This window comes from Nelumbo lutea, chromosome 4 (genome assembly GCF_056320005.1).
Source record: "Nelumbo lutea isolate HS-2025 chromosome 4, American lotus-T2T, whole genome shotgun sequence".
Lineage (NCBI taxonomy): Eukaryota > Viridiplantae > Streptophyta > Magnoliopsida > Proteales > Nelumbonaceae > Nelumbo > Nelumbo lutea.
The window spans coordinates 14,864,197-14,996,788 of NC_142687.1; the positions used below are offsets into that span (position 1 = coordinate 14,864,197).

At 41.8% G+C, this 132,592-nt stretch overlaps 5 protein-coding genes and 1 pseudogene across 6 annotated transcripts; 2 read left to right on the top strand and 4 right to left on the bottom strand.

Moving 5' to 3' along the window:
* Positions 1 to 26,036: 26,036 nt before the first annotated feature.
* Positions 26,037 to 33,905, bottom strand: LOC148854103 (beta-glucuronosyltransferase GlcAT14A-like). Its single transcript, XM_088984218.1, has 4 exons — positions 33,083 to 33,905; positions 32,895 to 32,970; positions 32,683 to 32,798; positions 26,037 to 26,961 (listed from the first exon to the last, which is right to left on the bottom strand). Exons 1-4 carry the CDS (start codon positions 33,657 to 33,659, stop codon positions 26,447 to 26,449), a joined length of 1,284 nt encoding a protein of 427 aa, XP_088840344.1. The 5' UTR covers positions 33,660 to 33,905; the 3' UTR covers positions 26,037 to 26,446.
* Positions 33,906 to 38,602: 4,697 nt separating this feature from the next.
* On the bottom strand, positions 38,603 to 63,260 carry LOC148854104 (HIPL1 protein). Of its 2 annotated transcripts, XM_088984217.1 has the most exons (8): positions 62,768 to 63,241; positions 62,501 to 62,653; positions 62,210 to 62,367; positions 57,359 to 58,156; positions 57,066 to 57,282; positions 39,666 to 39,844; positions 39,318 to 39,559; positions 38,603 to 39,200 (listed from the first exon to the last, which is right to left on the bottom strand). In XM_088984217.1, the coding sequence occupies exons 2-8, from the start codon at positions 62,589 to 62,591 to the stop codon at positions 38,810 to 38,812; spliced, it is 2,076 nt and encodes a 691-aa protein (XP_088840343.1). In that variant the 5' UTR covers positions 62,592 to 62,653; positions 62,768 to 63,241; the 3' UTR covers positions 38,603 to 38,809. The 2 variants fall into 2 exon arrangements, with proteins under 2 accessions (XP_088840343.1, XP_088840342.1); XM_088984216.1 differs by having other exon boundaries at positions 62,501 to 63,260.
* Positions 63,261 to 75,990: 12,730 nt separating this feature from the next.
* LOC148854105 (protein EARLY FLOWERING 5-like) lies at positions 75,991 to 89,651 on the bottom strand. Its single transcript, XM_088985098.1, has 9 exons — positions 89,358 to 89,651; positions 88,027 to 88,120; positions 87,283 to 87,368; positions 78,355 to 78,404; positions 78,189 to 78,258; positions 78,025 to 78,106; positions 77,544 to 77,947; positions 76,855 to 77,382; positions 75,991 to 76,573 (listed from the first exon to the last, which is right to left on the bottom strand). The coding sequence occupies exons 1-9, from the start codon at positions 89,436 to 89,438 to the stop codon at positions 76,352 to 76,354; spliced, it is 1,617 nt and encodes a 538-aa protein (XP_088841224.1). The 5' UTR covers positions 89,439 to 89,651; the 3' UTR covers positions 75,991 to 76,351.
* Positions 89,652 to 103,249: 13,598 nt separating this feature from the next.
* LOC148854106 (putative sugar phosphate/phosphate translocator At2g25520 pseudogene) lies at positions 103,250 to 104,439 on the top strand (annotated as a pseudogene).
* Positions 104,440 to 106,518: 2,079 nt separating this feature from the next.
* LOC148854107 (protein NUCLEAR FUSION DEFECTIVE 4-like) lies at positions 106,519 to 111,159 on the bottom strand. Its single transcript, XM_088982191.1, has 2 exons — positions 109,162 to 111,159; positions 106,519 to 107,926 (listed from the first exon to the last, which is right to left on the bottom strand). The coding sequence occupies exons 1-2, from the start codon at positions 109,639 to 109,641 to the stop codon at positions 106,757 to 106,759; spliced, it is 1,650 nt and encodes a 549-aa protein (XP_088838317.1). The 5' UTR covers positions 109,642 to 111,159; the 3' UTR covers positions 106,519 to 106,756.
* Positions 111,160 to 116,731: 5,572 nt separating this feature from the next.
* On the top strand, positions 116,732 to 129,462 carry LOC148854108 (uncharacterized). Its single transcript, XM_088982568.1, has 2 exons — positions 116,732 to 116,873; positions 128,710 to 129,462. Exon 2 carries the CDS (start codon positions 128,918 to 128,920, stop codon positions 129,416 to 129,418), a length of 501 nt encoding a protein of 166 aa, XP_088838694.1. The 5' UTR covers positions 116,732 to 116,873; positions 128,710 to 128,917; the 3' UTR covers positions 129,419 to 129,462.
* Positions 129,463 to 132,592: the final 3,130 nt, after the last annotated feature.

Sequence of the window (132,592 nt, forward strand, 5' to 3'; positions counted from 1 at the left end):
CTCGGGTAATGGACTTCCCTTATGAAGTTTGCTGCGAGGAGCTTCTCGACCTCTTCGTCGACTGCTCTCCAGTGTTCTGGGGCTAAGTTGCATTTCTTCTGTCTAACGGGTCTGACTACGGGGTCAGTATTAAGTTTGTGAGTTATCAGTCCGGGGCTAATGCCGGGCATGTCGGCCGCGGACTAGGCAAAAATATCTAAATTTTGAAGTAAGAAACTCACCAGTTCGGTTTGTAGGGGGTCCTCGATGGAAGCTCCGATGCTTAGTGTGCGAGCTAGGTCCGTAGCTGAAGTCGGGAATGTGACAATTTCCTCCGTGGGCGAAGCTCGTTCCTCACCTTGCTCCGCAGGCCGCTCCAGTTCAAGGTCGTCGACCGCCTTGGTTTTTCCCTTCAGGGCGGCAACATAACACTTGCGGGACTCGAGCTGGTCGCCCCACGCTACCCCTACACTGAAGTCCGTAGGGAACTTCATGGCCAAATAGTAGGTGGAGACCGTCGCCCGTAGGATATGCATGATCGGCCACCCTATTATGGCATTGTATGAGGAGGGGGTCGCGACTATCAGGAAATCATGGTTGAGTCTGACTGCACAAGACCATGTGCCGACTTCCAAAGGGACAGTTACTTTTCCGAGGGGCATGACTTCCTCTCCGCTGAAACCCACCAGGGGAGTGTTCACGGGCTTTAGCTCGCTCCTCTGTAACTGCAGCTGGTCAAATGCTGATTTGAAGAGGATGTCCGTTGAGCTGCCCGAATCTACGAGTACGCGCCTGAACTCGAAGTCGCTGATTCTTAGTTTAATGACAAGCACGTCATCATGGGGATAGTGGACCCCTCGTGCGTCGTCCTCCGTGAAGAAGATTGGTTCTTCGGTCTTTGGTCTCTTTGGGAGGTTCCGTTCTTCGAGGGCCGCTTCGCGAACTGAAGTCCAGGCTGCTGCCGAGGTACACCCCGCTATCACCGAACCTCCCACTATTACATGGATAGGTCCCCGAACTGGCCTCTCTTCCGGAGGCTGCTTCTGCAACAGTTCGGCAGGTCTGTTGCTAGACTCGGGGGGATCCTTTTTCGTGCTCCCCTTGTCGACCTGCCTTATTGTTATTATTGTTGTGCTGTACAAAGTTTCTCAAGTACCCGCGACGGATGAGCCCCTCTATCTCGTCCCGGAGGTTATTACACTGTTCGGTGCTATGACCATGGTCTCTGTGCTATGACCATGGTCTCTATGGAAATTACAATACAAATTCTTATTTCTCTCGTTCGGATTTCCCTTTAGGCAAGGTGGCCACTTAACGTATGGGGCGTCTTTGATCGTCATTAAGATCTCCGTCCACCTCGTGTTTAACGGCGTGTAGTCCATCCGAACTGTTAGGGGGGCCCGGAGCGACTGGTTCGGCTTCGGCTCCCGGGTCGGGTTTTTTATATTCACCGGGTTCGAGAGCTCGCCTTTTCTCTTTCTTTTCTCGTTCCCGCCCTCGGTTCGTTGGTTGATTTCTTCCTCTGTCCTCATGAACTTATCCACGAGTTTGAGGAATTCGGCCACGGTTGCGGGTTGGTTGGCCACCATGTGCCATTTGAATTCTTTGTGCGTCACCCCTCTTTTGGCCGCCGCGAGCTGTACTACGGGGTCCAACCACGGGATTTGCAAGCATGCTTCGTTGAATCGCTTGATGTAGCCCCGGATGGATTCTCCTTCTCTTTGGACTACTCCGAAGATGCTTTCCTCTGTTCTGGGGCACCGTTGGCTGGTGACGAAGTGTGTGGTGAAGACTTGCATGAACTGGGCCCAACACTTTATTGACCCGGGGGCCAGATTCCTGTACCAAGTGCGGGCTACCCCCTGAGGGTGGTGGTAAAGGCCACGCACATGCACGATTCGCTGGCACTGGCGAGGTGCATTTTGGACTAAAAGGCGTCAACGTGGTCGTTGGGGTCGAAGGACCCGTCATACTTGTCCAGAGGTGGGAGCTTGAAGTCTCTGGGTAAGGGGACCGCCAGGAGTTCCGATGCGAGGGGGGAAGGAACCGAGAGAACCGGGGCAGCCCCTACCTCGTCCGAGCTCGTGTCTTTGCCTCTGAATTCCGACAAGGCACGGGTGGCGGTTCGGCGACTTCGCCGGTGCCTTCGCCGTTGAGCGGGCCTTGTACTGGCGCTGCTGGCCTCCGTGTTACCAAGCTCGATGGGCCCAGAATGCTGGTAGCCTGCCGCCAGGGCGCTGAATCGGTTTTCGGTGAGCGGGAGCTCGGGCTTGGAGCGCCGGGGTGCCGACCTCGCGGGCGAGGTTCCCGACCCGCTTGCGGGTTGTGAGGCGGGGATGACATTTTTCTTTCTTCGGCCTGGGGACGAGGCCTGGCTGTTGGGGTGGTTCTGGGGCCGGGAGGCCTTCGTCTGGTGGGGGCGTCCATCCTGCGGGGAGGCCTTGACCGGCCTCGGAGCGGGGTGGCGAGGCGGAAGTAGTGGTTGGTTCAGTGGCAGTTGGGGGAAATGCTGTTGATAGTGATATTGGGAGATGTTGTGCAGTACTTGGTGCTGGTGAAGCTGGTGCTGCTGGAACTGTTGCATTTGGGCTTGCATTGCCCGCATGCACTGCATCAGGTCCTCCAACCGGTTTTGGCTGGCTGCCAGGGGGACGCCAGTCGGTTCAGTGAAGGTTGTCTCAATGGGGAGAGGAAAGGGGATGCTTGTGGTAGGAGGGTTTACGGGTGCCACTACTTGTGGCGCGTTCAAGCTGGGGATCCCATCCGCCGAAAGGGGGATGGTGAACTGTCCAACGCACACTACGGGGACTTGAAGTTGCTCCCCGATGGCGTTTGTCTCCGTGCCACGTTCGGTGTTGTTGGAGGAGGCCATGAGTGTTGGGTTTTTTTTTTTTTTGAAGAAAAGGGGTTATCGAAGTTTGGAGGGAGGCTTTTTGAAGCGTGTTCCCACAGATGGCGCCAATTGATGGAGCGCGATCCGGCCGGTCTTAGCTGTCCGCGGCCTTACTTCCGAACGGGGTAGCAGGGAACCTGAAACGGAGGAGATGGGGAAGCTCCGGGGGGAACCCGATGTAGAGGCTCCGAAGCTCAAGTTAGAATCCTTCAAAAGCAAGGTAATACCAAATAGCGCAAAGTTTGCATACCTCTATTCTCGAGGGGCAGGGGACTCTTTAATCACTTCGTGCACTCGTCCCGATGCCCTTGTCAGGTCAAGTATGATTACCCTTGTGCTTGTCAATTCGGCTGTCGTCCTTTCTGCTGAGATAGAACCATCACTGCCTAACCGTCTATCTAACTGGAGATGGCGGTGTCAGTGGCGGTGGCAGGTGGCCGTTTAGGGTGCTTCCGCCAAACGTCAGATCCCAAGTCAGTCAGGCGCGGCGCCCTTGGGCACAAACTTCCTTAGTGTCAGGCGTGGTATGACTTGTTTGGTTTTGGTGCCAGGTGATGCGAAGTGCTGAGCGAGGCGGTCTTGAGCTCGGAGGTATCTATAGGGCAGGTCAGTTCGGCGAAGTGTATCTCGAGCTGTTACAAGGTGGGTCAGTTCGGCGAAGTGTATCCCGAGCTGTTACAAGGTGGGTCAGTTCGGCGAAGTGTATCCCGAGCTGTTACAAGGTGGATCAGTTCAGCGAAGTGTATCCGAGCTGTTACAAGAATCAGTTCGGCGAAGTATATCCCGAGCTGTTACAATGTGGGTTAGTTCGGTGAAGTATATCCCGAGCTGTTACGAAGGGTGAGTTCGGGCCCCTGGTAGGGAGTTCAGTCCGCTCGTGTCCCCTTGTTCCCGCCTAGGCTTGGCCCCTTTTGCCGAGCTGTTATTTCTGCCACGTGTCACGTAATAGAGAGGTCGGGCCAAATGCTCCTTCATCAAGAACTATTTTTGTAAAGAGAAAATCCAAAATATTTACAAAAGGACGATTTCCTGGAATCATCCTCAACCAGCCAAAATCATTTAGGTAGAAGATTCATGGGTTATTTTGGTTCAATTGCTTTGAATAAGCCTCTAAAACTGAGTTAAAATCAGTCCCCCGCAACATGCTACAGTATATCTTCGTGGTGTATTGAAAACATCTCCCAATGATAATACAAAAAACGATGACATCATTAGGAAATGTTCTCAATACATGGAGAAAGGGGCTGATTTCAACTCACTGAAACTATGAAAAAAGCTTCTCCAAGGAGCCTCCTAGGCTGTTTGATGAATTGACAATTAGTTAAACCTGGCTCTTTAGAATTATCACCAAGTGTTGTTTATGGAATTTTTCGGTGGACCCAAGGGTGAATAAGAGAAAAATCGAAAAAACAACCGAAACCGATTGTAATTGCATAAAAAATGCATGGTGTGGAATCGGTTCACTGGTTAATCGGTTGTATCAGTTTCGTTTCAAATTTTTAAGAAACCGATGAATTCGGTTGGGCTCAAAAAATACTCATAAGCACCCCTAGTACTGGACCCTGCCTCCCTAAACCCAGAACCAGTAAACGACAATCTGAAAAATAAAACCCTTGCAATTGGGAGGGCAGAAAAGCTTGATAAAGCTTCTTTTCTTTAGCCGCTTTGAATAAGCTCCTAAAAGAAGCTTCACTATAAAGTCATTTTTTTACCGAACAACAGAATATTCGAGAATTATAGATTTTTCACTAAACCTAATTTATAGGCTGTTTGTGTAGAGCCCACCCTCAAAATGAAAAAAAAAAGCGTTTCAGCCCTCGCAAAGGTGAATCCCACACAGATAATGCATAAGCTATGTTTGGTGAAAATTGAGAGAGCCCAAAATCAAATTGTTTATTAGTAGATATGTTTATGGGCCGGGTTGGGTTTTGCCTCTACATTAACAGAATATGTTTATGCCTGAGCTCAAGTCCAGCCCAACCAGCGAGCCTAGGTCTTGAGCTCGAATCCAGCCCTCATATAAAGTTTGAAGCCCGGGCCCAAGCCCAAGCATGACTATAAATTAAAAAATAAGTTTTTTTTCTTTTTATTCAATTAAAAATATTTTATTTATATTAAAATAAATAAGATGAAGGGTTGTCCACGTAGGGTATTCAGGAGGGATAAGATGAAGATTCAGTTAAGCTGGTTAAGTGGTTAACTACTATGAAATGCTCCAGGCTGGGCTACCTATCATGGTTGAACACACCAGTGCTTAGCACTTGAACAGTGGCGTGTTCACTTGTGATGGATGGCCCAGCCCGGTGTGTATGATTTTGTCTCCATATAATTCTGAGCACTGATGTGTTCACTCGTAATAAATAGGCCAGCCCAATGTTTGTCTCCAGATAATCCACTCCCAATTTGTCCATGTGAAGACTACCTTGGAAAGCTAAAAGCTATTCCGCTTCAGGCTTCCCCGTCTAACATGGCTTTTATGCACTGGCTTCCGGCTTTACAAAGTGGGCCCCACACAGAAAAAAGCATAGAAGATATGTTCGGTTAAAACCCCAAAAGGCCCAAATGTGCTTTAATTCCACCTATAATTCAACTTTTTCGAATAAACTGGTTTTAATAGCTTATTCAAAACGGGTTAATAAAAAATAGCTCAATCAAAGTCAAAACTCAAAACCCTCCTAATTAAACCTGTTTATGAGTCAGGCTCAAACTTAGCTTTGAATGAACCCAACCTAAAACCCAAACCCAAAACAATATAAAGCTTGAGCCGAAAGCCCTGCCCGTGAACAGGTTACATGCAATAAATACCCCATTTTAAAGCTTTCCAAGAATTTTGGCTTTGGCCCCAGCTACATCTCCCGATCAAGATATACAACCTTACTCTTGTTCGTACGCTGTCCTTATGATGCAATAATATAGATTTTAACACAGTAGCTATCATAATTGATGTAAATATGTAAATATGCGAGGCTTGGCTTGGATTTTTTCTTTCCAACATGGTTTTCAAAATTGGACTGGACCAGCGGTCGGGCCAAAAAAACTGAGAATCGGTCACTTGACCGGTTCTATTTTCTCTTAGAATCATTTTTTCCCCAAAATTATTGATTTTGGTCAATAAATCGCTGAACCGGCCAGCTAATCATTCAAACTGTTGGAACAATTTTGACTGTTCAAATCAATAACTGGACCCCTGACCGGTTCAATAACTAGTTTGGTTTTGAAAACCATGCTTCCGACTATGAATACCTTTACATTTTTTTTTCTTAATGCTTCTTGTTTGGGGTTGGCCAAAGGACTGATGTGGACTATAAGTAAAATCTACAAAAGTGGATTTTGGTATCATGGCAGTTTTGATTCCATATGGGTGCCCCACAATTTGACTTTAATATATAAAATGTATAATATGTGTCAAGGACTCAAGGGGGTGTGTGAACCCACTTCGTTCAACAAAGGTGTTTTAAACCTCGTGTGTTTCCATTTTGTTTGTATATGTATATACACGCAACGCACGTAGAGCAAAAGATGTGATTGATTGAACATGATGATGATATCTTACTAAATGTTAACATGCATTTTGTGAAATGTAAATCAATTAAAATTTAATAAAATTTAAATGCGATTGGTTAATATAACCATGTTTTATGCCTAAAGAATCTAGGATCCATTTGATTCGTAAAACTTTTGCTGTTGGAGGGCTATTGAGAGCGTTTTTAGAAATGCCACATTACCATGAGAGTGGATAAATTAATAATTGTCTTTATTTTATTTTGACCAAAAAGAAAAACATGGGCGTTAATAGGTGAATGTGTCTAGCCCAAAAATGCTTTCAACAGTATATGCTGTTGGCCCCAACAGCCAAAGTTATCCCAATTGGTAAAAATAGGACCCATAATGATTTATTCTGATTATAGAATAGGATTTTGACCAATATTCTTAGCGGAATGACATTCACCCATTTGAAAGAAGGGTTCAGTTATGATATAGAAAAGATATGATATCTGAAAAACTTTTAACCAGTAAATTGGAATCATAAACATAATAGCCAATCAGGTGTTATTTATCAAAATTCATGGGTGAATTTTGATTGATCAAAACTCTTCCCATACCATATATTTTCCGCATCCTAGATTTTTCCTTGAAAGAATGACCAAAAGCAAATAACTTAAAAGCTCTCTAATGCCAATCATCCTATTTCAATAACCAAACAAACCCTATTTTCAAATGAATGATGATACCAAATGCTTACAACATTCATCAAGCTACCAAGACTACAAATAACAGTTATTGGCCTGGTGGTTTCAAAGACAAATAGTCATTGTTTTTAAGCCTAAAGACAAATACTCAATAACTGCTTGAAAAGCGACAAATGATCCAATATTTAGCTAAGAAAACAGTGATCCGAGCAAAGGGTGTTGACCAAGTAGGACATATGCCAATGGGAAGATGATGGACATCAAGTGATTTCTGATTCATATTATAACTATGGGACGGGTCACCTAAAGCCCACCCTGCTCAAGCCCAAATTTGGAATCTCAGTGTCCACAATAAAAGGCCCACAAATAATTTTAATAAAAACAAAAGAGAAATATGAAACAGGAGCCGAGGATTAAGAAAAGAGCAAAGCCCACTAAAACTTGTTTAAGGCTTGTTTTGGTCAAGGGTTTGGATTGATGAATCGAAGTGTCATTCACTTGCTCGAGTAGCTTATGGGGAGGGGAAGCAGCTCGAGTAGCTCGGCTAAGACTGTGTTTGGTTAGAAAGAAAAAGTAGCGAAAAAGGAAGGAAAAGATAGAGAAATCATTACAAATATAACCTAAGAGAGACATTCTGCAATGTTAATAACAATTCACAAAACAATGCTAATAAGTAGACTCATTTGTTTGTTGACTTGATTCTAAAGGCGTAAAATTGGGAAAAGAACTGAAGAAGACACCAAAGCAATCATGTGAGCTGGGTAGGTTTTGACAAGGAAAGATGTGGCCCAAAAGATGCGACCCGTGTGCTTGTATAGTTGTTCTATCTCTTAGCTAGAAGAGTAATAAAGAGTCGGAGCTCTGAAAATTCAAATAAAAAAAAAGAGAGGTTTTGTTTGCGCTTTGACCAAAGTCTTAGGACAATTTCATTATGTTTTAGGTGCTGAAGTCTCAACTCGATAGTCTACATTCAATGCAATCAGAATTGAAGGGTCAACAAATTCATGGAAGTAATTGAAATGTTGAAATTGACCCATCTGCATCCATAAGATGAAGAGCTAGGCATATATCTCTATCTAGTCTCCCTCCTCTATATAAACATACGCCTTACGCCTTGGAGATTCATGTATGTGCAATGCAATGAAGGTTCAGTATGAATTGAAAGAGAAGAAGAGAAGAGTTTGGGGGTAATCTTGTCGCAGGAGAGATGGCACTTGCTTGCTCATTAGGGATTGGCATGCACGTGCCATCTCTTTTGCAACACGATGACTACTCTTACAAATTCCGTCACTGCGGTCTAGTTTCCAGTTTTATCAGTTATCCATAAGTTGTTCCTGCATCCCTACTCATAAGTAATTATAACTGTGCACTGAAAATCTCTGTTATCATTCATGGAAAGATGTTTTAATACACGATGGTGGTGTTCTAGTGATTTTCCTGGCTTTGGTCATCTTATTTTTCATTTTGCTATAATGAAATGAAGCATTGTTAATTACTTCCATTAAAAGAAGATAACTATATCATGTTCATGCATGAATGTTATTGAGAATATATTGGTGGATGGCTTATGAGGATAGTCCTCTTATGCATAAATATGTGGTCTCCCACTTTGCCTAATTGACTAAGTGTAGTCTTACTGTTAAAAATTGACTAACACATTCCGTTAAAATGATGAAAAGATTATTCTACCCCTATTAACCAACGAATGAACCGTCACACACTTCATCCTCTTTCTTCTTCAACAACGGAGTGCTCTGTTGAAAAAGCAGAGTGAACTAAATAGGGGCGGCGGTGACGGCGGTGGCAACCCCTTGTGAAACCCCCCTCTCTCGGAACTGTATGCGCATTGGGCCTAGGAAACTCGAAAACGAAAGCCCACAGACCGGAGGACCCTTCTTTTCTTCTTCAACAGAGCCTGTGAAACCCCTTGTTCAGTTCACTTGTTCTCTCTCTTCATTGCCGTTGGTTCACCTGAGGACCCTTCATTGCGGCAGCGATAACCCCCTATGAAACCCCTCTCTCGGAACTATGTGCGCGTTGGGCCTAGGAAACCCGAAAACGAAAGCCCACAGACTGGAGGACCCTACTTTGCTAATTCATCAGAGCTTGTGAAACCCCTTGTTCAGTTCACTTGTTCTCTCTCTTCATTGCCGCTAGTTCACCGGAGGACCCTTCATTGTGGCGTCGGCAACCCCCTGATCCCCCATGAGGGAATTAGTAACTAATTGTTTTTTTTTCCCTTCTGTTTTGGCCCTGAAAGTGCTGAATTTGTTGATGGAGTAGTGATATTTCCATCCCACTATGGGGCAATGATAAGTTGTGAAAAATCAATAATAATTAATTAAGAAGCGGCCTTTAATGGTGGAATATTAATTCAAAGTGGTGGACACGCATTGCATGCAGATCTGTCTGAGATGGGTATACGAGCAAGGGGTGGGTTTGTTGGTGAAAATCAGCAACGAGGGGAGGCTGAAGGAGAACCTGGATATATTCAATTGGGCATTGAGAGAGGAGGAATTTAAGAAGATCAGTAAGATCCCACAGCGTAGATTATGCACTACAGATGTTTTTGTCTCGGAGGATGGGCCGTTCAAGTCTGTGGAGGAGCTTTGGGATGGCGAGGTGTAAAAAAACTGGAGACCGATGCGCGTACATGCATGGTATCGTCGATCTCTGCTCAAACCAGAAACATCTGTGGAGGAGCTTTGGGATGGCGAGGTGTAAGAAAACTGGAGACCGATGCGCGTACATGCATGGTATCGTCGGTCTCTGCTCAAACTAGAAACAACCATGGCAATCGCCGTTGCCGCTGCAATTCATCTGAACACGGGGGAGCATACGAGAAGATCGGTTTTTCATTCGAACATTGAGACCAAAGATAGGAGCGGAGATTGGAGGAACATTCATATGATAATGATAAGAGCGGTTTTCAGTTGGACACCGAGACCAAAGACGGGCGTAGGGGGAGGTCTGAGAAAGAAGTAGAGGCGGAAGGGGTGGTCTAAGAATGGAGAGAGAGAGAAAGTGGGGGTTCGTGGGACGAGGGTAATATTGGGTTTTGAAAAAATCTTATAAGTCACATGGGGTTATATGTGCAGAAGAGATGGTAACAGAGCATTAACGGAATTAACGATAGGGGTATATTTAGTCAATTATCAGAAACAGCAAGGATAATGTTAGTTAATTTCCAAAAAATAAGAATACACTTAATCAATTAGTTAAACCATAAGGGTAATTTAGAAAATTTACTCATATTAAATATATAAAAAAGACATTTCGAGTATGAAGATATCTCCAACAAACTAAATCAGGAAAATGAAGAGAGGAGATGATCAAGGTTTTTGGGATGTGGCTTTGGCTTTCGGAGCTACGCCCATATTGGGGTGCCAGAAGTTGTGTTTGGTAAAAATTAGGAAAGTCAATATGAACTTTCTAAACATCCAAACCAATGCACGGGAAACCCAGATCCCCTCCCAAACGGGCTCTAAAATTACGTCTTGTAAAACACTCGTCAACTAGTAATGTAGTATCAAAAAGCCATTTTTTGGCCCTATATATGCTTGGGTACTGAAGTGTAACACTTAGCCCCTCAAACTTTGTTTTCTGATAAACACCCTCTCTGAATTTTTAGATCGCAGCATTTTGCCCCCTCTTGCTAACAAGGCTGACGATGAAGGTAAAATTATTAAATTACTCAATTGAGATGGGTTATTAGTTACAAATATTTGAAATAATGAAATAAACATTATAAACATCAAATCATTCTCAAAGTATAGATGAATTTATCTTTTTCAAGTGTTTTACTCAAGATCAACTTTGTTGAAAGAACCATGCGACTATGTGATACTTCAGGTCTTAGAAAAACTAAGTCAAAAGGGTAGTTTTGGGCTTTGGGACAGGTTTTAAAAATGTTTGACAGAATATTCCACGAAATTGACATCACTAAGTGGTGAAATCCAAAAGTTAGTAAGGGGTGTGGGATTTATTGCAAAAAACTGATTTAAGGAGGGCAAAGTAGCACTACCCTAATTACAGGGTGGCCATCTACAATTTATCATATATTTTCCATTCCTAATGGGGTAATTTAATGAGCCACACATTTCCTTCTCACAAAAATTGTCCTCGTATCATCTTTACAACATGTAGGTTCCGTTTGCTTCATAGGAATAGGGGTTTGGAATCGGAATCAGAATGGGCTATTCTGGTTCCAACTGTATGGTTAGACAGAATTGGAAACTCATTTTCATTCTTGTTGGAATGATATTTCTCCATTTGAGAGAATGGCCATTCCCATTCTCATTCCTGAATGGGGATAGACCATTCTAATTCCGATTCTAAAAAGTTTTGGTCCTGATTCCAACTACAAACCAAACAAACCCTTATAGTTCCATACAAGGGGACACCAGCGGACCGAACTCCCTACGAGGGGCCCGAATTCACCCTTGGCCCAAAACCAGAGTAATCCGAACTGGCCTACCTTCAATTTGGGATATACCTCGCCGAACTGGCTTGCCTTGTAACAGTTCGGGATATACCTCGCCGAACTGGCCAACCTTGTAACAGCTCGGGATATATCTCGTCGAACTGTCTTGCCTTGTAACAGTTCGGGATACACGTCGCCGAACTGACCTGCCCTATAGATACCTCCGAACTCAAGACTTCGCCTCGCTCACCACTCCGCATCACCTTCTGGGCACCAAAACCGAACAAGTCGTACCATGCCTGACACTGAGGAAGTCCGTGCCCGAGGGCGCCGCACCTGACTGACTTGGGATCTGACGCTTGGCGGTCGCACTCTAAACGGCCACCTTCCACCGCCACTGACACTGCCATCTCCAGTTAGAGAGACGGTTAGGCAGTGACGGTTCTGTCCCAGCAGTAAGGACGACGACCGAATTGACAAACGCAAGGGTAATCATACCCAACCTGACAAGGGCCTCGAAGCGAGTGCGCAAAGTGATTATAAGAGCCCCCTGCCCCCAACAAACGAGGTATGCAAACTTTGCGCTATCTGGTTTTATCTTGCTTTTGAAAAATTCTAACTTAAGCTTCAGAGCCGTTACACCGGGTTCCCCCCCCGGAGCTTCCTCATCTCCTCCGTCTTAGGTTCCCGACTATTCAGTTCAAAAGCAAGGTCGTTGACAGCTAAGACCGGTCGGATCGCGCTTCATCAATTGGCGTCGTCTGTGGGAACGCTTCAAAAAGCCTCCCTCCAAACTTCCATAACCCCTTTTCTTCAAAAAACCCAACACTCATGGCCTCCTCCAGCAACGCCGGACGTGGCACGGAGACAAACACCACCGGGGAACAACTTCAAGTCCCCGTGGTGTGCGTTGGACAGTTCACCATCCCCCTTTCGGTGGATGGGATCCCCAGCTTGAACGCGCCACAAGCAGTGGCGCCCGTAAACCTTCCTGCCACAAGCATCCCCTTTCCTCCCCCTATTGAGACAACCTTTACTGAACCGACTGCCGTCCCCCTGGCAGCCAGCCAAAACCGGTTGGACGACCTGATGCAGTGCATGTCGGCAATGCAAGCCCAAATGCAACAGTTCCAGCAGCACCAGCTTCACCAGCACCAAGTGCTGCACAACATCTCCCAGTATCACTATCAACAGCAGTTCCCCCAACTGCCACTAAACCAACCACTACTTCCACCTTGCCACCCCGCTCCGAGGCTGGTCAAGGCCTCCACGCAGGATGGACGCCCCCACCAGGGAAAGGCCTCCCGGCCCCAGAACCCCCCTAACAGCCAGGCCTCGTCCCAAGGCCGAAGAGAGAAAAAAATCATCCCCGCCTCGCAGCTCGCAGGCGGGTCGGGAACCACGCTCGCGAGATCGGCGCCTCGGCGCTCCAAGCCCGAGTTCCCGCTCACGGAAAACCGATTTGGTGCCCTGGCGGCAGACTACCAGCATTCCGGGCCCATCGAGCTCGGCAACACGGAGGCCAGCAGCACCAGTACAAGGCCCACTCAACAGCGAAGGCGCTGGCAAAGTCGCCGAACCGCCACCCGTGTCTTGTCAGAGCTCAGAGGCAAAGAAGAGACGAGCTCGAATGAGGTAGAAGCTGCCCCGATTCTCTAGGTTCCTTCCTCCCTTGCATCAGAACTCCTGGCGGTCCCCTTACCCAGAAATTTTAAGCTCCCACCTCTAGACAAGTACGATGGGTCCTTCGACCCCAACGACGTTGACGCTTTCCAGTCCCAAATGCACCTCGCCAGGGCCAGTGAATCGTGCATGTGTGTGGCCTTCACCACCACCCTCAAGGGGGTAGCCCGCACTTGGTACAGGAACCTGGCCCCCGGGTCGATAAAGTGTTGGGCCCAGTTCATGCAGGTCTTCACCGCACACTGTCACCAGCCAACGGTGCCCCAGAACAGAGGAAAGCATCTTCGGAGTAGTCCAAAGGGAAGGGGAATCCATCCGGGGCTACATCAAGCGATTCAACGAAGCATGCTTGCAGATACCGCGGTTGGACCCCGCAGTGCAGCTCGCAGTGGCCAAAAGAGGGGTAACGCACAAAGAATTCAAATGGCACATGGTGGGTAACTAGCCCGCAACCGTGGCCGAATTCCTCAAGCTCACGGACAAGTTCAGGAGGACATCAGGGAGAAAGGGTTCGAGTGGACCCAGGACTGCCAGCTTGCGTTTGACGAACTAAAAGGTTACCTCGCTAGTGTGCCGATCTTAGCCCGGCCCGAGGTGGGCGAGGTCTTAGAACTGTACCTCTTGGCAAGTGACGAGGTGGTCAGTTCGGTACTAATAAAAGAAACAGACCGGGTCCAGCGACCCATCTATTATGTTAGTAAAATTTTGCAGGGAGCAGAGACAAGGTACCCGCAGATAGAAAAGCTAGCATACGCACTGGTGACGACAGCTCGGAAACTCCGCCCATACTTCCAGGCTCACGCCGTCATCGTCCTGACTGACAAACCTCTGATACAAGTTTTACTCAAACCCGAGGTTTCTGGTCGACTGACGAAATGGGCCATCGAACTCAGCGAGTACGACCTCCAGTACAAGTCAAGAACTGCTATTAAGGCCCAAGCTTTGGCAGATTTTATCGCCGAGTGCACTTTCAGCCACGAAGCCCTACAGGTCGAGACCGAGGTCCCTAGTTTGGGCAAACCTGGAGCTCCCGAGCCAATAGAGTCTGAACCCCGTGAAGTAGTAACCAGTGTGGCATCTCTCCCGGTCGGGCGAAACGCGAACTGGGATGAGGAGCCCTGGATCCTTCACGTGGATGGTTCCTCAAACCAGTAAGGCAGCGGGGCTGGAATAGTCTTATGCGGCCCGGGCGGCACAAAATTAGAATACGCACTACGCTTTGAGTTCGTGGCATCCAACAACGAGGCAGAGTATGAAGCACTGATAGTTGGGCTGGACCTAGCGTGAAAGGTAAAGGCAAAGCACTTGGTCATCTGCAGCGATTCCCAGCTCGTGGTCAACCAAGTTACGGGCGAGTATGAAGCACGCGAGCTCTCCATGATCGCATATTTGGCGAAAGTAAAAGAGGCCCTGCTCAACTTCCAGTCACACTTCATCAGGCAAATCCCGAGGTCAGAGAACATCGAGGCCGGCGCTCTGTCCCGGTTAGCCAGCACAAGTCACAACAACATGAGAACCGTGTACATAGAGCACTTACCTCGGCCTAGTATTCTCGGGGGGGGGGGGGCAGAGGTCGCTCCCGTCCTGGAAGCAGAGCCGAGCTGGATCGACCCACTCGCGAGCTTCTTGGTAGACGGAACCCTCCCTGCAGAACGCAATGCGGCCAAGAGGGTGCAACGCCAGGCAGCCAAATACGTCATAATAGACGAACGGTTATACCGGCGGTCTTACACGCTCCCCTACTTGCGTTGCCTGCGACCTACCGAAGCCGAGTTCGTACTCCGCGACACTCATGAAGGCCTGTGTGGTGAACACTTGGGGGGCAGAGCACTCACCCAAAAAGCACTTCGACAAGGATACTACTGGCCAACGATGAAGGCAGAAGCTGTCGAGCTCGTCAGAAAATGCGACAAGTGTCAGAAGCACGCCAATATCCACCATCAAATGCCTCCGACCTCAAATACCTCGCCAGCCCGTGGCCCTTTGCACAATGGGGCATCGACCTCCTAGGGCCATTCCCACCAGCAACAGGTGGAAGAAAATTCCTAGTTGTTGTAGTAGATTATTTTACGAAGTGGATAGAAGCCGAACCTCTGGCAACTGTTACGGCCCGAAACATACAGAACTTCTTTTGGAAGAACATAGTATGTCGCTTCAGGTTACCTCGGGTACTAATTTTCGACAACGACAAGCAGTTCGAGGATATCAAGTTCCAAGAGTGGTGCCAGAACATGGGGATTCGACAAAACTTTACATTAGTCGCGCACCCGCAGGCAAATGGTCAGACGGAAGTAATGAACATAGCCATCATGCCCGGACTAAAAGCACGTCTGGATCGAGCTAAGGGATTGTGGGCCGAAGAGCTACCAAGTGTCTTGTGGGCTCACCGAACTACAGAAAAAACCGCCACGGGAGAAACCCCCTTCAACCTCACCTACGGCACTGAAGTAGTGATCCCGGCGGAGATCGAAGTACCAACATTGCGACTAGAAACATACGATGTTCGAGCAAACGAAGATGAGTTACGTACCAACCTTGACCTATTGGACGAGGTAAGGGACCTTGCGCACATCCGGATAGCTGCATACCAGCAGCTGGTAGCTCGCTACTACAATGCCAGAGTAAAGCAACGAAGCTTCCAAGTCGGCGACTTGGTCCTTTGTAAGATTATGGTGCCCGAACCCGGCATGGGCAAACTTAGACCAAACTGGGAAGGGCCCTATAAAGTAAAGAGAGCGCTCGGGGAGGCATACGAACTCGAAACTTTGGAAGGCAAACAAGTACCTCGAGCGTGGAACATCGTGAACTTAAGGCGATACTACCTATAAACCGCTAAGTGAAGTGGACGAAATCAGGTCCTATGGGCCACGATGCAGAGCCAAGAGGAACCTCGGCGTAAACAAGCAAAGAAAAGTCGGACATATTATCAGCTCGCCAAAAAATCAGTTCGCTGCAAAAGCCTTCGCGGAAAAACAGGTCGCGGAAGTATAATAACCCGAACAAGAAAGTGGCATATTCAGTTCGACAAAGAATCAGTTCGGGGAAAAGGAACACTTGGGCAAAAAGATTATCTATCCCGTTGCAAGAAACAGGAGTACATTGGCCATTAGAAGGGACTTACAAAAAAAAAATAGAATATCTTTACATGCTCGGAGCTACTTCTTCGCCATCAGAAGGCACTTCAACAACACCCGAAGGCCCTGCCTCTCCTTCAAAGTCCGGCTCGCCATCGACAGCATTGGCCATCTCCTGAGTTATACACGAAGTGGATATGGCACTAACATCGAGGTCGGGGTACGTGTTCCGGATCATCCACTTGCTCAGTTTGAACCCCCTTCTGTAAGAATCTACCATCAGATCGTCAAAATGCGGAGAGGCAATATAGTCTTCAACGGCCTTCTTGGCATCTTCAATGCCTTGGGAAAAAATCCGTGTTTTCTCCCTGATGTCCTCCTGAAGATATTAAACTTGATGCTGCAAATCCAACTTCAAGTCCGCCATGTGCTTGACAACTACCCCCATGGCCTCGGCATCACGCTGAGACCTTGCCTACCTGGCCATTGCAACGCGAGCAGCCTCTTCGGCAGCATAAGCAGCCGCCTCAACAGCCCGGGTATTCGCCTCTGTAGCACGGAAAGCCTCTTCGGCAGCATGGGCGGCAGCCTCAGCAGCTCGCGCCTGTCGCGAGCTCCTCTCCACTTGGGTTGCTAAGGCATGCATCAAAGAATTCACCTACCAAAAGAAACAAGTGAGCAATAACAACAAAAGCGACAGAAAATGAAAAAGGCAGACGAAATCTGACTTACCACCATAGCATGTGTTACGGCACGGCATGCAACCTGATTCAAAGGAAGATCGGTCCACGCCGCGATCTCCTCAGGAAAAGTAGCCTCCCTACTCTTCTGAAGAGCGTAGTTCGGTGTCAACACGCTCTTGAACTCCCCTTGAGCTCCCGAACCCGAGGGCCCAGCCCACGTATGAGCGGACCCAGAGTGAGCAGGAGCACTTGAGTATGCAAGAGCGCCCGTATGAGTGGTCTCAGCGTATGGCATCCCGGCAGCTTCATGCATCGATGGAGTCACCTCGGGCTCCTTGGGCAGATCCTCCAGCGTGTGGTCTGAAACTTGAGGCTCCTCATCCAGGGGCAGCTCGGTACGAGTTCGTTTGGCGACCCGCTTCCTCATCTTCATACCTTGGAACAGACGCCCCCCACGAGTTCTCTTCGCGTCCATCACACCTGCAGAAACGAGTTCGGCATCAAAAAAAATGAAGGAACAAAGCAAGCAAGAAACCGTATAACTAGAAACCTACCCGAACTCAGGCCGGCCGCAATAAGCTTGGCCTCCGTTAAGTAGTGATAGCACTTTAAACTTTGCCGTGCCCATTGCCGGAGGCCCTTCACCGTCTCTTTATCGAGAGTAACACCTGAATCAGGAGCGGCCTCACCCCACCCGGTCTGAAAGGGCCATCCTTGTGCACTTCGCACACCGAAGTAGTCCCGCTTCCACGCCGAGACCTTATTAGGAAGATCGTGTAGAAGCTTAAAGCCCTGGCGAGGAGAAAGGTAATACGCCCGTCTTCCCCCAGGAAGAGAACCCGCCAGTCTCTTGAGCATCAAGATGGAGGAGAATATCTCTAAGTCTAAGGGGAAATTCTGCTCGCAAAAAAGGGAAACTGTCCCCACCAGGTTCCGAATAGAGTTCGGATGAAGTTGGCCAATGGTGACTCCGAAGTGGTTTATGACTTCGACGAGAAGGGGGTGGAAAGGAAGTCGCAACCCCGCAGCGAGCTGCTCTCGAAAAATCACGATATAATCAGGACCGTGTTCCCAAGGAAAGCTACCCGAAGGAATAAAATATGTATACCCCCCAGGAAGGTTGTAAGACATAAGTATAGATTGAAGCCCCTCAGGTGTCATGGTCGAGGGACCAAATCTGTCTAGCATCCGACCTCGGCGAGAGGTAGACGCCAAATTGTCCGAAGTGGCTCGGCCTACTGGTTCATAGTCCTCGAGTTCCACCTCAGGATCACTGAGGCAGTCAGGGGATACGGCTTGGTTTGTAGAACCTACGCCAGCCCTACTTGAAGAGTCGTTTGAGCTATCAAAGCTAGACATTGAGGAAAAGAGGTGGATTCAGGAAGGTACTCACCAGAAGAAAGTTTTGAAGGCTCCGGAGACGGGAACAAGCCAAAAAAAACCTTGGAGGCTATGTAACCAGCCTAGACGCGATGTAAAAAAACTTGGACGTGAGCTGAAAAGTTGGATGCGAGCTCAGTAGGCAAACTGCAGAAGTGACAAATCGATTGGGGTCCCCCACTATTTATAGCTACAGTAACCAAGAACCGACTGTGTAGATCAAAGACGATCCGGCGGCCCACGTTTGCGCTGACCGCACGTCCCATAAGGTCGAGACGTGATTGGCGCATGTCTTTCAGAAAAGAGCAAAACGTCAGCGCACGCCTTCTTGAGACCGACGTCGCATCGACACGCGTCTTTCTGAAACTGACTGCGCCGCACGTCTCCCTGACAGCCGCCCGCGCACGTACAACAGTGGCACACTTTTTTCAAGTTTGAATGACCCACTGTCACGTTCCAGCGGCGCAAATTTTTGAAATTTAAAACGCACGCTGTCACAACCATCAACATTTTTGAGTAGGCATGTTTCCAGCCTTCTCGGAAACTGAAGAACCCTGGCAAAAGCAACTCGTGCAGTCAAGATTTGAAGGACGGGACAAATCCACCTACCACCTCGCGAAACTCCCCGCACCAGGGCAAGACCCTTGGCGCGAGGGGTGGGGGGCAATTGATGAAGGAAGATTTGGCCCGACCTCATAGTTATGCGACACGTGGCAGAAACAACATTTCGGCAAAAAGGCCAGTCGAAGGCGTGAACAAGGGGACACCAGCGGACCGAACTCCCTACGGGGGGGCCGAACTCACCCTTGGCCCAAAACCAGAGTAATCCGAACTGGCCTACCTTCAGTTCAGGATATACCTCGCCGAACTGGCCAACCTTGTAACTGCTCGGGATATACCTCGCCGAACTGGCCTGCCTTGTAACAGTTCAGGGTATACCTCGCCGAACTGGCCAACCTTGTAACAGCTCGGGATATATCTCGCCGAACTGTCTTGCCTTGTAACAGTTCGGGATACACCTCGCCGAACTGACCTGCCCTATAGATACCTCCGAACTCAAGACTTCGCCTCGCTCACCACTCCGCATCACCTTCTGGGCACCAAAACCGAACAAGTTGTACCATGCCTGACACTGAGGAAGTCCGTGCCCGAGGGCGCCGCACCTGACTGACTTGGGATCTGACGCTTGGCGGCCACACTCTAAATGGCCACTTGCCACTGCCACTGACACCGCCATCTCCAGTTAGAGAGATGGTTAGGCAGTGACAGTTCTGTCCCAGCAGAAAGGACGACGACCGAATTGACAAACGCAAGGGTAATCATACCCGACCTGACAAGGGCCTCGAAGCGAGTGCACGAAGTGATTATAAGAGCCCCCTGCCCCCAACAAACGAGGTATGCAAACTTTGCGCTATCTGGTTTTATCTTGCTTTTGAAGAATTCTAACTTAAGCTTTGGAGCCGTTACACCGAGTTTCCCCCCGGAGCTTCCTCATCTCCTCCGTCTCAGGTTCCCGACTATTCAATTCAGAAGCAAGGTCGTTGACAGTTAAGACCGGCCGGATCATGCTTCATAATAAACATATACAAGTAGGGAAATGATTTTAAATACATAACTGTAAATATTGTGAGGACAAATTTTGTGCCGATTTCCTTGGGATGAGCCAAAGACCGGCTCATTGTATTTTATTAAAATATATGGGCCAGGGCTGGGGATTCATAACAGGAACCCAGGCTGGTTCAAAAAGTTGTGAAGTCTGACCCAAGTCAACTTGAAGACGCCTTTGCTGACTGCTGACTTTCTCATAGAATGAACTCTAGACTGATCTGTCCCTTCGGAAAACGTTGACCAAGTAATACCCATGCTAACTTAAACAAGTTATATCATTAGATTTAAAAAGAATGTCCATTTCTATTAGAAAAGAAAGTTCCTTCCTTATGATTCTTGCATGTGCTGAAGCAGGAATAAGGAGTACCAAATTAAAGGAAGCAACATCTCGATCGGCATTTGAAGTGCACATTGTCTATTGCTGTAGAGTAAATTGCCGTAATAAGCTCAATGGCTCACTGTATATGCAAAGTTTATATTGATTATTACAATGAAATGAAGTGGTTGTTTTTAGTCATGAAAGATAGAATTAACTTCTTGATGCTATAAGTTAGGTATCAAGCCTTTTTACAAGGATCTTCTAGCAGTTTAGATGATCAAAAGATATACTCAACTTTTAGGGTCGTGTTCTTTTTTTGGATTTTGAGAGGGGGAAAAGTTAGTCAATGAAATCTTGGTTCGGACTAAGAACCTCATGTTCTTTTTAGATTTATGTGGGAATCATGAAAAGTTTATTCTTCTGGGTATCACTTACCCAATTACCCAGGTAAATAACTTTCCTGGGTGGATAAATAACTTTCCAACCTACGGGAAAAATTACCAACATTTGAATGGGATAGAAATGCCCCTTTTAATAATGGATTTTTATGGCTAAAATGGTCATTATATTATTTTCTTGGGAAATAAAAGAACATGGGTAAATAAAACCGACCCAGAGAACAAATTGGTCAAGGGTCCGACTCTCAAGTCAAACGGTCCGACCGTTCAAACCAAACAGTCGACCCATTCTGGCAAAAAAAAGGTCAAAACCATTGAACGGTTCGAATGGTTCAACCACCTGGGTCAGTGGTTTGTTGATCAAATCAACTTTTTTTTGCAAATATCCAATTTTTCCGGTCTAACCGCCCGATCAGGCCCAGTTTTGAAAACCATGGTAAAATGCACTTATCCAGGTAAGTGTTTCCTAGGAAAAACTTACCCAAGTAATTGCATTTACCCAGATAAGTAACTTACCAAAAAATGAATGGGCCTAAAGACAAAGACCGTTTGATAAACTATTCGGTCTACTAGGTTTTTTAATACATGTTTAAAGGCTATTTATCATGCAAAAAGACTGAAAGGCTTGCTTTCCAAAATTTGTTTTTTTTTTTTTTTTTGTCTTTTTGGGTCTTTCCACACATATGTCTTTTGGTCTTTCAACTTTTGATTATCAAATGAAAAAAGACCAATTTTCAATCTTTTTAGCTTGCCATAAAAACTTGCCAAACTTCCTTAATAAGTTGAAATTTCATTTTAATTTGGTTTTGAAAAAAAAATAAAATATAAATAGAAAGTTGAAGGAAAGCTTTTAAATTTGTTGCTGAATGATGCTCTCATGTTTGATTCGTTGAAGCACTCTATGTCCATGCCAAAAGAGGCAAAATTGAATTTTACTACATCATAATCCAAAGAAATTGTTATTTAGGAGGTATTTTACAGTATGGATGAAAAATTGGTGGGTGTGGAACCACTATAGTAGGGATTAACCCACACCACACACACTCCACAAGTGTTCTAAAATGTGGATGAACTTTGTGTAGTGGTCCATTCCACACCCAGTGGCATTTTGTAGTTGTGATCAATCTACACTTTTTATTTTATGTATTTGATGTAAAGTTTATGAAGTAATCTACACAATCAATCATAAATGTTTAATTTTTATAATTTATATTATAAATAAATTAAAAAAACATCGACAATAATATTAATTTTAACAAAAAATGGTAATAAAATAATTAAAAAAGAAAATTTATTTTATTGATAAAAATATTAAAAATTTTATTAAAACAAACAAAATAACAAATTACAAGACAAGCATAGCATCAAATTATTTATGCAAACTATAAAATATGACAGACAAACACTAATATTGTAGAGTAAAGAGAAATGTGCGATGTATCATATCAATGAGTGAGAAAAATAAATTATCAAAACACTTAGGGCCAAACTCAGCCACGAGATAAATGAGTGAACAAGATTTTGGGTTGTGGGATGGACTGCTCCACAATAGGCCCCGCCCATGACAAATCAAACATTGTGGCCATCCCGTGGCAGTCTGGATCTCTTATCCACAAGAACCTTGCCCACATCTACCCATAACACACTACCCCCGGTGAATTGGGAACATCACCCCCTGTATAATACTATGCAGATGATGAGATGTTCTCCATGTGTGACTGCGATAAACATGGGCAAGCGATCCGGATTCATCCCGTAGTGTAGACCAAAACGGGCCATCCACGAGATGACCATGGTGCGAACACGAACACAGCCTCGTGACTTGGGTTTGGTCAGAAATAAAAAGAAAGAAAAGAAAATTGTGGCTCACAAGTTTTGATCAATGTGCCCAGAAATCTTCCAGGGGAACCGGATAGTGGGCCAATTGTAACACACCACGTCAGCTTAATAGTGGATCCCACATGTGTGGGGCTGACATAGTGTATATGATTGATTGACCCAGTTACTAGTAGTATTCTGTAGACGATTGCAACTCTCGTGAATATACCAGATGATAAATACATAGTAGTTCTCGGTTCTTTTTTTCTTGTTAGGCTCTTGACTGTCTACATTTTAAACTATTTTCCCTACCTACCATTTATTTTTCTTTTTCGGTAAGCAAGTCTTGCCATACTGAGAAGTCTTTCTTTTGACTTCGTCTTCCCGCAATTAAGGGTGAAGATAATGACCAAAGACTGTAATGGCATTCAAACTTTCAATACGCTCATGTTATCTTTTCACTCGTCAAAGTAAGAAAGATAAAACAAACTAATGGAAAGTTACAAATTATATGATGAGACTCATGGTTTTTGAACCGCCGTTGGCCTAAAAATCGTTCAGGCAATCGGTTTTGATTTACTCTAAACCCGGTTTTTGGTTAAAAATTGTTAAAAAAAGTTAACAATTCATTGACTTAAACGGTCAAACTGTCAACCCATTCAATAATTTTAACTATTTTTTTTATTTTTATTTTTTTTTTCAAAACAAATTATCCATTCAAACCATCAACCCGAAAACTGATGACCAATCCGTTTCTGGGTCACTTTTTAAAACCATGATGAGACTAACATAGATTCAAGTTCAGGAAGATGAAGTAATAATTATAAAAGAAAAGCTTAGATGTTGTATCGTTATATATTCAAACGGATTTTGACCGGTACAAATCATCAATAAGGTATGATCTAGTTTACATTTAACCCCCTTCGTTTACCGTATTTAATGGGGTTAAATTGGTCAACTGATAAATTGACTACAAGACTCATGTTCATTTATATTGAATCCATAGATTGTGTCTGACTTTCTATAATATCTATACTATATTTATTCAGTATAGATCATAAAAGTTATATTTATTATTTAACATCAACTTATTTTTCAACACTTTACACATACCTGCCCTTACACTAGTTATCTATAATGTGTATAGTGAATCTAGCTCTACAATTGAATATGAAGAATGATATATTGGTAAGTTATTTCTTATTATATATATTATGATTAAAGTCTAAATGGAGTTGTCTAAATTCCACACCTTGAGATATTGACAGAGTTTTCCCCACATGACATGTTAGTTTAATAGACTCTTTCTAAGGCTACTAGTTCCATTCAAGGTTCTGTATATTGGAAAGGCAAATTTAAGAGATGTATCGAGATACATCTTAGATATGTATGGATACGGATGAAAACTTAAGATACACATGGAAACACATGGAAATGCTATAAATACTCTAATAAATCATAAATAAACATCAATATCACTAAATATAAGACATAAATGAGTTACTTATGCATAAAAATAGCACGTTTTAGTGGGTTTTATGAAAAAAACATATTATAATCAATAAACGGGAAGTCGGGAACAGAAACATACTATCTAATTATGGACATAATAGATTAAGTAACTATTTGCATGTTTTATTTTAATTTTCTAAAAACTAAATAATTATTTATTTTTATTCAAATAATTATTTTGCATGTTTTATTCTAAAAATTAAATTAAAATTAAGAAAAGTAAATATGTAGCAAAAAATTGAATGGATTTATGGACATAATAGATAAAATAATTATTTTGTATATTTTATTCTAAAAGTAAACTAAAATAAAAAAAAATAAATAAATATTAATGATTCAATGTTTTAAAACACAGAGGTGTTCCACTACCTAAAAACATGAAGTATAATTCAAAACTCAAGAGGTGTAAGCTTCCTTAAGAGGAGGAAGGAGGAAGGGGGGATTTCATTTTTTTTTCTTTATCTTTAATAAAAATCTTTTATATAAAAAAAATGTAAAAATATATTTATTTTCACTCCTTTTTACACAACCTTGAAAAACTTATTGAATCATGGCATCTTACAAATTTATAAATGTTTTTGGCAAATTTTTACAAGATTTGAGTCTTTAGAAAGGTTAAAAGGCTTTTTGGAGGGTTTGGAAAAGAAAGAGGGCTTATGAAATGGGTTTAGAAGCCCTCTTTCGAAATCACTTCTATTTATGTTTTAACAACAGTAAAATCGTTGTGTATAGGCTGATATGCTACCGAAAGAGGGCTTATGAAATGGGTTTAGAAGCCCTCTTTCGAAATCACTTCTATTTATGTTTTAACAACAGTAAAATCGTTGTGTATCGGCTGATACGCTACCGTATCGGTTGCGTATCGGCTGATACACTACCGTATCGGTTGCGCATCGGCTGATACACGACCGAAACTCATCGATACAACAGTGATACAGCGTTGATACGCCTTCGACACGACGAAAAGGAACGATACGATTGATTTCGAACTGTTCCCCATGCCAGAAGTCTTAAGATACGATACGTATTGGCCAATTTGAGCCGATACGTGACAAAATTTTGAACCTTGGGTGCATAACTCGGTGAATTAACAAAGCCTTGTTGACCGCCAAAGACTCTCCCAGCCCGTCCCATACTCCCATTGGCTTAGTGCTTGTTTGGGAAGACTTTCATGCAGCAGTCTAATGGTCTATAAGTTATGTTCAATAAAAAAAAAAAAAAAACCAAAAAGCCCAAACACATTTGCCACTCAGCCAAAAAAATTGTCTCTACGATGAAGCTCGTTTCAGTAAATTGTTCGGAGCGACTCCATACTAAAAACTATGGTTTTTGAACTGCCGTTGATTCGGATGTCGGACTGTTCAGCCTGAGAATCATCCAAACAACCAGTTCCATTTTATTTCAAATTCGGTCTTCGATAAAAAACTGTTGAAAAAGTCAATAACCCATTGACCCTGACTGTCAAACCGTCAACATGTTCAACGGTTTTTTGCCATTTTCTTATTTTTAATTATTTTTTTAATTTTGTCAGAATGAACATTCCATTTGAACCAGACAGTCGAACCATTAAACCAGAAAGGTGAAAACAGCTCAATCAGAGCTTCAGCCTTCCGCCTGTACAGATGGACCCAATGCTTAATTGAATTGAATACACAAACTTTGTTTGTGTATCCGAGATTTGCTCAACTCAGTTCGCGCCGTGGAGGCTGGTCTCTTTCTTACGCCCATAAGCTCTTCATCTCCAGTCAAGACAACCGTCCATGCCCCAACCATCTTTTGTGAATTATTAGTTGTACAGTTCGGCCTTCGGTTCCACGCCCATAATCTCTTTCTTATGCTGTCAAACCAGTAGTGACCCACAACCCGGAGGCAAAAACGGTTCGGCCTCCGGATCGGTTTTTAAAACATTGTGCACAACATCTACCCATGAATGACCGTCGTGTTTGCTTGTGGGTCAGCAGAATTGGACTCCCAAGATCAACATACTCATCATGTTTTTTGGAGAATCAAATAAAAAGGGGATAGAAGGGGGAAAAAGGGCAATATGAACCCAAAAGATTGGAAAGACAAATGATATCGAGAAAGTACTTAAAATTTCCTTCATCTATCATCATTTCTTTTTTCATAAAACTGCACAAACTCCCATCAACATGCCTGAGCTTCGACGAGTATAAACACAAATTGTTCTGATCTTGGTTCTATTATATATTCGTGGGGGTCAGATAAAACAAAAATGGGCTACTTGGAAACAAGACCAATTCGGCAGAACAAGGTGAATACTTTTAGTACCTACAGTCCCAGTTCTCCATCCTTCTGCGTATACCGAATCCGCCGCATTGGTGCCAACCAACTTGACAGTTGTAAGATCAAGTATGGGTTGTTTGATGTTATCACATGAACATACTAGTTACCTGATGACAATGGTTACATCAATGTGATGTCAACTTTGATAAGTTGACACTAAATGTTTTTCCTGATATGAGCTCCTACTTGCACTGCCTTGGCCGGAAGTTGTCATTTGATAGTAAAGAGGAAATTAGAGTTTCGAGCCTTTTAGAACCAGGACCTGGCCTGAGGATTTTGGTGTTTCCGACAACCAAGCATGGGTCACTCCCATTTTCCTTGCTTCCAATGCACCACCCACCTGGAACAAGCATCCCAGGCTCTCGGGACAAAAGTTCAGCATCTATCTTGTCAAGGACTGGGTCGTTTCTACGGAATTTTCTGGCAAATGGGGCATTGCTGTTGGTCATCCTTGACATGTCATTGAGGGTGAGGAGGTGCGGATGCTGCTTGGGGGGATTGTCCCATGATATGAAATGCAGATCACTGTTAACAGTGGTGTTGCGGAATTCCTGAGCATTACAGATGACAGTATGAAAGTAGCCTTCCGGGGAGGAGATGAAGTTTGCATAGTACATAAGAACAGTTCGTGGTAGGTTGTCCCATCCCCATATGCAGAAGTCAATGAAGGACCTAGAAAGTGCCATCCAGGCAGAACCTGCCAACATAAAACATAGAAGAACAAATTAAATGTGATGGGCAATTAAGAAAACGCGTATTGCTTATTCGCCAATGTCTATATAGAACAGACCATCAGTCATCAGATTATAGGTAAGCCTTAATAATTCCAGTGTGAGCATTTCAAAAGCAGTACTCATGCATTTCCTATTTCTTGTTCTGAATGATCATGTTATCCCATTGATGTCAATGTTACGCAACAATATCTCAATTAAGAAAGCATGCAGTTTATCTCATTTGACAACACAAAAGTTAAGGCAGCTCCAAATATAATTATTAGAAGATAGCCCAATTTACGAATTATAGAATTTTTTCCTCCAGTAGTGAAATTTGGCATCCTCAGTTCCGGATAACAGGGAAGCTTGTTCTCAAAGTGACCTCATTATGTTGAAAAGACCATGGTTTAGTGGCCATTGTCCTTCCCAGAATAGAAAGTCAAATTTGTCTAGATTGAAGGTAAAGGGTTAAATGATAGGACAAGATTGGAGCTAGAAGAGAAAACCCCCTGCTGCTTCTTTTTTTCTCTGTCTCTTTACAAATGAGGATTATTTGGAGGGAATTCCTCCTTTACAAATTACAGGATGTTACATTATAACAACAAGCATAATATAATGGTAGTCCCAGTTCACTTTATAGTTTTTAATGCTAAAATGGTCTTAAGTACAAAGCATGCAAAGTGTAGACGTTACTCTATAAATCATAACAAGGGCATACGTCATTTGCCATATATGAGGCAAAAAGCAATGTGCATGCCTCTATAATTGAGGCATACGCCACATGCGTATTTATGTCATATACCTTGACACATCTTCACTATGCCTCACGCCCTCACCTGCATTGCCTTATAAAAAATTGGTCTTTTAAATTAAGGTAGCTATGTGATCCTACAAGCAATTCTGACACTACGATTATTGACCATGCCAATCTTGCAGAAATAGCTAAGGTGGGGATGGGGTCCTGTGGACAAGTAGGGGTTCAATAATTTAGATCTAGTGGTGGACTTTTTAAGGGGAAGAAAGGTGATTCCAGCGACTAATGATGAAGAATACATAAGGAGAAGCAAGTGTTGTCCACGATGGATTGAAAGAACCTTTTACATTAGAATAGAAGAGGAGAAAGGGAGAGAGAGAGATGTTGCTACAGCCAGAATTCAGTAAACTAAATTTTTTAATGATATGAGTGCTTTTAACTAGGAAATTGACCAAAATTAGCTCTTAATTACCTTAAATCTAAGGAAAACCCCTGTATAACTTATTGGGACACTCAAATATGGAATATTTGAATCCAACTCCTAAACCTACTCTGATGACTTATCACTAACTTTATGAGAGAGAGAGAGAGAACACCAAGATACACCAAAAATTTAGAAACTCAATAAACCTCCAATTGCCACCTAATGTTCTAATCCATGCAAAATGGACAAGTTTTGACCCTTGAAAATTATGCTGAACAAAAATGATGGGATTACTACAACTTTTTTCCCCACTTGCATCATCCAGTTTCTATTTAATTCCGCAAGTAATGTAGGTATTGTATTAAGATAAAATGAGAAAGTACAAACCTTTAGCTATGTAAAAGTACTGTACATGAACAATGTTACAAGGGGTGCTTATGTGTTTGATATTGCAAGAGTTTTCTAAAAGAATTCTTGTAAGTGATTATACTGTCTGTTCGGTGCAAGAATTACTGGGGGTACTACTTACATGCTTGATATTACAAGGACTTTAATGGTCAACATTCTTCAATACCAGAATCTCTATATTCCTCAGGTCATCATTCTTTTTATCAGCATCATGCCATGGACAACATGATGACTGCAACAACTTCAGTCGCCACCACACTTCACAATTAAGGCACTGAGCAGGGGAAAGTCCAGAAAATTATCTACATTCCTCATGGCACCAGTGCCACTACAGCTAGAAACATTCAGAAAATCAACATGACCTAATAAAACATAACATCACATTTTGAATCAATGGATATATGGCAGAATAAACCAGCTCAGGAAGCCTTAAAACTAAAAAGCATCCATATAAGATCACCTTAAGAATGACATCTTGATCTTAATTTGGGATGCTCACAGTCCAGGAAAACTTATAGCTCATGAATGCCCACCAGTTACTGGCTCAGCAATATTATTCAAACATACTTTAAAAGAACCCAGTAGATGCAACCTATGGATCCCACCTGATTTTGTCATATTACAAAATCAAGGAAACTCAGTAGTGTGCAAGAGCCTACCTCCAACACCAAATAGATGTACAGTAAGGAAGATTTAGGTAGGCCAACAAAAACGAAGACTTAGACCTGAAATCAACCTTGCATGGAGGTTGAACACCACAGTAAACAAGTCAAGATATTCCTCCTTTGAACACCATAGTGAACAAGTCAAGATATTCTCCTTTAAGGACCAGAAAAAACACCATACCCATCAATCTCTTTTGAAAAATATCTATTGTGTATTCTTCAATAAGAAATGATGGACTTCTCCTTAAGATTATGCCAATGATTTCAAAGATTAAGTTTAACCTGAAGATCTTCTTTCCTTCATGTGTACTGTACACTTCACCTATCCACTCATTTACTTGGCGGGTTGGAAATGGATTGAATCACTCATTGGGTCATCTTAAATGGGCTCTGTTGGATCAGGTTGTGGGTATCCACCAGGTTAACTGCTTATGAATAAATTGCCTAGCCATTTTCTCATTAATTCCCATTGTCCCTTCATTAAAATTCAAGTAACTCATTGACTTAAGCCATAATTACTGTAATTAATTCCCAATCCATAATTAATGCATTAAACTATTATTAATTGCTGAAAAATGAAAATAATTATTAAGTCAAACTACTAATACCTAACATTTTTTTGATAAATAAATTCATTTCCATTAAAATAATGATTGGATAAAAGAAAATCCCTCTAAAGGCACGAGATGCCGCCTCTCCTAACAGAAAATACAAGAACTATAATCAATTGCTGTAATCAATTTCCATTAAAATACTAATACCTAGCATTTACTCAACCTGTAACCAATTGCTGTAATTAATTCCAAGTAGAGTAGAGGTGGTAGCAGTCACATTTGGCATAGTAATGGTTTACCGCATACCTGACCCAAATTAGCACAAGCCTAATCTAGTTGAATGGTTTAGCAATCTGATCCAGTCCAAAACCAGTTCAACTGACAAATTTACAAAGGTCTTGACAAAATCAGCTAGTCCAGTCTGCTGCTTATAAGAAAAAAAAAGGCTAGTCCAATCCGTTTTCCACACCATTAACAGATCTGGTTGGCCAGTTCAACTGTGGGTTGAAAACACAACCCTACACACTCTTTATTCTCTATCCTCTTTCTCTTTGAAGTTTGAACTTAATGTTATCTCACTAATTCCCATTATCCTTCCATTTAGATTCAAATCAATTAACTAAACCATAACTTTCATTTATTTCTAATCCAAATAATTAACTCCACTTAAATTCCCCATGTAAAAATGTGCAAGTGATGTGATTTGAACCTAGAACACCTATGTGAGGAACAAGCATTTTTACCATTAAGCCATGTCTAACCAAGTTATAAAAATAAGTCGGTTTTAACTTTCAAGCCATTTTCATAAAACTGAAGTTGTTACAAGGTTAAAAGTTAGGTGGGTTGAATTGGGTCAAGGCAGGTTTGGTTTGAAACCAACCCACTTAATTTTATTTAAATGGATCCTTAACAGGTTGGCAGGTTAGATCTCTTGGTTGAAGCTCAGTCTGAACCCAACCTTCCCAAACCCTATTCACATAGGGTACTGAATCCAACATGAAAGGGTAATTTTGCTACTTTTTTTTTTTTTTTTCAAAATAGAACTCTACAAGCTTGCCCCTTCCCCCACAAAATTACAATTTTTGGGACAAGAAAATACCCACACAATATATATTGCCACTTAGATTCAATATATGGTGGGCAATAAATCGACCTACCGAATAAGAAAGTACAAAATATTCAACAAAAAAAGGTACAAACATTATCAAGAACATATTAAGAAGTAATGGTTAACTCTTAGGGGTGCAAATCGGGCAGGTTGGGCCAGGTTTATGGTCAACCCGGGTCTGACCCTAAAATTTGGACTTAAGGCCCAAGCCCGAGGTCAAGCCCGATTTTCCCAACCCGAGCCCGGCCCACACTTTAATTTGATGCACTCAGGTTGGGTCAGGCCCGGGCCGGGCTCGGGTTGGTTAATGAACCCACTCTAAAATTATGTGTGGGCTGGGTTCGGGCTACCTAGGGGCTAGGCCTGAGCCCAGCCCAAAAATAAAAAAAGCCCGATTTCTTGGGCCTATGCCGAGCCCGTGTAAAATTTCGGGCTGGGCCTGCCCAAGTTGCACCCCTATTAACTCTTGAAGAAGGTCAGTCTCACAATATTTGAGATTTTTTTTCCTTTTATGGGAATCAATCACAATTTTTAAGAATTTCCTTAAAACGTTTGTACAGAAAGTGGCAAAGTGATCTTCAATACCATGAAGATTCACATGTTAAACAAAAAATCATCACCTTGGTGTAAATTTTGAAATATATAATTGATACCATTACGAATTAATAAGCTATTTCCTTCGATACCAATAGCCTATCATCTTTGCAATCCACTTGACTAATTAGTAATTAAAATGTATCTATACCTTCAGAGCTATACTGAACCTATGAATTTAAAATCATGTACACTGGGAAATTCAAAGAAATACCTTTTCCGATAAGTAATTCAATGAATACTTTTACATGGAAAGCAATTTAAGTTCAATGACAGTTTGTGACATTACATATTTTAACAAATTTCATCCATGGTTATGTGTACCTTGCACATCTTTCCTATTCCTTCAGATAGGAACCAGGGTGCTGAACACTGTGGCTGATTCTTTAGATAAAGCTGGGGTAGATAGGGGCTTCTTTGTATATTGCTTAACGAGAGTTACTTTTTCTCAAAAAATATGAGATTGTTTGCAAGATTAGTGAAGCACACTTTCCTCAGGTTAATTTCCTCTCAACAAATTTCTACCCTAGCTGAGAAAGAAATTTATAAAGTGATTCTCTAATTTTGGATTGTATATTCTGTGCAGTTTCTAGAGAATGTAACTCCAATTTTCTAGTAAAAGAAGTTGACATCAGTGATGCAAATGGATATTACTTGGTCTGGAATATTCCTTTCTTTAATAATTCATTTCTACCCTTTGTCCTCATTTACGGAAAGATTTACAATTTCCAGTTCAATAATTTCCAAAATTCTTCACCTATTTCATGTGGAAAAGGAAAAAAACTAATTGCAGATTCATACAGAATATTAGGTCCGACCAAATTATACACTAGAGGTATCTTTGGCATATTGAGGCATTTAGGCAAAACAGTATAGAATTAACTTGTAGATGAGATACCACATGGAGATCATAAGAAGCACAAATTGGAATAAATTGTATGGAATCCACATGGTAATGAGAAGCAGATAATAGTTTAAAGTCATTTCCAAATAAAATTAAACAACAGATGGGGAAAAAATAAATTAGCTGGAAAGTCACACCAGAACGTCTAAACTCATGGAACAAGATGACTGCGGATGAAGTAATTTGATAAAGGCAAACCAGAAAAAAACAGGATAAGAAGAACTACCTGTAGTTGCAATGGCATAAGAAGCGAAAAAAAATCAAAACAAAAAATAAACAAGTTCAGCATTAAACCTGTAAAGAGTTTGAAGGCAGTTGGAACGCTTCGCCTTTGGGTAACCCAGAAGATGTCAACTTTCTTCGTCATGTAAAGCCCGGGATCTATGATAATTGGCTTTGCCCGTTGGTACCTACGCAAGAATGAAATAAATCACATCCAAATTCCCAACCTTCAAAGCAAAAATAGATTTTTTTAAGATAAAAAAAAGGAAGGGAGATTAGCGTACTCCTTCCACCCGATATTACTCGTATGATCGATGAAATTGAGATCCCGTGGCAAATAAGAGAATGTGTGCAGCAGATCTAATCACCCAAAACCAAGAATCAATCAACTAATCAAATAAAATGTTTAATAAAATAGAACTACAAAAAATCAAAACCCTCAAAACGTCTAAGCGGAAAACAACAAACTGACCGTCCTGAGTAACGAGTGGGTAATCAGAGGCACTGAGATTGATGAACCAATCCCAATCGCCGCCCTCCTTCAACAAGATGGCAGCAGCGTGAAGCGTGTTGGCGACCATGGTAGGGCCCCTGTAGGTAACCAGATTGGCCTTGGTAATCACCCAAACATTGCCGACGGAAGAAAAAACGGGATGATTCTTAACGTAATCGTGGAGATCGAGTCGTTCTTTGGGAGGGGACTCGAGGTCGAGATGAACAACGTAGCGGTTGTGAGGATGGTAGAGAGCTTGGAGGGTACGCTTGAGCATTTCGCCATCTCCAACAGTGCCTGAGATAAGGTAGGCAAAACGAGGAGGGGGAGGGAGGGAGGAGACTGATAAAGGATGGAGCCTGGACTCGACGAAGATAGCATTAGAGGCCGTGGAGGAACGATGAAGCGGGAAATATAAGAACCCATCTGTAGACGTCAACGTTGTGAGGAATAGAAGGAAGAGCGATACTAAAGAACCTATGGCCAAGGGGAAAATCCATTTTCTTTCCATGTTTGGCGATTGCCTCGTGTTCAAGTAGCTCTTCAATCTCTTCATTGCATTCCTGCGCCTCTCCCCCTCTGTTTTAGAGAGAGAGAGAGAGAGCTTTCTGCAACAGATTCGCTATGAATTAGAAGCTGATCCGTCCGTGAGGGTAAGAGCTGAAGAACTTCAATTGGTGCTGAAGGAGAAGAGGAGAAAAATTGAGGAATTTCGAGTATTTGTGTCTCTTTATCTCTCTTATCTCTGGACCTGCTGCAGTCGTCCGGAGTGACTACGCTTCCACGCTTCCACGCTTCCCCCCTAATGAAGGGAAAACCCATTTTCTTTATTTAATAAAATATATTTTTTTCTTTGAATTCAAATTTTTTATTAAGGAACTCTTTGCGTTGCGTGATGCCGTACACGTACAACTGGTTTGATCGATAGGTAGATTATATTGATGGGTAGATGATAATTGGTCCCACCTATCCAACAAAATGAATCTCTTCAAATTCAAAGCCGATCGGGTCGTCGATCTGATAAGTGATGACAAAAGGATCACCGTCTACTACGTATACTTGTATTGTATGACAATGATACATTAACCATACAAAGAGAGGTGGGGCCGGGAAGGCGGGGGAGTGGATCCCACAGAAAAAGACATCAAGCATCAGCTAAGAATGCAATGCAATGGAAGACTCCGGATCTCCTGCCCACGCCACCCACAATATACGATCCCCGTGAATTGAGAACATTTCTCACTCTATAAACGTGGGCAGGAGATCCGGGCTCAGTTCAATTTATGTGTTTTCTATGTCTTATTATTACCGTGGGTCCCATCTCATCCGTGTAGTCTTGCACGTGATAATAAGTCGTTGGGATATCTTTTTTCACACGCGTGACTAACAAGTCAGGATTGAGGGAGGGAAAGGACTGGGGAGTTGAGTAGTTCTTCAATTTCATAAATACTTTAATAAAAAAGGGAGATGACTGGGGCCATGGGAGTTGCGTTAAGTCAACACCCAGGATCAAGAGATCAGACGGTCAGGATCACCTCTCTTAGATGGGAGCTGTTGGGACAGAAGAAAAGTTTCATCTATAAAAGAGGAAGAAATGTGACAAAGATTTTACAGAGAAAATATAAAATATATATATATATATATATATATATATATATATATATATATATACTGAAAATAGAGAATATATATATGTATATATCAGAAAGACTTTGACCAATCACCTCTGGTGTGTTTTGAAGAAAATCCACCTGATTGGATATCACTTTTATGATGGTTAATTGGTTATAATAAGTTTTTCCGTAATCGTAATCAAACCCTTGAGATATATTTCCACCTCTTTAATGATGAAAATTTGTTTTCTTTGTCATTTACATCGAAATAAATTAAAAGGAGTGAAAAAAAGGGTTTGATGTAAAAGGAGCAATAATAATAACTGAAATAGTTTTAGTCTTGAAAAATTTAGGTCCATCCTAGGGAGAAATAAATGCATCCCAGGTAAAAACTAAAAAGAATTAAAGAAGGGCTTATCAGATATATGTAGGTATATTTGGAAAAGCAAAACTGTATGAGGAAGAAAGGCATAATTAATGTAAGAAAAAGGAAAAGTTTATTGCTTTCTCCAAGCTCCTTTATAAGCACAAGGCTATTGTCAATAAAAACTAGCAAGATCATAGCTTCTCCATTTGCTCAAGCTTTCACTTCTCTTTTCTGTCCTTTTTCTTTCTTTTTGTTGGGTAAAATTGGGTTAGGTGGATCCAACCTTTTCTTTTCCTTGGGAGGGGGGGGTTAAAAAAAAGTTACCAAAGTAAGACTGTACACACCATAATATAGGAATCTCACCTATTACAGCCTATCAAAAGAATCAACTCCACAGAATAAAAGTAATCTCATTTACAAGAGTGCACAAAGAAGGTAAAAAGTTGCAACTTGGTTTAATGAAAATGAACTACCTTGCATTGATAAACTGCATCTAGTACTTGAGGGATCAATGACAATCGCCAATTCAGACTCCAGGAAAATAAAATCCTGTCCAATATTACTATCCAGATCTAATTTCATAGCATTGTCTGTAGCATGATGAATATGGTCAACCGCCATCAACAAAGGTCTGTGCTGAAAGTGCTAGCTTGAACATTAATGCTCCAGCAGTTGGACTACCTGCCAACCATCTGACAGTGAGCGCTGAAGTTTGAAAGAGTCATAGGTAATACCAGTTTACACCTGCATTTTTGTCATAGTGCCAACTAGAAGGTATCACAGACCTTTTTACATAGATCATAACACAGAAGCACTAATGTTGCATCAGTGTGAAAGCATCAGATATGAGGCCATCTGAAAACCCAGTTGAGTCATCACTAATAAAATTTTCTATTATGAAGCTCAGTAATTTTAATAAACTGATCAAAAACCTCCACTGCCAAGTCATTCCCAGGTAGATGTCTGGACATTTAAAACCACCATGCTACATTGAACCATTCATGAGGGACGACAAGGATATGGTCTCTTCGAGCCTCGGTATACTGAAAAACTTGCAGTGGAATGGTAAGATTTGCTTATTTATCAAAAAAAAGAAAAAAGGTAAGATTTACTTGTTTCATTTGATGAAGGGAAATTACACAATGAGGATTAATGTCAATATTATTGGCAATTTGGCGTCTCCAACATCTGGAATGTATAGCTTACAAAATGGTTGTTCAAGTCTTCAAGATAGGGTCTCACAAATGGGAGATAATACCACAGGTCAGACAGGGTAAAGTAATGAATAAAAATAAAATGTTGAAATTTCAAAACAAAAAAAAAAGTATGTGAATAATACATAGATTAAGGATGGAATAGTAATTTCCCTATATAAGTGAACAAAAAATTAAGAGAATAAAAGAAGTTTCTTATAACCTAAATAATATAATAGCAAAAGCCATTACCACAAGTCCAGTAGACTTCAACTTATAAAATATGGAATTCATGTAGACCTCTTTCCTACCTGCTGAGTAATATTACATCTTCCAAAAGATGGTTATATAAAACCAAAAAAAAATAAAAAATAAAAAAATAAACATTTCTTTTCAAACACTTCTTACAGCAAGAAAATGAGAAGAGCTTCTGAATATGGAATGGTTGATCAAATAGATATACACTACATTCTTTCCTTTTTCTCCTTAACAAAAGCTTAGTTACAATACTTAAGAAAGTTAATGCAAGCCCAAGTATATACTTTGCTGCACTAAGCAGACAATTAAACTATAAGACCTTTTATGGTAAGGGTAATTTATCAAAACAAAAATTTACAAAAGAATCAATTTAAGGCCATAGAATTTACAACAGTATGCTTGAATTTTAACCATTAAAAGGGTCAAGTTCTTTGCCTCTATGGTCATAATAAATTTGAGATTTCCTTTTTCCTCATCCAATTGATAATTTGAGATGCATCATCCAGTCTGTTTGCTCTTTCAAAAATGTTGGCACGTAGCAATAACAAGATGCAACTCTTTCTTATTAATGTTAGGGTCAGAATCAAACCTTTCAAGCAGTGAACTGACTGTCTTAAAATCCCCTTGTGTGCCATAAAGTCTTGGCATTTGGAAATGAATTTCATCTGAGAAACACAACCCTCATCCTGCAACTCCTTACAAACAGCATCTACTTTATCCAACTCCCGCAACTTCTCAATAAGCATTCAGTACAACTACAAGAGCAATTATATTAGAGGCTGGAAAATATCCAGCCACTCATTTTCTCAAACACCTCAACAGCATTTGCGTGCTTTCTATTTCTTGAGAACGGATCAATCATGCATTGAGAGATGGATTATCCTTAACCTACCCAGTATCATAAGCCTGATGAAAAACCCAGGTAACCTCTTCAATCCGACCATCTCCTGCAAGTATGGTAATAGCCGTCTCCCTAGGAATACTGTCTGGGCGTTTAGTTCGTGGAGCAAACGCTTGGCATGTCCCACTAAACCTGCTCTCTTGTAAGCCACAATCATTGTCTGGTAAAGGACGTGATCAATCGCCATTCCACTCCAGAGCTTCTCGGCTTTTGAAATAACACCGTTGCCCTATCCAATTTCCTTGCCTTTCCCCATATCGAGATAATTGTTGAGTATGTAACAAAATTTGGCTGGACCTCTCTAGGCCTCTCTACTTTGCATTTCTTGGACAAGGTTGGTGGATTTCTCGTGTTCTAGGGACTTCCCGTAAATTATTATCCTTGTGGGTAAGTGACAACATTCTGCTCGATATCCTTGCTCTGCATCGAACGAAAAAGGAGAATAGCTTCACCAAAGAGCTCGGCTTCACGACCGTGACCTTCAAAAGGGTGTCATAGCTTACGGCATTAGGCTCAACTCCCATTTTCCTCATGCTCCAGAACAGGCGATAAGCTTCTTTAGCCATACCCAGCTGGTTATAATCCAACTTGCCCGAATAAGGTAAGTGAAAATAGAGCCTTGAAGCAACTAGTGCAGGTAACGACAATCAAACTACCCTAACTTTTATTAGTAGAAACTAGTTGGGACTTGGACCCATGCAATATACATTGCTTTATCAAGTGAAATTGAAGACGAATGATTACTATAACATTTCCAATTGAGATAAGTCAGTCCAAGTCCAAATCAAGCATTATTTTGGGTTATATCTAATCGGTCCAAGTATGGTTTTCTTTCCTTATCAAAAAAAAAAAAATGTGTAGTTTTCATTCCAGTATCATACCCAATTGATTTTTTTTTTTTTTTGTTTTTCTTCTAAATACCAACTTTTTGCTGTGATTTTTAGAAGGAATTGTTTATCCATTTTCATGTTAAAAAAAACGACATATTAATCGTCCGTTCTCACGTGCAAAAGTAGTGTGGTACCAAGGACCTCCTTGGCTTGAGTGCAAAAGAGAGAACTTGGCACTCTACACTATAAAGTAATCCAAAAATAGAGACCTTGGTGATAAGACGAAGTTAATGTATTGGTGCGAGTAGGAGAAGGCCCTAAAAGAGCAAAGGAAAGATCAAAGGAAACATGGTTTGAATTAATTAAAAAAATGATCCAAGGTCTTGTAACTTGACACAAAACATGGCTCTTGAAAGGCAAAAATTGAGACAAGATTCATGATGTAGCTGATCCCAAATATTGGGATTAAGGCCGAGTTTAGTTGAGTTGAGTAGATGATATGACACTGTTACAACTGAGAACAAATCAACAACCTAACTTGAGCTCACAATACAAGACCCAGTACAACCAACAATGAACAACAGAACTGCACCAGATTGTTGAATGGGACAATCAACCAACTCCCAGATGAAGGGGTTGGAGAAGTTCCAGGAGCTGTAGAATTTTCCTTCGAGCATGTGTAACCGCAGCGACTTGGACGAACAACTCTGTAAACCCCGCTGCTGGCTAATATGTAGACATCTTTTTTGTTATCCTCACCAAATGAGAATATGTAACCCAAAGCAGGCAAAGCGCTTCCTGATCCAGCAGTGCATTGGATTGGAGAGTCACGAGCACAATTGAAAGATACAAGGTGGGTAGTGAAGTTCCCACTGTTCTCTGGGGTCTCACTACCAGCCCACATATTACCAGCATATAGATCCGCATACAGATAACTGAAATTCAATTCAAGTTTAGGATGGTTAATAGGGAAATTTCAGTTTCTGTGCACAAATGAACTAGAAACTAAAGAAATGTCATTTTTCAAATAAGATGAAACCAATCCTACTCACCTTCCATATATGCATGGATCAGTCATGGCCCTATAGAAGTAGCCACCAGTAATTGATGCAGATCCTACATTCTTATCTATAGCAGAGTGATCATATCCCATTACAGGGAAGATAGGAGTTATTGAATTCACAGACGTATTTCCTCCAGGAGATTTTGGAGGATTGTAACGATTGGGGCCCTCATAAACACGCCATCCATAGTTTCCACCCTTTGTGATAATATCCACCTCTTCGTATCGATCCTGCAAGTAAATAAATATAAATTGAAATCCATTATATAGTGGCAAGAAAGATACATAGCAAAAGATAAGGAAATGTCAAAGACAACAAGAAAGAGATTCTCTCTACCTGGCCAACATCTGCACAGAGAAAGTATGAAGGCCTTTCTGAATCAAAACTGCAGCGCCAAGGATTTCTAAATCCCAGGGCCCAAATCTCAGGCTGCAACAACTTGTCTTCAGAAAATGGATTATCTTTAGGGATGGAGTAATTTCCCCATAGTCCAAGGGCATCAATTTCCCTTGCACCTGGAAATAGATGGCAGGAATAAAAATAATGTTGATAAATGAAGTACAAATGCTGAGTTAAACAATAAAATTGGCTGGTTGCTTAATCCCACTTTATGGAAAAATCATGAATTTGCATGCAGACAGACAAACAAACAAATACATTATACATAAACTCCAAACTAAACTGATGGTGCACAATCCGGCCGGTCCTAGCTGTCAATGATCTTGCCTCTGGATGGAGCAAAAGGTGCTTAAAACGGGGAAGAAAGCGAGTATCTCCGGGGAGGGACCCGGTGAGAGTGCTCCGAAACTCAAGTTAGTATCCTCGAAGGCAAGATGATAAACCAGATGGCGCAAAGTTCACCTACCTCGTTCTTGGGGGGTAGGGAGCCTTTTATAACCACTTCGCGCTCTCACTCCTAAGCTTATGTCAGGTCGGGTATGATTACCTCTGCGCTTTTGCCAGTTTGGGTGTCCTCACCTCTGCTGGGGTAGAACCGCCACTGCTCTCTTTGTCGGATCCGTCTCTGTAACTGGAGATGGCGGTGGCAGGTGGCTGTTGAAGTGTGACTGTCAAGCATCAAGTCCCAAGTCAGTCAGGTGCGCCGCCTCTAGATACGAACTTCTTCGGTGTCAGGTACGGTGCGGTTGTTTAGTTCGATGTCCCGGAGGCAAAGTGTTGGAGTGGTGTGCGAGGTGAAGTCTTGAGTTCGGATAGAGGTGTGGCCCGAACTGCCATGAGGCGGGCCAATTCGGGTTGTTGCCTTTTGTGTTTCGGGGTCCAAGGGAGAGCTCGGGCTCCTTGTGGGGAGTTGGGACCGCAGGTTCCTCTTTTCGAAGCTCGCGCCTTGGGCGTACTGTTGTACCGAGCTGCTGCCTTTCCACGTGCTGAGTGGTTACGAGGTTGGGCCAAATCTTCCTTCATCAATTGCCCCCCACTCCTCGTGCAAAGAGACTTGCCCTAGCGCGGGGAGTTCGCGAGGTGGTGGGTGGATTTGACCCGTACTTCGAACTGGTTTGATTGATAGCGTGGAGTACGCGTTCGTCAGGGTTCTTCCAGGTTTCTCGAGCGCCAAAAAGTCAGGAAACGCGTCGATCCGTCTATAAATGCTGATAGACGTGACAATGTGCGTTTATTTCAAAATTTAAAAGACACACCGCTGAGAGACGTGTCAGCGGGCGTTATTTCAAAATTTAAAAAATGCGTCGCTGCTGTCTTTAACGCGGGAAGACGTGTGCCGACGCTTTTTCAGTTTCAAATGACGTGCGACTAGTCACATCTCGGTCTCAGGAGACGTGCGATCAGCGCGACTGCGGGCCGTCGGATTTGCCTTGATCTGAGCCATTGATTTTCGGTTACTGTGGGAATAAATAGTGGGGGACCCCAGTCGTTTTTCATTGCCATTCTCCCGCGTTTTGCTTCTTGAGCTCGCGTCCAAGTTTTTTGCTCGAGTCCAAGTTTCCATAGTTCGTTTGCCTTTTTAGGTGTCTACTTTCTTCCTGGCATCCTTTTCCTCCTAATGTCTAGCTCGGACAGCTCAGACAATTCTTCGAGGGGTTCAGATGCAGGTTCTACGAATCGAGCTGCATCCCCCGACAACCTTAGTGAACCCGAGGTAGAGATTGAGGAGGAGCTTGAACCCGTAGGCCGAGTCGCTTCTGGTAGTTTTGCGTCCTCCTCCCGTCGAGGTCGGACGTTAGACAAGTTTGGCCCCTCGACCATGACACCTGAGGGTCTTCAATCCCTTGTTACCCAGTTCAACTTGCCTAGGGAGTATACTTATTTTATACCCTCGGGCAGTTTCCCTTGCGAACATGGTCCTGGTGAGATTGTGATATTCCGGGAGCAGCTCGTTGCTGGGTTGCGCCTGCCTTTCCACCCCCTCATTGTCGAGGTTATGAACCACTTCGGCGTTACTGTCGGCCAGCTTCACCCGAATTCTATTAGTAACTTGGTGGGGACAATCTCCCCATTTTGCGAACAGATCTTGCCTTTAGACCTGGAGATCTTTTCTTCCATTCTAATGCTTAAGAAGCAAGCGGGTCCCCTTCCCGGGCATAGGCGGGCGTATTACCTGTCTCCTCGCCCGGGGTTTAAGCTTTTACACGATCTTCCCAACAAGGTCCCGGCGTGGAAACGGGACTACTTCGGGGTGAGAAGTGCATTGGGGTGGCCGTTCCAAACCGGGTGGGGGATGGCTGCCCCTGATACCGGTGTTACGCTTGATAAGGAGACGGCAAAGGGCCTCTGGGAATGGGCGCGACTTGGGCTAAAATGTCACCATTATCTTACGGAGGCCAAGCTCATCGAGGCTAGTCTGAGTTCGGGTAGGTTCCTTACTCAGAGGCTTGCCTTTTGTTCTGTTCTTTCGTTTTCCTGATGCCGAACTCTTTTTGCAGGTGTGATGGACTCAGAGAAGACTCGTGGTGGGAACCTGTTTAACGCCATGAAGAGGAGGAAGCGAGTCGCCAAACGAACTCGTGTCGGGCTGCCTCGAGATGCGGAGCCCGAGGTACCAGACTACCCATCAGTGGATCCGCCCAGGGAGCCCGAGATGGCCCCTCCAGTGCAAGAAGCAGCAGGGGCCCCTTATGTCGAGGCTACTTACACGGGGGCTCCTGCTTACTCTGAGTATGCTTATACGCGAGCTAGGCCTTCAGGCTCGGGAGCCCAAGGCGAGTTCAGGAGCATGTTGTTGCCGAACCACGCTCTTCAGAAGAGTAGGGAGGCCATTTATCCTGAGGTCGCGGCATGGACCGAGCTCCCTTTGAACCAGGTAGCTTGTCGTGCTGCCACTCATGCCATGGTGGTAAGTCAGCGATTTCTCGTCGGGCTCTTTGCTTTTATCTTTCTTGCTATCGTTCTTTTGAGCATTTGTTATTTTTCCTCTTGGTAGGTGAATTCTTCTATCCATGCCTTGGCGGCCCAAGTGGAAAGGAGCTCGAGGCAGGCGCGATCTGCCGAAGAGGCTTCCCGCGTTGCCAAGGCGGCTTCTCGAGCTGCTAAGGTGGCTCTCGCGCTGCACAGGCCAGGCCGGCGAGGTCTCAAATAGATACTGAGGCCATGGGAGTTGTGGTGAAGCATATGGCGGACCTGAGGCTGGACTTGCAGCATCAGGTTGAATACCTTCAAGAGGATATGAGGGAGAGGACAGAGATCTTTTCTCAGGGCATCGAGGATGCCAAGAAGAAGGCCGTCGATGAATATATCGCGCCTCGCCGCGCTTTGACGACTTGATGGTGGGCTCGTACAGGAGGGGTTTTAAACTGAGCCGATGGATGATCCAGAACAAGTACCCCGAGCTCGATATTAGCGCCATAACCACTTCGCCAATGCTGCTGACAATGAGCCGGATTCCGAGGACGAGGTAGGACCTTCGAGTGTCGTTTAAGTGCCTTCTGATGGTGAAGAAGTTCCTCTGGGCCTGTAAGCTCGCTTCTGTTTTTTTTTTTTTTGTGGAAATGTACAAAGTATTTTTGCAATGGAATGACTTTCTTCTGGTTAAGTGTTGGTCACTCTTTCCTCCGAATTGGCCGTATTGCCAAATTGACCATATGCCGATGCCCCTATTAGTTCGTTGTGGGCACTTTGCTTGAGCTTTTAGTTGGCATTTTTTGCCTTTGCTTGCCCATGCCGAGGTCCTTGTTAGCTCGGCATCCTAGCCCTTAGGCTCTGGTAGCGGCTTAGTCCACTTCGCTTGGTGATCTATAGGTAGTATCGTCTCAAGTTAACGACGTTCCAAGCTCGGGGTAATTGTTTGCCCTCTAAGGTTTCGAGCTCGTATGCCCCCCTGAGCGCTCTCTTTACTCGGTAGGGCCCTTCCCAATTCGGTCAAAGTTTGCCCATGCCGGGCTCGGGTGCCATGATCTTACGGAGGACCAGGTCGCCGACGCGGAAGTTCCGCTTTTTTACTCTGGCGTTGTAGTACCGAGCTACTCTTTGCTGGTAAGCTGCGGTCCGGATGTACGCGAGTTCTCTTACCTCGTCCAGTAGATCGAGGTTGGTACGTAACTCATCTCCGTTTGTCTGATCATCGTATGCTTCTAGTCGTAGTGTAGGTATTTCGATCTCCGCCAGGACCGTAGGTGAGGTTAAAGGGGGTCTCTCCCATGGCGATTTTTTCCGTAGTTCGGTGAGCCCATAGAACACTTGGTAGCTCATCCGCCCACAACCCTTTAGCTCGGTCTAGTCGCGCTTTCAATCCGCGGAGGATAGCTCTGTTCATTACTTCTGTTTGACAGTTTGCCTGCAAGTGCGCGACCGATGTGAAGTTCCGCCGAATCCCCATATCTTGGCACCATTCTTGAAACTTGATATCTTCGAACTGCTTGCCATTGTCAGAGATCAGTATCCGAGGTAACCCGAAGCGACATACTATGTTCTTCCAAAAGAAATTTTGTATGTTTCGAGTTGTAACTGTTGCGAGAGGTTCAACTTCTACCCACTTTGTGAAGTAATCAACCGCCACCACTAGGAACTTCCTCCCACCTGTTGCTGGCGGGAATGGCCCCAGGAGATTGATGCCCCATTGCGCAAAGGGCCATGGACTGGTGAGGTACTTGAGGTCGGCGGCAGGCTGATGGTAGATATTGGCATGCTTCTAACACTTATCGCATTTTCTGACGAGCTCGACGGCTTCTGCCTTCATCCTTGGTCAGTAGTACCCTTGTCGAAGTGCCTTTTGGGCGAGGGCCCTGCCTCCCAAGTCTCCGCCGCACAGACCTTCATGAGTGTCACGGAGTACGAGCTTGGCCTCGGCAAGTCGCAAGCAACGCAAGTAGGGGAGCGTGTAGGACCGTCGATACAACCGTTCGTCTATTATGACGTATTTGGCTGCCTGGCGCTGCACCCTCTTGGCTACATTGCGGTCAGCAGGGAGGGTTCCATCTAGCAAGAAGCTCGCGAGTGGGTCGATCCAGCTCGGCTCTGCTTCAAGGACGGGAGCGACCTCTTTTGCCCCACCGAGAATGCTAGGCCGAGGTAAGTCCTCTATGTACATGGTTCTCATGGTGTTGTGACTCATGCTGGCTAACCGGGACAGGGCGTCGGCCTCAATGTTCTCTGACCTCGGGATTTGCCTGATGAAGTGTGACTGGAAATTGAGCAGAGCCTCTTTTACTTTTTCCAGGTAGGCAATTATAGTTAGCTCGCATGCTTCGTATTCGCCAGTAACCCGGTTAACCACAAGCTGGGAATTGCTGTAGATAACTGTGTTTTGCTCTTACCTTTTGCGCTAGGTTCAGCCCGGCTATCCCTCATACTCCGCCTCATTGTTGGATGCCGCGAATTCAAAGCGTAGTGCGTATTCCAATTTTGTGCCACCCGGGCCGCGCAACACTATTCCAACCCTGCTGCCCTGCTGGTTCGAGGAGCCATCTACGTGAAGGATCCAGGGCTCCTCATCCCAGTTCGCGTTTGAACTAACCAAGAGAGATGCCACCCTGGCTGCTACTTCATAGGGTTCAAACTCTATTGTCTTGGGAGCTTCGGGCTCACCCGAACTGGGGATCTCGGGCTCAACCGGCCTAGGGACTTCGGGGCTGAACGTGCGCTCGACGACAAAATCTGCCAAGGCTTGGGCCTTAATAGCAGTCCGTGGCTTATACTGGAGGTCGTACTCACTGAGCTCGATAGCCCACTTCGTCAGCCAGTAGGAAACCTCGAGCTTGAGTAAGACTTGCCTCAGAGGTTTGTTAGTCAAGACGATGGCTTGGTAGTTTTTTAGCTCGTCGAACGTGACCTGGGAGTCTCGGGTCCATTCAAACCCTTTGCCTTTGATTGCTTTAAAGAAAGGCAGACAGCGGTCTGGCGATTTGGACATGAAGCGGCTCAGAGCGGCTATGCGGCCGTTTAGCCTCTGAACCTCTTTTACTTTTCGGGGTGGTCTCATATCTAGGATGGCCTTTATCTTGTTTGGATTGGCCTCAATGCCACCGAAGACACACTTGTTTGGGTTCAGTTTCATGCTAAATTGACGCAGAATTTGGAAGACAGAATCTAAGTCTTGTATTAATTCCTGTGAAAACTGTGTCTTGACAACCATGTCGTCTACATAACATTCTATTTTCGTGCCAATTAAGGGCTCACAAGTCTTTGGAAGGTTGCCCCAGCATTCTTAAGTCCGAAGGGCATGACCTTGTAGTAGTACAGGTCGAACTCGGTTATGAAGCTGGTTTTTTCTTCATCGGACTGGTTCATCCTGATTTGGTTGTAGCCCAAGTAGGCGTCCAAGAAGCTTAGCAACTCATGTCCCAAGATTGCGTCCACTAGGCGGTTAATTCTAGGGAGGGGGAAGCAATCTTTCGGGCAAGCTAGGTTCAGGTCAGTGTAGTCGACGCACATGCGCCACTTGCCGTTTGCCTTTTTCACCAGCACTAGGTTGGCTACCCAGCTCAGGTAGTGAACTTCCCTTATGAAGTCTGCTACGAGGAGTTTTTCGAACTCCTCATCGACTGGCCTCCAGTGTTCTGGGGCTAAGTTGCGTTTCTTCTGTCTAATGGGTCTGACTACAGGGTCAGTATTAAGTTTGTGAGTTATAAGGCCAGGGTCAATACTAGGCATATCGGTCGCGGACCATGCAAAAATATCTAAATTTTGAAGTAAGAAACTCACCAGTTCGGTCCGTCGAGGCTCCTTGACGGAAGCACCGATCTGTAGCGTTCGAGCCGGATCTGTAGCCGAGGTCGGGATCGCGACCGTTTCCTCTGGGGGCAAAGCTCGTTCCTCGCCCTGCTCCGTAGGCCGCTCCAACTCGAGGTCGTCGGCTGCCTTGGTTTTTCCCTTCAGGGCAGCAACATAACACTTGTGGGACTCAAGCTGGTCGCCCCGCGCTACCTCCACACCGAAGTCTGTGGGGAACTTCAGTGCCATATAGTAGGTGGAGACCACTGCCCGTAGAATATGCATAATTGGCCGCCCTATTATGGCATTGTATGGGGAGGGGGTCGTGACCACCAGTAAATCGTGGTTGAGTCTGACCGCACAGGGCCATGTGTCGACTTCCACTGGTACTGTTATTTTCCCGAGGGGCTTGACTTCCTCTCCGCTGAAGCCCACCAGAGGAGTGTTTGCGAGCTTCAGCTCGCTTCTCTGCAATTGAAGCTGGTCAAACGCCGACTTGAAGAGAATGTCTTCCGAGCTACCTGAATCAACAAGCACGCGCCTGACTTCGAAGTCGTTGATCCTTAGTTTGATGACAAACGCATCATCGTGGGGGTAGTGGACCCCTTGTGCATCGTCTTCCGTGAAGAAAATCGGTTCCTCCGTCTTTGGCCTCTGCTAGAATAACGTTAAAATAACTTAGTTGCAGTTGTTAGGGCCTGTTTGGCTAATTGAAGTGTTTTTTATTTCACTTTTTTATTTCCGTTATGTCTGTTATTGTACTCAGGGGCACAAGGGTCTTTTCCCTTGTTATTTCTGTCACCCTATATATAGTAAAATAAACACTGGCGCCGCAAGTACTGTTACATTGCAAACCTTCTCTCTTCTCTCCTCTCTTCTCTCCTCTTCTCCCTTCTCTTCTCTTCTCTTCTCTCCTCTTCCACTTATCTCTGGCCGGCTACACTGTCAAGATGGTATCAGAGCGGGAATGCTGATTAAAAGAGAGCAGATCGATCAACCCAAAGAATAGATCGAACAGACTAGCAGAAAGGAAATATGATACTGGACTACAGAATAGCTACAACTGGTACAGTTCTCCCTATTTTTTCTCTTCTTTACTCTCCTTAGTCATGTGCCGAGTGAAAACCCTATGAATCTGGGGCGGCTGAATGCTGTCGAACCTGTGTAACCCTAGTTTTCTTGGATCGTGTGATCCTGTTCATGTGTTAAGACAACTGTAGGTCAATGCTGACCTGTCTTCTCAATGGTTTGAGTTGACTATAAGTAAGAAGGATCTCTCCTGCTGATTAGTGGCTGTTAGCCATTCTGGAATTCTGATAGGTGGGGACCGATAAAACTATACAAGTCTGAAACTGTCAAATATTACCTCATTTTTGTCCAGAATTTGGTACTGTTTGTGCTCAATCTGGTTGGTAAACCCGAGTGTGTGGGTGTGAACTGAGTGGAGCATTGCTTTGTGGAGTAAGGAGGGGTCCTAAGTCTGGTGTGTGGGACTGATTAACTACTTGACCATGTCGACTGAGAATTCTGCTACTTTAGAGATCTCAGGGAGATACAATGGAGTGAGTGGGGGAATGGATATGAGCTTTCCCATGGCTATCATTCCCTTTGATGGTCTGAATTACCTTGAGTGGTTTAAGGTGATAAAACTCTACAACACTGCTAGGGGGCGAATAGGATACATCAATGGGAGAGTAAAGGAACCAAACTATGGAAGTGTTGAGCATGATAGGGATAACCAAGAGAACAGTATGGTGATGTCTTGGCTCTTGGTTTCAATGCTGCCACAAGTAAGCAAGACTTTTATGTGGGCTGAAACTGCTTGTGAGATATGGGAACAAGCGAAGTCCACTTATTCAGAACAGAGACACTATGCCAAGATATATCAACTACAAGCTGGATCTTCTACTTGCAAACAGGGGGAGAGGAGTCTCTCGATGTACTATTCTGATTTGACATCAATATGGAAAGAACTTGATCACTATCAGAATGTGAATTGGAAGTGTGATGAAGATGCAAAGGCCTATAAGTCACTTGTATCACAGCAACGCGTGTTTGCCTTCCTCCTAGGGCGGAATCTGTCATATGAGTCCATCAGGGTACAGATCTTGGGTAGTAAAGACTTGCCATCAGTCCAGGAGGTGTATGCCTTGGTACAGTCAGAAGAAAGCAGAAGAAGTGTGATGAATGGTGTAGAAGAGGAGTCAGTTGCCCTAGCGGTCCGGGGAAATTCAGATACAAATGTCGGAGGTGGCTTTAAAAGGGGTGACACTCAGAAAAAATTAGAAGATAAAAGCAATTTTTGGTGCATTCACTGCCAGAAGACACGACACACTAAAGATACATGCTGGGATCTCCATGGAAAACCTAAATGGGCACAGGATTTGGGTAAGAAGTCAGCACCGGATCAGGGCAAGAAACCAGACCAGCTGAATCAAAAAAGGTATAACTTAGCTAATATGGCATCGACAGAGACTAGTCCTTCCGTAACTCAGGAGAAACATCCCGGTTCTGACCCTAAAGAAGATATTATCAACTCCTTCCGTGAACATTTGGAATTGTATGGTAGGACTCTCCGCCAGGTGGATTCTGGGCCTACTCCTTCTACCTCATTTGCGTCTACATCAGGTAATGCCACAGCCTTCCATGTGTCATCTCATACTACTGATTCACCTTGGATTATTGACTCTGGAGCCTCAAATCACATGACCGGTAAGTCAAATTTGTTCCAGACATATAACCTTCTCTTTGGGAGAGATAAGGTAAGACTGGCTGATGGTTCTTTTTCTACCATAGTTGGCTGAGGCACCATATCTCTCCCACTTGGCCTTACTCTTCCTAATGTCCTGCATGTTCCGAAATTACCTATTAATTTGTTGTCCATTAGTAGTATTACTCACTCTTTGAACTACTCAGTCACCTTTTTTCTGTCTTCATGTGTGTTTCAGGATTTGACCTCAGGGAAGACAATTGGTAGAGGAAGCATGGTGGATGGTCTCTACGTGTTGGAGAATAATGCTGGTCTAGTGGCGACTGGGTCCACAAGTTCGTCGAGTGAGAGTCAGGCCTATTTATGGCATAGTCGTTTAGGTCATCTTTCTTTTGAGTCGTTAAAAGTTATGTTCCCAAAGTTGTTTGAGTCCTTGTCAGTGAGTCAGTTACAGTGTCAAACTTGTCAGTTGAGTAAGCATTGTACAAGTTCTTTACCTTTACGAAATAAAAGATCTGAATTTCCATTTCATATTGTTTATTCTGATGTTTGGGGCCCTGTTACTCTACCTACTGCGGCTGGCTATAAGTATTTTGTTACTTTGATTGATGATTATTCTCGATACACTTGGGTTTACACTATGTGGTCTCGAGATGAAGTGCCACAAATTGTGAAAGATTTTTAACGCATGATTATCAACAAACAGTAGAAAATATCTGTACCCACCCATAGAAGAGATATGATATGACCCCCAAACATTAGTATGCACAATATCAAAAGAGGAATTACTCCTTTTATTACTTAAAGAATAAGAGGTTCTACAATGTTTGGCAAACTCACAACTCTCACACCTCAACTTTGATAACTCAACAGACTCAAATAAAGCAGGAACTAGACTCTTCAAAGACTTAAAAAACAAATGACATAATCGGTTATGCCAAAGCATAACCAAACTCACAGACTGGGAAACAAAAGACTTCTTATCCACTGACTCCTCCCGACGAGAACTCTCTCCAAGCAGATAGATCCCATTCGTCTCACGGCCAGTCCCAATCACCTTCCTCGTCTCCAAATCCTGAAAAACACATCGATCAGGGAAAAAGGTTACTGAACAGTTCATGTGTTTGGTAATACTACTAACTGAAAGCAGGTTAGTATCAAGCTTAGGAACATGCAAGACAGAAGATAAAGAGATAGTATCCGATAGCTTGATGTTCCCCTTGCCCGAAATAGGAACAAGAGAGCCATCAGCAATGGATACTTTATCTCGGCCAAAGGACAAGTGATAAGAAGTGAACAAAGATGGCAAGCTAGTCATATGGTCAGATGTACCTGAATCTATTACCCAGCAATGATCAGTATTACCGGGAGCTGAAGCATGGTAAGCTGAGGCTCGCCTGAATGTGCAAATGCAGATGTGGCAGGAGCTGATGGTGACTGAGATGGTTGAGCTGAACTCCCAACTTCCTTTTCCAACTGTATGAGGGCAGCCCGAACAGTAGCTAAAGTCTCCAGGGATGTGCCTGATGAGGATGTTGAATCAGTGTTCACTGCCATATGAGCATTACCCTTCTTATTTCTTAGTTTTGCTGGGACCAAGTGAGGATGTAGTTTTCAACAAGTATCTTTTGTGTGCTTGGGTTTCTTGCAATGTTCACGTACCAGATCCCGTTTATCTTCCTTCTTTCGGTCCCTTTCTGAGTCACCCCTGGCTTGGGTTTAATAGTTGTCAAGGCTGGGAAAGAGGGCTGAGGCTGCATCATAACTTTCCTCCTGGTCTCTTCACTATGCACCAGGGAGTATGCTTGAGAAAGGGTCACACTATTTCTTGTCAATATCTGTTGTCGCACAATGTCATATTCTGAATTCAAACCAGCCAGAAACTCAAATACCCTATTCGTCTCGACTTGCTTTCTGTGAGTCTGTGCATCTTTGGGACTCTCCCACTCAAGGGTCTCTAAATGGTCAATCTCATGCCACAAGGATTTCAAGGTAGAGAAGTAGACAGAAACTGGCTTCTCTCCTTGTTTAAGATTGTTCACCTCACACTTCAATTCATAGGCTCTAACAACATTAAGGGGTTGGAAATAGGTTTCTTTCACAACATCCCATATCTCTTTGGCTGTCTTGGCCCACAAGTAATTTCGGTTGATATGTGACTGCATAGAATTACACAGCCATGCCATAACTAAATAGTTCTCTTAAATCCACTTGGTGTATGTTGGGTCCTCCTTGGAAGGTTATTTCACATATCCCAAGAGGTAACCCCGTTTTCCCCTTTCTCCAATAGCCATCATGGCTGGTTGCGCCCACTCCAAATAATTTGACCCATCAAATCTCATAGTTGTAATCTGAAACCCGGTTTCAGATACATTACCATAACTGTGGTTTCCAAAACTACTTTCTCCCTGACCCTTAAACTCCATCTTTGATCAAGATTCAGTGGCTACAAACTGTTAGAGCAATTATACCAGAAAACAGAGTCAAGCAAGTAAGTCTGAAATCTGATCCGAAACCAACACAAATCTGTTCTGATCCAATCTGAAACCAACCCAAATCTGATCTGAAATCAATCGCCTATCACAATATATGCAAGAAATCAACTCAAATCTGATATGTCTTTGGTTTACTGTCTTCTAGGGTTACCTAAACCATAACCTTCGTTGCTTCTTCCTGATTACCAACTCTCTGCAAGCCGCGGCAAGTCTTCAACTGCTGCGAACCTCTCCTGGTAATCTCCAAGATTCAGCCACTGAAAAACTTCTTCAAAGCTGCCAGCCCTAGCTAGTCCTCATGCGGTCGGCTGGACTAGACACACATGAGAAGCCCTAGATAGGCTCTGATACAAAGTAGAAGATCAAGACTGTAATCAGTCTTGAATCCTAAAAGGTTTTAGGTTTGCAAAACAGAAGAGAAAGTGAGAAAGGAGAGAGAATAGAAGAGAAGCAAGAGAACACAAGTTGTTGAAAGGAGGGACAGATTCTCACAGATCTACCGCCGCCACTCTCTTAATATTTATAGGTTATGTTTAGTACATAAAGGAAAGGACACATCTGCCCTTGGTACTTACATAATAAATAAAGTAAATAAAAACTGAAATAAATAACAATTGAATTAATAAACTGACACTACTATAACTGAAACAAATAACTACATTGCTGTCCTATGAACACAGTGGGGCCCATCAGTGTTCTCTATAGGAGGAAAAGATGGAGTTCTCGCAGGTCCCTCAACTCCCATTGCCTACAAAGGAAAGAAGACCACCTCATGCTAAGAGGTGGTCAGGTTGCGCTGCACCAGGGAGCTCCACCATTCTCTAAGTCACAGGCCGCCTAGTAAGGAGTTCGCCACCAGGTAGCTCCCCACCAAGCAATTCACCACCAGGCAGTTCGCCACCAAGGAGCTCGCCACTAAGGAGCTCGCCACCAGGCAGTTCGCCCCCAGGCAGTTCTCCACCAGGCAGTTCGCCACTAGGCAGTTCGCCACCAAGTAGCTCATCACTAAGGCACGTCGCCACCAGGTCAAATAACGAGGTACTTACCCAAAAAATTTTTACATCACAAAACATTGGTATGTGCCCGAAAACGGTTACATCAGGTACTATGACCGTGATCTCTATGGAAACTGCAGTACAAGTTTTTATTTCTCTCGTTTGGGTTCCCTTTTAGGCGAGGTGGCCACTTCACGTATGGGGCGTCTTCGATAGTCATTAAGATATCGGTCCGCCTCGCGTTCAAGGGTGTGTAGTCCGTCCGAGCTGCTAAGGGAACTCGGAACGGCTGGCTCGGCTTTGTCTCCCGGGCCGGGTTTTTTCTTCTGTCAACCGGGTTGGAGGGCTCGCCTTCACTCCTCCTTTTCTCGATTCCGCTTTCGGTCCTTTGGTTGATCTCTTCCTCTGCTCTCATGAACTCATCTGCGAGCTTGAGGAATTCGGCTACGGTCGCGAGCTGGCTAGCTACCATGTGCCATTTGAACTCCTTGTGCTACTCCTCTCTTGGCCGCCGCGAGCTGCACCGCGGGGTCCAGTCGTGGTATCTGCAAGCACGCGTCATTGAACCGCTTGATGTAGCCCCGAATGGATTCTCCTTCCCTCTGGACTACTCCGAAGATGCTTTCCTCGGTTACGAGGCACCGCTTGCTGGTAACGAAGTGTGCGGTGAAGACCTGCACGAACTGGGTCCAGCTTCTTATCGATCCGGGGGCCAAGTTCCTATACCAAGTGCGGGCCACCCCCCTGAAGGTGGTGGTGAAGGCCACGCACATGCATGATTCACTGGCCCTTGCTAGGTGCATCTGGAACTGTAAGGCATTGACGTGGTCGTTGGGGTCGAAGGACCCATCATACTTATCTAAAGGGGGGAGTTTGAAGTCTCTGGGCATGGGGACTACAAGGAGTTCTGATGAGAGGGGGGAAGGAACTAAGAGAATGGGGGCAGCTTTTACCTTGTCCGAGCTTGTCTCTTCTTTACCTCGGAGCTCGGGCAGGACACGGGTGGCAGTTCGGCGACTTCACCGGCGTCTTTGTTGCTGAGTAGGCCTGGTACTGGCGCTGCTGGCCTCTGTGTTGCCGAGCTCAATGGGCCCAAAATGTTGGTAGTCCGCTGCCAGGATGCTGAATCGGTTCTCTGTGGGCGGGAGCTCAAGCTTGGAGTGCCGAGGTGTTGACTTGGCGGGTGAGGTTCCTGATCCACCGATGAGCTGCGAGGCGGGGGAGATCCTTCTTTCCCTCCGGCCCGGGGATGAGGCCTGACTCTTGGAGGGGTTCTGAAGTTGGGAGGCTTCTCCTCGGTGAAGGTGTCCGCCCTGAGGGGAGGGCTTAACCGGCTTTGGAGCAGGGTGCCGAGGTGGAAGTTAGGGTTGGTTTAGAGGAGGCAGTTGGGGGTACTGCTGCTGATAGTGATACTGAGAGAGGTGGTGCAGTACTTGGTGCTACTGGAGCTGATGCTGCTGGAACTGCTGCATTTGGGCTTGCATTGCCCGCATGCACTGCATCAGGTCCTAAAAACTGGCTCTGGCTAGTCGCCAGGGGACAACAGTTGGTTCGGTAGAGGTTGTCTCGACAGGGAGAGGAAGGGGGACGTTCACGGCGGGTAGGTTCACTGGCACCACTATTCGTGGCGCATTTAGGCTAGGGATACCATCCACCGAGAGGGGGATGGTGAATTGTTCATTGCACACCACGGGGACTTGAAGTTGTTCCCTGGGGGCGTTCATCTCCGTGCTACGTCCGACATTACTAGAAGAAGCCATGAGTGTTGGGGTTTCTTGAAAAAATGAGGTTATAAGGGTTTTAGAGGGAGGCTTTTAGAAGTGTTTCCCACAGACAGCGCCAATTGATGGTGCACAATCCGGTCGGTCCTAGCTGTCAATGATCTTGCCTCTGGCTGGAGTAGAAGGTGCCTGAAACGGGGAAGAAAGCGAGTATCTCCGGGGAGGGACCCGATGAGAGTGCTTCGAAGCTCAAGTTAGTATCCTCAAAGGCAAGATGATAAACCAGATGGCACAAAGTTCACCTACCTCATTCTTGGGGGGTAGAGAGCCTTTTATAACCACTTTGCGCATTCACTCCTAAGCTTTTGTCAGGTCGGGTAAGATTACCTCTGCACTTCTGCCAGTTCGGGTGTCCTCACCTCTGTTGGGGCAAAACCACCACTGCTCTCTTTGTCGGAGCCGTCTTTGTAACTGGAGATGGCGGTGGCAGGTGGCCGTTGAAGTGCGGCTATCAAGCGTCAGGTCCCAAGTCAGTTAGGTGCGCCGCCTCTAGATACGAACTTCTTCGGTGTTAGGTACGGTGGGGTTGTTTAGTTCGGCGTCCCGGAGGCAAAGTGTTGGAGTGGTGTGCGAGGTGAAGTCTTGAGTTCAAATAGAGGTGTGGCTCGAACTGCCATGAGGCGGGCCAATTCGGGTTGTTGCCTTTTGTGTTTCGAGGTCCAAGGGAGAGCTCGGGCTCCTTGTGGGGAGTTGGGACCGCGGGTTCCTCTTTTCGGAGCTCGCGCCTTGGGCGTACTGTTGTACCGAGCTGCTGCCTTTCCACGTGCTGAGTGGTTACGAGGTCGGGCCAAATCTTCCTTCATCATAAACCATCAGAAGTAAGAAAGCATATTAATGGCATACAGATAACACAACAAATTTAGGGAAAGGAACTACAAGTTTATGGATCCTAACTAGAAGATTGACCAAACCACAAAAAAAAAGTAGGGGGTTTGTAAATCAACATTTGACCATCCTCAGGATCAATCAGGTCAATGACTAATGACTAGCAGCAATATCAACATGAAAGATAAAATGATTATTGACCAACAAGGGGACAAAAGAATTCATAATACTAATAATCAACTGAAAGGGATGACAACCAAGGGGACTCTCAGAAAGGTCATTTGGTACAATCTACAAGTAATTGTTTGCGTCTATATTGACATATAGCAGATAGTGTAAGTTGATGAACTAGTAGGAAACTAGGGAGAGACTGCAAAGACTGAGAAAAAGTAAAGAAATAAAAATAAAAAGTCCAAATGTAGCAATTAAAAAAAACATAAGTAAACAAATAAAGGTTTCCATACAGATCAGAAGATGGATTGGTGCAAAGTAATTGGAGATGCAATATCTGAAAAAAACAACAAATTCCAACACATTTATCAAAAAAGTAAGCTGTTACATGGAGACACAAATCAAGAATACTTGAAATTATTTTGTTGAAAGGAATAGAGGGTAAACAGACATGGAACAATGTAGGGACGCTGCAGACACTGAGACTGAAATACATCTCTTAGTTTCTAGGAATCTCTAATTCATATCAAGTTATCTTCGTGAAAATTATTCTCAGGCGAAGCAATTCATTACTAAAAAAGAACAAATAGAAAAAAGGTAAAGGCATGAAGGATAGGAGTTTCCAGTATCATGTAAGTATGGTAAAACACACAAACAAACAAGGATAAAGATGAAAAAGAATACTAATTAGCTTTCCTATTCACCCCCCCTCCACACACACACACACACACAAACAAAAGAAAAGAACATCAAAGCAAAGGGAGCCATAAATGCTTCAGTTTTCCTTGTTTCCACACCCCACCCCCAAAGGAAAAGGGAAAAGAAACTACAACTAAGCATACAGTCCTTGGTTCCTATCCACGGAGAGAAAAAAAAAGAACAGAGGAGGAATTCAAAATTATAGCCCATTGTGGTTGGGGTACTTGTGGAGAACAGAAACAGAAGAAACAAAAAAATATAACCAATAACTCTGCGGGTATAAGTGGTATTTCTTTTTTTTCTTGGGTATTAAGTGGTACTTCCTTTTTTCTTGGGTATTAAGTGGCATTTCTGATTTGTTCCCTTCCATTTTGCATGGTTTCATGAAAAATGTTAACTAGCTTGTGGATGGTAAAACTGGTGAAGGCTTGAGAATGGCCAATACAGCACTTACTGGAAATTCACAAGTAGCACATATACTATGAGCATGGCCAATATAAATATAGGAATTACGACAAACAAGTAGCTTGACTAGGAATCTTAAATCAGAAATAAAAGCATGCAACCAAACTTGAAGGCAGCTTTCATGAAAGGTTAAATTTGTGCAATTAAGATAAACTTGGCATTAGTGAGGAGTGATTTGGTAATATATCCAGTGCTATATATAGTTGTTGCTATTGTTGTTATTGTTTTCTCGTCCTTCAAATACATGTATCTTCAAGGTTAACTAGTAATGAAACGTCAAATCCAAGATGAATTAGGTGAAAAAAGTATAACCAAAGGATCCAATTTGCTAAGGAAACAAAGTATGATTTTGAGGTCAGAAAATCACATTGACAGAGAAAGGAATATGCACAAAGCAGTAGATAATTCTAAGTTCTGACTAAAACAATCTTCCCCTAGACAGACAATTAGACAAGCTATTCTGCTTTAATACTCACTTGGTATATTATTTATGTCAAGCCTCATAATTTTTCCTAGCAAGGATTTCTTGTTTTGAGAAAAATTGTAAGGATCGCCACTATTTCCTCCATCCCCCATCATAAAGTATAGATACCCATCTGCAGGTCCAAAGAGAATCTGCCCTGCATGATGAGATGTGAATGGCAGGCCCATTGTAAATATCCTTCTCACTTCTATTGGATTGGCCCTTGTTGCCTAGAAAAATATCATTCCATTAGAGTCCCAATGAGAAGTGCAACAAACATATACCAAGAGATGTATGTATACATACCAAGGAAACCTCGGATGCAGTACCATTAGCAGTATATTCTGAGATCACACTATGATACTGGCATGGTGAAGCCCCATAATCAGGACTAAGCTTTGAAGGATCACAGTTGGCATCTGAATTACATGAACATCTTCCAGAGCATCCTGGCGTTTTAACCTTATCACAATTGAATGAGACAAAGAAGCGACCATTTTTTGTGAAGTCCGGATGAAATGCCAATCCCATTAGACCAAACTCAATATCGAAATGTACTTCGTCTGTTAGATCTAGAAAAGGATTTAATTCATCAATCCCTAATATTCCCCCAGTTGCCTCTTCAGGAACAGTTGCCAGCCATATTTTACCTTTCTGGTCAGCCAAGAAGATACGGTTGGACCCATCAGGATGAGCAACCATGTTAAGGTAAGATCCATTCCCAATTTTCTCAAGGCATACACCATTTGGGGGACTTAGAGTATCAGTATTATTTAGCGAAACAGGTTGACCATCAAAACACACTGATCCATCAGCAGAAGCTCCACCAAATGCATCACAAAAATCACTTTTTGACTTCCATAGGTTGGATAGTTTGGAAAAAGTTGAATTACCCGGTACTCCATCCCTACTTTCCAGTGAGGTGGTAAATGGGGAATTTAACACAGATATATTTTGGCATGTGTCCCAGACCTTTCCACAAAAATCATTCGCTGCACTACTAGATTGGGATGCATTTGCTGAGATAGTAGAGTTGCAAAAAACAGGAACTGACCGAGGCTCTGATTCAATTCTAAATAACTCTGCAGAGAACTGATCGCATGTCTGCAAATCATGAAAATATGGATATGAGGAGACTAGGAGAAATTTAAACATATAAAAACAGACCCAACAATGATGTAAAGCTTACAGTGTCAAGCATGCATATTAGGTTATCAATTGGATTGCAATCATGATGAAATCAAGTCATTTAACCAATAACAAGGGCAGAAACGTGTATCCTGCCCAAAAAGATATGAGGTGTCCATTAAGAAACTAAAGAAAACCTGAAATAGTTTTAGCATGGTAGAAGTTTTGGCACGTGAGAAAAATGTGGATATCATATAGATAAGAAAATGGAGAACCTTTATTACATAGCATCCAACCATATTTGGTTTCAAAAACAAGAACCTAAATCCTTAACCATCTGAATACAATTTATCAAGAAGAAAAAAGAGTAGAGAAAAGTCAAACCATGAATCCCTATATCAGCCAAGGAAAAAGGATAGAGTTCTCAACCATTTTTTCCTTTATGCTCCTCAACTATTACAAGGCTTATGGGATGGTGTCACCATCTTTTAAAAAATAATGCATTATATCTATTAGAAGTATTTCTTGTGTATTATAATGGTTATTGATAAATAAAATATATTGTCAAATTTATCTAGTAAGCATATTAGCATAGTTGAAGCTTGATACAAGCAGATTTGTTTGATTTAGGATTTTAAATAAGACAAGGAAACTTCAAACTTTTACAGAGGGAAGGCTTAGGGAACATTTTGGAAGTAGTGGTGGTGGCTTATATATTTCTTATACGGGTCCATGACCCAATGCTGGTCTTGCCAAGCTGTAATTGCAAGATTAATATAAACCAGAAAAATAACAAAATAAAGAAAAGGAAGAGGAAACAAAGACAAGAGCATTCCACTATGAAATAAGTGAAGAATACACCACAATTGACTTATTCACCCCCTTGCCCATACTCTTTCAAGCCTAATTGATTGCAATCAATGGCTTAAATAATCCTGATAGTTAACTATTTCAAATTTACAACCAGGTCTTTCCTTTTTCATAGGTACAAAAAGTTACCAACATCACAATTGTGCCCATATATGTCCCCCAGAGTTCTCCCTAAAGGAAAACCCTAAATACAACCAAAAACAATTTTCTCTCTCTACAAGTCCTGGGTATCCCTGGTCTTGGGAGGGGTGAACTGAAAAGAGACCAAACCTTTGGTTTATATATTGATATTGAATGTTGTTATTATAACTGAAGTAAAGAATGATTAAATAAAACAGTAATCTGGAGATCTGGTTGTCCCAAAGAAGAGAGCTCTACTTCTTCTCTTTGGTCTCTACTTTTTTACCTTGAGTGGGATCATTACAGATGGGAATCAAGGACTCACGATTAGACCTTGGAGATTCTCTTGAACCCAGTTCACTTGTGCATAGTTGGCCCTGCTCAAGATCATGTGTGGATTGCAGAAACTTAAACTCGTTGAGGTGCAAGGAAGGAAATGGAAGATGACAACAGAACAAGGTAAGAGATTTAATGATTTTTGTCATCAATCAAGCAACAAACGTTCAAATGTCATACATGGATGGGCAGATCTAAGTTATAGAAAGTGGGATCAAGTCCTTAGAAGTGGAAATCTTAGGAGGGAAACATCAATAAAAAATCTTAGGAAGGGAAAAATCAACTTAGGTTCCAACCAGTCCCCTAGCAAAATGACCAGTGTGAAAATCAACAGAATCAGTCACCTCTATCTATATGAGAGTAGATTCATTAGAATTTCCGAGGTTTAAAAGGTGAAGACCCTTCAGCTGGATTTATAGGGCCGAGAAGCTCATGGATCATTGAAATGTACCAAACGGTCAAAGTGTGATGAAGGCTACATTCCATCCACGGGTGATGCCATTCAACAATGCTGTTGAATACAGACTAATGCCAGAGAGCTGCCTTGACTTTTTTTTGTGTGTGTGTGTGACACAGGGCTTATTGAGTCAGACTGAAGTATTACAAGAGTGTCAAATAAAGTTTGAAATGAACTCTAGTCATATTCTAGGTGTGCCAGATTAATTTCTTGTTAGTAGTTATGTAAGTGGACTCAAGAATAAAATCAATTCTATGTCAGAAGTCATTCGCCCAGAACCCTGTACAAATTTCTTTGGCATGGATATTCAATAACATGTAGACCTAATTGTTCTAGCTATCAAATTCTGAGTTATAGATAGTGAATTCCTTGTCTGCTACTCAGGTTTCTGGTTCCAATGCAAGGGTTCAAAGTAAATGCTTCCAGAAATGGTGAGTCAATGAGAATGGAAGTTGCTAAAGTTGCAATGAAAATTTTGCATTGGTCATCACTGCACGGCACAGAAATTCCTTCTGATAAATGGCAATGGCAGAGGAGATGATAAAAGGGTCACCGGTCGAACCATAAAACTGATAAAACCAAATTGAGTGAGCAAAAATCTTTACAAGTATCAAGCTCAATGACAAGGCTGATAAAGGGGGAAGTAATGTAATGGTTGCTAAAATGAAATATATATTGTCATATTTAGTTACTAGATAGTCAATGAGTTAGTATTTATCTAATAGATTTTTATGGCAGATTATCTTTTTAAGTTTGACATTTAGTTAACTAGGAAATTTCATACTTTTATATTGTTACCTCTGACTGCGTTTGGAATCGGTGTAAAAGTACACCGATGACTTTGTACACTGAACCGTGATTAGTGACCGTTGTATTTTTGAAAAGTGTGATGCAACCGGTGTAAAGTTTTATATTGATTTTATTGATGTAGTATTTATATCGATAATCGATGTAAAACCTTACATTTGATGACGTTTTACAATGATTCACGACGTAAAACTCCACTCCATCCAAACGCACGCAAAACTGAACTGGAGTGAAGCATGATTACGCACTCCCTCCAAACGCCAACAAAATTGAACCGGTGTAAATGTTTACATCGTTCTTGATTTACACCGATTCCAAACGCAGCCTATGGAAAACTTAGAGAACACTTAGGAAGTATTGGACAGTGATATATATGTAAAGTATTTTTACCGTAATCAGGGTGAAGAATAATTAAAATAAATTTGGAGGTAGAATTGCCTCAAAATCAAACTCTTTATCTATTTCCTCTCCTTTTCATTTTATAAAGGTGGGATTATTAAATGTAGTTGACCTCATAGGCCAATGAGGTTGCATCATACAACTTTAGGTGATAAACTACTCCTTTGAAATCAAAAGTTAAAAAGAACAATATGGCAAGAAAAATCTGGTCTATACAGTGAAAAGAGATATGATACTTCATTCTCATACAGAAAACCTTTTTTTTAATCTGAAATAGAAAATCAGGCCTTAGAAAGAACAGAATGGAAGAACAGGTTCCATTGGCCACCCACAATTCTTTATGGTCACTGAAGCATCATTGCCAACAGCTACAAGATCATTTATAATGACAATACCTGTGTGTTTGATGAACAAATTCTACTTGAATTCTAAGACAGATTGTTTTTCCTTTTCCTTTTCTCTATCTTTAACATTCTTTTGGGGTGTGGGTGTGTGTGTGTGTGTGTGTGTGTGTGTGAGGGGATGGCCCCTGACCTCATATTCAATTCAACACTGAGAAGTTACTACAGGCTAGACGCGCACCTACAGGTTTCTCTACCTATTGGATGATATGCTCTGTAAAGGAGTTCCAGTCATGTCTCACAAAAAAGGCCAGTGCTAATGCTGACTCACCTAAAGCCTAGAAAGTTTCTCTCTTTTCTTTTTAGGAGTTAGCATTAAAACTGGTAATGTGAAACCGACTAAACAGCAAACACCAAAAAAAGACTAAAACAGATCTTGACAATAACTCACTTTCAATTTTTCATCAGAAAACAATAAATAATACATCTATTACTAGGAATGCTCACCGTGAATTTCAATTACAAACAAATATCATAGACTGATCAAAGTCAAAACAAGGTAAACTGACTGGAGATACTGTATTTTAATGTGAGGCCCAAGAAATAGCATGACGTTGTGCTGCTACCAGTGAAATCAATGTAAGTTTGAAACTTAGATGTTGATACAGTCCCAAACTTATATTGGTAATGAAGGTTTACCGCACAGAGAATCGATTTCAGAAGAGAAGCACAGGCAGGATCCGAGACGTTCATGGCCTCAAATTGTTTCTGCAGCTGCAGATCTTTCGTAGAGTTGCAGCAGACGCTTCCATTGTATGGACAGAAAGCCAGAGGCGTCTTCAGAGTAACAGGTGCCCCTATTCCAGGAAACAGAAATGGACATCGTTATAAGAATTGCAAATTAAGTATATTAAATAAGGAAGAGGAACAGTACAAGATCATGTGTGTATGTGTGGAGAGAGAGAGAGAGAGAGAGAGAGAGAGACCCACTTGAATCAGTGCATAAGGGAGACGAAGACGAAGTATCAGGAAGCAGCAGCAAGTGAGCAAACAGGAGAAAAATGGCAAGAACACCACCCATCTGTCTGCAGTCCGCACAGTCAAAGAGAAACAGCAAGAACGAGAATCCCCCCTTCTGCCTTCCTAAACTTCAATAGGGATTTAAGAAGCTTAAAAAAAAATGCATTGTTTATAAAATTGACCGCCAACCACAAGAGAAGCTTAATGCAAGGAAAACACCTTCTGGGTTGTGAATACCTCTGCAGATTGATTAACAACTACCCACCAATCTCTCCCAGCCCCTCTGTCTCCCTCTCTCTGATAATCTTAAAATTTCACATGTATATATTGTTTGTCTTTCTTTCAACTCCACAGCTGGAACCGACTGCGGCTTCTGGGTGGACAACACCACAAAATAATACAAGGGTGGGCAGTTTTCTACTATTTTTATTATTGAAAGGCCGAACTCGACAGTCGGCATGGTTGACTTGCGGAAATTTCAAAATAGAGGGAGCCTTATTTCAATGTTTTAAGGGGCGTAATTTAATGGGAATGGAGTAGGAAGCCGTGAAGTTGAAAAAGAAAAGGCATTAACAAATATAAATATATAACAGCTGAATTTTAATTCGGGGTAGAGTATCGTCTTGCCCAATTTATTTTTTTCAGCTGATTATGGTTGAGTTGAGACTTGGGAAGAAGGAATACACGTTTAGACCTGAATTGACTTTGACGGATGATTGGATGGGTAGACTCATTCCGGATTTCGTAATGGTTATACCTAAGATTTAAGAACAATTTTCAAAGGTAAAGCAAATGAATATTTGACCTACGAATATCATCATCTTCACCCTTACAAAGAAAAGAAACAAAAATATTAGAAAAAGGGGATTTTCTTTTTGGTTACTAATATTGAGCAATCCTAACGGTCCTAGCATTCGACGGCCTTGCCTCTGAACGGAGCTACAAGGAATCTGAAACGGAGAAGATGAGGGAACTCTGGGGGAATCCGGTGAGATTGTTCTAAAGCTCAAGTTAGTATTTCTCTCAAAGGCAAGATAAAATCAGATGGCGCAAAGTCTGCATACCTTGTTTGGGGGGTAGGGAGCCTTTTATAACCACTTCGTGCACTCACTCCAAGGCTTCTGTCAGGTCGGGTATGATTATCTCTGCGCTCCTACCAGTTCGAGTGTCATCACCTCTACTGGGACAAAACCGTCATTGCTCTCTTTGTCGGAGCCGTCTCTGCAACTGGAAATGGCGGTAGCAGGTGGCGGTGGCAGGTGGCCGTTTGAGTGCGGTTGTCAAGTGTCAGATCCCAGGTCAGTCAGGTGCGCCGCCCCTGGGTACGAACTTCTTCGGTGTCAGGCAAGGTACGGTTGTTCAGTTTGGCATCCTGGAGGCGAGGTACTGGAGTGGTGGGCGAGGTGAAGTCTTGAGTTCAGATAGGGGAGTGTCCCAAACTGTCGTGGGGCGGGCCAGTTCGGGTGGTTGCCTTGTGTGAGGCTCGGGGCCTAAGGGAGAGTTAGGGCTCCTTGTAGGGAGTGTGAACTGCTGGTAGGGAGTTCGGACCGCTGGTTCCTCCCTTTGGTGCTCGCGCCTTGAGCGCGCTGTTGTGCCAAGCTGTTGCCTTTGCCACGTGTTGTGTAATTACGAGGTCGGGCCAAATCTTCCTTCATCAATTGTCCCCCACTCCTCGTGCTAAGGGTCTTGCCCTGGCGCGGGGAGTTCGCGAGGTGGCAGGTGGATTTGTCTCATACTTCGAATTTCGATAGCGCGAGGTGCGTTGTTAGGGTTCTTTGGGTTTCTCGAGCGCCCAAAAGATGGGAAACGTGCCAACCTGCCTACAAATGCTGACAAACGTGGCAGCGCGCGCTTATTTCAAATTTCAAAAAAGCGCACCACTAGGAGACGTGACAGCGGGTCTTTTTGAATTTGAAAAAATGTGTCGCTGCCTTTTTAATGCAAGGAGACGTGCGCTGGTGTTCTGTCAATTTCAGAAAGACGTGCGTTGGCGTTCTATCAATTTTAGAAAGACGTGCGACGGCGTTTTGTCAGTTTCAGAAAGACGTGCGCCAATCACGTCTCGGTCTCAGGGGACGTGTGGTCAGCGCGACTGTGGACCATCGAATTGGCTTTGATCTGCGTTGTTGGTTCTCGGTCACTATGGGTATAAATAGTGGGGGACCCTAGTCGCTTTGTCACTTCTGCGCTTTGCTTCTTGAGCTCACGTCCAAGTTTTAGCTCGTGTCCAGGCTTTTGGTTCGCCTTCAAGGTTTTTTGCTCGTGTTCTAGTTCCCGTAGTCTGTTCAAGCCTTTTTCTGGGTGAGTGCTTTTCTAGAATCCATCTTTTCTCCTCGATGTCTAGCTCGGACAGCTCAGACGGTTCTTCAAGTGGGTCTGATGCAGATTCTATGAACCGAGTTGCATCCCCAATGGCCTTAGCGAACCTGAGGTAGAACTTGAGGAAGAGTTTGAGCCCGTAGGCCAAGCTGCCTTGGGCAGTTTGGCGTCCACCTCTCGTTAAGGTCGGATGTTAGACAAGTTTGGTCCCTCGACCATGACGCCTGAGGGGCTCCAATCCCTTATTACCTATTACAACTTGCCTGGGGAGTACGCCTATTTCATACCTTCGGGTAGCTTTCCTTGGGAACATGGTCCTGAAGAGATCGTGATATTCCGGGAGCAGCTCGCTGCGGGGCTGCGACTGCCTTTCCACCCCCTTCTTGTCGGGGTCATGAACCACTTCGGCGTTACTGTCGGCCAGCTTCACCCAAACTCCATTCGTAACTTGGTGGGGACAATCTCCCTATTTTGCAAACAGGGCTTTCTTTTAGACTTGGAGATATTCTCTTCTATTTGAATGCTTAAGAAGCAAGCGGGTCCCCTTCCCGGGTGTAGGCGGGCGTATTACCTGTCTCCTCGCCCGGGTTTTAAGCTCTTACATGAACTTCTCAACAAGGTCCCGACATGGAAGCGGGACTACTTCGGGGTACGAAGTGTACTAGGGTGGCCGTTTCAGAACGGGTGGGGGATGTCCTCCCCTGACTCCGGTGTTACGCTTGATAAAGAGATGGTGAAGGGCATGCGGCAATGGGCACGACTAGGGCTAAAATGCCATCAGTATCTGACGGAGGCCAAGCTTATTATGGCCGGCCTGAGTTCGAGTAGGTTCCTTGCTCAGAGGTTTCTCGTTTTGATTTGTTCTTTTGTTTTTTTTTTTATTCTGAACTCTTTTTTGCAGGTGTGATGGACTCAGAAAGGACTCGCGGTGGGCACCTGTTTTAAGGCATGAAGAGGAGGAAGCGAGTCGCCAAGTGGACTCATGCCGAGCTGCCCCAAGATGCGAAGCCTCAGGTACCAGACTACCCGTCAGAGGATCCGCCTAGGGAGCCCGAGGTGGCTCCTCCAATGCAAGAAGCGGCAGGGGCCCCTTATGCCGAGACTACTCACACGGGGGCTCCCGCCTACGCTAGTGCTCCCGCTTACTCTGGACCTGCTTATACGCGAGCTGGGCCCTCAGGCTCGGGAGCCCAAGGGGAATTCAGGAGCGTGTTGTCGCCGAACTACGCTCTTCAGAAGAGTAGGGAGGCCACCTTCCCCGAGGAGGTCGCGGCGTGGACTGATCTTCCTTTAAACCAGGTCGTCAGTCGTGCTGCCACTCATGCTATGATGGTGAGTCAGATTTCTTGTCGGGCTTCTTTGCTTTTATCCCTCTTGTTGTCATTCTCTTGATCACTTGTTCTTTCCTTTTGGTAGGTGAACTCTTCTATCCATGCCTTGGAGGCCTAGGTGGAGAGAAGCTCGAGTCAGGCGCGAGCTGCCGAAGAGGCTTTTCGTGCTGTCGAGGTGACTTCTCGAGCTGCCGAGGCGGCTGCTCGTGCTGTTGAGGCGGCTGCTCGCGCTACTATGGCCAAGCAGGTGAGGTCTCAGAGAGATGCTGAGGCTATGGGGGTTGTTGTGAAGAACATGGCGAACCTGAGGCTGGATCTGCAACATCATGTTGAATACCTTCAGGAGGATATTAGGGAGAGGACGCAAATCTTTTCTCAAGGCATCGAAGATGCCAAGAAGAAGGTCGTCGATGAGTACATCACCTTGCCACGCTTTGATGACCTGATGGTGGACTCGTATAGAAGGGGTTTTAAACTGAGCCAGTGGATGATCTGGAACACGTACCCCAAGCTCGATATCAGTGCCATATTCACTTTGCACATAACTCAAGAGATGGCCAACGTTGCTGATGGTGAGCTAGATTTCGAGGGCGAGGCAGGACCTTCGGGTATTGTTGAAGTGGCTTCTGATAATGAAGAAGTAGCTTCGGGCCTGTGAAATGTAATTTTTTTCATGAAATGTACACTCCCTTATTTTGAAATGGAATGACTTTTCTTTTGGTTAAGTGTTGGTTGTTCTTTCTCCCGAACTGACCGTATTTGCCGAACTGATCATATGCCCGATATGTTTCTTGCTCGGGTTACTACACTCACATGACCTGTTTTGATGTTTAATACTTTAGGTCTCCGTTTTGCCTGAGCCTTTGGCTGACACTTTTCTTTGCTTGCTGATGTCGAGGTTCCTTCGTTAGCTTGGCATCTTAGCGGTCTATAGGTAGTATCGCCTTAAGTTGACGATGTTCCACACTCGGGGTACTTGTTTGCCCTCTAAGGTTTCGAGCTCATATGCCCCCTCGAGCGCTCTCTTTACTCTGTAGGGCCCTTCCTAATTTGGTCCAAGTTTGCCCACGCTGGGTTCAGGCACCATGATCTTACGGAGAACTAGGTCACCGATGTGGAAGCTTCACTTCTTTACTCTGGCATTATAGTACCTAGCTACTTTTTGCTGGTAGGCCACTGTCCGGATGTGCGCGAGGTCTCTTAACTCATCCAGTAGATCGAGGTTAGTGCGTAACTTGTCTTAGTTTGTCTGATCGTCATATGCTTCTAGTCGCAGTGTAGGTATTTCAATTTCCGCTGGGATTACCGCTTTAGTGCCGTAGGTGAGGTTAAAGGGGGTCTCTCCCATGGCGGTTTTTTCTGTAGTTCGGTGAGCCCATAGAACACTTAGTAGCTCGTCCGCCCACAACCCTTTAGCTCGGTCTAGTTGTGCTTTCAATCCGCGGAGGATGGCTCTATTCATTACTTTTGTCTGACCGTTTGCCTGCGGGTGTGCGACCGATGTGAAGTTCTGACGAATTCCCATATTTTGGCACCACTTTTGGAACTTGATATCCTCGAACTTCTTGTCGTTGTCGGAGATCAGTACCCGAGGTAGCCCGAAATGACATACTATGTTCTTCCAAAAGAAGTTCTATATGTTTTGAGCTGTAACTGTTGCCAGATGTTCAACTTCTATCCATTTTGTGAAGTAATCTACTACCACCACTAGGAACTTTCTCTCACCTGTTGCTGGCGGGAATGGCCCCAGGAGGTCGATGCCCCATTGTGCAAAGGGCCATGGACTGGTGAACTACTTGAGGTTGGCAGCAGGTAGATGGTGGATATTGGCATGCTTCTGACACTTGTCGCATTTTTTGATGAGCTCGACAGCTTCTGCCTTCATCGTTGGCCAGTAGTATCCTTGTCGAAGTGCCTTTTGGGCGAGGGCTCTGCCCCCCAGGTGTCCGCCGCACAGACCGTCATGAGTGCCGCGGAGTAAGAGCTCAACTTCGGTAGGTCACAAGCAACGCAGGTAGGGGAACGTGTAGGACCGTCGGTAAACCCTTCGTCTATTATTACGTATTTGGCTGCCTGGCGCTGCACCCTCTTGGCTGCATTGCGGTCCGCAGGGAGGGTTCCATCTAGCAAGAAGCTCGCGAGTGGGTCGATCCAACTTGGCTCTGTTTCAAGGACGGGAGCGACCTCCTCTACCCCACCGAGAATGCTAGGCCAAGGTAAGTCCTCTATGTACACGGTTCTCATGGTGTTGTGACTCATGCTGGCTAACCGGGACAGGGCGTCGGCCTCAGTGTTCTCTGACCTCGGAATTTGCCTATGAAGTGTGACTGGAAGTTGAGCAGAGCCTCTTTTACTTTTGCCAAGTATGCGATCATAGAGAGCTCACGTGCTTCGTATTCGCCCGTAACCTGGTTGATCACAAGTTGGGAGTCACTACAAATAACTATGTGCTTTGCTCTTATCTTTTGCACTAGGTTCAGCCCGGCTATCAGTGCCTCGTACTCCGCCTCGTTGTTGGATGCCGCAAACTCAAAGTGTAGTGCGTACTCCAATTTCGTGCCACCCGGGCCACATAGGACTATTCTAGCCCCGCTGCCCTGCTGGTTCGAGGAGCCATCTACGTGAAGGATCTAGGGCTCCTCATCCCAGTTCGCGCTTGGCCTAACTAGGAGAAATGCCACACTAGCTGCTACTTCACGGGGTTCAGACTCTATTGGCTTGGAGCTCCGGGTTCACCTGAACTGGGGATCTCGGGCTCAATCAGCCTAGGGGCTTCGAGGCTGAATGTGAACTCGGCGATAAAATCTGCTAAGGCTTGGGACTTAATGGTAGTTCATGGCTTATACTGGAGGTCATACTCGTTGAGCTCGATGGCCCACTTCGTCAACCGACCGGAAACCTCGGGCTTGAGTAAGACTTGCCTCAAACGTTTGTCAGTCAAGACGATGACGGTGTGAGCCTGGAAATATGGGCGGAGTTTTCGAACTGCAATTACCAGTGCGTATGCTAACTTTTCTATCTGCGGGTATCTCGTCTCTACTCCATGCAGAATTTTACTAACATAATAGACGGATCACTAGACCCGATCTACTTCTTTTATTAGTACCGAACTGACCACCTTGTCGCTTGCCGAGAGGTACAGTTCTAAGACCTTGCCCTCCTCGGGCCTGGCTAAGGTTGGCACAGTAGCGAGGTAGCTCTTTAGCTTGTCGAACGCGAGCTGGCAGTCTCGGGTCCATTCGAACTCTTTGCCTTTGATTGCTTTGAAGAAAGGTAGACAGCGGTTTGCCGATTTGGACATGAAGCGGCTCAAAGCGGCTATGCGGCCGTTTAGCCTCTGAACTTCTTTTACTTTTTGGGGTGGTCTCATATCTAGGATGGCCTTTATCTTGTTCGGGTCGGCCTCAATACCGCGTCGATTGACAATCTACCTTAGGAACTTACCCGAGGTGAGACCGAAGACACATTTGCCGGGGTTCAGTTTCAATCTAAATCGACGCAGAATTTGGAAGACAAAATCTAAGTCTTGTATTAATTCCTGTGAGAACTGCGTCTTGACGACCATGTCGTCTACATAACATTCTATTTTCATGGCAATTAAGGGCCGAAACAGCTTATTTACAAGTATTTGGAAAGTCGCCCCAGCATTCTTTAGTCCGAAGGGCATGACCTTGTAGTAGTACAGTCCGAAGTCGGTTATGAAGCTGGTTTTTTCCTCATCGGACTGGTCCATCCTGATTTGGTTGTAGCCTGAGTAGGCATCCAAGAAGCTTAGCAACTCATGTCCCGAGGCGCGTACATTAGGCGGTCAATTCTGGGGAGGAGGAAGCAGTCTTTCGGGCAAGCTCGGTTCAGGTCAGTGTAGTCGATGCACATGCACCACTTGCCATTTGCCTTTTTCACCAGTACCAGGTTGGCTACCCAACTCGGGTAATGAACTTCCCTTATGAAGTCTGCTGCGATGAGCTTTTTGACCTTCTCGTCGACCGCCCTCCAGCATTCTGGGGCTAAGTTGCGTTTCTTCTGTCTAATGGGTCTGACTTTAGAGTCAGTATTAAGTTTGTGAGTTATAAGGCCAGGGTCAATACTGGGCATATCGGCCGCGGACCATGCAAAAAAATCTAAATTTTGAAGTAAGAAACTCACCAGTTCGGTTTGTAGAGGCTCCTTGACGGAAGCACCGATCTGTAGCGTTCGAGCCGGATCCGTAGCCGAGGTCGAGATCGCGACTGTTTCCTCTATGGTAGAAGCTCATTCCTCGCCCTGCTCCGTAGGCTGCTCCAGCTCGAGGTCGTCGGCTGCCTTGGTTTTTCCCTTCAGGGCGGTAACACTTGTGGGACTCAAGTTGGTCGCCCCGCGCTACCCCCACACCGAAGTCTGTGGGGAACTTCATTTTCAGATAGTAGGTGGAGACCACTGCTCGCAGAATATGCGTAATTTGCCGCCCTATTATGGCATTGTATGGGGAGGGGGTCGCGACCACCAGGAAATCGTGGTTGTGTCTGACCGCACAAGGCCATGTGTCGACTTCCACAGGTACTGTTATCTTCCTGAGGGGCCTGACTTCCTCTCCGCTGAAGCCCACAAGAGGAGTGTTTGTGGGCTTCAATTCGCTTATCTACAACTGTAGCTGGTCAAGCGCCGACTTGAAGAGGATGATCACCGAATTACCTGAATCCACAAGTACACGCCTGACTTCGAAGTCGCTGATCCTTAGTTTTATGACAAGCGCGTCATCGTGGGGGTAGCGGACACCTCGCGCATTGTCTTCCGCGAAGAAGATCATTTCTTCTGTTTTCAACCTCTTTGGAGGGTTCTGTCCTTCTCGGGCTGCCTTGCGAACTGACGTCCGGGCTGCTGCTGAAGTACACCCTGTTACCACCGAACCTCCCACCATCACATGGATGGTTCCCCGATCTGGCCTCTCTTCCGGAGGCTGTCGTTGCAATGCTTCGGCTGGTCTGCTGCTAGATTCGGGGGCATCCTTTCCGTGCTCCCTTTGCCGACCTGCCTTATTGTTATTATTATTGTTATGTTGTACAAAATTTCTCAAGTATCCGCGATGGATGAGTCCCTCTATCTCGTCCTAGAGATTATTACACTGTTCGGTACTATGACCATGATCTCTATGAAAACTACAGTATAGATTTTTATTTCTCTCGTTTGGATTCCCCTTTAGGCGAGGTGGCCACTTTATGTATGGGGCATCTTTGATCGTCATCAAGATCTCAGTCCACCTCGTGTTTAACGGCGTGCAATCCGTCCGAACTACTAAGGGAGCTCGGGACTGCTGGCTTGGCTTCGCCTCCCGGGCCGGGTTTCTTCTGTCACTTGGGTTGGAGGGCTCACCTTCTCTTTTCCTTTTCTCGACCCCGCCTTCGGTGTTTTGGTTGATCTCTTCCTTTGTTCTCATGAACTTGTCTGCGAGCTTGAGGAATTTGGCCACGGTCGTGGGTTGGCTAGCTACCATGTGCCATTTGAACTCCTTGTGCATTACTCCTCTCTTGGCCGCCGCGAGCTGTACCGCAGGGTCTAACCGCGATATCTGCAAGCACGCTTCATTAAACCGCTTGATGTAGCCCCGAATGGATTCTCCTTCCCTCTGGACTACTCCAAAGATGCTTTCCTCGGTTCTGGGGCACCGCTTGCTGGTGACAAATTGTGCAGTGAAGACCTGCATGAACTGGGCCCAGCATTTTATCGACCCGGGGGCTGGGTTCCCGTACCAAGTGCGGGCAACCCCCCTGAAGGTGGTGGTAAAGACCACGCATATGCATGATTCACTGGCCCTAGCGAGGTGCATTTGGGATTGGAAAGCATCGACGTGGTCGTTGGGGTCAAAGGACCCATCATACTTGTCCAAAGGTGGAAGCTTGAAGTCTGTGGTGGGGATTGCCAGGAGTTCTGATGCGAGTGGGGAAGGAACTGAGAGAATTAAGGCAGCTTTTACCTCATCCGAGCTTGTCTCTTCCTTACCTCTGAGCTCGGGCAGGACACGGGTGGCAGTTCGGCGACTTCGCCGGTGCCTTCGTTGTTGAGTGGGCCTGGTACTGGCGCTGCTGGCCTCTGTGTTGCCGGCGCTGAATCGATTCTCTATGAGCGGGAACTCAGGCTTGGAGCGCCGAGGTGCTGACTTTACAGGTGAGGTTCTCGACCTGCCTGCGAGCTACAAGGCAGGGGTGATCTTCCTTTCCTTTCGGCCTGGGGATGAGGCTTTGCTGTTAGGGGGTTCTGGAGTTGGGAGGCTTCTCCTCGGTGAGGGCGTTCACCCTGAGGGGAGGCCTTAATTGGCTTTGGAGCATGGTGCCGAGGTGGAAACAGTGACTGGTTTAGGGGTAGTTGGGGGAACTACTGCTGATATTGGTGTTGAGAGAGGTGGTGTAGTACTTGGTGCTGCTAGAGTTGATGTTGCTGGAATTGTTGCATTTGGGCTTGCATTGCCCGCATGCATTGAATTAGGTTGTCAAATTGGTTCTGGTGGGTCGCTAGGGGGACAACAGTTGGTTCAACAAAATTTGTTTCGATAAGGAGTGGAAGAGGGACGCTCATGGCAAGAATGTTTACGGGCACCACTGTTTGTAGCACATTCAAGTTGGGGATCCCATCCACCGGAAGGGGGATGATGAACTGTCCGATGCCCACCATGGAGACTTGGAGTTGATCCCCGGTGGTGTTCGTCTCTATGCCACATCCAGCATTGCTGGAAGAAGCCATGAGTGTTGGAGTTTTTGGAAGAAGAGGTTATGAGAGTTTTAGAGGGAGGCTTTTAGAAGTGTTCCCACAAAAGGTGCCAATTGATGTTGCGCAATCCGGCCGGTCCTAGCTGTCGACGACCTTGCCTCTGAACGGAGCTACAGGGAACCTGAAACGGAGAAGATGAGGGAACTCCGGGGGGAACCCGGTGAGATTGCTCCGAAGCTCAAGTTAGTATTTCTCTCAAAGGCAAGATAAAACTAGATGGCGCAATGTTCACCTACCTTGTTTGGGGGGTAGGGAGCCTTTTATAACCACTTCGTGCACTCACTTCGAGGCTTCTGTCAGGTCAGGTATGATTATCTCTGTGCTCCTGCCAGTTTGGGTGTCATCACCTCTGCTAGGACAGAACCGCCACTGCTTTCTTTGTCGGAGCCGTCTCTGCAACTGGAGATGGCGGTAGCAGGTGGCGGTGGTAGGTGGCCGTTTGAGTGCGGCTATCAAGCGTCAGATCCCAGGTCAATCAGGTGCATCGCCCCTGGGTACGGACTTCCTTGGTGTCAGGCGAGGTACGGTTGTTTAGTTTGGCGCCCTGGAGGCAAGGTACTGGAGTGGTGGACGAGGTGAAGTCTTGAGTTCGGATAGGGGAGTGTCCCGAACTGTCGTGGGGCGAGTCAGTTTGGGTCGTTGCCTTGTGTGAGGCTCGGGGCCTAAGGGAGAGTTTGGGCTCCTAGTAGGGAGTTCAGACTGCTGGTAGGGAGTTCGGACCGTTAGTTCCTCCCTTTGGTGCTCATGCCTTGGGCACACTGTTGTACCGAGCTGTTGCCTTTGCCACGTGTTGTGTAATTATAAGGTTGGGCCAAATTTTTATTCATCTTGTGGTTTGGTTTCTTCTGGTAAGAAATAAGGATTGATGTTTACCACCTAAGATTGACGATTATTGACGACTCTTGCAAAGATAGAGTAAAAGCTTTCTTCTATGGATCGCCAGCCACGGCCCACAAACCATTTATGGCAAAGGCGCCGAAATACGATGACGATGGCTGATTGCTTATTACTCTTTCGACCTTTCTTTTTCTTGATTTTACGGTAACATGGGCTAGTAAAGGGGGTAAATTACAAATACCCCTCTGATATGGGGTAAGTGACGATTAAACCCTGAACTTTCATAGTTTCATTTGCGACAAAGACCCTTGAAGTTCTACTATGGGTCATAAATAATTTTCCCCTGAACTTTGCTTTACGACAGATACCCCTATGATACAATTTGGTCAGTTAACTTTGAAAAGGATTTTTATTCAGTTATTTTATTTTTTTTTAATTTTCAAATTATTCTTTTTCTTACTTATTTGAATGATTTATGATTCAATTAGTTTTCTAAATATAATATTGAAATCCTCTCAGTTGCTCTAATAGATTCTTGTAGAGTTTTTGTTAGATTCAATATTTAAATGAAATGTTGGAGGTACTTTTTTGATAGATTTTGTTTGGATTTTCTTAATTTATTGGAGAAAGGAGTAGATAACTTTTATATTTTAATATGAAGATAAACTTTCATGCCAGTGAAATGAAACAAGAATTTTAAAGAAACTTGTTTTTCTATGTCAATGAAATGATTCTTGTTATTTTAATTGTCTTCCTTTGGAGAAAATGGAGATATTTTTTAGTCAATTAGGGTTTAAGAGAAAAGGGCAAGGAAAAAATAGAGAAAGTTTGGGTGAATATTTTGGTAATTTAATGCATTCGGTCATCTAATTTATCTGTCAAGAGGTATTTGTTTAAAAGTAAAAGTTCTGAAGGATTTTTGTGGCAAAAGAAAGTTTGGAGAGGTAATTATCATTTCCCATAATGGAAGGGTCTTTGTAATTTAAATATGACTTTGAAGTTGTGAATTTATTGGCTACCCTTTTCGTAGTAACATATTCTTGTCCAGCAATTCTCAATTACTCCAGCTTCAAGTTTAAATTATTGATCATGTGGATATGAGCATTTTAAATTTTTTACTTTACATTTCATTCTTTTCCCTATAAGTTATTTATCCAAGTAAATGTATTTACTGGGTAATTGTATTTATCTACATTCTTTTCAAATTATGCAAGTTTTCTCTATCATCATTTTTTATATTTGATCTATCTTGATTCTAAAATCTAGTTTAATGGGTATTTTTGTCTCATTAATTTTAGCATCTTTCCTTTCAAGTGGAGTTTCCACAGGAAAGAAGGGCAAGAATTCCCCAAATAATTAAGAAAAGTGCCATTACTGCATCACACATTTATTTAGAAAAGGACATGAAAAAGCTGATCAATTCAACCCCCCCACCCAAACATGTAAGAGAAAATGAAGGTTCAGCTTAGGGTCAGAATTTGTATGCTCAAAGTACTGTTGAGGTAGATGCTAGCTCTGAATTAATGTCAGTTCACAGGCAGGAATTGGTGCATAGAACGTGGGTTATTGCCATTTTGAATATTTATAACTCTACAGTAGAAATCAGAATTCTTCATTGGCCTATCTGTACTTTTCCGAGCATGTTACAAAAACTTTCCTCCGATTAAAGCCTGTGCCCACTAGGTTATTCTATTCAATTTCTATCCAATTGCTCCTAAAATAGCTTTCACACATCCAATAGCATTTTAATTGATTATCCTTTTTATTTAAGAGAACTTCGGAAAAAAAAATTATAGTAGCTTCATGTTTTATCTTTTCCTCCATTTCTGTACTTTGTTATGTATAATTGTATAAATCTACAAAAATTAATTTCTTTTTTGTTTTATTTAATTAATCCTTTATCTAGTTGGGTTTTGGAAAACCGAAAACATATAATTCTAAAAGAGTTTCACAACTAATGATAGGGAGAAAGAATATAAATAGTCATTATTTTACTATTATTCATAAGTCAACTAATAAAATACTTAAACATGGAAATGGAGTTTATATTGCATGTAAGACTTTATGCATAACTTAAGAAATAAGGAAAACCAGTGCAGAGAGTTTTCTGCACTATTTGGCATAAGAAACTGAAATGACAACTTTTGGTAATTTTCCCTTTATTTTTTAAAGGCTGCTAGAAGTTTTTTTTTTTTTATTTGGTGAAGAAAAGAAGGCTGCTAGAGGCTATGATTGGTAAACATCTGCTGAACTGGGGGTAGAAGAATAACTATATCATTTACATCAACAGTTTCACTGCAAAAAGTAATAAATGATATATGTGATGCAATTCCCAAATTGCTCCCAGATAACATTTCTGATGATTCATTACACTAAAATATCTCCACATTACACCATCGTTGGGAAGCAAGGAAAAAACAAGGTTCCCCAGTTACAGCATGGTGCAATGGAAACGCCCAGAATGCAAGAATGCAAATTCCAAAATGGATAACTAATGCGTCCAAAGCCTCTCGTTTTTCCATTTTCCTCTCGGTACATGTTTGAAGCCTCCGTATACTTTGCACAAAGTGACCAGCTAGCTAGCTCAAGTTGCTCAACCATCAAGTGCACCGAGAGCCTTCATGTCCTCCAAAAAGGCCATATACGAATCATCAATGCTTTGTGTCTTTGGTGCAGATGAAAGGTTAACTGATTCTGACTTCCCAGGGACAGCTGGAACTGCTGCACGCGGGGCTGTTGCCCCTGTTGACATAGATGGCCTGGGTTTTGGTTTCTGAACAGCAGACTCTCTCCTCACTCGTACAGATGCAGGAACCTAATTCAGAAAGTCGGCATCAAATGTTCTCAGAATCAACTATTAAAAATTTAAAACTAGTAGAAAATGATGTGATCAAAACATCTATCAAATTTGGATAAAAATAATACATGTATCAAAGGCCTCACTATGATGTGAGCCGTGCTGAATGTTTTTTGCAATAAAAGAAAAACAGTTAAATTAGTAATTGAACCTACAGTCAACAGCAGTCCCATCTTGATAAACATGCCATAGACATAATGGTCAAATGTAAAGTAAACAAAGAAAGCAAAGCCACTCACCATAGCTGTAAGTTCTGGAGTATGCTGTGCTAATGGCCTCTTTACGACTGTTGATGCTGCTGATTTGACAAAAGATGGCTTCTGAGGCACAGAAGGTCTAATTGCAGAATGATCATCTTCCTGAAAGGGAGGAAAAGGGGTGGGTGGGAGTGGGGGCCTCATCATAGGGGGTGGTCCAGGTGGTGGACCAAAAGGTGATCTTGAAATTGGTGGGATGATCATTCCGGGAGGAGATTGGCTAGGAAGACCACGGCCCGATGGTGGTGGCCTCATATCTGGTGGAGGGGGTGGTGGAAAACGTGAAATGCCTGGGGGTAATACATCAGGCTGTAGAGTGGGCATCAAGGCAGGTCTAGGCACTGCTGTTGGTGGCCCTGGTGGTGGTGGCGGTGGAATCATCTTAGCTACATCCTTAGTCCCTGTAGAATTAGTGGCATCAGAGTCAGATACTGCACTTTCAGATTGATGACCACCCAAATTTGGTGGCAACCCAGGTGGAGGGGGAGGTGGAGGGAGCATGGATGGCACCTACCAAGAAAGAGAGAAGAGTAAGTTCAAATACAATATACAAGCACATAAAAAAAAAAAAAAAAACAACAACAACAACAATAAAAGGGGGTCTAGGTTTTGCAATGTCACAATTTCTTTTTGCATGGGATTGCTATCAAAAATTATCCAAGAGAAATTACCGGATCTGGATCCTTGTTATCTGGGTCATTCAATATTCCAGCTTGACCCTTTTCTAGTGTGCTTCCACTGGTACCTGGTGGAGGTGGCTGTGTTGATCGTTGAAGTGGAGGAGGTGGAGGAAGCTGAGTCTGAACTGCTTGCTCTTTAGGTGGGGGCCCTGGTGGTGGTGGTGGCAGTGGTGGTGGAGGCAATTTTGTACCAATGTCTGTTGCAGCAGATTTTGGTGGCATTGGAGGTGGAGGAGGTAAAGGCAATGATGGAGTAGAAGAACCATCTTTAGAACCCAATTCACTGGAATCCGCAAGAGGGGGTGGAGGTACAGCTAAAGATGCATCCTCTGACTCTAACTTTGATGTAGATAATTGACTGCTTGACGAAGCTTCTGACAAAGGAATCCTAGGTCCTGCAAGAAAAAGGAAAAAAGAGATGAACTAAAATGGCAACTTCATCATATCATCATGCCACAACAGGTTAACTAACCTATAGATGACTTGTACATGGGAGGCTTTCCAGGAGGCGGTGCCCCTGTAGGGTTTAGTGTTGGATGATAATAAACAGAGTCCTGCAACCACAAATTGGTTCATAATTCTCAGATAGCAGAAGATATAATGTGATAATTTGACATGAATAAGATAGATAAATACCTCTGGTTTTGGATGCTTTGCTCTTTCATCTTCCTCTGCAGTTGTTCGTCTACGAGGAGGACCCAAGTGGCTGTAACAAAAGATGCCACAGGATAGTTTGGAAAGGAAAAGAATCAGCATCCAATTCACAATCTAATTAGGATCAAGAGATGCTTTAGTACTTCACCTGAACATCACTGGTGTCTCACCCTTTTCCCGCATTTTCTCTTCATACTCCTGTTCAATAGCAAAAAGTACCATACAAGGAAAAGTCAGCCAAAACAGCCACAAAAATACAAGAGGTCTACACATTAACAGGGCTCCAAAGCCCAAAGGTAATCCATTTATCTGAATTCAAATTCAAATCTAATCCGATTAAGATTATCAAAATTGAATCTGTTTATGATTGGATCTAATAATATATGATCTTGATACTTGATCCGAATTTGAATCATTAGTATTTAGGTTCAAATCCAAATTTGTTTGCAGCCCAAAACGGAAGCCAGGGATCCCGGGTAGGTTATTTTTCCTGATCATCCCAGGTTAAAGAATCCACCATATCATTCTGACAACATGTCTAAAGTTGCCGAAATAACAAGGATTACCTCACTCTAAAAAAGGAAAAAGGTTGATGTCCAAAGAATATTTACCTCTTCTCAATAGCCAATCAATGGCATTTTTAAGTTACTGTTTTTTTTGTTGTTTTTTTTTTTTTTTGAAAGAAGGTGAAGTATGATTGTATTAATAACTGTTCCTGTGTACAACGAGTAACTGTATAAAAAAGGCCCTCAAAAAAGTATGATCAGAAGTAAGATCTTTGAATTCAATATGTGTTGATAACCAGCTCCTAATGGCATCTATGGCTGAATTGATGACCTCGGCTTCAGGAGTGGATTTCTGATCAAACCACCTTCTGTTTTTTTTCTTGACGAGTCATATTAGAGAAACCAAGGATTTGGAAGGATTTAGGACCCTCAAAGAGGAAGAAGGCTTTAGAATTATTGGACCCCCCCCAATAATAATTAGAACCTGAAAATGTATAAACTACTTGACCATCAACATTTCTCGAAACTTCCAGAATGCTTAGATGGCCTAAGATGAAGCAATCAAAGTTGAACTCTAGGACTGTAACTTTTCTCTCAAAAAAAGAAAAAGAAAAAAAAAACAGTTGGACTTAGAAAATTACTAGTGGAGGAGTCCAAGGGGCCAGTGCAGGACTAGAAGTACAGATATTGCCTATCCTACCTCAATTGTTGGCAATGTAAAAACAAAAAACTTCATTGCCAAAGCCTTGGAATAAAGACATCACTTTTTTCCTTAAAAAATGGCCCCATTTTTCCCTAAAAATCCCTAATGCAAGTAACTCCTATTATCCTCCTCTAGCCATCTCATTTACCAAAGATTTGACTATAGTGACAAAGTGGCAAGGTCCTGACATCCAGGCACCCAGCATTTTAGAAGATGTGTCTTGGGCACACTTGAGCTAGTAAACAATGCTGACTGACCTAAACCCAGAAGCATATGCACCTCAACCGGCCCGTTGCTATGTTTTCATGAATTAAATCTTGTATGCATAATTTACTGCATTGCAGTTCATATGATGCTTAAACAGTTTAACCCATGTAGGACTTTTTAAAGGAAAAATTGTATAGAAAAGAATGTCAAGATCATGCTTCAATGGCTCCAGAAATAAATATTCTTGACCCACGTAAGACTTGAACATACAAAAGCTACAATCTTTCTGTTAATAAAACAATATTCTAACCAAGAATAAAAAAAAAAAAAAACCTTCAATCCACTGTGATGGATCATTGTCATTGATTTATGCAATGGTAAAACATTGAGCTGACAAGCATGATAATGTGGGCATGAGTCTGAGAGAAACCACTTTGTGCAAGAAAATGCCAAAATTTAGGCCCACATTCAGTCCACCCACCCAAGACCCCAGATAACAGAGACCAATATTGGAGTAATGGCCCGCTACCTGGACCAATTGAACTAAAGACTGTTTGATATTTTATTTCTTTCAGAATCTAGAAATGCATATGCATGAACGCATGTAGTAATGTAGTATATCAAGTTTTCCTTTTTTTTGTCTCAAGAGTGGCATTTCACTTCATTCAGGCGCACACCTCGCACTTTGGGCTCTATCAACCATGGTTTTGTTTTTTTATCAGCACAAGCTCTTGTGTTTTTAACTGCACTTCTCATATTCAAAACATTGATCACACCAACCAATAACAATTCATGTTTCTCCCTCTACAATCACTCTGTTGAAAGCCGAAACCCATTTAAAGCATCAACCTTACACCTTATAGGCTTGTAGGAAGGCCAAAATCTCTGCTCTAACTGCAAGTCTCATACCCAGCTGGTCCAAGGTAAATAATCATAACTTATAACTTAATATCTGAGATCTCTGAAAACCCTCCAAAACATTGAATGAGATTATGCCCCCAAAGGAACAACAAAAAAAAAAAGCTTGACTGTGCCTTGGAAGGGAGAAGACCAGCTAGTTGAAGCACTTGTCTGTTTCTCAAGCTTGTCATCCTCTCACTATACATTTATAGGAATATTCAAAAAACAAAGAGAAAAGGTAAGGTAATTTCATTAAAGATGAAATATAAGTACAAGAGGATCCCCCCAAAAACCAGACTTTGGGGAAAGATCAAGCAGATCATACAACATTACAAATTCTCATAGGACAATCTATCCACCAGATGAGAGACCCAAAATCCCTTTACAGCTGAAATCCAAGAGAGCAACTTTCCAAAAGTAAATGCAATCAGATCTTCTGGTTCTTAGGACAGATTTTGAAAAATTCTTTTATTTCTTTCTGCCAAATAGTGTTGATTACAGCCGCCGGAATAGACCACAGACTTTTTGCTAGCTTTGACAAACCTTGCAGCTCCCAACATCTCAACAGCTCCTTTACAGACCTAGGCATGACCCAGTCAAGATCCAGGGCGGAAAAGTAATGATTTCAGATCTTAGCCGAGATAGGACAATGAGATGATTACTATCCTCCAAATCTTGGCCACACAGCACACAAAGCAAATCTTGAAGCTGAAAGTCTCTTTTTGAGAAATGAATCTTGGTTAGACATCTTTCTAGAGTTGCAGCCCAAACCAAAGCATTAATCTTTGAAGGAGAGATTAGATTCCAGATTATAGATGCAGGCGTCTCTTCCAGGGTGTTATCAGATAAGTAATGGGCAAAGGATTTGATCGAGAACTGGTCATCTGGAGTCAGTTCCAAGTCCAGCCATCCTCAGATTGCAAATTCAGCTGCTGAAGTACTAGCAATTCAAGTAGCTCTAAAAATTTCATAATCTCGCAGTCCTGAAAGTTTCTTCCAAACATAGGACACCATACCACTGAACCATCATTCAAGTCATAGCATTCAGATATAGTTGCCTCTTGAGACTCAGCAAAAAAGAATAGCTGCAGGAACAGAGTTGAGAGAGGAGAACTGTCACACCAAGGGTCATTCCAAAAGGCCAACCTATCACCTTTGCCCAGCTTGGACTCAGCCCTCTGCTGAAAATAGGAAGTAATTCCATTATTTTCTTCCAAATTGAGAAACCTAAAGACGTGAAAGAAGAGGTGGTAATCCAATCTCCTCTATCTGTACTATATTTGGTTGCGACTAACTCTAATTGTCCCTTTCTGTACCAAATCTCCAAATCCATTTCCCTAAAAGAGCAGTATTAAAAAACTCTCAAGTGTCTAATACCAAGGCATCCTTTTTCCTTAGGAGAGCACAATTGATCCCACTTTACCAAACAAAATTTCTTATCTTCCTCCCATCCTCTCCATAAGAAATCCCTCTGCAGTTGTTCAATTCTCTGAGATACTTTTCCCAGAATTGCAAATAAGGATAGATAGAAAGCTGGCAGATTATATAAAGAGCTTTTCAGCAAGGTAATTCTACCTCCCAAGGACAAGTACTTAGCCTTCCATGCAGCCAATTTCTTCTCTAATCTTTCCAAGACAAGTCCCCAAATCAGACAAGAAGTGCATTTACTCCTAATGGGAGTCCCGAGTATTTTGTTGGTAAAAAGCTGACCTTACAAAAGAACCTTTCTGCCAATTCCTCGATGTTTCCCATGTTACCCACAGGAATCAAAGAGCTTTTAATCCGATTTACTTTCAACCCTGATACTATCTCAAACCACCTCAGCACCCCTACCAACAAGTCAAGCTGATCGTCTTTAGCCTCCACAAAGCACAAAGTGTCATCTGCAAATTGTAACAGCCAAACACTTTCCCCTCCTGGAGTCACTTCAAAATCTTTCCATAATACAAGCTTCCTAAAAGCCCAAAAATAGAAAGAAAAAAATCCTAAGGCTTGGAGACAAGAGAAACGTATGAAAACTGGAATTTCATTTCTTCACCCTTTTCTAAATTAAAAAAACACCTACTCTCCAACAAGTTATGTGCTAAAGTTACCATAAATCCACCATTATACTTCTGGAATTTCTACCTCTTGTTGGCCTTGGCTATTCGACTGACATAAAACCATCTATTTTTTTCCCTCACTCTGTTCACGCTGAACTTTTAAAACTGCTAACTTCTTGGTACATGACATCTATCTATAACTTTAATTCCCAATTCAACCATGTGTAATGCCCTTTTTACATAAAAAAGTAGGTCCTTGTACTTGCACCCATGATTTCATCTATAATCTAAACAAATAGACACAGCAATGGTGCTTTCTATCATGCATAAAGCTCCTACAACCTTACTTATCTGAACTAAAAAATAATGATTTCAACTAAGCAAATCCAATCTGAATCATGGCATAACCATCTGTTCTTACAAACCTACCCTGGATGGAAATTCTTTCTTTCAAGACATGCTATCTCGCTTTTAGATCAAACGTGTGCGCGCACACACACATATATATCATATATAATATAAGCTCGATTAGGTTACTGATAAAAAAAAAATATAAGCTTGATTAGGCTTGCAAGCTTCACGAGCCGAGCTTCATTGGGCTCAAGCTTGACTCAAAGCTCGGTTTAGATTGAGCCAAATCAAGCTTCTCATGAGCTAAGCTTGAATAGCTCGCTAAAAGCGTGGTTTGTGTCCACCCCTATTCGTAGCACATGTTTTTGGATACAAACAAGATTATAGATCAAATTAAACCATTTAACATAGTTATTTCAAACCCTCCAATCTATAATCTTGTTTGTATCCAAAAACATGTGCTATGAATAGGGGTGGACACAAACCAAGCTTTTAACGAGCTATTCAAGCTTGATTTGGCTCAATCTAAACCGAGCTTTGAGTCAAGCTTGAGCCCAATGAAGCTCGACTCGTGAAGCTTGCAAGCCTAATCAAGCTTATATTTTTTTTATCAGTAACCTAATCGAGCTTATATTATATATGATATATGTGTGTGTTCGCGCACACGCTTTTAATTTTTATAGTGTAATAAGAAACAATTATTTATATGAATAATTTTTTGTGTATACACTTGTTGCCGAGCTCGAGCCCGAGCCAAACTCCAACATATGAGTTTTTGAGTTGAGCCAAATTCAAGGCTTCAAGCTCAATTTCTAGCTTGGATCGAGCTCGAGCCTCATATTTTCTTGTTGAGTCAAGCTTGAATAGCCAAATATTCAGCTTAGCTAGACTTGAATCCACCCCTAGCTACAAAGTTCTATTATATGAGAATTTCTCAAACCCCTAATCCAAACCACTCTTCCTCCTCCTTTCTGCATTGGGAGGGTGTGAGCATCATGAAACGGCTCACTTGGGCTGAGTTGGAGTCATCATCCATCAGTTTAGGAAATGGAGGTGATGAGACCTATGAAAATGGCAACAAAATCATTTTTATCAAATAGTGACTCCAATAGCCCAAGGCACTGGCTAAACCAGTCAGAGTAAGACTCGGATGGGAGAGGAAAGGGGTTAGGCACCCCTCTCCAGGTATAGGTGGGGCCCACATGACATCCCAAGCATACATAATCACAAAATATGCAATTAAAAAAGGAAATAACAATAAAGAAAGCAAGCCCAAGAATAAACCAATACAAAAGAAATAAACTAATTTATATTTTATTTGGTTTTTATTTTTTTTATTTTTTATTTTTATTTCATTGTGTTATTTTTTATTATCTTTAAATTTTTTCATTGCTTTTTTATTTTAATTCTTTCACTCTCTTTTTTTATTTTATATTAATCCTTCCCTCTTCTAAAGTAGTATTCTACTTAACAAACTAAACACCCAAATCTGCAATCATCACCCCCTTCATTCCCCCAGTCTACAAAGAAAACCTGATTCCTTTATTTTGTTTATTTATTTTGAAATGCCATCTGTTGATTTACAAAGTCCTACTTCATCTTTTATGAATGCCCCTTATCCTTGAAGATTTCAGCCACTAATCTCCTCTAACTCGGGCATGAGAGATAACAAAAAACTGCTGGGCATGTGTTCAATTCGGATTCTAATGAACATATAAACATAAGCAGAAAATAAAACCTGGATTAAACAATCATTGACCTTCTTTTTTTTATAGATAATGATAATGAAAATTTTATTAAATAAAGAACTAAGTATTCATCATATAATTCCCCACAAAGAGGCGCGAGGTGCAGCCTCCAAACTACACCATAAAGCTTACAATTGAGTCCAAAAGAGTTGATTCCTTTGTACTCCTTGTTTAGCTAGAAGGTATGCCAACTCATTTGCCGATCTTCTTTCCCATTGACTGTGACTGAAATATTTGAAGTCAGCCACTTAAATCTTCTCAAGGCACCCCTGTACAGCCAGGCTGCCGTCTCTGGTTCTTTTAGCCATCCAATAACCAATTTGGAATCACCTTCAATCATTAAATGCTCCACTGCCAACTCTCTTTAATATTCAGCTACTTGTAACACAGCTTGGAGTTCTGCATTTATAGAGTCTCCCACTCTCCCCACCCTATAGGACCAGAAAATAGAGTTACAATATGACCCTCATCATTTATAAAGACTCTCCCTATTCCAAATGGCCCCGGGTTGCCCAAACTACTGCCATCAAAATTTAGTTTAATGACGCCTGCATCAAGAGGCTTCCAATCCACCACTGGCTTGCTTCTGATTGCGGAACTTTTAGCTAGTTGTTCCCAATTTCTCTTTATGTCATCAAAAGTGTAGGTGGAGAACAAATCCAAGGTTTTTACCCAACTTATGGCCCTACATAAGATGCTTTCTAACACACATGTTTGATCCCTCTCCTTGTCATTCAAAATTCTAGCTTTTCGTTCCTCCCACACAGTCCACACCAAAGCAACTCTAACACACCTCCACAAAACTCTTCTATTTGGCCACCTGAAAGTTGTAGAGTCAAAAAGATTGCAAATCTGCACCGGTTCTATCCACTTGCACCCAAAAAGATCAAAAAGCTTTTCCCAAAGGCCTACAATAAAAGGGCAAGTGATTAGTATATGGTAGCAACTTTCCTCGTTAGCTTTGCATAACCAGTTAGGAAAGATACAAAGACTAGGTCTTCTTTTTTGCAAAACATCCAGAGTGTTGATTTTCTCGAGGGAGACCTCCCAACAAAGGGCTCCAACTTTGGGAGGGGCAGGTTTGGACCAAACTTCCCTGCTATGAAAAGGTTGAGGCAATGGTGAGGAGTACAAGGAAGCAAAGGAGGCACAAGAAAAGGAACCCAAAGGTAAAGGCTTCCAAATACGAGAGTCTACAGAAGGAGGGTCCAAGCAAAAAGAATCAATAGTTTTAAGGAGCAAAGCAGTCTGGCCGAGCTCAAAATCTCTCAAATCTCTTCTAAAACCCAAATTCTAGTTTATGCCAAAAGAAAAGGATGAGGACACGAACCTTTGAATTGGCTCGTTTTTAAAACATGAGATGGAATACAAGGAGGGAAAGAGGTCCTTGAGGGCACAGTCACCAATCCAAACATCCTCCCAAAACAAAACCCTATCTCCAGTACTAACATCATACCTGATCAGGTTCAGGTGTTTGATGAGAGGGTAAATAGGGGAATTTTGGGTTGAGATTTTATGGGCAAGTATTTTGGTGTGTTCGGAGTCTAACAATGGTGTCTGATCGGTTCAGGGGGTCAAAATCGTAGAAATTTGGGTTAATAAGGGGATCCGGAATGGAATCTTGGTTTGGTGGAAAGGCAAATGGGGGAATTTGGGGTTGAAACTTTATGGGCAAGTGTTTTGAAGTATCCAAAGTTTAATGGTGTGGTTTGATCGATTTGAATGTGTCAAGATCAAGGAAATCTGGGTTCTGAGTGTTTAGGCTAACGAGAAATGTTGAAATGGAATCTTCATTTGATGAGGGGGTAAATAAAGGAATTTTGAGCTGAAATTTTATGGGTAGATATTTTGGGAGGTCCTGGGTCTAATGGTTGTATCTGGTCTAAGGGTAAAAGTGGGGGTCAATCGGGGGCATCGGATAGGTATTGGGCAAGTTTAAAGATGGACCTGAGGGCTTTCGTGGTGAAATTTGGGTGTTTTGGGTATTTGGACGTTTCAAGGAGATCAGAATGGTTTGATCAGGTGTTCGAGGTGAATTGGGGTTCAGGCGGCGAACCGGGCAAAAATCAGGTGCTGACAGAAGGGTACGCTAGATATGGGCCTAACCTCCAACATTTTTACATGAAGTAGTTAATGCCATACTCAAACCCTCATTCTCACACATATCAAACTAAGATTTTAGCAGTGCACCAAGAAATGGCCCCTAATGTGAGATTGATAATATAGCACTTAAACAACACAAAATGAAGAAATGGCTATAGGAATATGGTCCTCTTGAGGGTAGCATGGTATTGTGTTGTTCTCTATTTAACTTTCATGATATAGTCAGTCCTAGCCCTTGGGGTTCTTCCCCTCCAAAAACAAAGCAAGCTTTTAAGTGGTTGTCTTCCTTATTTATCAAGAAAGGGGGATTGCCTGCCTTCTTTCAAATGATTAAATTCCTTTGATTTTGTTAACAAAGTAAAAAAGAAAATGGGAATGAATTTTGCACAAGAGGTTGTGCTCAATCCCGTAATTGTTCATGGTAGAGATCATACAACCACTATTCAAACATGAATAGCATCACACTTCCTTTAAACTAAATGGAATCAGCAACCGATGCATAAATTTCCACATTACCTTCCTCTTTTTCAAAACAAGCTTCAATGTGTCCTCGAGTTGCCTTTTCTTGTGCTTCCTTGCCTTGTCTAGAGCACCATCTGCTTCTGCATCAATTGACAATACAAACCAGTACTATTGATTAGACAAAGTTCTCCGGTCAAAGAAGTCTTCTTTACAAAGAAAGCCTAAAACATATGGATGTCCAGATTATGAGAATATGCTGTTAATAAGTTAGCACCAAATATTTAAAAGAAAAACACATTTTCTTATAGTTCAAGAATTTCCTTCCAATGACTGCTTGATCACAAGCACATGCACTTTCTGCATCTTCTACACATGTAAATGTATAACCATCTTCTGTATATGTAAGCATATAACCATGTATATGCCAAGCATGCACCTTTAGTGTGTCTTAGCATCTGTCTGGTGTATTGACACTCCTCAAGAAGCAGCTAATATTGCGCTTCTATCCAGTATTTGAATACATGAAAAAAGTGTCAAATGACTAACATTGTAAATTGTAAAGAAGTGACTATTGCTCCTTTCCATTCTTGCTCCTATGAAAAGAAAATTAAAAAAAAAATGATTATTGAAAGGTTCAGTTATGCTATTATATTGTTATGGAATGGCAAGACCAAAAAAAATTCATGAATATTTAGAAGGGGGTAAATGAAAAAAATTATGTTACCTTCAAAGCAAACTATTATGCAATAACCAAAAATAAAACAAACAGTAGAAAGATATTGGGAATTGGGAACATACTCATCATCTCCAACTTCTCGATCTGTTCTCTGATTGTTTCAGGGTCCTTCTTCAAGATTCCAACTTCCCTGACCTTCTTTCTTTCTTTTTTGTTCTGTTGTAAGAAATCAAATAAACAAATTACTCTAAAAAACTAACAAAAATCTGGTTAGTGAATATGTATTGAAGCATGCAGTGAACCATCATCACCATCATCATTTAAGCCTTATCCCATCTATATGGGATCGGCTACATGAACTCTCTTTCAACATTCCAAGCTGATCAAAGTCACATCCATTGTTAAACTATGAGCGCATAAATCATTTCTTACTAGTTCAAAACATTTCTTTTTGGTCTTCCCCTAGCCTTTCTAGCCCCTTCAACCTGTAACTGATTTCTTTTTTATTGGTGCTGTAGGTGGTCTTCTATGCACACGACTGAACCATCCAAATCTGCTTTCTCTCATTACCTATTGGAGCTACTCCTAGGTTCCTTTGAGTAACTTCATATCTGACCCTATCCTTTCTAGTTTTCCTCTCATCAATGTCAGCATATGCATTTCTGCCACATATTAATCCAGGAAAAAATGCTGATGAGGGGTGTAAGTTGTGCCGATATGAAGTTCAAAATACTCTTTTTGTAGCTTAATTACATAAAGCAGAATGCACATGTAATGTTTCAACTTTCAAGGGCACCCAAAACTAATAGTAACATTAATAAGAAAAAAATAACTACAAATAATGATGAGCTAAACAATTCACTATTTGCATCAAAATTAAACAATGGCCATTAACAGGATATGTGAAATGCAAATGAACCGTATCAAAGTTAGTTGATGAGATGACATGTTTCAAATAAGTTCCAAACAAAATTCGTCGCTTAACCGGCTACTGAAAAATAAATAAATGAATAAATGAACACTAAAGATGGTGGATTCCCCGACCTCGCCCCTCCCCCTCCAGCTAAAAGGGAGAGAAGAATTTAAAAGAAAAACAATAAACAAAAGCAATGACATGGGCAAGTAGTTCGGGAATTATCAATTTTATGCTTTGAGATTGAAGATGAAAATAGATCTCATTAAACGAAAATTATTGAACTTTTTTTAACATAAATGATTAACCCTAAGAGAAAGTCCAGTTCTCTAGTAGATATTATAATCAATAAAAAACAGCAGCATCCCTCTGATTGGTAATCTATCAAACACGATGACGCATATAACAATTTACAGGCGAGGGTTCCTTGCACTAATCATTTGTAATTCCAGAAAAGATCACAGAATTCGTTTCGTAAGAAAGAACAGCGAGTTTAAATGGGAAACCCTAGGAAAACAATCAAAAATTGCAAACATTTACCCTCTTCAGCTCCTTCTTGCGAAGTTCCTTCCTATAGGCGTCGGTAGGGTTCATGACCTTCCCCCCCTTTGTGGTCTTCATCTTCACTCCAACGGGCCTAAACGTCGACGGAATAACGCGCGATGACGGGAATGATTCTCGCTTTCCGGCTTTCTCTTTCTTTCCGCTAGTTTATGGAAAACTTCGATTGTCTCCCGCAACTCGCACAAAAGGAGCCCGGGGTGCCTCAAATGAATCCGGATCTGTGATGTTCCCCATATGTGGCTGTAGTGCTGTGTTGTTCGTAGCGTGCGTGCAGTATATCCGCGGTCCCGCTTTATTAACAGGCCACAGCTACCAACTTACGGTGCCAACAACGTCCCAACAACCCATTGCCGTACATCCGGAACTATCTCCTCAATTCCTTATAGACCGGATCTGCTCCTGGGCGCCTCACTGCGCCTCACATTGCACATCGTACCATAGATTGGGAACATCTCTTATTCAAGGGAGATGTTCCACGGTCGGTGTGCATGTGAGGCGCCCATATGTTAGGAGCAGATCCCGTCTAAATTCCTCATGTGAATCAGGGTTTGCTCCTCACCTTGCATACCTCATAATTCACATCAGCCCTGAGGGCACCCCACAACATCCTACATCACATCCCAGTCATGTATGGGAAAACATCTCCCTATAATGTCTCATCATGTTTTTTATTTATCATCGGGGGATGTTCTCAATACACGGTTAGGATGTGTTGTAGAACCCCTAGTGGGGGACTGATGATGTGCTCCCCATACCACACATCCTTATTCCATCAGAACGGGATCTGTTCCTCACACAAGGGTGCCTTACAAGCATGGTTTTTAAAATCGACCCGGAGATCGAATCGGTCAGGGGTTCAGTTACCAAGTCGAATGGCTCGATCATACGAACCGAACATTTAGTCTGTTATGACAAAAAAATAAAAGAAATTCAAAAAAAATAAAAAACAGTCAAAACCGTTCGAATGGTTAACAACCCGATTCAGTAGTTCTCTGACAAAAATCAACGATTTTGGGGGGAAATTCGATTTTTGAAAAAAACAGAACCGGTCATGTAATGAGTTCCCAATTTTTCCAGTCTGATTTTAAAAACCATGCTCACAGACACATCCATCGTGCATTGGGAACATCTCCCATGAACAATAACTTATAAGTTATAAGTAGGGGAGATATTCCCAATACATGGTAGAATGTGTGTGAAAAGTCGGTGTGAGGCGCCTAATGTGAGGAGCAATCTGGTCTCTATTCCACCATATTGAAAACATCTGTGTGCAGCTTGGAGGCATTGCGAGGTTGGTGTGACGAGTGCCCATTCGTCAAGTGGCTTGACGACGAGCTTTCTTACCTGATGGATGAAAGGGCAGTCCTGAAACACTTCGAAAAGCTGAGCATTGTGATAGGTTTACTGTGATCTCAAGAAGCTCGAAGCGTCCTTCCGCAACAACAGTCACCAGCCCTACAGTCTGGCACTCAAGAAGATGCAAAGTCTGCTATAAAAATTAGAGCACTGAGTGTCTTTCACACATCACCGTGTTTGATGCACAACCATGCATATGCATAATCTGATGAACCTTGGTTTGTCCTATTGTTGGGTTCTTCGCTCTCTCACCGTAGTTGCCACATTCGTCCTATTGTTGGTATCTAATATAACATTTTCATTGTTATGCACTCTCTCACCTAAGCATCCAAATTTGAGAAATTAGATTCGCGATCTGTAAATTCTTTGTTTAATATTATTGTTGGGGGTGGGGGTGAACCCCAGATCGTTACTTGGCCTTGAACCCACTTTCACCTGTATCATTTTAGATGACAAGGAGCTTATTCGAGTCTCCCAAAATAACTGAGAGCAGAGGTAGGCAACTCTAGGGGTCATGGATTTCTACAGCGAGGTCTCGATTGATGCACAATTGAGTGGTGGTGCCTTGATTCTGGTCGATGCTGTTGAAGGATTCATATGCAGACCCACGCTTTTGTTGTTGCTGGTTTTCAATCTAGCTTCGTCTCTTAACTCCTAGAATGTGCACAAACCTCTAGCGACCCAAAATGCAAACCTTACGCCTTGAAGTATAAGATCTTCCATTGGACCACCACAAACAACTTATAACTTTGAAGATTCCCTCTTCATGTATTCATTGCCAATTCATCACCGTCTTGTCGCCGCTTGTCTTCTATGACTTTGTTTCTTCACGCTTGCTCTGGTTCTAGTAAAGGCTTCCAAATGTTTGGATTCTTCTATGTGACAAAAGGCTATTTTTGGGCACATGTCTAGTATTCTATATATGTCATATAATTATGAAAATTGTAAAAGAAAAAATTGAATACATGCACTACTATTGAAAGTATGAATTAGCTTATGAGACTTTCTTTTGACTAAAATGTCCATTTTCGAATTTAGTCATTATTTAAATGTGGGGGGTAAAAGTGTAATTTAAAATTTTAACAACTACTTTTCACCCCATTCAATTCTCTCTTATTAAGTCTTAAATTTAACATATTAACTTTCACTTTTCTCTCATTATATCTTATATTTAATGTATTTTTTCTCATCAATAAATTATATTAATTAGATTTATATCCAAAATTTTTAACAAAAAAAAACCATGTTTTTTCTAATTGACCCAAAAAGAAACCTTATTTGGTCCAAATGGTGGGTAAGCAATTCATCCATCTGAGTCAAATGGGTCAATTCATGATGTTATAATTGAATAAAAACAAAAAAAAAACATAAATTTTGTATTCAAAAATCTGGACACGTCATCATCATCGTCATCGTCTAAAATTGTCACATGCATGTGCATACTTACTAGTATTATAAGGACTAGTTGGATGATCATCTTGAAGTGAGGACAAGTAATTAATCAATATTATTATATGATAAAGATGATCCCATAAGTTATCAAACTTATGACTATGGGTCTTCATTTGTAATTTGGGTATCTAGGTCACTAAGAGGAAGTTGTGGTAGTTGTAAAGTTTAGAGAACTAAATCAACCAACCAGTCCAAGTGGTAACATCATGAACTAGTTCATCGGTCAGTTCAATTAAGTTCTAAAAATTAGTGGTGATGAAGGTAAAAATGTCTCAGCAAGGGACTTGGGAACAGCTCAAGAGGAGGCAAGGTTTTTGCAAGGAAAAAGAGAGTCAAAGGGCTCAAGGTGATATTGTTAGATAGTGTATGCCCTTAGCTCCAATCAGAATGATATACCTTATGACATTTAATGTAAATGAATAAAATACATATTTGATTCATGTTATTATGGTGTGTTTCTGTGTAATACCCTTAAACTAAACACATATGAGGCTCGTGTTAGTTTAGAATTTTTATAGTTGTTGCATAGATCAAGGGAGATTTATCCTGCCAAGGATAACACTGATTTGCCGCCAAGTTAGTTGGGGTGGCTTGTCTCAACTGTCAAGGTGAGACCTAAGGTACATGCAGTGTGAGTTTTCTTGAAACCTTGAACTGTACCAGAATTCCAGTATTGCCCTGGATTTTGAAGATAGATGAGCAAAACTGTAATGTTACACCTGACCCCTAGACTCGATTATGATATAGCACTGGGTGTCGGATTGGGCTATCTTTGATATGCCAATTAGTGGGATTCTTAGAGGGGTCAAAACCTGGGTATGTTAGGACAGCCCGAGAATTCATCTGAGTGGGTGATCATAGTGACAGGATCAGCCCCTTTGTCGAACAAAGTGAATGATGGGGATGCACTCTCTCTGATGGAAACCAAAGCTGCCGGCAACAGATTTCAACAGTTGAAATTTGTTTTGCAAAATATATTTATATAGTATATATATATTATGGTTTCAAAATGTTTGGAAAAATGTTTTAATTCCTAGGATCCATGTGAGTAGAGAGTGCAACACTGTACCTTACAGTCGAATGAGAGATCGTCTCTTGTCGAGCAGTGTTTGATCATTATGGGTTGAGAGGTTAAGTGTAAGACCATTGAGGGTAATACCTGATGGACTAATCTTGCATCTGCCCACAGTCCTTGGGTTTTTATAAGGTGGCTTGACCCAATGACCATTTAGTGTAAATGTTGGGCCCATTAAGAGCCCATGGTGATGGACTTAGGGGTTCACTGTCTCCTACAGTGAATTCAGTCAGGCCTTATAACAGAGGTTGGGCTAAACCCATGTGGTTGATATTTAGATCAATGTTTGGGTCTCACGCTATACAAGGATACCTAATTGGGCAACAATTTGGAGGATAAGTGAGCATATGGACTTAATAGGCATAAAGCCCAATTCGAACTGGTTTAATATGATTAATTAAAGATGGGTGGTTCTGGGATTTACATTAGCAGATAGGATAAGGGATTGTCTCTATCCACTCAGAGAGTCCAGATCCAAATAGAGATTTGGATCAGGAAACTCATAATCAGATTAGGAGGGTTGATCTTTATCTGCAGATAAGATAAGGGATTATCATTATCTCTTAGAGAGAGTTCATATATAAATACAAGATTTGAATTAGGAAACTCCTAATGGGATTAGGAGAACCTCTCTTTAAAGCTATAAATAGAGGAGAAGGGTGAACCCCAGATCACCTAATCATATTACTAATACAAGAGAGAAGACAGCTGTAGTTGGACTAACGCCATCTTCTGCTCTTGCCTTCTCCTGTTGCTACCGCTATAGTCAGTTCGATCTCCACCTATAGGAGCGATCTAGAAAGGTTCTTGATATCAGTTTTTGGAGAAAAACTGATTTAAAGTCGTGCTCACTTGCCCTCTATCAGATTCTTGGTGAAGAATCAGGTTCTTGCTGAAAAACCACCCTATTAATTCTGCTCCACCCTACGCTGTTTCATCTTCAATGGGAGCAGTCTTTGGTGATCTCCTTGGACGTGAACACCTTCATTAGGAGTTACTACTACTCTGTATCAGGTATTTCCCTATCCTACCTTTTGGTTTCAGACCTAGTATGGTTTAGGGTTCAAGATTGATCAATGAAAATGTTGTTTTCTAAAATAGGGAATGTGATTCCCACATGGGAGAGAGAGAAATTTTTGAAATTTCGCCCAACCTACCTGCAGGCTTCGGCTATCCATATGATGGACCTCTCATCCCTTCAGATATCTCAAACTTGCAACTTCGACAAGCAAGTCAGTAGTGAGCCAAGCTACCTAAGGTGTATTAAGTAGTGGTAAATGTGATCAAAAGTGTGCAATGAATGCAAAGCTAACCTTTACATAGGTTGGGGACGCTTGTGCTAGGATGTACATGTTGGAGAGGTGTAAGACACTTGGTAATGGGGTGAAACACCTAGAAGTGAAGTGGGACATGTTCAGGTGATGCATATACCACGTTATTCATGCATTGAGGAAACCCGAGGCCCACTTATTGATAGGATGGGTAGGTGTGATGACTGCATTGCCAAGTGGTCGCTTTCGCGTACATGTGGTGGGAGTTCAGGTGTGCTTCTTTTGGAGTAGCTTGTCTTGGTGAAGTGTGTTATCTTACTTAGTCTAAGGTAGCCACGTGTCTTGATCTTACTAGAGGTCATTGTCACCCATCAGGGGGTAACAGAAAAATCAATCATAACTAGCCAAAACTAGCCAACTAGTTGTTTCAATCAAGGAACTATTGTATCAATGCCAAATTCATGAATTCAGTCAATTTTTTATTGTTTTTTGTTGGATGCCATGACCTTGTGCTCGGTTGTTCAATTCGGGTGGTCTTCTTATTTTTTATTTTGAGTAACTTTTCACAACCAATGTATTAACACCGTGGCCCACTTTTTTTTCATTTTACCAAAGAATGTCTATTTTGGCCCCGAACTTATAGCAATGACCTATGCGGGAAAATCTGAAAATATTGAATAATTTTGTTTACTATTAATTAATTGATAAATTAATAATCAAAATTTATTGTTAATTAACTAAAAGTATTCAAAGTTATTGTTAATATTTAAAAGTTTAATAATTGTATTTTCATTTAATGTTAATTTACAAAAATAATTATTGCTAATTTAATATGAACAAAGATTTTTTAATAAATTTATTTTTAGTAATAATTTGTAGTAATTTTAATAATTGTTATTATTTTCATTATTTTTAAATGAAGTTTTGATTGCCTTTAAATAAATAAAAATAATTACAAAAGTTAGTATTTTTATTCATTTCACTAATAATTAACAATTATATGAGAATGGCAACAAGGTGGGGCACCCCATCCCTGTCCTTGCCCTATAGTCAAGACACTCTACCTCATCCCCGTCTTGTCCCTAGTGTCAGGCGAATTTAGGGCAAGACACCTACTCCCTATTAAGGATGGGGAATCATTGAATTTCCCCGCCTCATCTTTAGTGTTGGGTGAGTTCAGACCAAGGCACCCACTACTCATCAAGGATGGGAAATCCTTGAATTTTCTCCGCCCTGCCCCAAGTGTTGTGTGATTTCAAGGCAAGGCACCTATTCCCCATCAACCCAATATTCAATTTGATGACAACAATGATCAAAAGGATATGTTGAGTATCAACCACATGGTAAATGTCTAAAAGTAAACTAAATTGTCTTTAATTTTTAAAATGTAATTTTATGAAAATTTTGGAAAATCAATTACATTTGTGTAATTTTGAAAAGTTATTTAAATTTATTTTCAAAATTTTATTAAATAATTTATTTTCTTTTTAAATGGTTTACTTACATAATTACACTAATTTATCTTATATTTTTTCTAATATAAACTAATCAATAATTTCATTTTTTTTCCAATACTATTGTTGCGGTCATGACTGAGCTGGCCCAGAGAGATACGTGGCCGCCTAGTCATAGCTCGGCCACGTCGGCTCAACTTGGCTGAGCTACGTTACCACCATGGTTCCCCGCCTTATCCCTTCAGCAATGTCAGCTACACACCACGTTGATAAGCCCAACTACAGATAAGGGTGGGAAAACAACTCCACCGAAGAGTAAGACTCTACCCCGGTAACCTAGGCAGAGAGCTCTATCCCGATTATCCCGGAACCCTAGTCCAACCGGAAGACAAACCCCCGATTATAAAAAAGGTACTCCATGCTCGAGGTAAGCCCAACTTCTAGCACCCATACCGTTACTTTGCTTGAACCAGCACCCTCATTGCTTAGTCCGACCATTCACCACCCTCTCACTAAGTTGAGCATCAAAGTGTCTACTTGAGGACAATTCCTCGAGCCTCAGACTTCTCTTGATCGCAGGATACATAGTGCAGTACCGTCCAGTTAGCAAGGATTATCTGGTTGCTCTCCTCCATTTGTGCACCACCTCGAATTGAGCAGCATCAACTATACCACTTTATCTTAATAATTTTTGTAATTATTGGTTCAAATTATAGTGTTCCCTTTCCCATACTCATTTATCTTTAATAAATTTCAATAATTTACAATGAAAATTACATAGTTTTCAACAATTTCCCAAAATCTGTCAAATGTAAGAAAATGTCCTAAAATTTCCAAAATATTCCAATAATTTTCAATAATTATTTAATACATTTTAAATCAACTTTCAAAATTTTATATCTTTTATTTTCCAAAATATTATTTTACAAAAATGCTGTTTTATGAAATTTTTTGAATAAAAAATTATTACGTTTGTGTAATTATGGAGTTTACAAACAAAACTGCACTAAGTTATCTTTTATTTTCTAATATAAATTAATTAATAATTTCATTTTCCAACATTATAATATTTTATTCCCTCATCTGCATTCGATTATTAACTATAATAATAGCAACAACTAAAACTTTATACTTTTTGATAATTGTTAAATATAATAGTATTTACCCAAAATACTTTAAAAGATCATAATGAGTTAATTAATGACAATATTTATTATTTTTTGGTAATTTACTAGTCGTACTAATAAGAATATTTAATTTTTGGTAATTTACTAACCGTATTTATTAACTTTTTGTAATAACACTAGTTAATATTCATTGAATATGGGATTAAGTATTAATCGTGTTTAACTATTTTATTAATTAATATGAATATTTTAAGTAAAAAGAGAGTGGATATAGATTGGGGAGAGAGATTTTAGGAATTGATATGTGGAGGAGATACCTTAGGAAATAGATTCTATGAATATTTTTAGGTAGTTGGGTTGGGAAAATTAGCCATAAAAATCCATTAGGCTATACCAAATCATGTAATGGTGGATTTTGACGAATACAACAGATTGGTTACCACTTTTATGGTATCAACTAGTAATTGGCTATCAACTTTCTAGGTATCATGCCTTTTTACTATCATATTGGGACTATATTTATGCATGTAAATATGAATAGATATGTGGAGCTAAGGCTGGGTTAAAACTCAAAAGTTGTCTTTGGTAATTTATAGTTTACCACCCTGTCCTTGTGGTAGTGATACTTTAACCTTCAGATTTTCATTTGCAATAAAGACCCCTTGAACTTTTAGATTCCAATACTTTGTCCTTTGTATTGGCATTCCATCAATTAACTTCAAGCGGTTATCATGCTTGCTTGTTAACCATTTTTAAATCCCCTAACTACCATCTCTCTTTATTTGTGGGACCATTTGCTCATTCTCTTACATATTTGTATAAACACTACTTAGGTTGTGTTTGTTTGTGGTGTAAATGTAGACCGGTGCAAAACTATACTCCCAGTCCACATTTGTCAGCATTTGTTTGTAGTATAAATGAAGATCAGTGTAAAACTTCATTCCTGATTTGTATTTATCGGTGTTTGATCGGAGTGTAATTCTATATTGTAAATCAATGTAAAATTCCACTTATGGTAGAGTTTTACATAAATAATCATGTAAATACTACATCGATAAAATCAATGTAAGATTTACACCAATAATCATGCTTGCTAAAGTACAATGGTTCACAAATTTTAAACTATCCATGCTGAACTCCATCGATAGATTTTTACATTGATGAAGTTTTACACTACAAACAAACACAACCTAATGTTTTTATCTTTGTCTTTCTTGTAATGATGGTTTATTTCAACTAGTGTTTAGAAGCAAAGTGGGTTGTTCTACCTGTTCTTGTTATTATGAAATGCACATATGAATCTCCAAACGGCATTTTAATAAATTAATCTCCTTCATCAATCCAATTAACGGGGAGAGGAAAAGTACTGGAATTTGATTGGTTAGGGGGTATTTTTTGCAAATGAAAGTTCGAGGGGGATAAGCGTTACTACCCCCAAAATACAAGATGATAATTAGTAATTTATACTATTTTTACCCCAATTTGAAGACTCAAGACTCTTCATTTGGGAACTAAGCATTTGACATTCCTTATTTTAAGGACTCATCTCCTTTTTGCTATTAAAAACTTAGTGTTCATAGGGGAATTTTAATGCAAAAAGGAGATAAGTCCTTAAAACAAGGAATGCCAAATGCAGCCTAAAGCTGCTCCTAATAAGCCACTATAGTTGCAGCTGTGGTGGTTCATTGGGATGCTTGTTAGGACCAAATCTGGTTCCTATAACTAACGGGCCATTGGTTCATCTCCAATTTGATCATCTGGAACAATGGCAACTTTAGAACACCAATTATGATTTTTTTTTGTTTATTATAAAAGTCAGAACTTTTTACATTTCTCTTAAACTCACTATGACTTTTCAAAACCTCTAAAGAGCCCCCATTTTAGTGAATTTTATTGTCCAAAACCCACCTTCCATTAAGATTTCCATTAGATCACCATAACGATCATCAATAGAATTTGCCCATGTAAGCATTTAAGTGTTCTACATAACCAAATTATCCCTGGATGATTAGTCAACATTATTAAATATTTTATGACAAAATTACCACTGACCCTGGTGTAAATCCAGACATAGGTCAGGGGTAATTTTCTTATGAAAGTTATTTAATAAACTTGATTAGCCATTCAGGGGTAGCTTGGTCATGTAAAATACTCAAATGCAAATTCTGATTTTGTCCTCCCAAAATCCATCCTCATACTGTAGTCATAGCTCTTGTAGCATGCATTGTGAATATCTCCCCATGAATAAAAAATATATATACAAGTATGAATATGTTTCCAAAGCATGACTGCAAAGGCTATGAAGACGATGTGAGGACAAAGTTTGAACTCTTCAAATGCTTATATGGACAACTTCTGTAAGGTGAATTTTAGACAATAAAACTCATTGAGAAAGGGATCTTTGGAGGTCTTAAAAATTCATAGAGTTTAAGAGTGAAATGAAAATGTCATGGTGAATTTTAGAGAATATCCTTATTTTATCAGGCAAATTTCTTAAACTACCCTTATGGTTTAACCAATTGATTAACTCTACCCTTACTGTTTACATATTGTCTTAGAGTACCCCTAACTTTTTCGACAATTAATTAAACCCTCTTACTACTAATGTCCATTAACATAAAGATGAAACAAACCATTTTACCCATTATTCTCTTCAAATTTTCAAAATGAAACATTAACATGAGTTAATTCAAACCTCTGTGATTTGACAACATCAACCAACGAAATCATCACTGCAGCTGCTGCTAATTGCATTCATCGAGCTGGGTGTGTGTGTGTGTGTGTGTGTGTGTGAGAGAGAGAGAGAGAGATTCTAAAGGACATTTTTGGAATTTTTGAAAAATGTATTGGTCATATGATGTCATATGTGACGGAAAATTAACAGTGAATGAGGTTTTAGTCCATTATTAAAAAACTTAGGGATGCTCTAAGACAATATATAAATAGTAAGAATAGAGTTAGTCAATTAATTAAATAATAAGGGTAATTTATAAAATTTACCCCATTTTAATTCTTGGCAGTTCCATTCATGAAGAAGAAGGAGAACATGTTTAGTCCTTGGCATTAAGTAGAACTTAAATGAATTATAAATATTGTCAGATCAGTAGAGTCATATCCATCCTTTAATAATCAATTAGTTATGTGGGAGTTGATGCACCTGCAAACGAACAAGTCTTTTGTATGTCACCATTAAATTTGCTGCAGAAAGTTGTCAATTACATGCAGACCAAACAACCTGCAGACTTGCTGCTTGAATGAAAGCCGTGGAGATGATGTACTTCGTCAAGTGGGATGATCCATTTAGACCTAATATCGGGTCTTGCGTAATCATGATTTTGAAAATTGGACTGGATTGGATGGTTGGATCGATTGACCCAGGAATTGGTAAGTTCCATTCTATCTTAAAACTGTTTTTTTGATAAGAAAAACATTGATTTGGTCAACGATCCACTGGCCTAAGTAGTAAAGGCAGTCAATTCATCGACCCGGACAATGTTTTTTTTGATCATTTTTTTATTTTATTTATTTTTTAAATCTGAACGAACCATCCATTTGAACCAAATAATTAAATTGTTCAACCCGAAAACCGATTCTAAAACTATTCCGTGTCTGATCCAGTTTTTAAAACCTGCTGCCCAACCATAATGTCTGCATCACACATCTCTGCGATCGGAATGACCTCAACACTGATACAATTCAGATACGGATGATTAACTCCGGAAAACTTTCCACCTCTAAATAGTTAACTGCCTAACTGGGTAAATTCTGGCTCTGGTTCCACAATAGCGTCGATTATACCACGTAACTGGTTCCACAACTGCTCCATATAAACTTCAGTGGATTCGGATCCGGTTCAGTAACTTTTATGGGCATTTCTTCTCCTCTGATGAGACTCTGGAAATAAAAGCATTGGATGGGCCAATGCAATGATTTAGAAGACACATGTACTCTAAAATTCATTAAGCTTCATAAAAGACTAGTTAATAACCCGTTATTGGGGCAGGAAGTATTAAAGCATTTAGCCATTTAGGCCAACTTCTTATTTTATTTTATTTATCATCATCCTTTTTTTTTATCTGGGAGACTAAAAATAGATCATTGTGCCTATATTTAAATTTTGAATTTTAATATATTTATAACCACTTGTTTGAAATAGAAGCTGAAGGTTTTGTTAATTATCAAAAAAAAAAAAAAAGCTGAAGATTTTGTTTTTATGTATATTGGTACAAGAGCACATGTTTAAAGCTAGGGGTGCGCATTTGTTTATTAGGTTAAAAACTGAATCGAATAAACTGGAATTTTTAAAACCAAACTGAAAACTGTATTATAATAAAACCGAAATTTTCGGTTCAATTTTTTTGTTAAAAACCGAATTTAATTAATATATACATAATACTATATATTATAACCTATAATATATATTATGAATTTAATTTCATTATAATACATTATATATAATATATTAATATATAAATATATAACATATTATATATTATATAATAAATTTTAGTTAATTTGGTTTTTCGGTTAACCAAATTTCTAAATCTGAAAATCAAAATTGAAAACCAAATTACCCAAAAACCGAATTAACCGAACTGAACTACCCAAAAAACCAAATTAACCGAACCGAACTACCCAAAAACCGAAACCAAAATTTTCGGTTCGATAATTCGGTTTTAACCGAATAATGCTCACCCCTTTTTAAAACAATAATCCACATTACTGTTCCTCCATTTGTAAAGGTCCCTCGAGTCAAGGTTTCTAAAACCGGATCGAATAGGGAACCGTTTTGGGTCTGTTTCCTGAGTCAAACAGTCCAATCGTCTGGTCCAAATGGATGGCCTGATCTAACAAAAAAAATTAAAGAAAAACTGGCCAAAAACTGTTCATGAGTCAAACAGTTTGACAGTTCAACTGCCCAGGTCAACGATTTGTTGACTAAATCAACGTTTTTTTTTTTGACAAAAAGTGATTTTGGGGTAAAACAGAACTGATCAAGTGACCAATTCCCAGTTTTTCTGGTCCAACCATCCAGTCCGGTCTGGTCTTAAAAACATTGTCTTGTGTTGTCTCCCCAAGTTAAGTGCTTTTGAGTTTTGTCTTTGTTGCTCAACCCTCAACAATTTGGTCTGTTTCTTGGTGGCCAATTTTCTTGTTGAAAAGGGAGCCATTTTGTTTCAGCTTTATTGCTTATTGTATATGTCCAAGTCTTAAAAAATTTAGATTGAGTTATTATATAGAGCAAAACAAATAGTGGTAGCACCATCCCCTTTATCCATAACCCTCAATTTAGAATCAATCCCAATTTCAACTACATCCGGCCAAAGACCTTACCAATTAAGCTAAGTGGCACCATGGAATTTGCTTTTTTCTTTTAAGACCAAATTAGGCTTACTGAGGGGGTGTTATTTTCATGCTTATGTTTTTGTATCATCTGGTTTACAAACACAACCGGCATTATGGAATGCGTTTTCATTTTGTTATCGATGCTAAAGCAAACAAGTTAGGGTTCCATAACCAACAAAATCCCATTTTTGAAAACCATGAAAGATAGCTTTTTGAACACAACCTTTGGGTTGGAATTTTCTGTTTAGGGTTGTTCTAAAGCAAACAAGTTAGGGTTCCATAACCAACAAAATCCCCTTTATATAAAAGGATTAAAACCACACCAATTAATGAAACTTCTTGAAAGCCTTTGGGTTGGAATTTTCTATTCGAGTTAGAAAAATAAAATTATATTTTATCTGTTATTAAATGATACAATACAAGTTTTGTATCTTTAACTAAACACCATAATATTATTTAGTATTAAATTTAACGAAAATGCCCCCAAAAAACTGTTTGAAGTAAAATAAAAAAGCAAGTAAAAATTCGACGAGAAATAAAAAAAATGGAATTTACGTCACCTATATCAATCAACCAGTGGTTGAACCTCTCTCCCTCTCTCCCTCTCTCTCTCTCTCTCTCTCTGCTTGTATGTGTGCCATGTCTGCAAGTTGTAACATCTGAGTTCTGACGCTCTCCTTAGTCTTCAATTCAATTGAACCGTTATATCTATCCCTCCATCTTCCAGACTTCCAGTCTCCATCCCTGCAACTATAGGAATCTAATTTGCAACTCTCTTTGATCGGAAATGGGCCTAAACCCAAAAATAGTTAGGAAGATTTTACTATCTTACGCCTATGTTGCCATATGGATCTTCTTAAGCTTCACTGTTATCGTCTTCAACAAATACATCCTCAACCGAAATCTTTTCAACTGGCCATTCCCAATCTCCCTCACCATGGTTCACATGTCTTTCTGCACAATCCTATCTTTCCTCCTCGTCAGAGTCTTCCGAGTCGTCGACTCTGTCTCAATGTCTCGAGACCTCTATGTCTCCTCCGTCGTCCCCATTGGTGCTCTCTACTCCCTCAGCCTCTGGTTCTCCAACTCTGCTTACATTTACCTCTCCGTCTCCTTCATTCAAATGCTTAAAGCCTTGATGCCCGTTGCCGTGTATGCCATAGGCGTCGGCCTCAAGAAAGAAGTGTTCAAATCTGATGTCATGGCTAATATGATCACCAAATCAGTTGGTGTCGCCATTGCCGCTTATGGAGAAGTTCATTTCAGTGTCTGGGGTGTGTTCTTTCAGCTGTCTGCAGTTGCATTTGAGGCCACCAGAAGTTCATTTCAGCTGTTCTGATTCAAATCCTTCTTACGTTCAAAGGAATCAGTTTGAATCCCATTACGTCTCTTTACTATGTTGCACCATGTTGCCTTGCTTTTCTCTCCATTCCCTGGTTTTATGTCGAATTCCCCATTGTCAGAGAGACTTCGTCGTTCCATTTTAATTTCCCAATCTTGTCGTCCAACTCCCTCTGTGCCTTTGGGCTGAACCTGGCAGTCTTTCTTCTAGTCGGGAAGACCTCGGCGCTCACGATGAACGTGGCTGGAGTCGTCAAGGATTGGCTTCTCATTGCCTTCTCCTGGTCGTTTATCAGAGATACAGTTACTGTGGTAAATTTGGTTGGGTACGGGATTGCATTTCTGGGTGTTTGCTACTATAACCACAGTAAATATCTGGCTTTGAAGTCGGAGGAGGAAAAAAATAGTACTCAGGCAACTAATGAAGAGGCTGTAACTAGATTGAAACAGACAGAAATTCATGCCGCGAATGAATCCAAGGATGGTGGTCAATGTTGAATGTATTATCTAATGGTTTGTTTCTTGATTCCTGTTGTTAATGGTCAGGTTCATACCACCTTATAGCTTCAGCAGTTCTTAGGCTAATCTTCTTCAGTTTCTTCCTATTTTGGTTATGAATGTATATGTAAACGAGCCTCTCTGTTCTGTCTGGTTCGCTTGAGTAGTGAATGTGTTTTGACTATATTTTGGCTCCTAATGTTTGTAAAATAATGGCCAGAAACATACTTAACTGCTCAGGCTACCTTCATGAAAGATATTGTTAACGTTATTGGTCTCCTTAGAATTGAGGTTGGTTCAGAATCTAAGGCCCCATTCGCGGAATTGGAATCCCATTCCAATTCCTGCTGGAATGGCATTCCTCCATTTAAGGAAATGGCCATTCCCTGCCTCTCCCTTGGGAATAAAATCCCATTCCTGCTGATACCAATTTCCATTCTCATTCCTGTCTGAACCAAACAGACTATAGGAATAGACCATTCCAATTCCGATTCTGACTACAAACCGAACAGACCCTAAGCTTGCAATGTTGGTGCTACATGCAGTTCTGCACCAAACATTTGAATTTGGATTTCCTCCTCACAAAATTGGTCCCCATACTCACCTCACAGCCGCATATCAGGAACATCTCTGTACTTGTATGTTTTTATTCACGGAGAGATGTTCCAAATGCATGGATGCAAGAGCAGTGATGACCAATTTTGTGAGGAGGAAATCCAACTTCCAAATATTTGCCTGTGGTTCCTTTATTTCATGCAAAAGGGGCTAAGATATGTCCACCTTAACGATGACATGGAGTCACTCTCAAGGAGGCCCAACCTAAGCTTAAGCTGTTAGGTGAGGTCGCTGAATAGGTCTTTATTCTCCAACAGCCACAACCAAATCTAGGTGGTACCATAAGGAAGACCATTCTTGTAGATGGGCAATTCAGGGTAGGGTTGTAAGCAATCCAGATTTTCACCCTCACAAAATTGGTTCTCACACCAACTTCACAACATTTAGCCATGCATTGGGATATCTTCCATGAATGAAAGCATACAAGTATGGAGATGCTCCCAATAAATGGCTGCATGTGTTGTCAGGATGAAATCCGATCTAGGTTGTAAGTGGATGGATTCAGACGGGTTTAGCCCACATTTGAGTTTGATTCTAATTAACAAAACACTTTTACTGGATTTGATTTGAAATCCAATTAAGCATAGGGATTCTAAGATTGAATATGAATCTGGTCAAATTTTCTGATTTTAGATTTGATCAGAGTCCCATCAATGATCTTAAATAAGAGTGAAATGACTAAAAATCAAAAGAAAAAGAGGAAAAAATAATCCATATTTCTTTGATCAACTCTATCACCGAATATGCAAATTCATCCCAAAAATGGATAAAAAACAACTGCTGTATTTGTTTAGTTTTCCTTTTTCTTCTTTGATAAGCCGATAAGATAAGAATTATCAATGAATGCTTAATAAACAACTAGTTTATGCAGACCACAAAATGCAATGATAAACTTGTTTGTTAATCATTACTAGCATTCTTCTCTGTACATGCACTGCTCCTATTCAGCATTTTCTATAAAATGATAAAATAAAATCATTCATATTTGAAAAAGGGATTACTGATCTTGAACCTTTTGACCAATCTTTCGATAACTGATTTTTTCAACAATTCCGACTTTGGTTCCATAGGAGCAAGTCAAAAAGAGTAATTGCACTGAATATTCTGTAAGCCAAAAAGACAAGCAAGGGACTAAATGGGTTGATGTGTCGAACATTCCCAAAGACACAGGCTGTTGGCTCTCAACAGCCAAAGTTTTCTCCAAAAATAGATGGACTGAGAACCCTTAGTCTCCTTCCTGATTACTACTTCTCTCAGCTTTGGCCTATGTTCAAAATTTAAGAGTTTCTTTTTCCCACTGAAATGAAAACAAGTGACAAGGCTACCATATTGGGAAATCAATATACAAAACATCCATGGAATGGTATAACAAAGATGAGAGCATTAAGACAGTTATGCAACAGATACCAAGGGCAACACTAGCAAGAAAAATACAGCAAGGCCAGTGACAATACCAGGAATATGGGGCATATAAAGCTAAATAAACCTTGAAAGCTTAACAAGAAATTATTTGAATACTATACATCCCAACAATATATATATATATATATATATATATATATGTTGACAATGTTCTCAAACATGACAGACTGGACATTCTAGTGACATTAAATGAATCAAGTTTTTCCATTAAAGCATGTTAAGGTAATAAAAGAACCTACCAAACAAGGAGCAATGAAAGAAAATCATGTTGAAACAAAGAAAGAGGAAGAAGGAAGAAAACCTTGCCAAGAAGAAATTGAGAAAATAAATGATGAAAAATGCCCAATATTTATCATTGACAAGTAAACAGCAAGAGATAGTCGTTTTGCAAACTATTTCCTTTACTCTGAAAAAAACTTCACTGACTTGAAGAATTTTGCACTGTTCTGTATATTACCTCCTTGTAAAACCTTCTTGTCCGGAAGAACAATCCCAGGGCAACAAGAAAACCCAATAGACTAACAGATGCCATGATTAGAAAAGATAACATGAAGCAATGAGCTCCACTGCATGTGTTTCCACTGCCGGATGCTTCTTTGTCATAGATGTACCCAACAACCCTCACAGAGAGAATATAAGATCCAATTGGGCTTGCAATGGAGATGGTGTTGAATATTGTACCCATGTGCAGTACACCAAATAGTTCAGAAGCGATGGTGGGCATTAATGACCATTGTGAACCATAACAAACACCCACCAAGATTGATCCTGCATACAGCGCTCCAGGCAGCCCAGATGCAATAATAGCATGACCAATACTCATGGCTGCAAGAGTGATGGCCATGAAAAGTGGCCTTGCCAAACCTCTCAAGTGCAGGAAATAGTCAGATATGTACCCTGCTCCAAAACGACCAAGGAAGTTCCAGATGCTCCACAGAGAAACCAAGGTACTTCTCTCAACAGTTGTGTAACCTAAAGATCCTCCTATTTGGCTGATGTTATTCACAGTGGCCAGTCCTGAGCCCATACCACATGCCATTGCAAGGAATATTGTCCAGAAGTTAATTGTACACATGGCTTGCAAAAGGTTCAAGCCTTCTCCCCCTGGCATTATTCTCTTGTCATGAATATAGGACTCTTGATCGGTATCACTAGGAATCTCATGATACTTCTCTTCTTCTAGCAGACCTGTTTCATCCATTGGCCTAGACCCCTCAAGACCCATTGTCTGTGATGACCTCGGCATGTCCCTCAACTGAGCTCGAATAGCAATAATAAAAGGGGAGGCAAGCAACAAGAGGAGTGCTACAAATGCTAGCACACGGGCCCACAATTCAAAAGTTGTGATATTTTCCAAGATTATCATGACCATGAGATAAGCAGCTATATTCAGAGCAACAAGTGAAAAACCATTCAAGTTCTTTTTGTCATCTGCTCCATTTGTATAATGGATTGCTACAAAACACATAAGTATGAGGGGAGTGATGGTTGGTAACAGTGCAAGCATGAGAATAAAAGAGCTCTCCTTGCCCTTGTACATTGCCTCATATACTTGAATTAGTATAGCTCCACTCAGACCAAGAAAGCCCTACACAGAAGAATGGTAAATAGCACATTTCAGACCAAGGGAAAAATAGTAAAGCTCAAGGTAGAAGGATGATAGATACATATAACAATTGCTTCATGTCAATGGCTCAATGCAACTTCTTTCCACAAAAATACAAAGCAGCCTTCCCAACCAACATAGCTTTCCGCTTCAAAAATAATATCACAATTATAATATATTCACTGCATATTATCCTTATTGATCATATACCCTGTATATTTTCAGAAATAATTGATCAGATTCATTTCTTACAATATCTTTTCCTATCCATAATGTTGAAACTTTATTGGTTGAAAATCCATATAAGATCAAAAGTGGAAGACTCTTTTTCAAGATGGAAGAATCAAGAGAGAGATGCATCATGCAAGGATAAAAAAACAAAATAAAGATTTACATGAAACAAAGACCTCCACTGTTGCAAGCCTTAAAATGAAGAGAGAGAGAGAGAGAGAGTATCAGCAAAGGGATTACCGTGTCGTATGGGTTCTGAGTCTTTCCTTGTTACCCCTACAAATATCCCAGCTTCAAAATACTGGGAAGGATGGGTGGTCAATTAAGCCATATGCCACATTTTAAAGCACTGCCTTGTAGTACACTAGTACTGGCCAACATTCATATTGGTTTCTGGATCAAGCTATGTCAGGCACGACACAGAACGTGCAAAATACAGATAGATTGCCATGAATCATTGCATAAAAGTTCATGGTAAGAGCATGATGAAGGGATCGATTACTTTGTTTCAGGAATTCACAGAAATCCCATCTGTTAGGCAATATGTAGAAGTTGTTGACAGGTGACTAATGGGACGGAGATTCTCTCATGAACATCATACCTGCCCCTGTTTGGGCATGGGAGCTCTCTTCAGTCTGTACAACTTGATTGATTCTAACCGTATTTCATTTGTTCAAGGAGACAAACATAACACGGCATGTAATGCTCCTAATTTATTGGGTAGAAAGTAAATAAAAAGAAAATGAATAAAAAGCTCAAAGCTTTTCGAAACAGAGTATCAAATTCTGTAGGAATCTTGTAGGAAATTCTGTACCTCCATATATTTATGCATCTAAGAAAATTTTCTAAGTCTTTATCAACTTGAAATGTAGTGAAAAGCCAGAACTAAGCAGTGACGCATCGAGTCAACTCATCATACACGCTGAAATCAAACCCATAAACAAGAACTGTTTAAAACGAGAAAAAGGTGGACAGAAGCAACAGACCTTCATGATACCAACAATGGTGCCGCTATAATTAGGGAAGTTCTGGACGGCGGTGACGACGTTTGCAGTGTTGAAAAAGGTCTGAGAATGAGCTGCAAGGAACATGAACAAGCACATGAGTGGAACCGGTGGCCGATGAAGGATTCCGGTCACCGAAAGCCACATGGGGAAGTAGCCCGTAAAGCACTGAATCGCACCGGCAACGTGCACAATCCATGGACCTCCAAATGAATTGATCCAAGAAGAAGGAGAAGAAGCAGAAGAACGAGGACGGACGGCGACAGCATCATATAAGAGGCCAGAGAGAAGGCCAACGTTGGCGCCGATGTCTTTGAAGACGGCAATGAAATCGAGGGTGGATTGGTCGTAACCCTGACTGGATTTGAGCACAGGGGAGTAAATACCGAAGGTGTAAGATGCCCCGCTGGTGCACTGAATCCATATGCTGGCAACTGTTGCAATCCACTTACTAGTCTCCATGACATTCAATCTTCTCTCTAAAGCTCGAATATTGTCCTCTTCATTCTAGTCGGGAACTTTGAATCCATATGTTGGTCTCCATGACTTTCAATCTTTTCCCTTAATATATGCAGGATGATGCCGGAAAGCATTCGGCCAATCAAAATCCCATGAAAACTTCGATCATTTGATGAAAACCCACATAATTGGTTAGTCTTTTACGATGCCGTTTTCTCCATTAATCCATTATTTCGCACTGACGAAATAAATAGAAAGGGTATTTTTTTTGGTACACACTCGTCGCCAGAGAGTTTTATACTTTTACCAGTTATAATCCCTTTTAAAAATCCTTGGGTTTTTTTTTTTCTGAAGATAAAATGATAAATCTGTGTAGGTTACGGGGAGACGATGACGTTAAATATAATTTTTAAAAAGGAAAAGGAAAAAATTTACTTTAATACCTTGGATTTTTGGAGTAAGTTAGCATTCAAACTGTGAAACCTGTTATTATAGTACCTAAATTTTAAAAAAATATCAAGTTAATCCCTATCATTAATCGACCGGCAATTATCTAATCATTCATATATAACTTAAAATTTTTAAAATATTAAAACTATCCTACTGAACTGGTTACTGCTATATATATGATATATCTTCCTCAAAACGATTCTCTATAGTAACAAGTAAACAACATCCAGATTCAGAGTCCACGTTAGTCGCTACAGTTTGGTGCCATACTGCGCATGCTTTGCTTCTGCACCTTGGCGTATATTAATAAATTGCAGTAAAAAATAAAGAAACATGAAAAAGAACAATGGTGACCTAGTGGGCAGAGTTTTACAACGGAGCTCTGTACAGACAAAATCCTTCCAATAAAAAGATTAACCTGACATCAATGAAGAGCAACAAAAGAAACATGAAAAATCAAATAATAAAGAAAGTGGTATCGTTACGACTACGGGCGGCACCACTCTTTTAGTGGTTGACATGGGTGGAGATGCTGGCAAACTGTTGGGAAATTTATATTATAATAGCAGAAATGAATGTAAAACCAATTATATGACAGTAAGAACTTTTCTCCCAAGTTTGTGTATTAAAATGGGTTTGTCCATAATAATAATAATAAATAAATAATTAAGCCAAGTAACAGAAAAATATATAATAATCACCACATAATAACACATTAGAATTTTTACGTAGAAAAACCCCAAAATCTATGAAAAACCACGGGACCTATGATTCATAAAAGTCTTCTACTAATTCAGAAATTAATTGTACAACATTATAGTTGCAATTAGAGGCTTACAAACATTAAAGAAATAATCCTTGGCTCACAATAACAACATTAAAATCACCAAATGCAAGGTGGATATAACACAAAGAGAGGCTTAAATCTCATCAAGTTGGTGTAAATCTAAATTGAGAAGTAGAGAAAAGAATAATCACCAAATCTGGAGTGGAATTATTAACTTCAGCACTTAATATCATCAATAACGGGCTTGAAACACCTCCGAGCTTGGTCTTGAATGGAGTATAAATATCAACTCACTTCTTCTCTTCTTCACAAACTTAAAAAACCCAGAACAAAAAAAAAAAAAACATCGGTTCTGTGTTTTCTTTTCTCTCTTGTTTTCTTAGTCAATGGTTACGAACGAATGTCACAAAAAAAAAAACATAAAGAAGAGGTGGCTTCCACTATATGACTCCTTTTTGGGAGCAAATAAAAGTGGGGTGGGCCTCTCATATGGGTTGGACCCATACCCAACAATTCTCCCCCTTTATCTCATATGGGGGGCTTCACCAAGCCCAGAACTTCTTTGCAGAATTCAAATTTGTATCTAGGCAAGGACTTTGTTAAAATGTTTGTACCATTCTTATCATTATGAATTTTCTTAATGTTCAACAACTTCATACTTAATACATCCCAAATTCAGTAGTACTTTACATCAATGTGTTTGAATATTGAGTGGAAAGTTGGATTTTTAGAGAGATGGATAACACTTTGACTGTCACAATAGAGAGCATATCTTGATTGCTTCATGCCCAATTCTTATAATAACTTATTCAATCATAGGATCTCTTTACAAGCTTCTGTGGCTGTAATGTATTCAGCCTATGTGGTGGACAATGCAACACATTTTTTAAGTTTGGATTGCCATAAAATTGCTCCCCTTCAAAAGTCATTAAGTATCCCAAAGTAGACTTTTGGGAATCAACATCACCAGCCATGTCTGCATCAGTGTAACTTCCCCAACACAAACTTTGTCGAAAAGTTCCTTGGGTGGCGCCACTCTTTCAGTGGTCGACATGGGCAGAGATGCTGGCAACTTTCCCTCGAGTGTCTTTGACCTTCATCGGAATGAGAGATGAGATTCCAGCACATCTCTTTGATTTTGGGCAGCCAGGATGAGGAGGCTCTGATGAGTCTGGGCTTCTCTTCTAGTTCCAAGGTTTCGCGGGTCGTGGCGGCCACTCGGGAAACAACATGAGAGAGAGCGATGCTTAGAGGTCGTGTTTTAGGGAAGAAGATGAATTGTGATGATCGTCTTCTTCCATACAACAAATGCAGAGAGAGAGAGAGAGACGCACACAACAAACAGGGAAAATGTGGAATTATGGGAAGGGATGAGCGGTGGGAGAGACGAATTATTGAAAGAATACTCCGGTGGAAAATCGATCTACCGAATTTTTCATCAGAATTTTTCCCGTATGTTTTCTGTCAACAAGTTTATCAAAACCCTTCTAGTTTTCACGACATTACAAACTGTAAAGAAGCTTCAAGGTATTTTAAATAGGTGGACGGGAAGGAATTATAAGAAAACTAGATGATATGTGATGGATATTTTTGTCATTTTATATGATATTTAACGTCCGTTAATGATTTTGATCAATTAACATTTTTAAAAGTTTATATACTGTAGTGATAGGTTTAAAAGTTTGGGTACACTACCCAAATTTAAAATATTAAAATAGAATTTTACTTTTGAAAAACTTAAAATCAAAATCCTAATCTCATCCAACATTCCTTCACTGGCCACTCTCTCTCTGTCTGCAACCAAACTGTCGGCTTCGATTATGTTTATAGCCTTAGTAGCAGATCCGAGTTAAATTCAAACCCCACTTTCAAATTGGGGTTTTGAGCTTTTCTTCGTCTTCTATTTTCCTCGTTCTGTTTTCACAAATTCTGGCTTGCTAGGAACTGGGGTAGAGATTCCCTTTTCTCAACTTCAAAACCATACAACGGCAGCTATCTATTCGCTTCGAAGTTTGTTACTCTGTTAGTTGCTCCGTTCTTCTCTTTTTTACAGTTAATCTCTTGTGGTTTTTCCTTGTCTTCTCCAATGCGTTGATGCTTTCACGGAAATCCGTTTGCAAGGTGGAAATCTGTTGACGCTTACGCAAAATATTACAAAATTCGAAACAAAATGTTGGTAGCATTGATGTTAGGTAAGTGAATGACTGTTTGATAAGTACCATGGATCGATTAGATGTCTGTCGCCATCATTGAGACTTTGAGAGGATTGGAATGCTTTAGGTCTGAATATTTTATTTCAATACATCATGCCTTCAACTCTAAAAAATTTGACACACGTGCCTATCCGTTAATATTCTTTTCGGTTGTAGTGGAGATTTTGATTGACTCCCGTCTGGAGGTGTAAATCGTGCCGGACCGTCGGATCTGGTCCAACGATGGCCCGCGGATCGTGTCGGGCTTCATACCGTATTGAGGTCTGCGGGGCAGGCTAGCATGGCACGATTAAGCGGGTCCTGTTGCGCGTGGCCCGTATGTCAGTACGAACATCTATATTATTTATATATTATAAATATATAATATATAATTATATAATAATATATAGTATATAATATATTAATAAAATAAATAAATGCTTTTAATTTTATTATATTAATTTATTTAATTATTATATGTATAAACAATTGTATATATTAAAATTCATATAAAATTAAATTTTTAATTTTTTTTAAATAAATAGACAAAAATAGCTTTGGCCCACGATGCAATACGGGCTTGCACGAGCTTGGGCCATGGGTTATGTCGGGCCGATTCCCAAACTTTTCACTGTGGATGGCCCGCGAGCCATGTCGTGCTGGTTCGACACAACCCACTTTACACCTCGAATCCCTTCTACACTTGGTAGGAATGGCAACAGGATGGGATCATATTCCTCGTTCCCGCCCTTGATTCTAAAATTAACCTCCATCCTTGTCCCAGATCCCTATCAGGGATAAAATCTGTCATCTATCCCCGATCCCCGATAGGGATGAGTTTCCCGTGGAGACCAGCTTTAAAAAGCAGTCTATCAGTTTCACTGTTTCAATTTAAAACCCGATAATTCAGTTCAGTCACTCGATCCGTTTGTGTATAACACGTCTACTTCAAAGTTCTAACGAGGAGCATAAGGTTTTATGAGAGGAAAAGTTTAGTATTACCTATTTGACACACTTTTGACATTATTGATCGACGTAAAATTGTATACCCCTAGTGATAATTGTAGGTATAACCGTACAGTTAGAGGTTGAATGATTGTGGGTTCCATATAACTGAAGTAGAGAGTTATTATTGGTTTCACATATTGCTTAACAATTACTGCATTCAGAAAACCCTATCTCAACAAGATCAGACTAATAATTTCAATGGATTGATTTAGAGCAAATCCCAACTTGCTAATTTAATACTAACTAGCAGGACCCGTGTGATGCATGTGATTTGTTAAGTTAAAGATAAATAATAGAAACATGTAAGAGTATATGATTGTTTTATATAATAATTAGTAATCATTTATATTTTATATACTATTTTTAATAAATTTTTATAATATAAAAATAATAATAATTAATTTTAGATAGGATTGTTTATCAAATTTAGGGATGACAATTTTTCCCATTTCTCCAATCCTGTGGGGATCTGCCCTGAATGGGGCATCCCCATTGGGGGGGACGAAGAGAGCACTCCCTACTCCATGGAATCCCCGCTAATATATGTATATATACGCATACATTTATCAAGTATCACGTATATATATATAGGATGGGGTAGAAATTTTACTTTTCATCCCAGTCTCGTCCTTGATCAAGTATCACTACCAATCCCTGTCCCTATGCCCCATCCCCACCAAGGTAATCTCCATCCTTGAACCCATTGGGTTAGGGAAGCTGGTATATGATGCGAACAAGAAAAATTGACATCCCTAATAATATTATACAATAATAATACAATGTCAATAATTGTAAACCGTGATTGTTAAAATACCTGAATTTTTAAATCTAATCACAAAAATATAGAAGTACGTCTTTATTCCCACACATAGCATATATAATGTATTTAAAATCATAGGTTAGAACTAGGCCTGACCCAACTGCGACTTGTATTTTCAGGTTGAGGCCAAAACCCGGTCCCGGATTAAACCCATTAGCAAAGGTGCTAAGCCTAGCCCGGCCTGGCCCATCATCAACCCTAAATCATACATATATTTATCAAACTCAAACATTTGACAATAGGGACTTAGCGGCTTTTTAATAGGGCGTGGAGCCTTCCGCGCGTAGCACTAGTATTCCACTACCTGGCGTTTTGGGATTCCATATCTCCAATCCATAAAAATTCTGCCTATAAGAGCATGAGATATTCCCCGTGTGCGACTGTGATCTCGTATCGGTATATCTGCGTAGAATAGAAGATCCGGACTCGTGTTTTGGTTCTTTTGAATTTAAAAGCAAAACAAAGTTGGATCATGTCCGTCTGCAGCAGATACGGGCACACGGGGTATTTTGGTTGGAACGGTATCTGCTCCTCGTACGGAGGCGCTTCATACGCGCATCCACTGTATTGATAACATTTTTCGTGAATAATAATTTATAAGTACGGAAAATGTTCTCAACGCATGTTACGATGTACGTGTGAAGCGTGAGTAAGGGCGCCTTGCAGATCCGATCTCATTTTAATTGGTCATCGTTGCATTACCTGCCTCAGCAATTTCTCTCCTTGACGTTCGACGTGGGGTTTATTTTCCCTCTCCCAGATTATTTGAAATCCTAACCACTTTAGCCTCCTCACACAGCAGATGCTGCAGAAAATGCCCCAAAGAAACTCCAGCAGCATCAGAAACGCCGCGGCTCCCAGAAGATCTCCAAGGTTTTTCCATGCAGAAGATCCCCTAGACAACACGAAACTCATAAGTTGAAGTCAAAGAAGGTTCAGGTATCTCGAACTCCAATCTCTTCTATCGAAAAATCCCAATCTGATTCTCAACCGAGTCCGACGGTAAATGTTACAACTAAATCGTTTAGTGGGTCGGAAATAGCTGCTCCGTCGCTTCGTGGGTCGAAAAAACTGAAGGGATCTATCGATAGGGTCGAGGGTTCTCGATGTCTTAGACGATCGCCAAGGTTTAATAGTTCAGGAAATATTCATGCAGACGTCAAGAAAAGGGGCGGTGATGACAGTTCTCAGTCTCACCCATTGGTGCAGTCCTTTTTAACTGACCTTACAGGTTACTTTGGATGTTAACCAGAAAGGAAATTTGGATGAAACAGAAAAAGAATATCCCGGACAAATGGGTTTCACCGAGGTTGTAGGAAAATCTGAGGTGGGCATTGATTGTTCAAAGCGATCTGCAAAGAAGGGGAGGGGGGTAAGGAGGGCAAGTGGTTCTGTAACTTTTGCAGTGAAGACCCCAGAGGGAGGACGAGAGAAGAAGACGGTAGATACGAGTAGAGTAAATAAAGAGATTAGGGTGAAGAAGGAGAGATTTTAGGGGTTTCCAAGAAGATCGGCAAGGTTAAGTTCAGTGAATGTTCTGGAAGAAGCCAACAAAAAAGGCAATGATAAAAAGGCTGGCCCAGAGGTGCAGAGTGTTTTTACTGATCCTCCAGCTAAAGTGGTTACTTTGGAGGTAAACCAGAAACAGAATACGCAGAAAGAAGAAACAAAATTTCTTAGAAATATTGTAGGAAAACCTGAGGTGGGCATTGATTCATCCGTGGTACTTACAAGGAAAGAGGGGGAAAGGAGGAACGGGGGTTCTGTAACTTCTCCAGCGGTGACCTCACTAGAAGATGGAGGGAAGAAGATAAGAGATGCTAATAGAGTAAAGGAAGAGAGTGGAGTTGACAGGAAAAGAAAGCATCGGGAAAGTTGTGACCTTCAGGGCTGGACAAAAGATCAAGAAGTGGCACTACAGAAAGCTTATTTTGCCGCAAAGCCTTCACCTCATTTCTGGAAGAAGGTTTCAAAACTGGTATTTATTACTATTCATCTCTGTCCATGGCTCAATGCTCCATAGTTAGGTTACTCGTTCTAACCTTCATTTTTTATTTCCTGCGGTATATCAATGATTCCAATATTTTTAGAAATATTGCCTTGTGAAGGAAGTGCTTCAGAAACCTTTTGTATTATTTCCCTAGTATTCATCTGTTATGGGCCCGGGAATAAGATCTCATCACGGGTCGGTCCACAGTGAAAACCTCCTGTTTTCTCTTGTTCCTCCTTGCTCTTGATGAACCTATCTTGGTGCCTTAATGGTGATTTGTCTAAGAAATCACCTAACTCTCCTTGCTCTCTTTCTTGATTGAAATTTTTGATACCTTTACTGAATAGTATCAGCTCCTTAAATAGGAGATTACAAGAGGTAGAATCCTACTTTTAGGAGGACTCCTTGCTAATCTACTACTCTATTCTATTAACTGATAAGATAAGACTGAACTGACAAGATAAGATAAGACTTCCTTAATCTATTCTACAGATAAGATAAGATAAGATAAGGCTCCCTTAATCTATCCTACTGATAAGATAAGATAAGACTCCCTACTAATCCATACTTCTGAACTGATAAGATAAGAACACTGAATAGATAAGACTCCTACTAATCCTTGCTATTGAAAGCAGATAAGGTAAGAATACTGAATAGATGAGAACACTAAATTGCTGCTGCTGAGAACACTAAATTACTGCTGCTGTTGCCGGCGCCCACATCATCTCTCTCAGTTTTGTCTCAGTTCATAAATCTTGTACTTCATCTAAAATTTTGGTAAATAATTTTGACTTTGAATCTCTCCGGTTCTTGTACACTTATATATGGTGATGAAAAATATTTACTCAAGGAATGGTTAAGAGGGAATTGGAGATATTGATCGTTTTTGGATATTTTACGGAAAGTGTTTTGTTAGGGGAGTTTTGGAAAATCTGTTTTGGGCGTCTGTTGGTGGTGGTGGGTGGTTGGGAAGGGCGGGGGGGGGTTCAATTCTCTTAGAGGTGTGGACGGTTAACCTATGATGGGATATGTATGGAGTTGTTCTTGACAGTTGGGTTTAATAGGGGTGTCAGTGTCTTTTTCTATCTTCAGTGGTTTCTTTTAACCTCATTTTTTTTTGCATTTTTGTTATTTTAATAAAATTTCCCGAAGTATCTACTGAAGGCATCAGCTGTAAGGTAGATTTCAGCCTATACCTGGAGAATTCACATGGACAGGCATTCCTTAAACTTGTGGGAATTTATTTTCTCTCCTTCAAATCTTCAATGGAGGGCACAAGCATCCTTTTGAGCACTCCCTTGATGGACATGTAGTCAGGAGTGTATAATGTTTGGACAATAATTTTTGTCAGGCTAATGCCAATTAGATAAAGTATCTCTTAGTGGGGTGTTCTTAGAAGAACATTTGCATCCTTCATTGAAGGAACAAATTTAAACTTGATAGGTGAAATCTTAATGATCAATTAGTCCTTTGATCAGAGCAGACTGGTAAAATCCCACTGGTTTTGAAAGGTCCAGGTCACTTAGTAGGTCTCATTGCTTAGCTCAGTTAGCAAAGGATTTTGTAAATGATGTGGTTTGGTGGAGCAGCCCTCCTTGTATTGAACGCTTTATTTCTGCTTTCTATTAGTGTTTACTTTTTTTTTCCCACATAAAAAAAGGTCACTATGTAGGTCTTAAAAGCCATGTGCCTTCAGGCCGATGTGTAAAAGTATAATGGACACGCATCATACCTTAATGTGCTTTATGTCAAGAAGATGTATCTCATACATTTAATGGATTGGATTTCTCATCAGAACAATTTAGAGACAAGTTGTAAGATTTCTATATATATATATATATGGTATGGATTTTTGATGAAGCTCTTATCACCTTTTAGTTCTTGTTTGTATGATGAGAAATTCACCTATGCATCCTTACATAAAATTGTAGTCCCTTGTTACATAGTTCTATGCTTCTCAATTTAGATAATTTTTCTTAAACAATGAAATCTCATGAGGCTTAATGTTGAGGCCCCAGTCCATATGGCACCTCAGGCCCATGCCACTAACCAGCCCGGGGACCAGTCGGTCCAATCCACATTGCCGATAGAAGCCCACGAGGAGCACAACACGATGAAGGAAGCCAAATGCCCGCCTATTCGTTTTCTGTACACAAGGAAGACACGTCAGCCATGAATAGTTCCATGCACATGTCGTGATCTCCTTGTAAACCTTATAAATATTTGAGAATAAATGAGTAGGGCAGACTTGGCTTATTTCATTTTCTTCTTCTTCTCTTAGTAGGAGGTTAGGTCTCCCTCTAAGAGACCTCTATGGTGGGCATTATCCCATCAAGTTGGTATTATAGCTGCCTTTAGAAGAGAGATGACGAACACGAGATCCTCAACAATGGAGGGTCAAATCGACAAGATTGAAGAAGAGCTTCACAAGGTGCCCGAGGAGCTGAAGGATTCCATCTTGGTGGTAGCCAACTAGTTCTAGAGGTCTTCCCATTCTAACCTGTGCGAAGGGGATAACAAAGGCCCCAGTCACTCCAACCACTCGCATGCAGGTTCCAGATTCAGAATGATGGCCAAGTTGGTGTTTCCCACGTTCTCAAGTGAGGATCCTATTTCTTAGATATTTAGAGCAGAAAGATTCTTTGAGATAAATGAAAATCCCAGGGCATCAGCGTGTGCCAATGTCTTTGATCCATTTGGAAGGGGAGGCCATCCAATGGTTCCAGTGGTATCGACGTCCCAACCCTCAGATTTGGTGGACGGAATTTACAGAGGCCATCTGTCACCGTTTCGGACCATCAGGGTTTGATAACTTTGATGAAGCTTTGTCGAGACTAAAATAAATGGGGACGGTGAGGGGGTATCAGAACAAGTTTGAGAGGTTGGCTTCTTAGGTTTACGGGTGACCTGAATTGGTGTTGGTGGGAGCCTTCTTAGGGGGTTTGAGGGATGAGATCTGGTATGAAGTAAAGGCCTTGTAACTGGTCACCGTAATTAGCGGCTCACTTAGCGCATTTGCATGAAGAAAGACTGAACAAGCTTAGACGGGTGACTAAACCGGCCTTGGCCGGGCCAATCATCAAGACTCCCTCGACCAAAACTAAGTTGGTCTTGTCTAGGCCGGTCGGACCGAATTATTTACCCCTCAGGCAACTCTCCCGGGTGGAGATGTAGTCACATCATGAACTTGAACTTTGCTATAATTGTGATGAAAAATTCGGACCTGGGCACCGTTGCAAGAAACCCCAACTTTTCTTATTAGAGCCGGAGGACCCTAAAAGGAGGGTCTCGTAGTTGAAGACAGGACCCTAGAAGTTGATGAAAAATCTATAGAGTAGGGGCCGGAGATCTCCCTCCATGCCTTGACTGGCTCTTCATCACCTCGAACCATGAGGCTTAGAGTAGTGATCAGAGGTAGCTAGGTGGCTATATTGGTGGATAGCGGGAGCTCTCTAAATTTTGTTTTAGAGCAGCTAGCTGACCAGCTCCATTTAGCGGTTGAACTTGTATTGGCTTTCTTAGTCCATGTAGCCAATGGACACAAACTCAGTTGGGGAGGGGGGTTGTGAAGCAGTGAAAATCAAGGTGCAAGGCACCAACTCCAAGCCGACCTTTACCTGTTGGAGTTAAGGGGACCCGATGTGATTTTGGGCATCCAGTGGCTTCGTCAGTCGGGCCCAATTACAAGTCATTGGGCCCGTTTGACCATGACTTTCAAAGTAGACGAGCATAGTTGCACTCTCCAAGGCCTCGACCTAGGGCCCCCTCTACAAGAAGAACTTGGCCTAACAGTCAAGCCAAGCCACCATATCTCCCCATCTGTCGTTCTCTATTTGGGAGGCGACCCTTTGGGCCTACGGGGCCCACACTCAACCATTCAACAGGTTCAATAGGCCTAGGAGGGGATTCCACAGAGCTATCCAGACTGTTGCAGGCTTGCCAAGATATTTTCCAAGATCCCATGGACCTCCCTCCGAAACGGGACCGGGACCATAAGATTCTGTTGAGCAGAAGGAGAAGGAGAAGAAGAAGGGAAGAAGGGAAGAAGAAGAATTACAAAAATACCCCCGTGGGTACTAAGTCTATGAACAGTACATATATTACACCTGTTAATACTCCCCCTCAAGTTGGGGCATAAATATCAATCATGCTCAACTTGTCACAGAGACCTTCATGTGTAGAATGGTTTAGCCCTATTGTAAATAAGTCTACTAGTTGGTCTTCAGAGCTGATGTATGGAGTGCATACTTCGTCTGTGATGATTTTCTCTCTGATAAAATGCTTGTCAACTTCAATGTGCTTTGTTCTATCATGTAGTACCGGGTTGGCAGCGATATTGATAGCTGCCTTGTTGTCACAGAGTAGAGTCATGGGTTTACCAATTGGAAAACCCAACTCTCCCAATAGATTCTTTATCCACATACCTTCAGCTACTCCGTGTGCCATTGCACGGTACTTAGCTTCAACACTGGATCTAGCTATCATTGTTTGCTTCTTACTCCTCCAAGTAACAAGGTTCCCTCCTACAAAGGTGCCGTAACCACTAGTTGACCTTTTGCCACTTTGGGATCCAACCCAATCCGCATCTGTGTAAATTTCAACCCTCAAGTGTCCATGTTTTTGGAATAATAAACCAGCACCCAGGAACTTCTTAAGATACCGAAGTACTTTCTCTGCTGCTTCAAGATGGGTGGACCTAGGTGCATGCATGAATTGGATGAGGACACCAACAACATATGCTATGTCTGGACGAGTCATAGGGAGGAGGTACAACAATCTTCCTACAAGCCTCTGAAATTGCTTCACATCCTTAAGAGGTTCACTTTGGCTGTCACTTAACTTATGGTTGGGGTCAATGGGAGAGTCAGCTGGTTTAACCACAATCTTTCTAGTGTCCTTAAGCAAGTCTAGGACATATTTCCTTTGGGAGATGAAGATACATTTTTTTGATCGAGCAACCTCAATTCCAAGGAAGTATTTGGCAGGTCCTAGATCTTTCACTTTGAACTGAGTGGCAAGGAAGCCCTTCAAACTTTGAATTTCATCCTCCCAATCACCAGTAACAATTATGTCATCCGCATATACTATTAGGGCAGCCATTTTACCTTCTACCCTTTTTACAAACAGTGTGTGATCTGACTGACATTGCTTGTATCCCCTCTGCTGAACTGCGGTATGAAATCTGCTAAACCAAGCTCTTGGTGATTGCTTCAGCCCATATAAAGACTTCTTTAACTTGCACACTTTCTATTCACTTCCTTGAGCAAAAAAACCGGGGGGTTGAGCCATATAAACTTCCTCTTCAAGGTCACCATTCAAGAAGGCATTCTTGATGTCGAGCTGATGTAGATCCCAATTCAGATTGGCAGCAAGAGAGAAAAGTACTCTAATAGAGTTCATTTTGGCAACAAGGGCAAAGGTTTCTGCATAATCAACTCCATATACTTAAGTAAAACCCTTTGCCACTAAACGAGCTTTATACCTCTGCACAATTCCATCAACCCCATGCTTAACAGTGAACACCCATTTACATCCAACTGGAACCTTACCCTTAGGGAGATCAATAAGTTCTCGCGTGCCATTTTTATGAAGAGCATCAGTTTCTTCCTTCATGGCATTTGTCCATTCTGGTACTGAGAGAGCTTCTACCACATTCTTGGGAATAGGGATACTATCAATGGAGGTAAGGAAGGCACGAAATGAAGGTGAGATGCTCTCATAGGAGACAAAGCTGGAAATGGGGTGTTTTGTGGTGCACAACCTAATCCCTTTCCTGTGAGCAATAGGAAGGTCAAGATCATTAGCAACGAGGAGGTCAGGACTATCATTGGGAGTCAAGTTACCTGAGAGGGTATGATCTTCCCCCGAGGAGTTTGATGGCACTTGAGGTACAACTTCTGCATTCTCCACAACTCTTGAACTTGGATGGCCTTTATGACGACGAGAAAAAACACGGAAAGGTGGAGGATCAGGAAGAGAAGGGGGAGAAGGAGAAGGATTAGGAAGAGGAGGAAGCTGAACCAGTTTCTCCTCATGCCTACACTCCCCCCAAGGAGAAACAGGAAAGAAGGGCTCATCTTCAAAGAAAGTAACATCCATAGAGACATAGAATCTTCGAGAAACATGATCAAAGCAACGATATCCTTTCTGAGAGAATGAGTAGCCAAGAAATATACACGTGATAGCATGAGAGTCCAATTTCCCCCGGGTGGGAGATAGGTTTTGGACAAAGCACCGACAACCAAAAACACGAGGAGGGATAGAAAGAAGAGGGGCCTTAGGAAAGAGAAGCTGATGTGGGGCTTTGTACTCTAACCAGCAAGAGGGCATTCGGTTAATGAGGTATGTAGAACAAAGGACAGCCTCAAGCCAAAATCGTTTGGGAACATTCATGTGGAGTAGTAAACCCCGTGCCACTTCAAAGAGGTGTCGGTTCTTCTGTTCAGCCACACCATTTTGTTGTGGCGTACGGGCACAAGAGCTCCGATGAAGAGAGCCATGTGAAGCAAAGAACTCCATGAGGTCACTATGAAAAAACTATTTTGCATTGTCTGACTGGAATATTTGAATCTCGGTCTGAAATTGGGTGAAGACCATCCGCTGAAAATCTTGGATAATTTTTGGTACTTCCTCATGGGTTCTCATTGGATATACCCAAGTGTATTTGGAATAATCGTCAATGAAGGTAATGAAGTACTTGTAGCCATTCTCAAAAGGTAAAGTAATAGGGCCTCACTCATCAGAATGCACAGTGTGAAAAGGAAACTCAGATTTACTATTTCTTTGAGGGAATTGAGTTCTACAATGCTTGCTTAACTAACACGTTTGACAGGAAAAATTAGAAACTGACATTGACTTACACAGTTCTAGGAAAACCAATTTCAAGGTTTCAAAAGACAAATGACCCATACGACAATGCCACAAATACATTTTACTCTTTTTGAACGGACTCATAGACTCTGTAACATGAAGGCCAGCCGTATTCTCCAGCATGTAGAGTCCATCAACCATACGTCCCCTACCAATCGTCCTCCCCGAGGCCAGATTCTGAATCGCACAATAGGTAGGGAAAAGTCACAGAACAGTTCAAGGAATTTGTAACACTACTGATTGAGAACAAATTCATAGGGAATTTTGGAACATGAAGAACATCAGAAAGAGTAAGGCCGAGGGGAAGAGAGAGAGTTCCTTGACCAGCTATGGAAGTGTATGATCCATCATCTAGTCTTACTTTATTTCTTGCGGAAAGAGGGTGATAAGTTTGAAAGTAAGAGGACATACCAGTCATGTGTTTTGGCGCTCCAGAATCGATGATCCATGGAGAGTCAAGGTTGTGTGAGGCAGCATGGAAAGCAGTGGCAGAATTAGTTGATATGGATGCAAAAGAGGTGGTGGTGTTTACAATATCCTCCCTTGGGTCTGATCCAGAGTAGCTGTGTTGGCTATGTGGTGTTTGAGGCACAGTAGAAGTGGAGGGTTGATTCTTCTGAGAAACCATATTTGCCATGTGGTGTTTCTTGGTACCTTGTTGCCCGGGTCTTCTAATTACATATGAGCCTTGCTTCTTAGGTAAATCCTGAACCCACTTTTGTTTCCCATGGAGATCCCAACAAGTATCTTTGGTGTGTCGGGGTCTCTGACATTAGTGCACCACAATCTTTCCTTATTAATGATTCTAGGTTTAGAAGTACTCAAAAAACACAGGTACACTGCCTTACAGAGCTGTTACAGTCCACAACTAGGCACTTGCTGATTTTCAGTTTCACAGAGAACCAAACACAAACATTGCAGCTGTAGTACTAGGATGTATGACCTACACTGTGTAGGAGTCCACAGAACAATATACGAACTGCTCTTGCAGTGTAACCAGGTTTGAATGATCTATAGTTTTGCAACTTCAATACAGTTTCTCAACCAAGAGAGAAAAAAAACTCAGTAGAAACAGCAATACAAGCGGTGGCGCACCACACCTAGTCGCCTGATATCCAGTTTCCAGGACAGCCGAATAGTCACTTAGGGTCTAGGGTTCAACCACAGTCCCTTGGAGAGTTGAATAGAGCAACATACACTCGGAGGAAGGGGAACAATCCCTACACAGATTTTGGGACATTAACAGTCGTGCAAGAAGAGAGCCATAAACAGGAAAAAAAAAGTTTCAGTCCCTATGTCACCCGAACTGTGAATAGGTAGAACATTTGGGATGGATTTCCATAGACTTCTTAGCCAAGCAACACCAGCTACCAGCACCTAAGGCTGGAAGTTGAACAGTTAGTAGCAGAACCCCTTTTTTCTGTGTCAGGAAGTTGAACAGTCAACTTCATGTAGCAGAACCCAACTCGACAGTGGAAACAATCCACAGCACTAGAGAATGCTTCTTCTCCTTGTCTTCGAGCATCAGGACTATAGCTTCTACGCAGCAGTGGAGAGAGACCTCAGCTGGTTGTTTTCCAGGCCTGGACAGTCCTACTCTGATACCATGTTGAGCAGAAGGAGAAGGAGAAGAAGAAGAAGAAGAAGAAGAAGAAGAAGAAGAAGAAGAAGAAGAAGAAGAAGAAGAAGAAGAAGAGGCTACAGAGTTAAGGCCTCAAAAACTTAGCTTCAGTCGAGTGAAGCTTTGCATTTATACTATTCTGGCCGTACATAACAATATGTCTACAGAATTACAAAAATATCCCTGCGGGTACTAAGTCTGTGAACAGTACATATATTACACCTGTTAACAGATTCCCCTCTTGCCAGGGGCAGGACTAGCCAATGTGAAATCATACCATTATCCCCATTTAGTCTGAAATTGAGAACATTGTAGCTGATTTGAAGAAGAAGGGAATGATACAACCCAGTTCCAGCCCTTTTTCCTCACCCGTCCTGCTGGTAAAAAAGAAAGACGACACATGGAGATTTTGTGTTGACTACCGGGCCTTGAACCGTATCACGGTAAAAGACAAATTTCCCATACCAGTTATTGACAAGTTTTGGATGAATTAGGAGCTGCCACAGTGTTTTCCAAATTAGACTTGAGGGCTAGGTACCACTAGATCTGGGTCCACCCGGAGGATGTGCCGAAAATGACATTCCAGACTCACGACGGGCACTATGAATTCCTAGTTATGCCCTTCGAGCTAATTAACGCTCCATCCACTTTTCAAGCTCTAATGAATGATATATTTCGGCCCTACCTCTGGCGGTTCATCCTTGTATTCTTCGATGACATCTTGGTTTATAGTGACAGTTGGGAATCTCATCTATAACATTTGAAAGTTACTTTGGGGGTCTTGAGGCAGCATCACCATCGGCTTTATGCCAAGAAAGACAAATGCCTATTTGGCCAGACGAAGGTGGACTACCTAGGCCATATTGTCTCTCAAGGCCAGTTTAGAGCTGACCTCGACAAGATTGCAGCTGTGGTTAACGGGCCCATTCCAGATTCTATACGGGCTCTTAGGGGTTCCTGGGCCTAGCTGGTTACTATAGACGGTTTATAAAGAACTATGGCCTTGCCGGCCCACTGACCCAGCTACTCAAAAAGAACGCATTTCTTTGGAGTGTCCAAGGCCCATGCCGCATTCCAGGCTCTCAAACAGGCCTTGCCCACACGATGAGCAGAAGTGGTTGTATAAGTTGTTGGGGTTTGACTATCGGGTGGAGTACAAGCCTGACACAATGAACAATGCAGCAGATGCTCTGTTCCGCAACCATGAAGTGTCCATGTTGGGCGAATCCCATCCCAATTTTCCTATCTTGGCCAGGTTCAAGGAAGAAGTCCACTTGGACGAAACAATTCAGAAGCTTGTTCAGAGACTTAAAGCAGGTCCCGCTACAATCCTAGGGTTCTACTTAGTGGGGCCAGATCATTTCTTTAAAGGGCACCTAGTGATTGCATCCCAATCGAAGTTTCTCCTGGAGTTACTTCAGTTATTTCACTGTTCTGCCTTGGGTGGGCATTCGGGAATACTCTGGACCTACTGCAGGGTAAGCCAACACTTGTTTTGGTCAGGGACGAAGAAGGCCGTTCAGCAGTTTGTAGCACAATGCCCTACCTGCCAACGTTACAAATCTGATCATCAAACTCCGATAGGATTGTTGCAGCCCCTTCCAGTATTGGCTCAAGTATGGGAAGATATCACCATGGATTTCATCACGAGACTCCCAACATCCATGGGTAAATCAGTGATCATGGTAGTAGTGGACAGATTAACCAAATACGACCATTTTGTTGGGTTGGTGCACCCATATACAGTGGCCCAGGTAGCACACACCTTTGTGAAGGAGGTGACCCGACTTCTTGGAACCCTCCGATCCATTGTAATGGATAGGGACCCAGCTTTCATGAGCCGTTTCTGGACTGAATATTTTAAAGCCCAGGGGTCTCAGTTGAACCACACCACTAGTTACCACCCACAAGCCGACGGTCAGTCTGATGTTGTTAACAGGTGTTTGGAAACTTACTTGAGGTGCTTCACAGGGGGAAAGGCCTAAACAATGGATGCATTGGCTACCATGGGCCGAGCTGTGGTACAATACCACTTATCACTCGTCGCTGGGGATGAGCCCATTTAAGGCACTCTATGGGAGGGAACCACCCCTGGTACTCCCCTATGAAGTTGGATCTACATCAGTGGCGGAGGTTGAAGAAAAGCTACAACAGAGAGATGAAGTTTTGAAGTCTCTGAAGGAGCATTTGACCCGGGCCCAGCAGCAGATGAAGGCCAGTACAACAAGAAGCACAGGTCGGTGACCTACCAGGAAGGGGAGTTCGTGTTCCTGAAACTTCAGCCCTACTGCCAAGTGTTAGTAGCTCATCAGAAGTGGCCTAAATTTGCACCTTGGTTTTTGTGCCCTTTCGAATAGTGGGCCGATTGGACCTTTTTCCAATCGGGGAGGTGGTGTACAGATTGGACCTTCTTCCATCCTCTCGCATCCACCCCGTTTTCCATGTCTCCCTACTAAAAAAGATTGTAGGATTTCAGGTAGACGCTAGCCCCACATTGCCTGAGTTTGATGAGGGACGCCTGCAGCCTGAGCCGATGGTGGTTCGAGATCTAAGGTGGGTAAAAAGGGCTAAAGCAGTTCACAAGGAAGCTTTGGTGGTTTGGAAGCACCTAGCCGAGGAGGATGCATCCTGGGAAGACTGTGACAATTTCAAGAAGATGTTTCCAGGCTTCAACCTTGAGGACAAGGTTGTTTTGAAGGAGGGGCGAGTTGTTGAGGCCCCAGTCCATATGGCAGCTCAGGCCCATGCCACTAACCAGCCTGGGGAGCAGTCCACATTGCCGATAGAATCCCACGAGGAGCACAACACGATGAAGGAAGCCAAATGCCTGTCCATTAGTTTTCTGTACACAAGGAAGACACGTCAGCCATGAACAGTCCCATGCACATGTCGTGATCTCTTTGTAAACCTTATAAATATCTGAGAATAAACGAGTAGGGCAGACTTGGCTTATTTCATTTTCTTCTTCTCCTCTCAATAGGAGGTTAGGTCTCCCTTGAAGAGGCCTCTGCGGTGGGCAGTATCCCATCACTTAATCATCATGCATTAGTAGTGGTTGCCTCATTCCTTTGGGTATTTAAAATTGCCGCTTACCTGTAGGAAATTTCAAAACATCGTGCAGTATTCTTTTATGTCAGATGTCACTGTGAACATCATTGTTTATTTCTTTTTCCTTAGAAGTTAGAAGTTAGATTTCATCATTTTAGATATTAACTGGTAATATGATGTCATGTTTCTTTAAATTCTCCATTCCAAATGTTACATCTCCATGGAATCAATTACTGAGAATGATAAAATAACAAATTGTTTCGGGTGCCTGGAAAAACTGCTCAGGAATGTTTTGATAAAGTCCACTCTGACCTTGTTACCCCACCTCAACCTCCACCCCGTTCAAGGACAAGCAGAAATAGCTCATCTCCCATGGGCCATTTCTCACTTTCTGGGATCCACTGAGCTCAGTGTCAAAAGGAGAAGGAACAGCAAGCAGAAGAGATACCGTGCACAGAGAACTGTGAGACATTTACTACAGAAGCACTATCTGATGGACCAAGGTTGTGAAGCAGATATGTTCTCAATTCTTGAAACCACCACGAGTTCTTCTTGCCAAGATTTACAGCAGGATGTAGTCTCCACCCCTGAATGTATACAGAAAAGTTCTGGTTTTCTTGAGAAGTGTCGCAGTAGATCATCATCAGCCCATAAGAAGTCGCTATCAAGATTAAGTAGTTTATGTCAAACAGCCCTTGTTAGCCCACCAGTTCTAAAGCAAGTTAAGAACTTGTTCTTGCATGAGAAGTACATTGATCAGCTGCACTGCAGGGAGGTTAGAAGAATGGCTGCATCTACTTCTGCTGCAAAGTGCATTGGTCCTGAAAGTGATAGAAAGGATTGCCATGTACAGAAAGTGGACATGCTTAAAGCAGCAAGGAGTGCTCTTTCTTCTGATGCAGGAGATGTGATTAAACAATTTCAACATCTTCAAGCCCATGATTTTAGCAATTATGATGACTTTGAGGAAGATGAGAATGGAGAAAAATCTTAATTAGCTTGGGTTGAATTGAGTGAAGATATCCTGTCTTTCTTAACAGATTTTTAGTTGCATTTTCATTTCAGTTCAAATGACTAAATTTTTAACTCTTTAAAACATATTTTTATAACAAGTTTTTATTTAATATGCTGCATGACCTGTTGGCCTTCAACTTAAAGTGATTCAGGTATAGTCCACTGAAATTCTAGGCTAGAACAACATTGATGGATCTACTAGTTAAGTGGTTTAGAATGGTTGGATGTAAGCCTTCTATATAGCTTAACCTTTTTTTTTTTTTTTGCTTATTATGTAGCCTCAGTACAAAGACACTTGGGTTGATGTATTTTTTTAATAGGAGGTTTAGATCCATCATCCATGTCATTTAAACTAGAATGCCTGGCATCCAAAGTTGATCAAACATGTTTGTCAAAATTGTTTAGCTTTTCTTTTTTAGAGGTGCTTTTATAATTTGAATTTTATTGTAGTCACGATAAAACCTGTTTACCATGCCCGACTAATCAAGTTAAATAAGGACCACAAATGCATTGATGTTAAAAGCTATCATAGGAAGAAGATAATTTGGTTATATTCTTAACAGCATCTTAGTGTGACAGATAGGCTTGATTAGATTGTTGATGGATTACTATGAAACACAACAAATAAGAACTTGTCATCCAAAAAACCATATTTATTCCGTTCTTCAAATTATTATTTTTGTTTTTAAAGTATCATGTGCAATGCACTTGCCCTTCCACTTAAAAAGGACAATTGGTGTTGTTCTCCAAACATGTAAGTGCACTTGTATTCTTTTCTGCCCAGGTAAGTTTTCTCTTTTTTCATTTTTAATCTTGTATCATTTGTTTTAAAACTTATGGTAAATTGCTGAAACCTCCTGTGAAGTTTCTGACTATAGTTGAAACCTCTCTTGAAGTTTGGTAATTGCAATCACCTCCCCTGAACTTTCTAATATAATTGCAAGTAGACCCCCTGTGTTAGAATACTCTTATAAGAAGGCATGGAAATGTCCAAAATACCTATGCAATATCTATGGAGGCTAGTTTCTATGAAAAAAAAACAATACAAACTTTATAAACAGCAACAAAAAAAAAAGAGAATTTAAAGTTGCAGCTTTACCTTTGAGCGATTGACATGAAGACAAATTTGGAAAATAATCAATTTTAGAAAATAGATTGAAAGGGTTTAGACTAACAATTCATATGAAGAGAAAATATGAAAAGCAAACATTTTGGTCAAAAATAACTATATGGGTATTTTGGACATTTTTATGCCTCTTTTAGAGGATTATAACAAAGGGGTCTACTTGCAACTATGTTAGAGAGCTCAAGGAGGTGATTGCAATTACCAAACTTCAGGGGATGTTTTTTTTTTAAAATAAGTTAACTTTATTTGTAGGGAGAAAAGTACATGAGGGGATGCACACAAAGATCAAGCACTACAGTTTAGCTCCCTTAGAACCCATCCCAAGTGTGCGTTCAAGGAGGAGATGATGTCTCTCGCTTCAGCGAAGTAGTGAGCTAAGGCCCAAGGCCCGCTATTAGGATTGGTTAGCCAATTAATGGTGTTGGCAGAATCCCCTTTAATGGTGAGGTTAAATAAACCCAGGTCTCTTGCCATCCTAATGTTGGTTAAGGTTGTTGCCAAGACTTCAACCTTTGTTGAATCACCTATCCCAATTGGTCCATTGAAAGCCGAAACGATAGTATCATATCTTCTTTTAATTACACCTTCGATTACCAGTTGCACTAGGATTATTGAAGGCGCCCCCATCAAAGTACAAGGTTGTTTCCCCTTCAGTAACTTTAAGACTGCAGGTAGGACCGAACCACAAATTTTGGTTTTGGTTTTTCTAGTTTGGTCTTTTTGGTTTTTGGTTAAATTGGTTTGACTAATTTGATTTTCGGTTTCAATTTTTAGAATTAAAAATTCAATTAACCAAATTAATCGAACTTTCTATTATTATATGTAATATATAATATATAATATGTAAGATACAGTATATAATATGTAACATATAATATATAATATATTATATATTTATATATAATATAATAAAATTTGATTTCATAATATATATTTTATAATATAATATATAATAAAGTATATATTATTAAAATTTAGTTTTAATTGAAATAACAAAAAATTGAACTGAAAATTTCATTTTTGGTTTGATATTATTTATTTTTAGTTTGGTTTTTAAAATTTTGGTTTATTCAATTCAGTTTTAAACCGAATAAGCTGAATGCTCACCCTTAACTGCAGCAAATGTTGGGGTGTATGTGATTAGAGTGGAGAAAAAATGCAGCATTTTTTTGGAGGTCAGCTAAGGTGACACCTCTTAAAAACTTTGAACCGGAGGTCCACAGGAAGCACCTATAGCAGATTAGAGAAATAAGTTATTCACAGTTTTTTGTTTTATTATTAAAAACACGAAAGTTTCTTTCTTCCTAAATGCTCCAAAAAATAGCATGTGCAGCAGATTGCCACAAAGTTTTCCCTCTTTTCCTCAATGGTCAGAAGTTTTAAGGTGGAATGAAAGTTGGGTTAAGTCAATTCCCTCCTTCTCCTAAAATCTAGTATGTGTTTGGTTCTATGGGTGTTTCTCATATATATGTTTTATCAAAAAACATCACTTTAAACATTTATTGTTTTTAGTTATTTGGTTGGGCATTTCAATTAACACCTTCTACCCCTTAAAGTAATCTTCCACTTCACCTCAACTTACAATGCTCCAGGTTAGCATTGCATTTTAATAAACGTTGAGACTTGGGAGAAACTAAGCGGTGTTTGGTATGGCTTCCACTACAGGTATATTTGGTTGGCCCATTGGATCTTGATATGTGGCATCAGCTAGGGGTATTATCGATTGATAATAGTTTCCTAAGGGCATTCCGGTAATTTCCGCCCTTAGCGATTAAGGAGCACTTAATGAGGGCACACATTATGGGTGCATTTACTCCTAAGCCAATGACATGGGGTTGTGGTCATCCGACACTTCTCCAGGTCCCCTTATGTGATCACGATATACGGGACTATTATACATTGTGCATTACTCCCCACTTGGGCGACTCCTACTATAAGCGGGTCACTACAACCAGAGGTACACACACATATTTGAGCTATCACTTGCACCCTTGTGGTGACTTTTAATCTCTTTGAGTCATTGGCTAA

Bases quoted from the DNA above. Each gene is read 5' to 3' on its own strand.
- LOC148854103 (XM_088984218.1), bottom strand. From the start codon at position 33,659: ATGAAGAGATTGAAGAGCTACTTGAACACGAGGCAATCGCCAAACATG. The intron at 32,971-33,082 runs GTCAGTTTGTTG...TTGGGTGATTAG, and splicing joins CCCACTCGTTACTCAGGACG to ATCTGCTGCACACATTCTCT. The intron at 26,962-32,682 runs GTTTAATGCTGA...TTATGTTGGCAG, and splicing joins TGCCTTCAAACTCTTTACAG to GTTCTGCCTGGATGGCACTT.
- LOC148854104 (XM_088984216.1), bottom strand. From the start codon at position 62,591: ATGGGTGGTGTTCTTGCCATTTTTCTCCTGTTTGCTCACTTGCTGCTG. The intron at 57,283-57,358 runs GTATGTATACAT...ATATTTTTCTAG, and splicing joins CTGCATCCGAGGTTTCCTTG to GCAACAAGGGCCAATCCAAT. The intron at 39,201-39,317 runs GTGAGTAGGATT...ATTGAATTTCAG, and splicing joins GATCCATGCATATATGGAAG to TTATCTGTATGCGGATCTAT.
- LOC148854105 (XM_088985098.1), bottom strand. From the start codon at position 89,438: ATGAAGACCACAAAGGGGGGGAAGGTCATGAACCCTACCGACGCCTAT. The intron at 78,405-87,282 runs GTAATGTGGAAA...GCTATTGAACAG, and splicing joins TTGTTTTGAAAAAGAGGAAG to GAGTATGAAGAGAAAATGCG. The intron at 76,574-76,854 runs GTGAGTGGCTTT...TTTCTGAATTAG, and splicing joins CTCCAGAACTTACAGCTATG to GTTCCTGCATCTGTACGAGT.
- LOC148854107 (XM_088982191.1), bottom strand. From the start codon at position 109,641: ATGGAGACTAGTAAGTGGATTGCAACAGTTGCCAGCATATGGATTCAG. The intron at 107,927-109,161 runs GTCTGTTGCTTC...TCTTCTGTGTAG, and splicing joins CCATTGTTGGTATCATGAAG to GGCTTTCTTGGTCTGAGTGG.
- LOC148854108 (XM_088982568.1), top strand. From the start codon at position 128,918: ATGGACCAAGGTTGTGAAGCAGATATGTTCTCAATTCTTGAAACCACC.